The following is a 144,179-nucleotide window of genomic DNA, read 5'->3' as shown; positions in this document are numbered from 1 at the left end:
GGGGGAATCGGAGGAATCACCATCTATGAAATCCACCTGATGTAATCGTCAAGGTGAACTTAGGAGGAATCACCCTCGAGGTTCACACTTGAGGTGTTGCACGACAAAGTCGTATCGGGTGGTGAAGGAGGAATCACCCTCGATGACCACGACCAAATAGCCACACTACAGAGTAATCATTAGGAGTGCATTACGAGGTATCACCCTCGGCACTTGATAGTATCTCTCCAGAGTCGTACATCTAGCGGTTTGATGTGAAGTATCGGGCTCTGGTCGTCGATCATGTTGATCGAGTCATGATGATGAAGCAGAGGCAACAGGGACAAGGTGGGGTTCACTGATGGATCACTATCCAACCTATACTAAGTAGTTGAGGATAAGCAGGTAAGGTACAACAACAGGTTACAAAAGTAGGCTATGCATCAGAATAGGAGCAATCAAGTATAGTAGCAAAATCTAATGCAAGCATGAGAGAGAATAGAATGGATGATATTGGAATGACCTAGGAGGGTTTGCTTGCGTGGAAGCTCTGCTGAAAAGGAAGAAGGGTTGTCCGTGACGTAGTCAATCACACTGGCATCAGCAGCGGTCTCGGGATCTACCAGAGAGAAGAGGGGGAAGAAATAGTAAATACAAGCAAACAGATGCATGACATGACTACATGCAGATCTAGGGGTGTTCTAACGCAGTGCTACACGATACGGTGAAGGGGGGAAACATCCGAGAATATTTTCCCGAAGTTTGCATTTTTCGGACGGATGAAATGGAGGGGGACAATTACATGTTCGTTATGCTAGGGGCACATGACGGATGAACAGAGAGCGTATTCGAATTCATCACGTTTTTCTGAGCAACTTTCGTATATAAATTATTTTCATCTAACTTATGAATATTTTTTTATGATTTTTCAAAGTTTAAAACAATTTCTGAAATTATTATTAATTCTAAATACAAGGCTAAAAGCTAGGCACATCCAAAAGTAGACCTAGATAGTGGGTCAGCGGGGCTCGCAATGGGGCCACCCAGCTGAGTCAGTAGCCTAGTCAGTAGTCAACAGTTTGACTGTTGACTGGTCAAACCTAACCAGTGGACCTCACTGGTGAGTGAGACATTTTAATATCAGGTTTTATTTTAATCTAATTATCCTATTTAGCAGGTGGGACCGGGCTGTCAGTGAGACACTAAGTTAACTAGGTTAATTTAATTATTGCTAAAACTAACGCTATAGTAGACGGGCCCACCCATCAGTGGGCCATTACCTAATCTAATCTAATGCACACACACAGCAACACACACACGCGGCATAGAGGCGGGCCGGCGGCCATGACCAGCAGCAGCGGGTGCGGGCAGGCACGACAGCGGCCGCGGGCGATGGCGGCAAAGCAAAGCGCAGCAGCAGGTGGAAGCAGCGCAACAGGGGTCGTGCACGGGAGAGGGGTAAGGGTAGGGGGTTGTTGGGAAGAGCGACGGGCGCGGGAACGAGCGGCGAGCGGGGGACAAAAGGAGCTGCAGGTAGCAGCGGCAGCAGCACGGGCGCACGACACGCGCACGGGGTGTGGCCAAGGAATGGCTAGAGCACGCGGGGGTGGCCAGGGAGCGCGCCGAGCGCGTAGGCGGCGGCCATGGCGGGCGATGGAGTTCAGATTCGCGAGGACAGTGATGGGGCATGCTAGAGCGCGGAAGAGACAGAAGGGAGCATCACGGTGGCTCACCGAGCGGCACAAGAAGGCCGATGACCGTTTAGGAGCTGCGAGGGAGGCTGGGAACACCGGCGGCCGCCGGTGACCGAGGCAAAGTGGGACGCTCGATCCAGTACCTACAGGGCTCTCCAGCTCCAAGCACTCGGCGTAGGATACGTGGTCAAGCTCGGCAAAGCAGCCGGACACAGTCGCGCAAAGTAGGGAGGACGATAGCTATGAGAATGGTGGACGGCGGTGATGAGCTCGTTTGGCCGAGGTGGAGAAGGGAGAGAGAGCAAGATCTAGGGGGAGCGGCCAGAGGGGCGAGTGGGAGTGGGTGAGCACAGGGGAGAGGACCGATGCGACGGAGGGGAGGCCTTATCCCCACGACGCCGGTGGCGAGCCGGCTCAGTGGCGACTGGGCATGCCCTAGCGCGCAGTCGGAGGAACAAGGAGGAGGGGGGCATCCAGTGTGGGGAAGCTGGGCCGACCTAGGTGGGCTTGGCCTGGGGGGTGGCAGAGGCTTCTTCCATGTATTTTAATTTTCTTCTTTTCTCATTGTCTTTTTATTTATTTTCTTTTGCATTTAGTTTCAACTATTTTTAGTTTCGTAAAATATAAACCTAGCCCCAAAATTATTATTAGTAATTAAGCCAGTGCCATAATTAGTTTGTCTCCAAAATAAATAGTTTATTATTTTTAGAATTTTAAAAGGCATTTAAATATATTTTTTTAGTCACTGTTTCAATTGTTTTAGGACCTTAAAACACATTATAAAAATGTTGGCTCACCACCATATTTAGTTATGGAATATTTTTCCACATCATGAACATTTTAGTTTTCATGTTTGACAAATTTGAATTTTGGACTTTAAATTTGAATTTGAACTAGAATTATGCCTTGGATAAAATGATGATTAGCAACAGTAATGTGATGAGATGGCATCATTAACTTGGGATTATTGTAGCTTAATTATCCGGGCATTACACTATATCAAGCACGATAAAATCTACGTGCACATAATTCCTATTTGCAACAATAAGAGCATCATTAATTTTCACATAGGTTTTTAATAGTAGAATCCGCTAAATGCAAATTTAAGGAACAATCATCAAGTTTATGGAAACCTAGCACATCACATAAAGTTTGTGTAATAGTTGAAACGCTAGCACCCAAATGATATAAAGCATAACACTTAAAATATTTGATTTTAATCTTAATAGTAGGTTCCCATTCATCACAAAGCTTTCTAGGGATTGAAACTTCCAACTCAAGTTTTTCTTCAAAAGATTTCATCATAGCATCAACGATATGTTTAGTAAAAGCCTTATTTTGATTATAAGCATGAGGTGAATTAAGCATGGATTGCAACAAGGAAATACAATCTATCAAAGAACAATTATCATAATTAAAGTCCTTGAAATCTAAAAGACTGGGCTCATCACTACTTAAAGTTTTGACCTCGCCAGTCCCACCTTTATCAAATTTTTCATTAAGATCGTCACCCTCCAAATTATAAGGACGCCTTCTACCTAAAGTCGACTCTTCTACAGTCCCTTCTTCATCAATTTTTATATTAGTAAACAAAGATTCAATAGAATTCACACCAATAACTTTAATATCTTCATCATGATTATCACGAAAACTAGAAGAAGATGCTTTTTCTAACCAACTTCTCTTAGCTCGCATTCTAGTGATTCTCTCCTTACTTTCATTAATAGAAATTTGAATAGATTTTAGAGACTAATTAATATCAAGATTGGGTGGCATAGATCTAATCTTAAAGGAATCAATCTCATGAGAAATTCTATCAATGTTATTAGCCAAATCATCAATCTTAAGCATTTTTTCTTCAACCATGGCATTGCAAATCTTTTGAGAATTAATGAAATATTTAATATTATTCTGAAGATCAGAAGGTATCTTATTATAATTTCCATAATAATTGTTGTAGGAATTACCATAATTATTATAGGAATTACTAGGAAACAACCTAGGATTAAAATTGCCTCTATGCGCGTTATTACCAAAATCGTTCCTACCAACAAAATTTACATCCATAGATTCATTATTATTCTAAATCAAGGTGGAAAAAGGAATATCATTAGGATCAATAGGAGCACTCTTACTAGCAATCAATTTCATAAGTTCATCCATCTTCCCACTCAAGGTACTAATCTCTTCAATCGCATGCACCTTTTTACTAGTAGAAGATCTTTTGGTATGCCATTGAGAGTAATTTGCCATAATATTATCTAGGAGTTTAGTAGCTTCTCCTAATGTGATTTCCATAAAAGTACCACCCACGGTGGGATCTAAAATATTTCTAGATGCAAAATTCAATCCAGCGTAATTTTTTTATGATCATCCATAAACTAACCATGAGTAGGGCAATTTATTATCATTAAATTCACCCTGTCCCAAGATTGTGCAACATGTTCATGATCAAGTTTCTTAAAATTAATTATATTGTTCCTAAGAGAGATTATCTTAGTGGGAGGAAAATACTTGGAGATAAAAGCATCCATAAATTTATTCCATGAATCAATATTATTTTTAGGCAAGGATGAAACCAAGTTTTAGCATGATCTCGTAGTGAGAACGGAAACAACTTCAATTTAACAATATCATTATCCACATCTTTGTTCTTTTTCATATCACCCAATTCAACGAAAGTATTAAGATGGGATGCAACAACTTCATTAGGACTACCAGAAAATTGTTCTTTCATAACAAGATTCAACAAAGCGGCATTAATTTCATAAGATTCCGCACTAGTGGCGGGAGCAATCGGAGTACTAATAAAATCATTATTATTAGTGTAGGGAAAATCACACAACTTGGTGTTTTCTTGAGAGACATCATGACAAAGCAAGCAATCTAGCACACAAGCAAAAAAAGCAAATGGAAAGACGAACGGAAAGAAGGCAAATAAAAGGGCAAATATATTTGTGTTTTTTGAAAATGTTTAACAAGTGTGGGAGAGGAAAATGATAGGCAAATGGCGAATAATGTAAGTGCAAGAGATGAGAGTGTATGATTGGTACTTGGTAGGCTTGATGTAGATCCTCCCCGACAACGGTGCCGGAAATTCTTCCTGCCACTTCTTGAGCTTGCGTTGGCTTTTCCCTTGAAGAGGAAAGGGTGATGCAGCAAAGTAGAGATAAGTATTTCCCGCGGTTGAGAACTAAGGTATCAATCTAGTAGGAGGAACACACAAGTCCCCAATGATTGCACCTACACAAACAAACAAATACTTGCACCCAACGCGAAAAAGGGGTTGTCAATCCCTTCACGGTTACTTGCAAGGATGAGATATGATAGAGACAGGTATAAAAGATAAGTAAAAGTGCAAAATAAAGTAAAGATAAGTAAATTATAGCAAGGTATTTTTGTGTTTTTTATTTTATAGATCTGAAAATAATATGATAAAAATAGACCCGGGGGCCATAGTTTTCACTTGAGGCTTCTCTCTTGAAAGAAATCATACGGTGGGTAAACAAATTACTGTCGAGCAATTGGTAGAAAAGTGCATATTTATGACGATATCCAAGGCAATAATCTTGAATTTAGGCATCACGTCCAAGACAAGTAGACGGACTCATGCCTGCATCTGCTATTACTCCACACATCGACCTCTATCCAGCGTGCATGTAGTGTATTAAGTTAACAAGAATGGAGTAATGCCTTAAGCAAGATGACATGATGTAGAGGGATAGATCCAATCAATATGAACAAACCCCATCTTTTTATCCTTAATGGAAACAACACAAATACGTGTCATGTCCCTTGCTGTCGCTGGGATTGAGCACCGCAAGATTGAACCCATTTCACCTCTCCCATTGCAAGAAAAATCAATCTAGTTGGCAAAATCAAATCAGTAGATCAGAGAGAAATACAAAGCTATAATAATCATGTATAAAAGTGTTCAGAGAAGACTCAAATAATATTCATAGATAATCTGATCATAAATCCACAATTCGTCGGATCTCAACAAACACACCACAAAAGAATATTACATCGAATAGATATCCAAGAACATCGAGGAGAACATTGTATTGAAGATCAAAGAGAGAGAAGAAGCCATCTAGCTACTAGCTATGGACCCGTAGGTCTGTTGTAAACTACTCACACATCATCGGAGGGGCAGCAAGGTTGATGTAGAAGCCCTCCATGATCGAATCCTCCTTCACGAGAACAGAAGCTTGCATCGGTGGAAAAGTATTTTTAGTGTGTCCTCTAGTATACGGGGAATATTTGGGCATTTATAGAGCAAAGAATAGGGTTAGAGGAGCATCAAGGGCCCACAAGACTAGCGGGCGTGCCCCTGGGGCACACCTCTCGAGCTTGTCGCCAACTAGTGGCCCCTCTGAACCCCTCTCAAAGGTTCCTAGGTGTCTTCTGTTCCACGAAAAATCCTCAAAAAGTTTCGTTCTATATGGACTCCATTTGATATTGATTTTCTATAAAGACAAAAACAAGGAAAATACAACAACTGGCAGTTGGCACTAGGTTAATAGTTTAGTGCCAAAAAAATGATATAAAATAGCATAATAATGCATATAAAACTTCGAAGATGGATAATATAATAGCACGGAAACATCAAAAATTATAGATACGTTGGAGACGTATCAGTAGTTCTGCTGAAAACAACGCCATTCCTGGTTAATTTCATTCAAATCATATAAAAGTGCTCCCAAAACCATATAATTGTTTTTAAACATTGCATGAATACTTCATAAATTAAAGATGCATTGGAGACGTATCAGTATCCCCAAGCTTAATTCGTGCTCATCCTCATGTCGGTGCACAAAAGTACGGGCTCTTTTGTACCCCTTGTGAGCGGGTAGTTCGAGCCACGCCTATGGCCGGGCCCGGCAGGACAGCAGAAGACACAACATAAAGAATACTAGGGCAGATACTTGAAGAACAAGGAGAAGAAGGCGAGCTAGACCTCCCCCGACAACACCCTTGCCGGGGCAACCTGCGCAGCACCAGCAAGCCCATCACCCTTTGGGTTGAGAGTTCTAACACGATCGACAACCTTAAGACTAAGATTTCGGAGTGCATGCGTGGTAGCATGCAGATCTTCATGGAGATTGATAACATGTGGGTCCACGTGGGACCAGAAGATGAAGACCCCTGGCAAGATCCTTGCCGGGGATGATTGTGAAGAACCCTGGCAAGACCCTTGTCGGGGACAACTCCAAGGCCCCCGGCAAGCCTTGCTAGGGACGATCGCTGGGCCGCAGCCAGACCCGCGCCCAGCAAGGGTTCGCCACCTCACCACCACTCCAACGCGACGACCGGCGTGCCAACTAAGCATATGCCTGTGTGGCGGCATGCAGATCTTCGTGGATGCTCTACCATCGTGCCAACACAACAACTAGTTAGCCAGCATGGCACTGCATGCCTCGTCAGCCTGGACACGTGTCAAAGCAAGGAGGAGCGGCGACGGATGAGATAGCATCTGTTGTCGTCCCTAATAAAGCAAGGAGGCACGTTGGCAACGCATTAAATGTGTTTTTCCTACAGCACCGAGCGATAATCTCGTACACTATAGCTTGCCACCTCCTGTGTGCCATTGTGGCAACCCCTTTGCATATAAAAGGAGGCCCAAGGTGTATAGAGAGAGGATTCAAACTTTTGGACCGTGCTCACATCGTAGCTAGTTCAAAAGCTCAAGAACACATATATCCAGAAAAGCAGGACTAGGGTATTACGCATCTTTGGGGCCCGATCCTGGGTAAAACCCCTATGTGCTAGCTACTAGACCTGCTCTTCGTGCAGCTAATCCCCCGCCAAACATAGAAGGGATCCTTGTGACCCCATAGGTGTTCGTTTGCCCCAACATCTTTGGCACGCCAGGTAGGGGGAATTAGTTGTGAGAATCTGGTATGTTAGCTAGCGCAGGAGTTTCTTCACCACGATGGCACCGAAGAAGAAGGGATCGCAGCAATTGGCCCGTCCGAAGCCGCCCCACCCGGTCTTGGTGAAATAATGTCAGGTGAATTAGTCAAATTTGCATAAGGTACTAGGGGTGTTGCTCTGAATTTGGAATCCAAAAATGCTGGGATTGTATTAATGGGCGATGGAAAGTGAATTAGCGCCAGCAGATTTAGAAATGTGCCAGGAAAAATTGGTACAAGAAGCCGTGGATACACTTCTTGATAGTGGGTCCCGCAGGCAACCGACAAGAGATGGTCACAATAAAGTATACAAATCACTTTTAGATGTAATTGAAGGTAAAGAGGGAAGGTTTCGTGAGACTCTGCTTGGGAAACGGCTCGATTACTCGGGGCGTTCTGTCATTGTTGTGGGTCCTTCGTTTTCATTACATCAATGTGGATTACCTCTAGAGATAGCAATGGCTTGTTTTTGGTAATCGGCTAAGATTACCATATTGATATTCGGGCGCATGGTAAACATCAGTACTCCAATGCATTTCACTGTCTGATTCAGAATAAATATGCTTTTGTACCCTTTCTTTAAAATGTAAAGTGGACGTTCCGGCACGAATCTCCACAATTACTTGTTCGGATTTTACATATTGGTCATTTTGCACTAGAATCAAGCTTTTTGAGGGGGGATATCAAAAGGAAAGGGATGGAGTTTTTCTCGCTTTTGGCGTAGCAGGCCTCCCTTTGGGAGGCCCGCGCGATGGGCTATTAGCTCAATGGCAGAGAGCGCCCCTAATAATTGCGTCGTTGTGCCTGGGCTGTGAGGGCTCACAGCCACATGGATAGTTCAATGTGCTCATTAGCACCTGACCCGAAGATGTAGATCATCCAAGGCACATTAGCATGGCGTTTCCGTATGATTCGTGCTAATATTGGAATTCTCGGGTCCCTCTTCTTTGAGACCAGGATTCCTTGTGTAATTTCATCCATCTGTTAGTTTTTTTGTTAATCATTGAGTTCATCACTCAACTAGTCTAGCAGTTCAGTTCGACTCTATTTGAGAGACCTCGCTTGCTTATTGCAATTCAGAATTGAATTGGTTCTATCCCTGGATTCTGGCAATGCAACAGAGTTGGGTCCTCATATTGATATGAATGAATCAGTCTTTCTATAGAGGTCAATCTTTGCTTATTAGGCAAGAGGATAGCAAGTTCTTGCCCACGCGGACGGCAAAGTGGCAGATGCCAGTGGTGGAGGAGATCAAGATCATCCATGCCACCCAGACACAAGAAGCCAGGCGAGCGGCGTCGTCCGCGGTGGCGACAACTGTCCGCACGCCGCTGCGCCCAAGGATGGAGCTGCAATGCCTATGGGTGGCGCGGGGACCTCCAAAGGCAGAAGGACACCCCCGCTGTCGGTGTCAAAACCGGCGGATCTCGGGTAGCGGTTCCCGAACTGTGCGTCTAGGCGGATGGTAACAGGAGACGAGGGACACGATGTTTTTACCCAGGTTCGAGCCCTCTTGATGGAGGTAAAACCCTACGTCCTGCTTGATTAATATTGATGATGTGGATTACAAGAGTAGATCTACCACGAGATCAAGGAGGCTAAACCCTAGAAGCTAGCCTATGGTATGATTGTTGTTCGTCCTATGGACTAAAGCCATCCGGTTTATATAGACACCGGAGAGGGCTAGGGTTACATAGAGTCGGTTACAATGGTAGGAGATCTACATATCCGTATCGCCAAGCTTGCCTTCCACGCCAAGGAAAGTCCCATCCGGACACGGGACGAAGTCTTCAATCTTGTATCTTCATAGTCTTGGAGTCCGGCTGATGATGATAGTTCGGCTATCCGGACACCCCCTAGTCCGGAACTCCCTCAGTAGCCCCTGAACCAGGCTTCAATGACGACGAGTCCGGCGCGCATATTGTCTTCGGCATTGCAAGGCGGGTTCCTCCTCCGAATAATTTATAGAATATTGTGAACACCAGGATAGTGTCCGGCTCTGCAAAATAAATTCCACATACAACCGTAGAGAGAATAATATTACACATGTTCAATCTGCTGACGTATTTTGTGGCGTAACGTCACACCACCACCAAGCCTTCAAATTGTTTTTATTGTTCCATCTCAGAGCGTTTAGCGAGGCAGTTTCCTTGGCACGTCTTGTCGAAGCAGAGATCGTGTTCCCCTTATTCCGGGATTCCCATCAATACGGACGTGCGTAACCCAACCGCGCCATTGATTGCAGCGCTTGGGAGATAAGCGAGTTTTATCAGGCCGGTGGGGACGCATGTTTCCGTCCGCCCATATAAGGGGATAAAGATCCAATCCTTTTACCTGCGCCTTCTTCCTCCTTGGCTTATCCATATCCGCGAACTCGAGCTCCAGCGCCCAAGCCCGCACATCCCACCTCAACCTTCTCCGATCATGTCCGGAGCGGGAGGAAAGTGGATGGCCTCCTCCGTCACGGAGGGGCATATCCAGAAGCTGCGCAGCGCCGGATACTTGTTCAGCGACATCGCGCATCGGCTCCCCGGCGAGGGAGAGCTCATCCCCACCCCTAGGCCCCATGAGAGGGTAGTATTCCTTCCCCATTTCCTCCGCGGACTGGGCTTCCCACTTCATCCCTGTTCGGGGGCTCATGTTCTACTACGGCCTGGATTTCCATGATCTGGCCCCGAATTTTATCCTCAACATCTCGGCGTTTATCATCGTGTGCGAGGCCTTCCTCTGCATCCAGCCCCACTTCGGCCTGTGGCTCAAGACCTTCAGTTTCAAGCCGAAGGTTGTGAAGGGCAGCCAAGCGGAGTGCGGAGGCGCCATGGTGGGCAGGATGTCCCACGTTACGTGGCTGGAGGGTACTTTCGTGGAAACCATTAAGGGGTGGCAATCGGGGTGGTTCTATAGCACCGAGCCGCATGATACCGAATGGGCAGCGGCCCCCGAATTTAGATCTGGCATCCCTACACGGCTCACCTCCTGGAAAGAGAGCGGTCGGATTTGGGGCGATTCGGAGGAGCTGACCCGACTCCAAGCCTGCGTCCAAAAGCTGGTGGACAAGAAGCTCAAGCTTGTCAACATGGTCCAGGTCATGCTCATCTGCCAGATTCTCCCGTGCCAACGACGGGGCTTCAACATGTGGGAGTTCGATCCGGCACAACACCAAACTTTGAGTGGGCTCTTCGACACTACGTATGAAGATGTCTGGAAGGTGTTGTTCAAGGGTGCCGAGGCTCCCGCATCCGCTACCGAAGATCGTGGATTCAGCTCGCAGTGTCCAGCTGATGAGGTAAGTGATATTGTCCTTTACGGGACGCTTGTTATTCATAGTTTGACTCCATGCGGGATCTAAACTCCCTTTCCTTTGACAGGACTGGCTGAAGAAGGCCGCACAGGCTATCTGTCCGGCCCCATTGCCAGAGGACCCAGCTGACGCCCGCCTAACGGGGTTGCTGGCTCCGGCACCCCACGTGGTGCCGGAGAAGAAGGCCAAGAAGAAGGCCACGGGGACTCGAAAGAGTTCTCGTCTTCAGGTGCTATCGGACGATGAATCTGAGGCCGACTCCTCCCACCAAGGCGAGGAGGAGAAGAAGAAAGCCTCTCCCCCAGCGGGGGGAGGGAAGAAAAGGAAGGCCTCCCCAACAAGGGAGGCCGAAGGGTCCAAGAGGGGAAAAACTCTTCCCCCGGACTGTTCCGCCAACGCCAGTGACGACGACGAGGACTAGCCTCCAAGGGCTAAGCCACATAATGTCTTTCTAATGCCTCATTCAACCCTGCAGTCCGCCTAAGGATGATCTCCCCACTTCGTCGAGCGGGTCCTTAGGGGCGTCGGATATGGATTCTCTTCCGACTACCTACACCCCCCATGATGCGGGCGATGCCGAGGTGGGATCCCAGGAAGGGACCCACCAGGAGGAGAGGGCCCCGGAGGTGTCGCAGGACAACCTCCCGGACTTTGCACCGGACTCAGCCCCGGAACCCATAGTGGCTCCGGAGTCCGGCGGGCGACCCCTTCATAAGAAGGGCAAGACCGCGACGCCGGCTGCCTCCGTCCAACCGGAGGTGCCGGATAATTTGCTGGAGGCGCTCAATGGCGCCTCCATCGAAGAGGAACACCGCACTGTTATGAGTGCAGTGATTCAGAAGGTTCAGCTCGCCAAGAGCGGGCTGACCGAAGCCTGCAGCAGCCTTCTAACAGGCTTTGAGGTAAGAATTTCAATATGTAAAAAATGGTACCACATAGATAGTAGCCCCTGATGCTCGGTTCGGTGTTCGGAAAGAAAAGTCGGACTGAGGATCTTTAGAAAGATAAACGCAAGAGTCATGAAAATATGTTAATATGGGATTGCAGGCTGTGCTGCTGACCTCTGCCACACTAACTGCGGAGGTCAATACTTTGAAGGAAAACCTCGAGCGGTCCAAGGACGAGCTCGGCCTTGCCAAGAAGCAGCTCGAGGAAAAAGAAGGTGAGTAATACCTTATGAAAATTGTACCTTACAGAAAAGGATTTGGTTGCAAAAAATGACAAGGATAACTGGGGTATTGCAGGGGCTACTAACGAGGTGGCGACCCTGAAGGAGGCGGTGGCCGCGGCCGAACGCAATGCGGCTGCGGAGCGCACCGAGCGAGAGAAATAGGAGGCGCGGGTGGCGGAGGTACAGCAAGAGCTCCAGGATCTCGTGGAGAAACATGAGAGCCTGGAGCGTGACTCGAAGACTCGAGAGTCTGAGCTTGCAGCGGCTCTTGAGAGTGCCAAATCCGCTAAGGCCGAAGCCTACAAGGCCCTCCAGGAGATCGAGGCGGTAAAGAAAATAGCAGCGGGTAAGGCATTTTTCATGCAAAGTAAGCATGTGAGTGTTAATTACCTGTCGCTTACCCGAATTCGGAGCTCTCCAGGAGCGTTCGCAGATCTTGCTCGCAGCGTGTCCGATGCTGCCGCATTCTACCGGGCCGAGGAGGGGAGCTCAACGGAGAAGGTCTTCTGGTCTCAGTATGCTGAGGCCGAACATCCGGTGCCCCTTAGCGACCAGCTGAAGCAGCTGGTCGAGCTCCACAAGGCGGCCGAACAGGCCATGAAGGGCCTCATAGTTCGGCTGTGGCCTAAGGAGGCCATGCCTGGGAGCTACTTCGGCCTGGTGCGGCGGCTGGTGGACGCGTGCCCGTGGGTTGAAGTTATCAAGCACTCCGCCTGTATCGAGGGTGCGCGTCGGGCCCTTGCCCACGCAAAGGTGCATTGGGGCAAGATGGATGCCCAGAAGCTTGTGACGGACCCCCCACCAAAGGGCAAGGAGTATCGTACGCCCGAGATGTATTGTAAGAGTGTGCTGAAGGGCACCCGCACTATTGCGGGTGAGTGTTCCAAAGATGTAATATTTGAGTAGACTTGCATTTTGTTATCCTGTGCGCTGAAAACTTGGTTCATATGCGCTAAGCAACGCTTGTTAATTTAAAATATTACCTTCTGTGCGGCTGTTTTTCAAATCTGAGAGATGGCAAGTCCTCGGCTTCAGCCCCCATACCACGAGTGTTGGGGTGTTCGGGATAAACTCGAGCGCTCTTGTTCCCATTTTTGGGTCCATCTAGGGAGGCGCTCAACACAACGAACAAGGCAACCGGACTTATAATGCTTGAAGACTCTCACTTAGCCATAGAATTCTATAATTTTAAATTTCGGCAAAGCCCCTAGTTTTCGGAAGGCCGAATTTGGGGCGCTATCCACGCCTTGGCCGGACAGAATCCGGCTCCTCGCTCGAAGCGGCATAAGTCTTTAGGGACTCGCAAAGAACCTCTCGAACAGCGACCAGCTCTCGCCTCATCATGACGGTCAGTTTTAGCTTTCTCCACTGAGGCGTTAACCCATCTCAACTAGGGCGCAATCGCAGTGGTTCTCCCAGTGCTACCTTAGCCGATAAAACGGAACGTAAGGTACCAAAACATGGGAGCCGGGCAAACCCAACTATTGACCCAAGAACATGATTCGGAGCCGATGCATATAATGCTATAAGTTCGGGGTGCCGCACTTGTGAAAGTGTTCGGACTTATCACACCATAACGCGGGAAACATAAGCCCCTGGTGTATTTAGCCGTACCAAAATGTATGGATGCAACATGTCATAGATGAACATATGTGTAAGAAAGAAATGCAATTAGAAGCAAAAATGTGCTGCATTGCTTTATTCAATAAAAACTGATGTAAGTGCAGGACGATACAAGTGGTGCGGTAAGCAAGGGATGGGACTGTTTAACATGTCCCCCTCCAGGGGTAGGCTACAGAATAATGCATAAAATAGATTTAATGCTCATGATGGAGACCACCTGGATTTTCATTGTAGCCTTTCTCCTTCCCTGGCTGTTGCATCGTGGGTTCGGCATGTCTGCTGCCAGACAGGGCCTCTGACGAACGGAGTCCTGTAGGTAAAAATTAAAAGGAAAAGAAAAAGAAACGACACATTAAGAGCCCCTGGTGCAGTTGAGCCGCAGTCTTGGCTTATCGTGGTCGAGCCCCTTGCCCCATGCCCATGGTATCTGCGGAGCGTAATGTAGTATGCGAAGGGTCTGTCTTAATGTTTGACAAGGGCTGGGGTTGGGGCCGCACTGCTACGCGTGCTCGGAACGTGCCAGGTGGTCGTGTTGTAGGTTACTCCGAGCACGCTTAGCTGTGTCCGGCCGCTTGGCAGCCGGACTCAAGAATTGCCTTAAAAGGCTGCTTTGTACTTCTGCCGTGAGAGCCGCTATATGTTCCTCCGTTCGGAGGGAGCGTTCAGTGTTTCCATTGACCGTGATGACTCCTCTAGGGCCTGGCATCTTGAGCTTGAGGTATGCGTAGTGCGGCACCGCATTGAACTTTGCGAATGCGGTACGTCCGAGCAAGGCATGATAGCCGCTGCGGAACGGGACTATGTCGAAGATTAACTCCTCGCTTCGGAAGTTATCCGGGGATCCCAAGACCACTTCCAGCGTAACTGATCCTGTACAATTGGCTTCTACACCTGGTATGACGCCTTTAAAGGTCGTCTTGGTAGGTTTAATCCTTGAGGGGTCTATGCCCATTTTGCGCACCGTGTCCTGGTAAAGCAGGTTTAGGCTGCTGCCGCCGTCCATCAGGACTCTGGTGAGATGAAATCCATCGACGATTGGGTCTAGAACTATTGCGGCGAACCCACCATGGAGAATGCTGGTGGGGTGGTCCCTTCGGTCAAAGGTGATCGGGCAAGAGGACCATGGATTGAACTTTGGGGCAACTGGCTCCATCGCGTATACATCCCTGAGTGCACGCTTCCGCTTCCTTTTGGGTATGTGCGTGGCATATATCATGTTCACCGTCCGCACCTGTGGGGGGAAACCCTTCTGTCCTCTATTGTTCGGCGGTCGGGTCTCTTCCTCGTCGTCGCTATGTAGCCCCTTGTCGCTGTTTTCGGCAATTAACTTGCCTGCCTGCTTGAACACCCAACAGTCCCTATTGGTGTGGTTAGCTGGCTTTTCAGGGGTGCCATGTATCTGGCACAAGCAATCGAGAATTCGGTCCAAATTGGACGGACCCTGAGTTGTTCTTTTGAATGGCTTTTTCCGTTGACCGGGTTTAGAGCCTCTGAATCCGGCATTGACTGTCGTATCCTCACTGATATCGCCGTTAATGCGGCGTTTGTTTTTGGTGCGACGCGACCTGCCACTACAGTCCTTGATATCCGGACTACCAGAATTTTTGTTGAGGTTGTTGATGCGTGCTAGCCAGCTATCTTCACCCGCACAGAAGCGGGTCGTGAGTGATGTAAGGGATGCCATGGATTTCGGCTTTTCCTGTCCCAGGTGCCGGGCAAGCCACTCGTCGTGGATGTTGTGCTTGAAGGCCGCGAGGGCCTCGGCATCCGGACAGTCGACGATTTGGTTTTTCTTGGTTAAGAACCGTGTCCAGAATTGTCTGGCCGATTCGTCTGGCTGCTGAATTATGTGGCTTAGGTCATCAGCGTCTGGTGGTCGCACATAAGTGCCCTGGAAGTTATCGAGGAATGCGGCTTCCAGGTCCTCCCAACTCCCAATTGACTCTGCTGGCAAGCTGTTGAGCCAATGCCGGGCTGGTCCTTTAAGCTTGAGGGGGAGGTATTTGATGGCGTGAAGATCGTCGCCACGGGCCATGTGGATGTGAAGGAGATAGTCTTCAATCCAAACCGTGGGGTCTGTTGTGCCATCGTAGGATTCAATATTGACGGGTTTAAACCCTTCTGGGATTTGATGATCCATTACCTCATCTGTGAAGCACAGTGGGTGTGCGGCGCCTCTGTACTGGGCGATATCGCGACGGAGCTCAAAAGAGCTTTGTCTGTTGTGTTCGGCCCGGCCGGACTTACTGTGTCCGGGGTGACGGTGATCGTCACGTGTCGTGGGGCGCCCACGTGATCCATAGATCGATCTTGATTGTCTTTCCTTATCCTCCAATATGTCTCGCAGGTCCGGAGTGTTCCCCTGTGGCCTTGTGCTTTTCGAGCGATGCCGGGGTACGGGTCTAGTGAAGGGCCTTGAGGTCTCTCTGTCGCGACCACGGGGTGGTCGATCAGCCGTATTGTCTCCCGGTGAAGCGGGATCATATGCCTCCACCTCTAATCGGGGGATCAGCTTACGTTTGGGGTAGCTTTTGGAGGGGCGTTCGAGTTCATGCTCTTCGGCCGTGAGGACTTCGGTCCATCTGTCGGCTAGTAGATCTTGATCAGCTCTAAGCTGCTGCTGCTTTTTCTTGAGGCTGTTTGCCGTGGCCATAAGCCTGCGTTTGAAACGCTCCTGTTCGACGGGATCCTCAGGTACGACGAATTCGTCGTCGTCGAGGCTGGCCTCGTCTCCGGAGGGAGGCATATAGTCCTCTACCTCTTCTTCGGCCGCTCTCACATGAGGGCTGGCGTCCCCCTCCTCCTGTGCTGGATCTTGCTGGAGTGGGTTGTCTTCGGCGCTATCCGGTGTATTATTGTCTCCGGTGCCAGAATCCTCGTTGTTGCTATGGCGGGATTTAGAGCGGCACCGCTGACGCCGGCGCTTGGGCTGTTTCTTGGAGGGGTCATCCTCCGTTATTCCTTCGCCCTTCCCATCCTTTGGGATATCCACCATGTATATGTCGTATGAAGAGGTGGCTTTCCAGTGCCTGGTGGGCGCTGGTTCTTGGTCATCTCCGGCATCGTCGTCCATACCGTCGATGTCCTCAGAGTCATAATTTAGCATGTCGGTTAGATCATCGACAGTGGCTATCAAGTGGGTGGTGGGTGGGCTCTGAATTTCTTCGTCGTCCGCATCCCAACCGTCCTGGCCCGCAGTCTGGCCAGGCCTCTCCTGATAACGAGAGGTACTTTAGCGAACTCAAGATGTCGCCAAAAGGTGAGTGTTGAAAGATGTCCGCCGCGGTGAACTCCATGATCGGCGCCCAATCGGATTCGACTGGAGGGGGCGCGGGAGGTCCGGAGTCCAGCAAGGAGTCCGGCACCTCGGAGTCACGAGCTTCATGGGGGACAAGATCGGTGTTCGGCTCTATCGCCGTAGAGGTTGCAGCCCCCGAGGCGGTGTCTAGCCATCCATCCTTGGTCTGTGCGGCCGGCTCCGAGTCGAAGATCGGAGCGGGTTCGAGTGCGGCCTCTAGGGTACTGTCCGGCTGCAGAGCTAAATCATGCCCATCGTGACAGTACGGCACGCTCGGCTATGGCTCGAATCCGTCAAGGATCAAGTCCCCGCGGATGTCAGCCGTGAAGTTCAAACTTCCAAATCTGACCTGACGGCCAGGGGCATAGCCTTCGATCTGCTCCAGCTGGCCAAGCGAATTGGCCCGCAGTGCGAAGCCGCCGAATATGAAGATTTGTCCGGGTAGGAAGGTCTCACCCTGGACTGCATCGTTCTTGATGATCGAAGAAGCCATCGAGCCTATCGGTGACGACACAGAGGAACTCTCAATGAAAGCACCAATGTCGGTGTCAAAACCGGCGGATCTCGGGTAGGGGGTCCCGAACTGTGCGTCTAGGTGGATGGTAACAGGAGACGAGGGACACGATGTTTTTACCCAGGTTCGGGCCCTCTTGATGGAGGTAAAATCCTACGTCCTGCTTGATTAATATTGATGATGTGGATTACAAGAGTAGATCTACCACGAGATCAAGGAGGCTAAACCCTAGAGCTAGCCTATGGTATGATTGTTGTTCGTCCTATGGACTAAAGCCATCCGGTTTATATAGACACCGGAGAGGGCTAGGGTTACACAGAGTCGGTTACAATGGTAGGAGATCTACATATCCGTATCGCCAAGCTTGCCTTCCACGCCAAGGAAAGTCCCATCCGGACACGGGACGAAGTCTTCAATCTTGTATCTTCATAGTCTTGGAGTCCGGCCGATGATGATAGTTCGGCTATCCGGACAACCCCTAGTCCGGAACTGCCTCACCCGCCAACGCACGCGCCGCAGCCTTCCTAGCTCGCGCGTGATGAACAGCGCGGTGATGGTGAGGACCCCGGGTGTCGCCGTGGCAGGAGCCCTCAGCGTCACTCTCACGATGTGTAGGGCCGACATGCATGCCATGATTACTACAAAATAAGACACATCCGTGCCATTTTGGGCCGAACAAAAAAAATCCTGTCATACTTATGACACTTCTATGATGATAATTGTGACAAAACCCGGCATCATCATAGATGTGGTGGGCTCCTACTTCTATGACAAAAAATCATGACAGAAAATGGGCTTTTCATCCTGGGCAGGCCGGAGACGCAACCGCATGACATTCTTTGGGCCGTCCATGACGGAAAAAATCGTGGTAGAAGCGATGGCGAGGAAAATATCGGGGAATTCCCAGTTACGGTGGGTGGTCGGGGCCGAGCAATGCGTGTTTCTCTCGTACCGTATGTGTGTGGGTGCGAGGCGTTGGGCTCTAACTGAATCCAAGCGAGGCATCGCCTAACTGAACCCGAGAGATTGCACTTCAGGCTACGCGTTACTGAACCCGAGCGATCGAGGGATTCCTTCGCTACTGCTGCTAACTGAAGCCGATTGATGCTGTCTCTGGATGAACAGTGAGCGTTGCTTGGGGGGAGTTGGATGAACAGTGAGCGTTGTTGGGGAGTTTGGATGAACAGTTCTCCGTGGTGTTTCCATTGGATGAATAGGACCCCGATCGATCGAGCCGGTTGGGGCTGGATGAACAGGACCCCATGGAGGGCTGGATGAACAGGACGACCCCATGGAGGGCTGGTTGAACAATAGTCGGTTGAGGGCTGGATGAATAGTAGCCCGTGGAGGGGTGGTTGAACAGGACCCCGTGGAGAGGGCTGGTTGAACAATAGCCGGTGGAGTAGCACGTAGTGGAGGCTGGATGAACAGGAGCCTGTGGATGAACAATCGCAGGTGGAGGCTGGAGGAGGTGGACACTGGATGAACAGTAGCCCGTGGAGGCTGGAGGAGGTCGACGGTGGAGATGAAAAGTATCCCATGGAGTCCCATTTTGCGGTATGCCACACCCCTCCCGATGAACATGACCTTCCTCCGTTTTGCGGTACGCCACACCCCTCCTGATCAACAGGACCTCGCTTCGACCATAGGAGGTCCAACAGAAGTCCGTTTCCTCCGTTTTGCGGTACGCCAGACCCCTCCCGATGAACATGATCCCGTTTCAAACGTGTCCGGTCGAACACAAGGTCGTTACCTCTGTTTTGCGATACGCATCGGCTGTTCTGTCCGAGCCCTCCTGATGAACACGACGACGCATTCCCTTCTGAACCAGCTGGTTGCGTCCCCATGAACACGATGAGGGCGCAGTTTCTCCATTCCGATACAGCCATGTACACAAGCCCTGGCCGTACGTATGCGTGAGTAGGCTTTTGGGACCCTGCCCGTATGTACGTACGAGGTCGTATTTACTTTCTAGCACCCTGGCCGCTGTACGTACGTGTACATTCTACGTTTGCACCTCTACTACAACACGTGCGCATCTACATCGACCAGTATGTACGTACACGTTCGCGACCAGAATGACAACGCTACGTACGCTTCGACCAGGTGGGTCCCGACTGTCAGGCACTTCCTTGCGTGTGAGGATGTAGCTGGTGGGTCCCAGCAGTCAGGGGGGCGAATCATTTTTCTTCCTGTAATATGGACGCACTTCTTTGTGTGCGAAGATGTAGCTGGTGGGTCCCAGAAGTCAGGGGAAACATTTTTTCACAAAATAAAGTGGACCATCCGGTGGGTCCCTGCTGTCAGGTGGAGTAATAATTATTCTGCGCGTAATAAGGAGCCAATTCCTTGCAGCTACCATGGACCCAGCTGTCAGCCTATCAACGTACAGTACTCTTCCGATGGAAGTCGATCCTTGACCATGTTGAGCACGCCGCACCGAGGGCACCAAGGCGGTGGACAACAGCGAGGCCTAGGAAGGGGACAACGCGGAGCCGGGGAAGACACGACAGTGGATGCCCACGCATTGAGGAGTATGAGGGTTCACTGGTTCGGCTGCGGTGTGAGGCTGCCATCGCCGTAGAATAACAGGGGGTGTGAGTGAGTAGAGGGATGGCCTGGCCAGCGGTGGGAGTAGTAGGGGGTGGTGAGGCCTCCGCGGCATCACAACCGGCCATGGGAGGCAGGAGCATGCGGCACGACCGGCGCTGGTTTGGGCGGCTGGAGCAAGAAGACCAGAGGTTGAAGAAGCACTATGGTCGTTGGATGGACATCATACAGTCACTAGAGCTAGAATTGTTCATATTGACTAAGCTGACAAAGCCCTCTGTCCCCATCAACTTAGTTGGCCCACCAGTCAGCCTCCCACTATGGTGGGTCCCAGCTAGCAGGGGGTATTCATTTTTTTGTGCGTAATAAGGAGGCACTTCCTTGCGTGCGAAGATATAGTTGGTGGGTCTGACCTGTCAGTGGGGGGAATGTTTTTTTCTTGAAATACAGTGGCCCTTCCGGTGGGTCCCAGCTGTCAGGTGGAGGAATCATTATTTTGCACGTGATAAGGAGGCATTTCCTTGCGGGCGGCCGTGGACCCAGCTGTCAGCCTCTCCATGCACAGTCTACTTCCGATGGTGTCGTTCATTGACCGAGTTGACCACTCTGCGCCGAGCACATCCAAGGTGGTGGACGACGGCGAGGCCCCGGACAGCAACGAGACGGAGATGGGAAGATGCGGGAGTAGAGTCGCAGACGGAGAGGTGTACGAGGGTTAACTGGTTCTGGTGCGGTGTGGTTTGGCAGTCGATGGAGAAGAACCGGAGGTGTGGAGGTGTGGAGGGGTGGAGGGATGGCCTGGCCAACGATGGAGTAGCGCTTCACAGCGAAGCGTGCTAAGTATAGCTGCTAGCAGCAGGAGGCGGGAGCAGGTGGTCCCGACGGCGCTGGAGGAAGAAGACGAGAGATTGAAGATGGATGCCGGTCGTTGGATGTAAATCCAACGGCTAATGACGTCAGTATCATTTGTTGACTAAGTTGACAACGACCTGCGTTGGCTTCGACCTATTGGCCCACATTTCAGCCTCCAAAAATGTGGCACGTATTCGACCCATTTTTTCAGAATTTACAGTCTTTTTTTGCGGGGTAGAATTTACAGTAAATTTGATCTTTTTTTGAATTATAGTCCATTAGCTGGGCTGGGTTAAAAAATAATGTAGCGTCCATGCGGCCCAATTATTTTTTCGTAAAAAATTACAGGCCATTTGCACTTTCTCGAAATACATGATTTTGCTGGGCGAAGTCTAATTATAATGTTGGGTTGGACCAGCAATGTTATCAAAAAATAAACAGGGGCTGAGCATTTTTTTATAAATATATTTAAATAATAAGTGATTTATTATTACATTGGTCCTTAAGTCTTACCAAGCTTTTTTACATAATCACTAGGATCTTCGTTTCCAAAAAAATCCAGGATTTTATTGTTAAGAAATTATTTTTATAAGTTAATAAGATGTGGGATATTGTTTTCTTACATATGTAAGTATCTGTTAAATATATGATGACAATAACAATAATATATAATAACATATAAAATAATTTAAATATATATAATATAGTTAGAAGGGAAACATAAGTTCGACCAGGCGTTCCTATTTTTATATAGAAAAATAGAACAGACCTCTGCGTTTTCTTCAAAAAAATACATAAATTCGGTCGTCGATGTTTCAGGAAAAATAAAACCTCGGATGGGAGGTCCATAGTCCGGTCGATACATGACGGCCCTGAAGAAAATACAAACAGACATGTCGTGGGCTGCACATGTTAAAAAAGAAAGCCTAGATGGGGCAGCCCAAAACCCAGCTGATACTTGCTGCCCCAGTGATAATAAATGATACCTGCCAGCTCCCCGCCTTCATTGTGAATTTATCTCCTAGGGTAACTACGTTGAAGCACCTAAAAAAATGTAACTATGTTGACAAACCCATGGGGCCCAATGTCAGCATAGCATTAGGAGGAAGTACTTTTTCGATGAGGCACTTGCTTGCGTACGGCCATAGTCCTGGTGGGTCCCGACTGTCCGCCTCTCCACGTATAGTCCTCTCCAGACTCCTCTCGTTTGTTCAGCATGTTTACAACGGCAGACAGCGGCGTCGCGGCGAGCGCACAAAGGCGCAGGAGGGGATCTAACCACCTGAGGAAGTGCCTTATTAGTAATGAAACTACTGAACTAGACTAGTGGCCAAGTGACACTACCCGACAGCTGTTCCGCCTGGGTTCGATTCCACCTGTGCAGGGAAAATATCTCCAATTTTTTTTCCTCTGCCTTTATTGACATGTGGGTCCCCATTGTCATCTACGCACACCATGTCCAACACTTGCCAAAACTTCGTCCCTCGTTTTCTCTATTTTTCGCACACTTGACATTGTGTGGGCATTTTGAAAATAGCATAGCTTTTTGAATGTGCATCATATGAAGATGTGCTATGCACGAATGTTGATCAGCATGATGTTAACTGGCTGGTAGTTCCATTTTCGACCATGAATAAAACTTCCAACATGGTGTTAACCCTGTTTGAAAAGGCCATGTTAATATAAATGCTCTGCCTCTGAAAGTTGTAGTTTCTTATCTGAAACTGAACTTGTAGTTTCTTATCTGAAACTGAAACTTGCAGTTTCTTCTTGTCTGCACTTTATTACTCCTATGAAACTACATTTTTTAAGTGCTAAAAATAGATCTCTAGAATTCATAAAATACTTCAGATGCTCAATACTGCAAATATGAAATTCAAAAGACATTCATATTTGAAAGAACTCTCAAAATACACAACACAAAACACAATTCACAACCTGCAAATACTGACAACCCTAAGCTCCTCCTGACAATTCACAACCTGCCCGACTATTGGGCTGGGGGGGCAGTCCCCTCCTTTTCCTTGGCGGCAGATAGCCGCCCCGTGAGATGATGTGAACGGCGAGGGAGACGATGGCGGGGAAGCGTCGCCGGGCCACCTGCTTTTTCTCCTCTTGTGGTTGGGTTCGGTCAACGAAGACTCCACCGGCTCGCTCTGGCACGAAAACATCACAAACGGCACCATGTAGATGCTCGATCCTTCAATCTCTGGTGAATGCTCCATTTGGGATCGATACTCCCACCACCGCTCCCTCACGATCGGATTCGGTGAATATGTTTGCTCCATTGCCCAGAGGAGGAGCTCTATGTACTCCCGCATGACTCCCTCCAGGAGTATCGCTGCCTTTTCGCTCTGTTGTAGATATTTTGCCATGGATGTCGCCGTCGCCGCTAGATGGTCCTTGTTGTCAAACCAAGACTGTATCTCCAAAATCCTAGCTAGCTTCACAGGGTCGTTGTCTGCGATCCTCACGTATCAGTTGTACTCCTCCTTCGATGTACTTCTCCACAGCACCTTCACTCACCAGCAGTAGTTTTTGAATGGAAGAGGAGAGGAGCAGTGCTGGTTTTGGATTAGAATGGGAGAGGAGCGACACTGGTCTTGGATTGGAACATGAGAGGAGGGGAGGTGGTTTTGAAATGGAAGAGGAGAGGAGCGGCGCTGGATTTAGATTGGAACAGGAGAGGAGTGGGGGTGGTTTAAGAGGAGAAGAGCGGAAGAGCAGCGCTGGTCTTGGAAGTATTTTTTGTTTTGCGTATTTTGGGTCAAAGTTTGACCACGTACTGTATTTGACAAGCAAAATGTGAATGCATGTCACCAAAAATTGTATTGTTTTGTTCGTATCTGAATGTACTTTCAAATTATATTATTTTTGCAACGTATAACATATATTTTATTTGCAAAAATCATGGTCAATTATGACCCAGAATAAAAGGGAGACTAGTTAATGTAGGGTCACTTTCTTAATTGAAGGGTAAATTGATTTTTATTTTGATCCAGTCACAGCGCGCCAGCCCTTTCGTCCAATCCTAAATCGCTGCCGCACGCTCCTCTCCCTTCTCTCCATTGCAAAACCACCTCCTCTCCTCTCCATCATCTCCATTCCACAACCACCGTCTCGCCTCTCCCTCTTCTCCATTGCAAAACCACCTCCTCTCCTCTCCGCACGCTACAATAAAAAAACACATCCGTGACATTTTGGGCCGAACAAATTTTTTTCCTGTCATACTTATGACACTTCTATGACAATAATTATGACAAAACCCGGTATCATCATAGATGTGATGGGCTCCTACTTCTATGAAAAAAAATCATGACAGAAAATGGGCTTTTCGTCCTGGGCGAGCCGGAGACGCAGCTGCATGACATTCTTTGTGCCCTCCATGACGAAAAAAACCGTGGGAGAAGCGAGGGCGAGGAAAAATTTGGGGAGTTCCCGGTTACGGTGGGTGGTCCGGGGCCGAGCGATGCGTGTTTCTCTCATACACGTACGCGTGTGTGTGTAAGGCGTCGGGCTCTAACTGAACCTGAGAAAGGCGTCGCCTAACTGAACCCAAGAGATTGCACTGCAGGCTATGCGTTACTGAACCCGAGCGATCGAGCGATTCCTTCGCTACTGCTGCTAACTGAAGCCGATCGATGCTGCCTCTGAAATGAACAGTGAGCATTGCAGGGGTTGTTTGGATGAACAGTGAGCGTTGCAGGGGGGGTTGGACGAACAGTGAGCGGTGGGGGTGGATGAACAGGAACCCGTGGCGTTGCCTCTGGATGAACAGGACCCCGATCGATCGAGCCGGTTGGGGCTGGATGAACAGGACCCCGTGGAGGGCTAGATGAACAGGACGACCCCGTGGAGGGCTGGATGAACAGTAGACGGTGGAGGGTTGGATGAACAGTAGCCCGTGGAGGGGTGGTTGAACAGGAACCCGTGGAGAGGGCTGGTTGAACAGTAGCCGGTGGAGTAGCGCGCGGTGCAGGCTGGATGAACATGAGCCCGTGGATTAACAGTCGCAGGTGGAGGCTGGAGGAGGTCGATGGTGGATGAACAGTAGCCCGTGGAGGCCGGAGGAGGTCGACGGTGGAGATGAACAGTATCCCGTGGAGTCCCGTATTGCGGTACGCCACACCCCTCCCGATGAACAGGACCCCCGTTTCGACCGTAGCGTTCCAACACAAGTCCGTTTCCTCCATTTTGTGGTACACCACACCCCTCCCGATCAACCGGACCTCGTTTCGACCGTAGGAGGTCCAACACAAGTCCGTTTCCTCCGTTTTGCGGTACGCCAGACCCCTCCAGATGAACAGGATCCCGTTTTGAACGTGGCCGGTCGAACACAAGGCCATTTCCTCCATTCTGCGGAACGCCAGGCCTCGTTTCCATCGTCTGTTCCATCCAAGCTGGTTGGCTCCCACGTGTTCCGTTGCCTCCCGATGAACACGACGCATTCCGTTGCCTCCCCATGAACACGGCGCATTCCATTGCCTCCCCATGAACATGACAATGATGCAGTTTCTCCGTTTCGACCTAGCCATGTACACGAGCCCTGGCCGTACGTATGTGTGAGTAGGCGTTCGAGACCCCACCCGTATGTACGTATGTGGCTGTATTTTCTTTCTTGCACCCTGGCCGTTGTACGTACGTGTACATGCTACGTGCGCCCTTCTACTACGACACGTGCGCGCCTCTGCTATGACACGTGCGCGCCTCTACATCGACCAGTATATATGTACGTACACGTTCGCGACCAGAATGACAATGTTACATACGCTTTGACCAGGTGGGTCCTGACTGTTAGGCACTTCCTTGCGTGCGAAGATGTAGCTGGTGGGTCCCAGCAGTCAGGTGGGCGAATCATTTTTTTTCCCGGACACACTTCCTTGTGTGCAAAGATGTAGCTGGTGGATCCCAGCAGTCAGGGGGGAAACATTTTTTTCGTGAAATACGGTGGCCCGTCCGGTGGGTCCCCGCTGTCAGGTGGAGGAATAATTATTTTGCGCGTAATAAGGAGGCACTTCCTTGCGGCTGCCGTGGACCCAGCTGTCAGCCTCTCCACGTACAGTACTCTTCCGATGGAAGTCGGTCGTTGACCACATTGACCACACCGCACCGAGAGCACCACGGCGGTGGACGACAGTGAGGCCTAGGAAGGAGACGATGTGGAGCCGAGGAAGACGCGGCAGTGGATGCCCACGCGGAGAGGAGTACGCGGTGTTGGGGAACGTAGTAATTTGGAAACGGTGCATACTCAGGGAGAACACTTTTATCTTGAAATTTAGTGAGAGATCATCTTATAATGCTACCGTCAATCAAAGCAAGATAAGATGCATAAAAGATAGACATCACATGCAATCAATATAAGTGATATGATATGGCCATCATTATCTTGTGCTTGTGATCTGCATCTCCGAAGCACCTCCATGATCACCATCGCCACCGACGCGACACCTTGATCTCCATCGTAGCATCGTTGTCGTCTCGCCAATCTTATGCTTCTACAACTATCGCTGCTACTTAGTGATAAAGGAAAGCATTACAGGACGATTGCATTGCATACAATAAAGCGACAACCATATGGCTCCTGCCAGTTGCCGATAACTCGGTTAAAAAACATGATAATCTCATACAATAAAATTTAGCATCATGTCTTGACCATATCACATCACAGCTTGCCCTGCAAAAACAAGTTAGACGTCCTCTACTTTGTTGTTGCAAATTTTACGTGGCTGCTATGGGCTGAGCAAGAACCGTTCTTACCTACGCATCAAAAACCACAACGATAGTTTGTCAAGTTGGTGATGTTTTAACCTTCGCAAGGACCAGGCGTAGCCACACTCGGTTCAACTAAAGTGAGAGAGACAGACACCCGCCGGTCACCTTTAAGCAACTAGTGCTCGTGGTTGTGAAACCAGTCTCGCGTTAGCGTACGCGTAATGTCGGTCCGGGCCGCTTCATCTCACAATACCGCTGAACCAAAGTATGACATGCCTGTAAGCAGTATGACTTATATCGCCCACAACTCACTTGTGTTCTACTCGTGCATATGACATCTACGCATAAAACCTGGCTCTGATACCACTGTTGGGGAACGTAGAGTGTTGTCTATGTACACGCAAGATCCTACGCACACGCAAGATCATGGTAATGCATAGCAACGAGAGGGGAGAGTGTTGTCTATGTACCCTCGTAGACCGTAAGCGGAAGCGTTAGCACAATGCGGTTGATGTAGTCGTATGTCTTCACGATCCGACCGATCATGTACCGAACATACGGCACCTCCGAGTTCAGCACACGTTCAGCCCGATGACGTCCCTCGAACTCCGATCCAGCCGAGTGTTGAGGGAGAGTTTCGTCAGCACGACGGCGTGGCGACGATGTTGATGTTCTACCGACGCAGGGCTTCGCCTAAGCACCGCTACAATATTATCGAGGTGGACTATGGTGGAGGGGGCACCGCACACGGCTAAGAGATCAATGATCAATTGTTGTGTCTAGGGTGCCCCCTGCCCCCGTATATAAAGGAGCAAGGGGGGTGCGGCCGGCCAAGGGGAGAGGCGCGCCGGGAGGAGTCCTACTCCCGACCCCCCCCCCCCTTTCCTAGTTGGATTAGGACTTGGGAGGGGGAAAGGGGAGGGAGAGAGGAAGGAAGGGGGGCGCCGCCCCCTCTCCTTGTCCTATTCGGACTAGGGGGGGGGGCCAGCCCCTGGTCGCCTCTCCTCTTCTTCGTAAAGGCCCATTAAGGCCCACTAACCTCCCGGGGGGTTCCGGTAACCTCCCAGTACTCCGGTAAAATCCCGATTTCACCTGGAACACTTCCCATATCCAAACATAGGCTTCCAATATATCAATCTTCATGTCTCGGCCATTTCGAGACTCCTCGTCATGTCCATGATCACATCCGGGACTCGGAACATCCTTCGGTACATCAAAACATATAAACTCATAATATAACTGTCATCGTAACGTTAAGCGTGCGGACCCTACGGGTTCGAGAACTATGTAGACATGACCGAGACACATCTCCGGTCAATAACCAATAGCGGAACCTGGATGCTCATATTGGCTCCCACATATTCTACGAAGATCTTTATCGGCCAGACCGCATAACAACATACGTTGTTCCCTTTGTCATTGGTATGTTACTTGCCCGAGATTCGATCGTCGGTATCTCAATACCTAGTTCAATCTCGTTACCGGCAAGTCTCTTTACTTGTTTCGTAATACATCATCCGGCAACTATCTCATTAGTTGCAATGCTTGCAAGGCTTAAGTGATGTGTATTACCGAGAGAGCCCAGATATACCTCTCCGACAATCGGAGTGACAAATCCTAACCTCGAAATACGCAAACCCAACATGTACCTTCGGAGACACCTTTAGAGCACCTTTATAATCACCCAGTTACGTTGTGACGTTTGGTAGCACAAAAAGTGTTCCTCCGGTAAACGGGAGTTGCATAATCTCATAGTCATAGGAACATGTATAAGTCATGAAGAAAGCAACAGCAACATACTAAACGATCAAGTGCTAAGCTAACGGAATGGGTCAAGTCAATCACATCATTCTCCTAATGATGTGATCCCATTAATCAAATGACAACTCTTTGTCCATGGCTAGGAAACATAACCATCTTTGATTAATGAGCTAGTCAAGTAGAGGCATACTAGTGACACTCTGTTTGTCTATGTATTCACACATGTATTATGTTTCCGGTTAATACAATTCTAGCATGAACAATAAACATTTATCATGATATAAGGAAATAAATAATAACTTTATTATTGCCTCTAGGGCATATTTCCTTCAGTCTCCCACTTGCACTAGAGTCAATAATCTAGATTACACAGTAATGATTCTAACACCCATGGAGCCTTGGTGCTGATCATGTTTTGCTCGTGGAAGAGGCTTAGTCAACGGGTCTGCAACATTCAGATCCGTATGTATCTTGCAAATTTCTATGTCTCCCACCTGGACTAGATCCCAGATCGAATTGAAGAGTTTCTTGATGTGCTTGGTTCTCTTGTGAAATCTGGATTCCTTCGCCAAGGCAATTGCACCAGTATTGTCACAAAATATTTTCATTGGACCCGATGCACTAGGTATGACACCTAGATCGGATATGAACTCCTTCATCCAGACTCCTTCATTTGCTGCTTCCGAAGCAGCTATGTACTCCGCTTCACATGTAGATCCCGCCACGGCACTTTGTGTAGAACTGCACCAACTGACAGCTCCACCGTTCAATGTAAACATGTATCCGGTTTGTGATTTACAATCGTCCAGATCAGTGTCAAAGCTTGCATCAATGTAACCATTTATGATGAGCTCTTTGTCACCTCCATAAATGAGAAACATATCCTTAGTCCTTTCCAGGTATTTCAGGATGTTCTTGACCGCTATCCAGTGATCCACTCCTGGATTACTTTGGTACCTCCCTGCTAGACTTATAGCAAGGCACACATCAGGTCTAGTACACAGCATTGCATAAATGATAGAGCCTATGGCTGAAGCATAGGGAACATCTTTCATTTTCTCTCTATCTTCTGTAGTGGTCGGGCTTGGAGTCTTACTCAACTTCACACCTTGTAACACAGTCAAGAACCCTTTCTTTTCTTGATCCATTTTGAACTTCTTCAAAACTTTGTCAAGGTATGTCCTTTGTGAAAGTCCAATTAAGCGTCTTGATCGATCTCTATAGATCTTAATGCCCAATATGTAAGCAGCTTCACCGAGGTCTTTCATTGAAAAACTCTTATTCAAGTATCCTTTTATGCTATCCAGAAATTCTATGTCATTTCCAATCAGCAATATGTCATCCACATATAATATCAGAAATGCTACAGAGCTCCCACTCACTTTCTTGTAAATACAGGCTTCTCCAAAAGTCTGTACAAAACCAAATGCTTTGATCACAGTATCAAAGTGTGTATTCGAACTCCAAGAGGCTTGCACCAGTCCATAAATGGATCGCTGGAGCTTGCACACTTTGTTAGCTCCCATTGGATCGACAAAACCTTCTGGCTGCATCATATACAACTCTTCTTCCAGAAACCCGTTCAGAAATGTAGTTTTGACATCCATCTGCCATATTTCATAATCATAAAATGCGGCAATCGCTAACATGATTCGGACAGACTTAAGCATCGCTACGGGTGAGAAGGTCTCATCGTAGTCAATGCCTTGAACTTGTCGAAAACCTTTTGTGACAAGTCGAGCTTTGTAGACAGTAACATTACTGTCAGCATCAGTCTTCTTCTTGAAGATCCATTTACTTTCAATTGCTTGCCGATCATCGGGCAAGTCAACCAAAGTCCACACTTTGTTCTCACACATGCATCCCATCTCAGATTTCACGGCCTTAGGCCATTTTGCGGAATCTGGGCTCACCATCACTTCTTCATTGTTCGTAGGTTCATCATGGTCTAGTAACATGACTTCCAGAACAAGATTACCGAACCACTCTGTTGCGGATCTTACTCTGCTTGATCTACGAGGTTCAGTAAGAACTTGATCTGAAGTTCCATGATCATCATCATTAACTTCCTCACTAATTGGTGTAGGTGTCACAGGAATAGATTTCTATGATGAGCTACTTTCCAATAAGGGAGCAGGTACAGTTACCTCATCAAGTTCTACTTTCCTCCCACTCACTTCTTTCGAGAGAAACGCCTTCTCTAGAAAGGATCCATTCTTAGCAATGAATGTCTTGCCTTCGGATCTGTGATAGAAGGTGTATCCAACAGTCTCCTTTGGGTATCCTATGAAGACACATTTCTCCGATTTGGGTTTGAGCTTATCAGGTTGAAGCTTTTTCACATAACCATCGCAGCCCCAAACTTTAAGAAATGACAACTTTGGTTTCTTGCCAAACCATAGTTCATAAGGCGTCATCTCAACGGATTTCGATGGTACCATATTTAACGTGAATGCGGCCGTCTCTAAAGCATAACCCCAAAAGAATAGCGGTAAATCAGTAAGAGACATCATAGATCGCACCATATCTAGTAAAGTACGATTACGACGTTCGGACACACCATTATGCTGTGGTGTTCCGGGTGGCGTGAGTTGCGAAACTATTCCGCATTGTTTCAAATGTAGACCAAACTCGTAACTCAAATATTCTCCTCCACGATCAAATCGCAGAAACTTTATTTTCTTGTTACGATGAGTTTCAACTTCACTCTGAAATTCTTTGAACTTTCCAAATGTTTCAGACTTATATTTCATTAAGTAGATATACCCATATCTGCTCAAATCATCTGTGAAGGTGAGAAAATAACGATATCCGCCACGAGCCTCAACATTCATTGGACCACATACATCTGTATGTATGATTTCCAATAAATCTGTTGCTCTCTCCATTGTACCGGAGAACGGCGTTTTAGTCATATTGCCCAAAAGGCACGGTTCGCAAGTACCAAGTGATTCATAATCAAGTGGTTCCAAAAGTCCATCAGTATGGAGCTTCTTCATGCGCTTTACACCGATATGACCCAAACGGCAGTGCCACAAGTAAGTTACACTATCATTATCAACTCTGCATCTTTTGGCTTCAACATTATGAATATGTGTATCACTACTATCGAGATTCATCAAAAGTAGACCACTCTTCAAGGGTGCATGACCATAAAAGATATTACTCATATAAATAGAACAACCATTATTCTCTGATTTAAATGAATAACCGTCTCGCATCAAACAAGATCTAGATATAATGTTCATGCTCAACGCTGGCACCAAATAATAATTATTTAGGTCTAATACTAATCCCGGTGGTAGATGTAGAGGTAGCGTGCCAACCGCGATCACATCGACTTTGTAACCATTTCCCACGCGCATCGTCACCTCGTCCTTTGCCAGTGTTCGCTTAATCCATAGTCCCTGTTCTGAGTTGCAAATATTAGCAACAGAACCAGTATCAAATACCCAGGTGCTACTGCGAGCTCTAGTAAAGTACACATCAATAACATGTATATCACATATACCTTTGTTCACCTTGCCATCCTTCTTATCTGCCAAATACTTGGGGCAGTTCCGCTTCCAGTGACCAGTCTGCTTGCAGTAGAAGCACTCAGCTTCAGGCTTAGGTCCAGACTTGGGTTTCTTCTCCTGAGCAGCAACTTGCTTGTTGTTCTTTTTGAAGTTCCCCTTTTTCTTTCCTTTGCCCTTTTTCTTGAAACTAGTGGTCTTGTTGACCATCAACACTTGATGCTCCTTCTTGATTTCTACCTCCACAGCTTTTAGCATTGCGAAGAGCTCGGGAATCGTCTTATCCATCCCTTGCATGTTATAGTTCATCACGAAGCTCTTGTAGCTTGGTGGCAGTGATTGAAGAATTCTGTCAATGACGCTATCATCCGGAAGATTAACTCCCAGTTGAATCAAGTGATTATTATACCCAGACATTTTGAGTATATGCTCACTGACAGAACTATTCTCCTCCATCTTGCAGCTATAGAACTTATTGGAGACTTCATATCTCTCAATCCGGGCATTTGCTTGAAATATTAACTTCAACTCCTAGAACATCTCATATGCTCCATGACGTTCAAAACGTCGTTTAAGTCCTAGTTCTAAGCTGTAAAGCATGGCACACTGAACTATCGAGTAGTCATCAGCTTTGCTCTGCCAGACATTCACAACATCTGGTGTTGCTCCTGTAGCAGGCCTGGCACCCAACGGTGCTTCTAGGACGTAATTCTTCTGTGCAGCAATGAGGATAATCCTCAAGTTACGGACCCAGTCCTGGTAATTGCTACCATCATCTTTCAACTTTGCTTTCTCAAGGAACGCATTAAAATTCAACGGAACAATAGCACGAGCCATCTATCTACAATCAACATAGACAAGCAAGATACTATCAGGTACTAAGTTCATGATAAATTTAACTTCAATTAATCATATTACTTAAGAACTCCCACTTAGAAAGACATCTCTCTAATCCTCTAAGTGATCACGTGATCCAAATCAACTAAACCATAACCGATCATCACGTGAAATGGAGTAGTTTTCAATGGTGAACATCACTAGGTTGATCATATCTACTATATGATTCATGCTCGACCTTTCGGTCTCAGTGTTCCCAGGCCATATCTGCATATGCTAGGCTCGTCAAGTTTAACCTGAGTATTCTGCGTGTGCAAAACTGGCTTGCACCCATTGTAGATGGACGTATTGTTTATCACACCCGATCATCACGTGGTGTCTAGGCACGATGAACTTTGGCAATGGTGCATACTCAGGGAGAACACTTTTATCTTGAAATTTAGTGAGAGATCATCTTATAATGCTACCGTCAATCAAAGCAAGATAAGATGCATAAAAGATAAACATCACATGCAATCAATATAAGTGATATGATATGGCCATCATTATCTTGTGCTTGTGATCTCCATCTCCGAAGCACCTCCATGATCACCATCGTCACTGGCACGACACCTTGATCTCCATCGTAGCATCGTTGTCGTCTCGCCAATCTTATGCTTCTACGACTATTGCTACTGCTTAGTGATAAAGTAAAGCATTACAGGGCGATTGCATTGCATACAATAAAGCGACAACCATATGGCTCCTGCCAGTTGCCGATAACTCGGTTACAAAACATGATCATCTCATTCAATAAATTTTAGCATCATGTCTTGACCATATCACATCACAGCATGCCCTGCAAAAACAAGTTAGACGTCCTCTACTTTGTTGTTGCAAATTTTATGTGGCTGCTACGGGCTGAGCAAGAACCATTCTTACCTACGCATCAAAAACCACAACGATAGTTTGTCAAGTTGGTGATGTTTTAACCTTCGCAAGGACCGGGCGTACCCACACTCGGTTCAACTAAAGTGAGAGAGACAGACACCCGCCGGTCACGTTTAAGCAACTAGTGCTCGTGGCGGTGAAACCAGTCTCGCATAAGCGTACGCATAATGTCGGTCCGGGCCGCTTCATCTCACAATACCGCTGAACCAAAGTATGACATGCTGGTAAGCAATATGACTTATATCGCCCACAACTCACTTGTGTTCTACTCGTGCATATGGCATCTACGCATAAAACCTGGCTCTGATACCACTGTTAGGGAACGTAGTAATTTCAAAAAAAATCCTACGCACACGCAACATCATGGTGATGCATAGCAACGAGAGGGGAGAGTGTTGTCGATGTACCCTCATAGACCGTAAGCGGAAGCGTTAGCACAACGCGGTTGATGTAGTCGTAATTCTTCACGATCCGACCGATCAAGTACCGAACGTACGACACCTCCGAGTTCAACACACTTTCAGCCCGATGACGTCCCTCAAACTCCGATCCAGCCGAGTGTTGAGGGAGAGTTTCGTCAGCACGACGGCGTGGTGACAATGTTGATGTTCTACCGACGCAGGGCTTCGCCTAAGCACCGCTACAGTATTATCGAGGTGGACTATGGCGGAGGGGGCACAGCACACGGCTAAGAGATCAATGATCAATTGTTGTGTCTAGGGTGCCCCCTGCCCCCGTATATAAAGGAGCAAGGGGGGTGCGGCTGGCCAAGGGGAGAGGCGCGCCGGGAGGAGTCCTACTCCCACGGGAGTAGGACTCCCCCCCTTTCCTAGTTGGATTAGGACTTGGGAGGGGGAAAGAGGAGAGAGAGAGGAAGGAAGGGGGGCGCCGCCCCCTCTCCTTGTCCTATTTGGACTAGGAAGGAGGGTCGCGCGGCCTAGCCCTGGCCGCCTCTCCTCTTCTCCGTAAAGGCCCACTAAGGCCCATTAACCTCCCGGGGGTTCCCGTAACCTCCCGGTACTCTGGTAAAATCCCGATTTCACCCGGAACACTTCTGATATCCAAACATAGGCTTCAAATATATCAATCTTCGTGTCTCGACCATGTTGAGACTCCTCGTCATGTCCGTGATCACATCCAGGACTCCGAACAACCTTCGGTACATCAAAACATATAAACTCATAGTATAACTGTCATCATAACGTTAAGCGTGCGGACCCTACGGGTTCGAGAACTATGTAGACATGACCGAGACACGTCTCCGGTCAATAACCAATAGCGGAACCTGGATGCTCATATTGGCTCCCACATATTCTACGAAGATCTTTATCCGTCAGACCGCATAACAACATACGTTGTTCCCTTTGTCATCGGTATGTTACTTGCCCGAGATTCGATCGCCGGTATCTCAATACCTAGTTCAATCTCGTTACCGGCAAGTCTGTTTCCTCGTTTCATAATACATCATCCCACAACTAACTCATTAGTTGCAATGCTTGCAAGGCTTAAGTGATGTGTATTACCGAGAGGGCCCAGAGATACCTCTCCGACAATCGGAGTGACAAATCCTAATCTCGAAATACGCCAACCCAACATGTACCTTCGGAGACACCTGTAGAGCACCTTTATAATAACCCAGTTATATTGTGAAGTTTGGTAGCACACAAAGTGTTCCTCCGGTAAACGGGAGTTGCATAATCTCATAGTCATAGGAACATGTATAAGTCATGAAGAAAGCAACAACAGCATACTAAACGATCAAGTGCTAAGCTAACGAAATGGGTCAAGTCAATCACATCATTCTCCTAATGATGTGATCCCGTTAATCAAATGACAACTCTTTGTCCATGGCTAGGAAACATAACCATCTTTGATTAATGAGCTAGTCAAGTAGAGGCATACTAGTGACACTCTGTTTTTCTATGTATTCACACATTTATTATGTTTCCGGTTAATACAATTCTAGCATGAATAATAAACATTTATCATGATATAAGGGAATAAATAATAACTTTATTATTGCCTCTAGGGCATATTTCCTTCACGAGGGTTCACTAGTTCGGCTGCGGTGTGAGGCTATCATCGCCCCAGAATAACAGGGGGTGTGGGTAGTAGAGGGATGGCCTGGCCAGCGGTGGGAGTAGTAGGAGGCGGTGAGGTCTCTGCGGCATCACAGCCGGCCACGGGAGGCTGGAGCATGCGTCACGACCGGCGCTGCTTTGGGCAGCTGGAGCAAGAAGACCAGAGGTTGAAGACGCACTTCGGCCGTTGGATGGACATCGTATAGTCACTTGATCTAGAATCGTTCATGTTGACCAAAGTTGACAAAGGCCTCCGTCCCAGTCAACTTAGTAGGCCCACAAGTTAGCCTCCCACCAAGGTGGGTCCCAGCTAGCAGGGGGAGTATTCATTTTTTGTGCGTAATAAGGAGGCACTTCCTGTGGGTCCGAGCTGACAGCGGGGGGAACATTTTTTCACAAAATACGGTGGCTTGTCTGGTGGGTCCCAGCAGTCAGGGGGAATGTTTTTTTCACGAAATACAGTGGCCCGTCAGGTGGGTTCCAACAGTCAGGGGGGAAACGTTTTTTCACGACATACTGGTGGCCCGTCTGGTGGGTCCCTACTGTCAGGTGGATGAATAATTATTTTCCACATAATAAGGAGGCACTTCCTTGCGGCTATCGTGGACCCAGCTGTCAGCGTCTCCACGTATAGTACTCTTCAGATGGAAGTCGGTCGTTGACCACATTGACCATGCCGTGTCGAGAGCACCACGGCGGTAGACGACAGTGAGGCCTAGGAAGGGGACGACGCGGAGCCGGGGAAGACGCGACAGTGGATGCCCATGTAGAGAGGAGTATGAGGGTTCATTGGTTTGGTTGTGCTGTCGTCGTCGCAGAATAACAGGGGGTGTGGGTGAGTGGAGTGGAGGGATGGCCTGGCCAGCGGTGGCAGTAGTATGGGGGCGGTGAGGCCTCCGCGGTAGCACAGCCGGCCACGGGAGGCAGGAGCAGGCGGCATGACCGGCGCTGCTTTGGGCAGCTGGAGCAAGAAGACCAGAGGTTGAAGAAGCACTACGGCCGTTGGATGGACATCATACGGTCACTCGAGCTAGAATCGTGCATATTGACTAAGTTGACAAAGCCCTCCGTCCCCTTCAACTTAGTAGGCCCACTATACTGGGTCCCAGCTAGCAGGGGAAGTATTCATTTTTTTGTGCGTAATAAGGATGCACTTCCTTGCGTGCGAAGATATAGCTGGTGGGTCCAAGCTGTCAGCGGCGGTAACGTTTTTTCGCGAAATACAGAGGCCCTTTCGGTGGGTCCTAGATGTCAGGTGGATGAATCATTATTTTGCACATAATAAGGAGGCATTTCCTTGTGTGCGGCTGTGGACCCAACTGTCAGCCTCTCCACGTATAGTCCACTTCAGATGCATGTCGGTTGTTGACCACGTTGACCACGCCACGCTGAGAGCACCAGGGCGGTGGACAAAGGCAAGGCCTAGGAAGGAAGCGACACGGAGCCAGGGAAGACTCGGCAGTTGTTTCCCACGTGGAGGGGAGTTCGATTGTACGAGGGTTTACTGGTTCGTCTGCCGTCGCCGAAGAATAACAGCATGTGTGGGTGAGTAGAGGGATGGCTAGGCCAGAGATGGGAGTACGGTGGGGCGATGAGGCATGCGCGACAGCACAGCCGGCCGCGGGGAGGAGAGAGCAGGCAGTCCCGCCGGCGCTTGTTTGAGCGGCTGGAGAAGGAAGAGCAGAGATTGAAGAAGCATGACGGCCATTGGATGGACATCCAACAGTCACTGCTTGTGCATCAACCTTTTTTTTGGAAAGCCTCAAATCTGTCGAAAACAGCATACAGGCCATCTGCCATTATTTCTAATAATTTACAGCCCATTTGCTAATTCTTACAGGTCTTTTTGTCAGCATTATAGCCCATATTGTGGCCACGGTTAAAAAATTATACGAAATTTTGCATATCTTGGTGCGGTCTGAACTGTTTTTAATCCCGAAATTTTGAGTCACATTCAGACTGATTTAAAAAATAAATTTATATCAATATAAAATCCCATAAATTGTCCACGCATAAAAATCAATGCAATTTAAAATCTTGAAATGAAAAAAATATACTTTAAACTAATTGTCGGGTTGATGTGTTTTAAAAATGTACAACCCATTTCTCATTACTGATAGGCCATTTTCTCGGCCAGCCGAATGAAGCCCTCCTCGTCTTGAAAGATTTGCAGCCCAACAGGCCTGACAAAGCGACTTACTTGACAAATCACAAAAAAATTGGGCTAGCCATTTTCAGAAGGAAAAAAAACTACTAGGCTGGTCTGTGGTAAACATAAAAGAAAAGGTTGTCTAGACAGGCCAGAGTGTCCCGCACAGCCCAGTTGACACCCTGCTTCCGTCTCAAAAACATATTAGATAAATGCCACTCCAGTTATGGTGATTCATAAAAATGCCACTGTAATTTCCAAACTTTGAAAAATGCCACTGCAATTTTTGTAAACTTTGAAAAACGCCACTGTAGTTTGCAAACTTTGAAAAACGCCACTCCAGACTTCGAAAAATGCCACTAGAAATGGCATGAAATGGCATTTTTCAAAGTTTGGAAATTGTAGTGGCATTTCTCGGAAACACTAGATTTGGAGTGGCATTTATCAAATTAACCCAAAACAAAAATAACTAGGCGAGCTGCTGGGTCCCTGGTGTCAGCCGCTCGTTGTGCAATTCTCTCGTTTATTGACTACGTTGACAATGGCATGGGACCCAGATGTCAGAAATCCATTAGGAGGAGCCATTTTTTATTGGCTTGAAATAAGGAGGCACTTGCTTGCGTACTGTCATGACCTTGGCGGGTCCCTGCTGTCATCCTCTCCACGTACAATCATCTTCTGATTGTGTACGCGTCAACTTGGTAGGACCACAAGTCAGCCTCTAAACCCGTGGAGGACAAATACAACCCATTTAAAAAAATAATAGACCATTCCATACGTTCAAACAGAAAGTTCAACATTCAGAGCAAAGTAACAGGTCTGATCCACATATAGAGTACTGAACTTCCACGTTGACAACCATCATAGCCAAGTTAACTATCTACTCCCACTAATACTCTAGTAGCGTACAAGTACTAACTTACTCTTAGCTAACTAGACCATGTCGGCCGCCATCTGCGGTACACGCTAAACGCTGGCACCGGCATCCTGCGCCTCGCCTCGGACTTGCTAGAGGTGCGATAGGGCGCGTTGCTCGCGCGCGTTGGCCCTTTCCATGTCGGCGTGGTCCATCGAAGCTTCGGCTTCCAAGCGGGAAACCCACTTGACGAGCTGGTAGTAAAAATCGGCGTCGCGAACCGTGCGTGCCCGATAGCCTCCAGGGCTATTTGCCGGGCACCGGCCTCCACGTAGTCGGCCCAGTTGCGGGCGCTCTGCTCACAACTCAGAGCGTCGGTGCGCTGCTGCTCCATGTCCCGCTGGCGGCGCAAATCGGCGATACACTGCTCCTCCGCCAGGTGGTCGCACTACAACAACTCCTGCTCCTCCGCCAGGCAGTCACGCTCCAACAAGTCCTCGATATCCGCATTGCCATCTAAAGACAAATAGAATGCCTCCTCCCTCCGTCTGCCTTCTGGTGAAAAACCGAACACTAGTTCCGGCGGTGACCGCCTCCGGCCTCGCCTACCACGGACGGGTGGGGGCTTGCCAGACGTGGCGAGCGATGTCGGGCCGGTGGGGGCTTATGAGGATATGGCGAGTTGGGTCATGCTGCCACCGTAGAAGGTCGGGAGATAGTACTTATAGGCGGAAGGTAGCGCGACGGTCATGAGAATTCAATGCATAAGCAGGCATGGCTTAGCCAGCATGCCATGGAAAACTAGAGAAACTGAAATTATGATTGTGTCATCCCATCCCGTCTGGGTCGCACGCCGGCATGACGGTCAAACGAGTGCACTCGAATCATCTCCCTCCTTGTGCAACAATTAAAGCTCATCTTTTCCGCATCAGTTAGCTGCCTTAATTACGGCCGACTGCATGCAGGCACTCAGAATCGCTCACAGCCAGTACGCGGAGCAGCATGCAACGAGTTGTAGCTGAGGGCACGCATGCAGCCACTTAAATCGCTGGAATTAATTAGGCTTAAACATCTGCATGCCGTTAATTATTGCCATGCCTTGGTCTTGCTACTTTGCTCACGGGACTAATAAACCCGGACGGAGGGAGTACCTTGGTTGGTGAGAGGTTTGAATTAAGCCCTGCAAACCGGAAAGGAGGTACTAGTACGTGCGTGATCCGCTATTTATTCGTGTAGGATCGAGTAGGTCATTTCTTGAATTGAGCCCTGCAAACCGGAAAGGAGGTAGTACGTGCGTGATCCTCTATTTATCAGTGTAGGATCGAGTAGGTAGGATAGTGTAGCTTGTCAGTTTCTTCAGAGGTAGGCATTTTTATTCAAAAAACTGCCACTTCGGATCTTGTGTTGCAAATAAAACTGCCAGGAGTGCATTAGCAGGCTAGCTAGTTATTGATCAGTAACTTGTAAACACTGAGCGAACAGAAATAAGTAACTGTTAATGCATCTCAATGATTCACAGATCATATACAAATATGTAGCTCCAAAATCATCAGCCACTTCGGATCTTGCGTCGCAAGAAAAACCAACTAGTACGATTCCCATACATAAGATCAACATGTTAATGCATCTCAATGATTCACAGATCATATACAAATATGTAGATCCAAAAGCAAAGATCTGGAAAAAACATTTGTTCTTCCTACTAACACATGGATGCTTCTATTGGACAAAATTCAGTACATACTGAAAGACAAATTTGTTTGTGAAGTCTACAATTCCTCTTGCAAACATAAGTGGTTTCACCAATAGCTGGAACCATGAGAATGAACCACACATGATGGAGGAACATCCACTGCAATATGATTTGGTCTTCTCTCGATCACACCGCGAGACTATTTTCGGAATACAAACTTTAGCTTAGGCAAAATGATGCCCATTGTATAATCAGACCAAAGCAATGAAGCACCTAGTGTTGGCCAATAAATAGTACAGTACTACTTTTTTGCAGTCCATGAAGTGACTATCCAATCTTTCTATGTGACTATACTATTCTCTTATGCAGTACAACCAAAATTACGGTCACTTCGTTTTTTGCCAAATAGCAACGGGCAGACATCTCTGTCTGGACAAATATCAAGCCACTAGTAAATATATACCACACCTTGCATTTTCGGTTTAAACATGTCTCTTCCACTTAGCATTTGTCATGTTCTGTGCTGGATAATTTGATACAGTTATATTTTGCCATGGATAATTTCATACTGAATTGATTTGCTAGTTCAGAGCAGAAATATAGCGCCTATTCTTCATCAGACCAAGGATATCCATGTTCGTAGTGATGGAAGAGGTGAAATTGATACAACCGAAATTGAGCGTCCAATCATTGAATCATGTCCTGCACCTCCAATGTAGGTCCACCCTGCCAATAAATTCACATGGAAACCACTAGTATTACTATCTAATGATAGTACAAAAAGAGTAGCAAGATAGTAGCAAACCATGTACCTTTGTAATGAACAGCTCATAGTGCCACCAATTGGATATAATGGTTTGGAAGAAAACATGCTCCTAATGTTGAACCAGTTGGACTTTTTGTGCAGTTCCACTAAAATCGAGCATCCCTGTTTGCATAGATATTGAAAGTGTGATTACTGTAAAATCGACACTAGTTGAAGCATAGACTCACAAATATAAGCATTCCAATTTCTTAATGGAAAAGGTAGCAAGACTGTTTCTAACCACCTGTTTGAAGGAATAAATAAGGCAACAACGACTGATGTCAGAAAGGCATATATAGTTCTTTTTGAAAGAATGATCGACTACTGACCTTTCCTTTTCTTTTAAGCATATTTTGTGCAGTTCAACTAAAATAAAATGCCATCGCCGCCTTGACAATTCAGTGACACTATACAAAAGGAAATGACTTAACATTACATCATGATGTCAGGAATGTAGTCGACATGCATTAGAGACAAACATATAGACCTCCTCCGATAACATAATGAACATTAATTTTAACAAAGGTGAGACTAGCTTTACCTGGATAATTTGAGTGAACTCTACACCCTCTGTTCCTTAATATAAGACATTTTCGCGGTTCAATTTCATGTACCCAAACGTCTAGTATTTAGAAAAATAGGTAGTAGTTTTCTTGAGCACATATCTGGAAAAGCTTGCCACACTTTATTTATGTCCATACGCTAATGCAACACCATTCGAATACTACAAATATACACTAATTCAATGAACTCTACCACTGGAAGATTTCTATAAGAATTAACAATACAAAATGTAAAGGTAACAAGTTTCAGCATTGGTATACTAGCTCTACATGAGCATTAAACAAAATACAAAAGTGTGAAGGTAACTAGCATTATTAACTAATGACAGTATAAAAAAGTTGCAAATCATGTACCTTCAAGGTAAATATCATTTCGAACTTGTGGGGACCTCAAAAATTGCTATCCCAATCTTGATAATCGATCAAACATGAAAACTTGATCGAACGAATCAAGAGAACAGCCGGAGGAGGGGGTGCCCACTCTTGACCTTTCCTCTTGTCTTCATATTTTTTTGTGCAATTTAACCAAAATAAAATGACATCAGCCCTTGGCATTTTGGTGACACTGTACAAAAAAATTAACTTATCTCATGAAAGTGAGGTATGTAATCTATAAGCATTAACAGTGCAAAAATCTGAAGGTAGTAACAAGTTTCATCGTTGGTATACTAGCTGTGCAACAGCATTAGAATGCCTTAGCTAAAAAATCTTTAATACATCCACAATCAGCAGCTAACCTTGAAATAATCCAGTGACATTAAATGGCATTGCTTAAATTTATCGGTGACATTAGACCGAGTGTGGCATTAGTTAAATGTGGCATCACTTTAGCAGTAGCATTGCTTGACTCAACTGCTGGCGTTATACTAACAGCAAAAAAGTGGCAATAAGAGCATGGGAGGCCCATTCGGACAGTGGGCGCACCAGTACGATGTACCTCCACGGACGCAGAGTGGTGAGGGAGGTATGGTTGCCTAGAGCAACAAATATCCAGGCAGCATATGTGGATTACGTCCCATTTTTGTTCTCTTTAGCCACCTTTTTCCTATGTGAGGACAACAAAGCGATCGACCTGGTCATTCTCTATTGCGTTTTCATGCCTTTATAGTTTCTACCCTTCTTCAACCAAGAGACACGAGACTCGTTCCTTAGCTACTGATTTCCCCTTTTCAACCTAGATGTGGATTCGATGCCTACTCTCTTGGACAGTATAGTCTCCCTTCCTTTCCTTATTCAACCCAGAGATGGATTAGTCTGCATGAAGTAGGGTTTCCTTTAATAGTGCAAATTAAGGTTTTCGTCTGCGTGGCCAGCAGAGCAGAGGATAGCAAATTGGGAAGATGGTGGAGTGGAAAAAGATCCACATGCAACGACGTGGCAGATGGGGCAATAGAACAAGGGTATGGTTCGAAAAGAGGTAGCATACCTGAGGGTCGGTGGGTGGCTTCGCTTGTGGTCGTCGTCCTCCGCACACACTACGGCAGCGAGCTTGGGGACGGAGGCCATCCTGCACGGGCGCTAGGTCTGAGAAGACGTCCTTGTCATCAGTGCGTGACCTTGCTCACCTACAACGAGTGCGGCAACGTTGCACGTCCTTTTATTCCTCGACGGATCTGTGACCACCGGTGAGGAGGGAGAGAGATGCCGTCTTTTTTAGATCTAGAGAGAGGGTGATAGTGTGAGAAGCAAGTGGGCTGCCCTTAGCAAAAAAGCGTTGAAGCTCTAGCCTATATATCATTTTTATACTACTAGTACTGGAGGTGGAGTAGTGATAGAGTAGTTTATACTTTCTCTATGTACAGTACCAGTTAGTCATGCTTGAAAACTGAACGGCAGGCCATTAAAAAAAATAAGGTCGATAACTAATGCGGCACCTCGGGCCAACATGATCAGATCGCATTTTGCACGAGAAATTACACACCATGTTTCGTTGACATGTGGTCCCGTTCCAACATATCAGTGAGACAACGGTAAGTCCTTTTCTACTAGTATTTCCGAACAGACGTGTAGGTCGGGGTGCCTCTTCGTGTACCGTGGCAAACTGGCAACCATCCACCAACTCTTCGGCTTTTCCTCTCGATTTGGAATTGATGTCGCACACTCTTCCTCTCCCTCCTCCATTTGCCTTCACCCTTCCTTCTGCCATTGTTCGATTGTCTTCTCCATGGAGGGAACAGGCCGGAAACGACCCCGTTATTCTTGCCCCGATCTGAAAGATGACATGGTGGAGGAACTCATTGATTGGTGCAATGTCATCACCTCGGCTAGCATGGCAGGTTCGTTCAAGACCATTCTTGACTCAACTAATAACATCATTACAAGGAACCTAAGGGTCAAGGAGCGGTTTGATCTCCCCTATCTTCTTTGCCGTGACCCTGATGACTGGCGCGGGGATGATGGAGGCCTCGCCTTGTGCAAATTGATGTCGCTTGATAATGATATGTATGATGTTAAGATGCCATCGCTTGAGGGTAAGGCTTGGGCAGGCGCAAATGGAGATTGGGTTGTTTATATTGGGTCCAACTGCGAGTGGGAACTTGTGAATGTGTACACTCGTCACCGGGTTGCACTTCCAAAAATCTCAGCAGACTGCCCAGAGGTTGAGCACACCGGTATTCTACGCACGTTCAAATACGATCATGGTGACTGTATTCTATGGAAGATAGCAATTTGTCGAGTTCCCAACCGCTCTTGGAATTACAAGAACTATGTAGTTGTTGCTATCTTCACCAAGCTTGTTGCCGTCCTTCGTGGTTCGACTGGATGGATATTGCTCAAAAATCAGTTTCTGTACACCGATGAGTACTGTGATGCAATTCAATACGAGGGTCTTGTGTTTGCTTCCACCACTCATGGCATTGTTTTTGCATGGGATCCTCGTAGTTTCGGTACGTTTGTATTCCACCGTAATTATAATTGTTTCATCCACATGCATGCGGATTAGCAAGTTTCCCTTTACTAATTAACTTTCTTCTTGTGTTTCCAAGGTCCTGTGAACATTCCACCACCTATACTTGAAAAAAATTATAACCAAGGGGGAGATGACAATGGTGATGATCACGAGCATGAGGACGAGCAGAGCCCATATACTCAGTGGCGCATGGCAACTAATTCCGATGGATCACCTCTTCTTGTGTGTATACAGCCCACTACTGATGTTACTACTAAGGAAGCAGGTGTAGTCTCCCATGGTCGCACTTTCCGACCTATTCCAACACCCGTTGTATGGTATTCAGGATGGATACTAGTGTGCTAGCGCCAATACCTTCTCCCTGGTACAAAATTGATAGTCTTGGAGAAAACTCACTCTTCCTTGGACAAAACTATCCAATGATGGTGAAAGGCGATCCAACTATTGTTGACACAATGTTACTAGTACCATTTATGAGAAGCAACTGTTCGATACCTCGGACATTTGGGTGGTTCCCTACCCTGTACTGATATAGTAGGCCGCTTCAGCCTGGATGATCAGTCTTGCGTCGGTCTCGAGATCGACAATGGATGGCCCTTCCCAGATAATCACTTGTGGTTCAAAGCAAGTGTTTCCAACGCCGAGGATTTGTTGATTTGAAGTTCATTTCATTGCTTGTTATTTGTTGTGTGATGAAAACTTTAGTATTTATATTGTATCCTCGTTGTCGATGTTGGTTGATGAACTGTTGTATTTAATAAAATGATATGCCTGTGATAAAATTACTAAATTTTTGAATGGCTTTCGAGTCGCTTCTCTGAGTGAGTGGTGCGACGAGGCAAAAAATATTATCCGAATACATAATTGTACATGCATTGCAACAGGTTATCGGATGAGGCTAATCAACAATAGTAGTGCACTATTTGTACTAGCTTCACATGCTTCGCGTGTCGGGCGGGTGTTTTTACTGTGTCCATATGTTAATGTGTTCGCTGTACGTAACCAGCACCTTGGATCCTCGATACTACTAGTAGGAGTACTATATAAGTAGTAGGAGTAGTGGGGTGGCATGGGCCAGAACAAGCATTCACGTCCAGGAGTACGGCACACACCACCAGCACGACATCCATCTGACACCATATTTCTTGGAGTCCGTGCTAGAGCAATCTCTTCAACCTCGTCATTTCTCTAACTTCAACCATCGCGCGGCGGGCGAGGTGGGGGTTTGCCGATAGTCGGTTTCCTCAACTGCGGTACCACTTGTAAGGCCAACTCCAACGCATGCCCCGAACGGACCTCCATTTTGCACGAACTCCAATGATAATTTTGACTAGAAAAGCAAGACCAAAGAAAAAAAGAACCACAAGAATACATTTTAGAAAATATCCAACTTCCATAACTGCTCCTGTAAGTTGGATTAGTGCCTTCTCCATGCATTCATTGTTGATCTGCGGAGGCTCGATCTTGCGTGCTTCTTTCTTCTTTGAGTGTAAAGAAGTAGACGTTGCTTCCTCACATCTAGTCTCATGTCTAGCCTCTATTCTATTAGTATCAACAAGTGCACTTGTCTCATCTCTAGCCTCTATGCTAGCTAAAAGTGCTAGAACATCTACTAAATTGCACTGTATCAATATATCGATGTACTCTTCTTCCCAATACCAAAACTTGCATCCATTCTACAAAAAAGAATTAAGTTAGCACAACTAGTCTAATCCGAGAGCACAACCGAAGATTTGGTTGAGTTCTTCCTCCTTTTGCCGACACATGGGACATCCAACATCCAGGTCGTGTCATGCAAGAAAATAGAGTGGTAGTTGAAGCCACGTGACGTGCATCTTGGGTTAAACTGTAAATAGAATCTTACTACTCTTGAGTAACTCCAAAAGTGGCCACCGAAGATCTTTATTGGATTTTTTTTCATCACCAGCACATCGAGGTGAAAGATGTGCAGGTTTAGTGGGTCCTCTTGCATTTTCACTGACATGTGGGACCGCATATGAGCAAACAGACAATGGGCTCCGTGCATCTGCTAGCTGGCTGAGAAGAGAGATAGAGGAGGGCTGAGCACGGACTCCAGGAAATTTGTTCTATGTAACCAGCACCTCGATAATCGCATGTGGTTGTTTCTAGAATAAAAAAAGGAGGTACCCCTACTTATGTTACTCCCACTACGCCTAGCCTAAGGTTAGTAGGTGACCTTGCACTTCGCTCTTCGCTTCTTCCGGAAGTCTATGGTTCTACTGTAGTGCTTCTGGCAATCTGACACCAAATGAACTGCTGCACGTCCACTGCTTGAAGCAAAAGTTTCTCTTCGTGCTGCGAGCCACCGCGCATGTGTTGCCGAGGGAGAAGGCGTAATCAAGCTTCTCGTCATTCTGTGAGTTGACGGGACACATTAAAGTTATTTAGTACACACTCTCTCCAAGAAAAGGGTGACCATGTCATGGCTACCATCCCGTGCTCCATCATTTAGTACGTGCACTATTCACGTGCCATCGAGGAGAAAAAATATTGCGTAGTACGTGCCATCGAAGTGCACGACTCACTTACGCACTGCTTATCTGATTATCTCCATTTTCTTGCATGACACATGCACCTTGATGCTGGATGTCTCGCGTGTTGGCAAAAGGATGAACAAAGCTCACGTAAAAGAAAAGAGTTGAAGAACATAGATTCCCGACGACCGAGAAGGAGCAACGAACCTCGCGGTGGAGCGTCTGCAAGGAACCTTGCGTGTTTTCCCCTGTTTTTTTGCCGCCTGCCCACTTATAAACAAATAAAAGAACATGAACTCTTCGCTAACCACTAGAAACGATACATCAGGATGCTAAGTTGAAGATGTTTTATAGTTTATATTGATAACCACACAACAAGCCACACATGTACAGGACGCATGCAGCCACGCATGTACACACGCCAACGCACTAACTCCATCTGATCCAACTCATGCACATACGCGCACATCATGGAGCACACAACGCACGTAGGAGTACACAACACGTGCATGCACACACACTCGGCCGCAGAATGCACGTGAATAACACCTGCATGCGCACACACTCGGCTGCATGGAGGCGTGCGCCATCTGCGGCAACGTCCGGTTTGTCCTGCTACGACGAAGCTCACACACAACAGCGCCTACGCATCTCTTGCAGCACCTCTTTGTCGTTGTTGCTCAATGACTAGTCAGAGATGAAGACGACAGTAGCCTCGGCCTTAGAGCTAGCACCGATGGAAAAACACACACGTTGCACGCACACGAGCACTTATGGAGTGCCCACGATGTGGTGCATCCCCAGTCGCCTCTACTCCTTCTGCGCACGTTGTCTATCAAGGCGGCTACATGCCTAATGATGATGTGGGTGAGATCTTCTAGGACTCAGATGATGACGAGGAAAATTATGAGACACAAGGTGACGTACACCGTCAAGGTCCATGGTCAAGGGGGTGCTAAGTGCTAAGTGCTTAGATGTTCTTAGATGAGGTTCTAAGTGCATTAAATGGCTTAGTAACTCAAGTCTTCAATGCATAGGTGCTTAGTTTATTGTTGCTAAGCTTGCTTCATTTAATTAGCTATAGACTCAAAACTGTCTTTCCACCATTTCTTCCCGCGGTCGCCAAACTAGTCTCTCTCTTCTTAATTAACTTGCCACATCATATTTTATGCCTACGTGGCATGCTTAGCAGCTATACATGGTGGAGCACTGGTAGAGGCCAAGGCTGGTCATAGTGGGGAATAACTTATATTGTAACATATTACTATGTTACTCTAAACATCTCTATAAACCGGAAAGGAGGGAGTAGTAACATAGACTAGTGTCACATGCAGAGTATGGGAGCACATGGCATTTCCCCGTCCGAACCGATCCCAAGTTGGCTTCTCACCTTCTTGGCCCAACAAAAACCCCTCCCCCCTCCGCCGCGCACTTCCCGCCCGGCGCCAGCTGAGCCCGCCGCTCCACATTGATGGCAAGTCAGGGTTAAACTGTAAATAGAATCTTACTACTCTTGAGTAAGTCCAAATGCGGCCACCGAAGATCTTTATTGGATTTGTTTTTCATCACCAGCACATCGAGGTGAAAGATGTGCAGGTTCAGTGGGTCCTCTTGAATTTTCACTGACATGTGGGACCGCATATGAGCAAACAGACGATGGTCTCCGCACGTCCGCTGGCTGGGTGGGAAGAGAGATAGAGGAGGGCTGAGCACAGACTCCAAGAAATTTGTTCTACATAACCAGCACCTTGATATAGGCTCGATATAGTGGGGTGGCATGGGCCATAACTAGCATTCATGTCTAGCAGTACGGCACACGCCACCCACACGAGTCCCATCCGACACCAATTTTCTTGGAGTCCGTGCTACAGCCATCTCTTCTCCCTCTTGTTTTCTCAGCCATCGCATGGTGGGCGGGGTGGGGGTTTGCCGATAGTCGGTTTGCTCAACTGCGGTCCCACTTGTAAGTGAAAATGTAACACCGCACGCATTCCCCCTTGAGCGGTGTGCCAGACCAGCCGTGTGGGGGTGCGACGCGAACACGGCAGGCTTTTCCTTTTGAACTCGTAACTTGTAAAATTTGGTTCTGCTCCATGGCATGACCGATAGATAACAAATAACGATTTTGCCTAGAGTAATGAGAAGTTTGGTTCTGGCACTATTCATGCATGGAGTACGTATGAAAATTACGAAGTTGATGCGAAAGGTAAGATAATTACTAGTAGTACCATATACTACTACATGGATTTGATGGAAAGATAAAAATACATACGGATCCATCAATGACATCCTCACGCCCTAGTGTGTCGGGTCACCAACCGACGTGTGAGGAGCAGCGGCGTTGGCGGCGAGCTCAACGTGCTTCTGAACAATGCCTCCCAAGGTTGCCCTGCGGTCCAAGAAGGCCAGCTTCCTATCATCCTCCTCTTGCATGTAGTAGTCCTTGTGGACGATTTGCGCGTAGACGTGGGTGATTATGTCGATGGTGTCTTGCTGCGCCAGGCGCTGCGTGGAGAGCGCGACCTCGAGGCGGACATTCGACGTCGCGATGACAGGCAGTCGCAGGGCCACTAGTGCGTCAAAGAGGTTGTCACCATAGTGGCCGTTGAGGGTGGCGGGCATCATAGAGCCTGGGCACGTCGGCTGGAGGCATACGTCAAAGTTGTCCGTGAGTTTCTTGACGACGATGAACTTGTTGAGGAAACCGAGGAGGACCTCGTCGAACAAGGAGACAAAGCTGTCATCCAAGCGGCCCCTCGCCCTGGTGGCCTCAAGTAATACCTGGAGACGTTCCTCGGTGCCGGGCCGCAGGCCGGCATCGTGGACCATCTGGCACAGCCGGCTGATGCTCGCGCTCATCGCCTCCATGGGTCTAGCTTAGCTTCTAGTCAACTGATCTTGCGATTTGAGTGATCACTTTTGCCCTTGGTTAGCGTGCGTAGGTGCATAGGATTTCATACTACTCCTCGGCCCTCTACTGCACCTGCCTTTGGCTGTATGATAGGTGGGCCAGCCACCCGTTGGGCCCACGTGTCATTCACCAAAAGGCAGTTGCAGTAAGTCAATGAAGTTGCGTCCCCCTCAGTGCCGGTGCAGTATAGTCATCTCACCGGACCTCTAGTTGGGGCCAAACGAGAGAACTTTGATGTTTACTGGTTTATTGGTCCCCTTTGCATTTTGCGCCAAGTTTTGACCTTTGATTTAACTAATAAAATGTTAATGCATGTAAACAAAAATGTTGTGTAAGTCACCTTACGAAAACCAAATGAGAGATGACTATATTTCACCGGAGATGACAAGACCCTGCGCCGGAGATGACACCTGAGTATAGGTGCCGTGTTTGGCATACCATAGTCAGCCTCACCGTTTGCAGTCACTGCCATCATGGCTGTAGAGCTAGCCTGGTTACAACTAGCCCTATTCAACATAATTTCCCGTGTGTAGATGCCCATGCATTGCACGGAACACCAAAATTGAGGGTGGACGGCGCCGGCAGCGGCCATCGCGCCAGATTTTTTCCACGGTCTTATAGATGTGGCGAGGAGGATATAAGGCTGATTGTGAGAGACATGGAGCTGTTTGTAAATAGGGAACAAGTGCGGGCATCTTTTTCCAAAAAATGGAGAAGTTTGGTTTGTATGCGTTAGATCTAGATCCAACGGCTATTGGTGAAAGATGGGAGGCACAACATCATCACCAACTCAGGACCTGTTTGATTCGCAGGATTTTGAAAATGCAGGAATATGACATGGCAATATTACAAGTTTCAAACTGATATTACAAATGTTAGGAGTAATGCTGCACCTACGAAGAGGGAATTACTAGGAAGTTTACGTAAGAACTTTCGTTAGTTTAGGTGGATGCATCTTAATCGTACAAACTAAAATCCACCGCCCTGACAAGTCACTAATGGGAAAATAAGTTTTAGAGTCTCTGGCCACTTGATGTTTCAAAACAAATTGAGCTTCTGCGGAGACTTTGTAATTTAGGCTTAGACGCTTGCGGTGATCAGCACGCCATTCATTGTCGTCACAGAGAATGCCAAACCTCATTACCTTGAGCATACTTGCCTCCAGAACAAAGAACCTGGCCGATTTAATCTCACATGTGCTGCCTCGATAGTCGATCAAATCATTTTTTGTAAGATGGAGATCAAGCATTCCATGAGATTGTTATAATGCAACACATTTTTCACTTTCGGGTCTTTTTTTATCTGCAAAAGAAGAGAACATATTAGAGCAGCTGGCACATTCTTGTCACTAAAAATTACACCATTTGAAATTATGTTCAAATACGAATCCGACGATATAGTTCTTAGTGACATGCATTAACATTTTGTCAGTTAAATCTATGGTCAAATTTTGATACTACAAAATTGGAAGAGTAAACCAGGACGGAGGTAGTACTTGCTCTTAGGGTAACCATAGAGTTACTGGAGTAGTCTAAGTTACTTTCCACTATGACTTGCCTAGGCTACTATAGTAGTACAGCATAAAAACGATGCAGGTGATCACGTGAGAAAAAAATACTAAAAACATTTCTTTCGGTGCAGTGCGTAGATGCAGTTTTGAACACCACACATGTCATCGTAATTTGGGAAAATTACGAAAATATTGAGCTACATTGTGATTACCGTTTACTAATAGGAAAGTAGTTTCACCTCGATGAGTAGCTTCTCCGTGCATGGAAAGCATGTAAGGAATCCAACAACTTGATCCAGATTGGGGTCGATAGATTTTAGTGCCAAGATCTTCACTCTGCCCATGGACTGGGTCCAGCTTGTGGGAATCATTTTCTGGAAGACGGACATAAATACATCAAGAAGAAATTTAAAAATGTGAATTTCAAGAATACGGAGAAGAAGATGAGTGTTGTACCTGAACGATTACGGATCTAATAAAGAGTTCAGAGAATTTGGCAGACAAGTACACCAACACTGTCAATTTCGGCGCGTCAATGACCCTGATTTTTGTTGGACCTTCTAGATCCGATACAAGCAATCTCTCAAGGAAAGGCGCATTCTCAATGACCATAACGTGGAACAGCTGGAGTGACCTCTTCCCAATTGATGTCTTGTTGCGGGGCCAGCAAGACACATAAATCCATCGGAGATTCGTCGAGGCGATGTGGAGGCTAATGAACCCGTGGATCTGCTCAAGACGAAGGTACTCGAGCGCAGTACAGCTGCAGAGCAGGTACTCCATAGCCTTCTTCGAGATGACAATGTCGAAGAGGTCGAGCTGCTTGAGTTGAGGGAGAAGAAGGGCGGGCGCGACATTAATCTGGGGAAGATAGCAGGAGCTGAAGCTAGCGCGGTGCAGCGTTGGCGTGAGGCGGAGCATGGATGGCGGCAGAGAGCGACATCGTCCAGCTTCAAAGCTGAGCTCCTCGAGCTGATGTTGGGCGGGGGATAAGAACCACTCGTCGAACTTGGGTTGGACCTTGTAGTTGGTACTGAACATGCAGATGTCAAGGCATCTGGCTGGCCCAGGGTGCGATGAAAGGATCTTGGATACTGCAGCCATGCGTTTGCAATCCCCGTCACACAGGCAGCTGTCGATGGTGAGGTTGAGGGGGACGCAGCACCAGAGGGGGCGCCACTGTCGAGAGAGCAGGGCGGTCCGCATGGCAGATTTGGTGGGGGAGGCCGATGATGACGAGTAGCATGTCGTTGGGGAGGCTGCTGATGAAGTCCAGGCTCGCCGGATGTGGTTTTGGCTCGAGCCGCCTCTGCTTGTTGGCTGCCTCGCCGTCCATCTCAACCGGCGGCGACACCGGTGTACATGTGTGCTGGTGTGTTGTGTGTTGGGTGTGCGCAAGTGCGTCCTTCTGTGCATGCCGCCGCGCAGTGGTGTATTGTGTGCGAGTGTGTCCTTCACGCGCAAGAAGTGTGTCCTCAATGCGCCCTCAATTTACTAGCATGCGGGGTGCTACCCTGAGTGGTTTCAACTTTGTTTACTTCACCGCGTGTCAGATGGGCCTCTAGTTTACTTATTTTCACCCACTGCCACATGGGCCAGCACACGAAGATACAGAACACGAGCTAACAAGGCCGCATGTGGACTGGTTGACCGGTCAACTAAACAATATATGGAGCTATACGCTGACACAGTGAGCGTATAATCCGTCAGTATAGAGAGTTCGAGTGAGAGGGGAGGCCCATGAGAGATAGCAGAGAGAGAAAGAGCTACTCCGTCCGTTCGATAATGTAGTTCCAACATTTTTTAAGTCAAATTTTTGAAACTTTGACCAAGTTTATAAAGAAATTACTTATATCTACAATGCCAAAGATAAATGATAGTATGAAGTAAGTACATGTTGTGATGAATCTAATGATCGTTCCAGATGTGAATGTTTTTCACCACATACACCTGGCCAAACTTTTCTGAGGTTTGACTTTTCGAAACATCCATATGCTTATGGACGTGACAGAGTCCCTAACTAGAGAGAGAGAGAGAGAGAAATAGAAAGAGTGAGTGAAAAAAGTGTGTGTGCATGTGTGAAAGAGACATGGATAACACACGATAAAAGTAGAGAAAAAGCGTGTGTTTCTTATGCAAACATATCACACATGCATCTTCGACAACGTAGCCAAGGTGAGGAAATAGTGTGTGGTTGTTTGGAACTGAGAGAGCAAGATCCCTAGCACGTGGCCAAGAGGGGTCTGACAAACAAGGGAGAGAGGTCGAGAGAGACGTACGGAGAAAATGCAGACATGGGGAGGAGAGAGTGTATGTTTGTCATAGAGAGATCCCCTGGAGATCGTGATGGGACTACATGGGTGGGAGATTGAGTGACAAGGTGTGTGCGCGATAGAAGATGCCCCAAGAATTATCAGATGGACGTATGGATGGAAGGAGACAATACGTGTGTTCCTGATGGCTAGTAAGAGATAATCATACTTAGGAGGGGGGAGTGCTTGCGCCTATGATGGAGTGAGGGATTATGGTACTTAGGGGGGTGCGTGTCACATGGAGAGAGAACAAGGGCGGAGAGTGTTGGATGGGTCTATATGTATAGCGCGAGCGAGACATGTGCATGTGTGAACCAGGGAGATATAAGGTCAGTTTGGCTTGCGTCCTGAGCATCTTTTGCCTGGCCTAGGGTTGTGGCTGGATTTCATGCACGCTCGTTTGGTTGCTACCTTGTGAAAAAAGAAAGCCCACCTGGCGTGGATTCCCTTGCACTTTAATTAGCCTGGCTGGACTCCAGACACTGCAAGTAGCCTGGCCCAGGCGACCGATTTCAAACGCCTGGTCGTTCCTGGTCGTGCGGCCACAAGGCTAACAGCAACCTGGATGGATATTAGCATTAAATAATTGCTGCATGGATTGATTGATGGGACGTTGATGCTTTGTCTGGCCCAGGCATGAACCAAACACTTTAGCACCACACAAGCCTGGCCAGGCAGAAATATTTTACATTTGACGTCCACACCAGGCAGTACTGGCCATCAAGGCATGAGGGTCAGGTCACGAACCAAACTGAACAATAAAGTTTGAGAGAGATTGAGGAGCCCCGATAAGGCTGAGTGGTGAGTCAGATAGCTGAGAGGGGGGAAAGAGATATTCCATCCGCTCGATAATGCAGTGCATGTAAATTTTTTAGAAGTCAAACTTTGGAAACTTTGATCAAGTTTACGCAAATGTTATTTATATCTACAATACCAAAGATACATCATACAAAACTACATCTCATGGTGAATCTAATGGTATATGTTTGTCGTTCTAGATGTAATTGTTTTTCTCCACGTACATGGTCAAACTTTGTGATGTTTGACTTTTAAATAAATCTATATGCTATGGACCGAGGAGAGTATCTAAGTCGAGACAGATCAAGTGCGTGTGAAGGAGAATAAGTAAGTCTGCAAAAAGAGTATGTGTGTGAAAGAGAAAATGACAACAAACGCTAAATTAGAGACACAGTGTGTTTTTTCGTTTCTTATGCAAACATATCACGCATGCATCTCCGAGATAGAAAAGCAAGGCGAGGAGATACACGAAGATAGCTAGTGTTTGATTGTTTGCAATGGAGAGAGACACCCCTGTAGCACATGTCCAATAGAGGTCTGGCCAACAAGGAAGAAAGGTCGAGAGGGACACATGGAGGACATGGACGCATGGGGAGGGAGAGAGGGTGTGTTTGTGATAGAGAGATCCTCTCGAGATCGTGAGGGGACTATATGGGTGGGAGATCAAGGGAAGTGCGTGCGTGATAGAAAGATGCCCCGAGAGAAATCGAGATAGACCATGCACATGTTTGTGATGGAGACTAAGATTAGCTAGTCATATACATATGGGGGGACTGCGTGTGCCTATAATTGAGTGAGTGACCATCATACTAGGCTAGCTAAGCATGAGATTGTGTGTGTGCGTGTGAGATGGAGAGAGAACGAGGAAGAGAGATCGAGTTTTAGATGGGCCTATCAAGTGCGAGTGAGATATGCATGTGTATGTGTGACCCAGGTAGATGGAGAGCTTGAGAGAGAGAGGGGGGGAAGAGCTCCGAGACGACAGAGTGGTGCGTGAGAGAATTACGGGCAACGAGCCAAGGAATTTGTCTACGTACGATGAGTGCACCCAATATATCTAGCTTGGACTAGCTAGAGTATCATACATAGTGTGCGAGAGAGACCTATAGATGGAGTATATATGCATGTGAACTAGAAAGACCCCCCCCCCCACACACACACACAAAAGAGAGAGAGAGATGGAGAGAAATGGAGAGGGACCAACAAGATATTTGTGTCGGATCCGTGCGACAGAATTGAAGATTGTCGGTGGGAGAGAGAGAGAGAGAGAGAGAGAGAGAGTGAGAGAGAGAGAGAGAACAGGAGTCCGGGAGAGGGGGAGGTCGTGTTTTATGCATCAAAGACTGATATAAACCATGTTTCGATATAAACTTGCATTCAAATATTTAAATTGGAGAACATGTTGTCTGCAATCCACACATGAACGGATATATGCGTATATCAAACAAGTTCATTAATTTGACTTTCAACATGTTCATGGAGTACTATAATATTGTATAACATGCTACTCGATTGAGGTGTTCAATTTTGGATTTAGTTCACTATTTTGACCTATTGAATGAGCTATTTCATTGAATCGAGATATTTCATTTTGGGTTTGATTCACGTTTTTGAGTGGGTCAACTATTTGTCATATAGTATATCGCTAGCAATGAGCATGTCAAAACACATTACTCCCGAGCATCATCTCTCCATCTAAAAAAGAAGTGGCAAGCTAATATTTCAAAATTTGATTCGAATTGACTTGGTAAGGTAGATGTGGATGCTTGTTCTCTCAAAATTTGAATGAACTGTTAAACATCCTCTGCTCGGTGTAATTCACCCAGCAAATAAATGGGAGACGCAAAATTACCGTCCTATGTGGGACACGCATCAATTGGCCCATTGTACATCGAGGGTAGGTTCGTAACTTCATCCAAGCATGCCTTCTCCTCGGCCGAAATGACATGTTCCGAATAATTTATAAACCATGGTCAGCAAAACACGCTCTCCTCACCTGAAATAGCTTGCGCCCACTATTTCAAAACACGCTCTGCTCACCCGAAATCGCTCGCGCCCACTATATTTGAACACACGCCCTCCTTGCCTGAAATCGCTCCCGCCCACTATTCGGGGACAAGCAAAGTTACTCTACTATCCCCGACCCTCAGTACACAGACCCAAGCCGAGAAGCCTAAAGGCAGGGGTTGAACTGTAACCCCCCCTCACATTTCAGACAAATGCGTCTGTAAGACATGGTTCCACTCCCCTCCCAATCCCCCCCTCCCCCCCCCCCCCGCATTCATACCTCGTGGGCGTCAAATCACCTTCTCCCCGAGAAGCTCCCTTCTCCCAAGCCGTGAAACCTCAGCCCCTCCTCCATGGCACCCCCCAATGCACCAATTTCATAGCCGCCCTCCTCCCTAATGCCGGAGATGATGTCCATTTGCCATCGTGCATTGGGCTGTGTGCCTCTTACTCCGTGCTGCTGGAGCTGCCTCAACGATGGCCGCGTGAACCGTACCGAAGCCGATTCACCCCTGCCGTTGTTCATGGCGCCGAAGCGGCTCCAACTTCGGATCCGTCCAGTGTCCCGGCGCTGCTTCCCCGTAGCCGTCGACCATCGCAACATCGTTGTTTCCCTGCTGCTGATCGCCACCGCAACCGCGTCGGCCTCACCGACTCAGCAGTTGGACCTGCCTACTTCACCATGCCGCGAGACAGGTCGCACCCTCATCTCAAATCACTTTATTTAGGCATCAGTTGTCTGAATGTTTATTCTGGGCCAATCGATTCCCAATGGGAAGCAGCACCCCTCGAGGCGGCGGAGCTCCTAGGCTGCCAGTTGGCTGGCGTCTAACGTAAGGGTCTAGGGCCGCAAGTCCGCCGCGGAAGCAGCGCTTAGATGTCTAGCTTAGAGTTGCGTGGGTTGAAGGTACTGCCACAGCCGGATCTGGATGACAGGGAGTCTTTGTGGATTGGCCCGGGGGCGGCGCAACCATGGCAGTGCAGTGGGGCAGGGAGCGGGGTTTTGGCCGGGGCCACGGACGGAGGAGGCAGGCTGCTCTGCCGTTGGTCGCTGGCTCTTCGGGGAAGATTCCGAACAGTGTCAGCCGGGAGGCACAAGACGGCCATCAAGCCATCCGGCGTAGATCATACAGTACCAAAATAAAATAAAATCGTGTGACCGCAATTTAATCTTCAGTCAACAAACGTGTGACCACTCTCATACCTTGTTGTTGATCTCTTAGTGTATTTCTTCAGATCAAAGAGATATGTCGTTCTTAATATTATGTGTTATCTGCATCCTTAGACACACCGTCTTCCGACTCACCGCAGCTACTCCAACAAGGGAAGCATACACCAGAAGGGATCTATAGTCCCCACTCAACAGTTCCCTGCATCGAATGCGCGTGCCCGACATGGACAACCACAACAACTGCAGGGCCATTGACAAGTCAGCACATGATGCTCACTCCTATCGATGGTGGCTAGATAGGTTGTACCCTCATCTTACTTATGTGCAACATGTATGACTTTGTTATTCATCTAAGCATGGAAAATACATTATCACATTTCACTGTATATTCATGTTGATCTCTTATAGGTCTTGTTCAGGAGTTAACGTTGTTCCATAGTTCAGCTAAGATACTTGCTCTGTAGGTAACAATGTTCCATAGTTATCATCCATCAGCCAATGCTATCCCATAGGCTGGTGATTATAGTATTATACCATTTTTAGTATTACCTATGTTGTTCTTTAATACTTTTGTGTGCCATCTAGTTAATCTCGAGTACAAACGATACATATTATGTAGCTTTCATTTGTGTGCTCCCTTTAGTTTATGAGACCTGTTGCTGCTAGTTAACCCCAGTCCTACTATTTATGTCGTCTCCTACATGCACTCATTACATAAATCTAACAACTAGTTATCTTCCATGCATGTCACATATAATTGCACACACCGATATATCCACAAGAACCTCATGGAGCAATGTAAAGGCCAATAAACTTGATGTCAATGATACCCAATATGATGGAACATGTAAAGGCAGTTCTTCAGAAGACTTGCAGAAAGATGATGAATCTTCTTCACCCCACAAGGTCCTTGCTCTAACTTGCCTGTGATATGGGTACAACATGCATATAAAGTCCTGGAGTGTATCTACTCTGTTGCAATGCCATGTGCTTAGCATGCTGATCATGCATGTAAATATGTCATGCCTTCCTGTTTTTCAGTACCTATTCCATTCATGATAACATATTTTCAAATTCAAGTATTGTCATTCTACTCTATCGCAATGCCATCTGCTTAATTTGGACATCATGCTTCTGAATATCTTATGCATTGTTATTCATCAGTATGTACTTCATCTGTCTACCATACCATGTTTTTTTACATTGGAGTGTTGTTCTAGTGCTCTGTTGCAATGCCATCTTAGTTTCCCAATCATACACGTGTATGTTGCCTTGGATTTTTCTGTATGTATTCCGCTAGCATACAGTTTTACATTCAACTAGTGTTTTTTTTGATGTGTTGTCCTGTCGTGTCCCTAGCTCTTACACCATACTCCCTCCGTCCGGATTACATGTTGCCGAAATGGATAAAAAAGGATGTATCTAGAACTGGAATATGCCTAGACCCATCCATTTTTTTCCGAATGGAGGGAATACATGTCAATATGTCATGCCTTTCTATTCTTCGGTACCTATTCCATCTCTCTGTTGTAGCATGTTTTCTAATTAAAGCACCATTCTTCTATACAAGGCATGTAAAGGGAAGCCGACTATGTTAGAATCTGAAGGGTTACAAACAAGGCCTTTGCAAAAGATCCAAACGCCAGGAGATAATAAACCAACTCCAATTTTTATAGATACTGCTCCAGCACAGAGAAACCCAACTCCTACTGATAATAAGCAGATTCCAGTGGCCAAAGAACTAGTCCGCTCCAGTCCAGCAAAAATATGTCAACTCCATTCTAAGAAGCGTGTGCCTATCCTTGCATCATGAAATTTTATAGCATGCTAATCATATTTTCTATATGTTTCTTACCCATCTCTCTTTTAGAAAATAAGCTTAACAAATAGAAGAATTTCTGCACTGGTATCATATGCGAGGAAAGATTCTTGCAGGAATTCTCTGTGCTCCAATGCAGATGTAAGTACCTGTTGTATATCACTATATTTTTACATTAGCATGTATTTTGTTAATCGGCATGAATCCAATCTTTATCTGATCTAAATTTAGTTGTAGCAAAATGTATGATTAAAGGCCACAATGTTGATTTTTGTAAGGAAAATTGTCTGGTAGTTTTGCATCCTGAGTTGTATGAGTGTACTATCTCATATCAGTGGGTTTGAATACTTTGGTTCTGCAGTGGGTTTTTAGTGTTTTTTTACTATGTTGTCCTGTCGTATCCCTAGCTCTTACATCATACTCCCTCCGTCCGGATTACATGTCACAAAAATGGATAAAACTGGATGTATCTAGAACTGAAATATGCCTAGACCCATCCATTTATTTCCGGATGGAGGGAATACATGTCAACATGTCATGCCTTTCTATTCTTCAGTACCTATTCCATCTCTGCTGTAGCATGTTTTATAACTGAAGCACCATTCTTCTATATAAGGCATGCAACGGGAAGACGACTATGTTAGAATCTGAAGGGTTACAAACCAGGTCTTTGCGAAAGATCCAAACGCCAGGAGATAATAAACCAACTCCATTTTTCATAGGTACTACTACAGCACAGAGAAACCCAACTCCCACTGATAATAAGCAGATTCCAGTGGCCAAAGAACTAGTCCGCTCCAATCCAGCAAAAGAATGTCAACTCCATTCTAAGAAGCGTGTGCGTATCCTCGCATCATGAATTTTATAGCATTCTGATCATATTTTCTACATGTTTCTTACCCATCTCTCTTTTAGAAAATAAGGTTAAATGATAGAAGACTTCCTCCATTGGGATCGTATTTGAGGAAAATATCTTGCGGGAATTCTCTGTGCTCCAATGCTGATGTAAGTACTTGTTGAATATCACTATATTTTTACATTAGCATGTATTTTGTTAATCGCGTGAATCTAACCTTTATCTAATCTAAAATTAGTTGTAGCAAAATGTTAAAGGCGCCAATGTTGATTTTTGTAAGGAAAACTGCCTGGTAGTTTTGCATAATGAGCTACATGAGTGTACTATCTCATATCACGCACATTACTGAATTGTAGTGCTTCTCTGGTTGCCCATTCATTCATTGTGTCAATGTTGCTTTCGTATTACCTTACCTGGCTGATGATAGCTGTGCCATATTGTGTTAATTTGGTGTAGGATAGTTGCCCAAACGTTCGTTGTGTCAATGTTGCTTTCCTATTATCTGACTTGGCCAATGATAGCAATCCTGGTGTGTTAATTTGGTGCAGGCCGCTGAAGATAAGAAGACAAACTCTGAAAATAGCAAGGCAACCCCATCTTTTCTTTCCAATAAATCTAGGCCAGGTAATATGGCAATAACTCATGATTAATCTGTTTGGTTCCCCTCCTAATTTATGTTATGATGCAGTGGTCAAGACACTCCACTATCAATAATACAAGCCTGCCAAAATCACCATCCGAATCTGTTCAGTATCCTCTGTCTCGAATGCAACAGAATAAATGTATTTTGTGAACCAATTAATGGCTGAAGCAATGATGGAAATGGTGGATGAATCAGAGGTGCAGAGTCGTGCGACACAACAATTGATCAATGTTTTCAGAGACAGTGTAGCAAAGCGCAAGAACTTGCCCACATGCTTATGTGCGTCATTTGTGCCGAGGTTGCAGATTGTGACGTAGTAGATGGTTAGGTTCTGCTCATTTATTTGCACTGGCATCAATCTTTGATTGCCCAGTGGATGTAATTTCCTGTAATATATGCTGGATGTGCAACGTTATTCCCTGTATGTCATACCTTTGCTTGATCGGTTTTGGTCATGTGCATGATTGCTCATCGTAATGAGCTCAAATTATCTAATTTGGCCTAAAGACATGTACGAACTTTAGTGGGCCCATTAAGTTAATCGGCCATTACTAGGACGAAAGTTAATGGTCGGCCCTCTTACCTCCCAGGTCGTTAACAGGCCGATATTGAAGCGGGCAACAGGTGGGCCCAATTGATTTCAGGGGCCGTTAACAGGCCGTTACTAAGTTTGGGCTACATATGGCCCAACTATACTGTAGGCCTTTAGCGGGCCGAAAGAGATAGCGGGCTTGTACTGGACCATGAAGAGCATGGGCCGCTAAGAGGCCGAAAGTCAGGTCATATTGTAAATGGCCAAACTATGTTGTGGGCCTTTAGCAGGCCGAAAGAGAAACTGGGCTGGTATTGGACCATGAAGGGCATGGGTCGTTGAGGGAGTCCTTAGGGGGTATCCAGACAGCCGGACTATATACATCGTCCGGACTATTGAAGCGTGAAGATACAAGACTCAAGACTCCGTCCCATGTCTGGATGGGACTCTCCTTTGCGTGGAAGACAAGCTTGGCAATCCGGATATTATATTTCCTTCCTTGTAACCGACTCCATGTAAACCCTAGCCCTCTCCAGTGCCTATATAAACCGGAGAGGTTGGTCCTTACAAGGCCGATCAAAATTACAATCATACCATCATAGGCTAGCTTATAGGGTTTAGCCTCTACGATCTCGTGGTAGATCTACTCTTGTACTACTCATATCTTCAATATTAATCATGCAAGAAGTAGGGTTTTACCTCCATCGAGAGGGCCCGAACCTGGGTAAACATTGCGTCCCTTGCTTCCTGTTACCATCAGCCTAAGACACACAGATCGGGACCCCCTACCCGAGATCCGTTGGTTTTGACACCGACATTGGTGCTTTCATTGAGAGTTCCTCTGTGTCGTTGCTTCGAGGCTTGATTGCGCCTTCAATCATCAACAACATGGTCCAGGGCGAGACTTTTCTCCCCGGACAGGTCTTTGTGTTCGGCGGCTTCGCATTGCGGGACAATTCGCTTGGCCATCTGGAGCAGATTGATAGCTACGCCCGCGGCCACCAGGTCAGGTTCGGAAACCTGAACTACACGGCCGATATCCGCTGAGACATGATCTTCGACGGAATCTGGCCTGTGCCAGGAGCGCCGGACAGTCATGACGAGCACAGCCTAGACCAGCTGTCGGACAATGCTCGGGATATCACCCCTGCAATAGCCCCGGACCTAAATCCGGAGCTGGCTGCGTCGTCTAAGGACAGAGGGATGGGCCCCGCCCCGCGGGCTGCATACTCATCGGCGTTAGAGCCGAACACCTGCTTCACTTCTGAGGAAGCTTGTAACTCCGGACCCCCGGACTCGTATCCGGTTGTTGGTTCTGGTCCGCACACCCTCGAGCCAGTCGAGCCAGGTTGGGCTCCGGTAATGGAGTTTACCGCTGCAGATATCTTCTGGCACTCGCCCTTTGCCGACATGCTTAACTCATTAAAGTCTCTCTCGTTGTCAGGAGACTCTGGGCCAAACTATGTCCGGCTTGAGTGGGAAGCAGGCGATGAAGGAATTTGCTGCCCACCCACCACCCACTTCATTGCCATGGTCGACGATTTAACCGACATGCTTGACTTCGACTCCGAAGACATCGACGGTATGGACGACGATGCAGGAGAAGCACAGGAGCCACCGCCTCATGCGATATATACATAGTGGACACTCCAAAGGAAACCAATGGCAACGAGGCAACGGAGGATAACCCCTCAGGGAGAAAAGCAAAGCACGGGCGTCGTCGGCGCCGCTCCAAGCCCCGCCATAGCAATACCGGCCCTGGAGATGAAAGCAATCTGGATGGTGCCGAAGAGGAATACAACCCTGACCAGCCCGCCTTCGAGCATGCCGAACAGGAAGATGAGCAGGTCAGCCCAGATGAACAGGCGACTGACGGATATCCGGAGGAGGACAACTATATGCCCCCCTCCAAAGACGAGATTAGCCTCGGCGACGACGAGTTCGGCATGCCTGAGGACCCCGTGGAGCAGGAGCGCTTCAAGCGCCGGCTTATTGCCACTGCGAGGAGCCTGAAGAAGAAGTAGCAGCAGCTTCAAGCTGATCAAGACCTGCTCACAGACAGATGGATAGAAGTCCTGGCAGACGAGGAATATGGACTTGAGCGCCACACGGCTGATCGGCCGCCTCGAGGTTGGGATAAAACGGCATATCAGCCTGAATACCAGCCCGCACCCCCGCGCCAGTTTACCACGGCCAGGGGCAATACTCATGACATGCGCGAAAGATTGGATAACACCGCAGGACAACCAAGACCGATCTATGGATCATGGGGGCGTGCTGCAGCACATGACAATGACCGTCATACCGGATACACTAACAGTAAATCCGGCCGAGCCGAACACAACCAGCCAGACTTAGTCGGACTGCGTCGCGACATAGCACGGCACAGAGGCGCCGCACCCCCCTCTACTTCACCAATGAAGTGATGGATCATGAATTCCTAGAAGGGTTCAAACACGTAAACATCGAATCATACGATGGCACAACAGATCCCGCGGTATGGATTGAAGATTTCCTTCTCCACATCCACATGGCCCGCCGAGACGATCTACACGCCATCAAGTATCTTCCCTTTAAGCTCAAAGGACTAGCCCGGCACTGGCTAAACAGCCTGCCAGCAAATTCCATTGGCAGCTAGGAAAACCTGGAAGACGCATTCCTCGACAACTTCCAGGGCACATATGTGCGACCACCGGACGCCGACAACTTGAGCCACATTACTCAACAGCCCGGAGAGTCAGCCAGGAAATTCTGGACCCGGTTCCTAACTAAAAAGAACCAAATAGTCAACTGTCCAGACGCCGAAGCCCTGGCGGCTTTTAAGCATAATATCCGTGACGAGTGGCTCGCTCGACACCTCGGCCAGGAAAAACCCAAGTCCATGGCAGCTCTCACAACATTAATGACCCTCTTTTGCAGGGGCGAGGACAACTGGTTGGCTCGCAGCGGCACTACGCCACATTCTGGCACTTCGGATATCCGCGACAGTAACGGCAAGCCATGACGCAACAGACATAAGCAACCGAACAACGGCAACAACACTGAAGACACGGTAGTAAACGCCGGATTCAGCGGATCAAAGTCTGGTCAGCGGAAGAAGCCGTTCAAAAGAAACAATTAGGGACCGTCCAGTCTAGACCGTATACTGGAGCGCTCATGCCAAATTCATGGCACCCCGGACAAGCCAGCTAACCACACCAACAGAGACTACTAGGTATTCAAATAGGCCAGCAAAATAAATGCCGAAAACAAGGACAAGGGGCTGCACAACGACGATGACGAGGAGCCCCAGCGTCCGAACACGGGGGGACAGAAGAAATCCCCCCCCCCCCAAGTGAAAACGGTCAACATGACCTACGCCACTCACATCCCCAAGCGGGAACGGAAGTGAGCACTATGGGACGTCTACGCGATGGAGCCAGTCGCCCCCAAGTTGAACCCATGGTCAGCTTGTCCGATCACCTTTGATCGTAGGGATCATCCTACTACCATCCGTCACGGCGGCTTAGCTGCATTGGTCTTAGACCCAATCATCGATGGATTCCACCTCACGCGAGTCCTTATGGACGGCGGCAGCAGCCTGAACCTACTTTATCAGGACACAGTGTGCAAAATGGGCATCGACCCCTCAAGGATCAACCCCACCAAAACCACCTTTAAAGGTGTAATTCCTGGAGTAGAGGCCCGCTGTACGGGCTCTATAACATTGGAAGTGGTCTTTGGATCTCCGGACAACTTCCGAAGCGAAGAGTTAATCTTCAATATCATCCCTTTTCGTAGTGGTTACCACGCACTGCTCGGACGAACCGCATTCGCTAGATTCAATGCGGTACCACACTATGCATACCTCAAGCTCAAGATGCCAGGCCCACGCGGGGTCATAACAGTCAACGGAAACATGGACCGCTCTCTCCGTACGGAAGAGCATAATGCAGCCCTAGCGGCAGAGGTACAATGTGGCCTCCTCCGACAAACCACCAATCTGGTGATGATAACCTCAAGCACCGTCAAGCGAGTCCGGAGCACCCCGCAACAGGATCATAAGGCACGCCAAGAGCGCGACTAGCAGTCCGGCCTCCGCTCAAATCCCATCAAAGCAGCATTCACGCCACGCGTACATAATTACGCACTCAAAATACCATGGGCACAGGCGGAGGCGCAGAAATGGCTCAGTCAATAGTGAGGTATCACCGCAACATACCTTCATAACCTTTCCTTTTACCTTTCAGGACATTGCTTCAGTGCAGCCTCTTCAGAAGAGCCAGATCGTCGGACTTACACAGGAGAGAAAGCCAAGGAGGTAACAGGCTTTGCGCATCAAAGGAAATACCCAGGTGGAATCTGTTCATGATCGTTATACCTGTTTTATATACCTACATGCAGCCTGTCCTTGGATAGACATGTTAAATAGTCCTATTTCCTTCTGCTTAAATGCACCCATTGTAAACATACGCTTAAACGTATTATTCATCAATGGGAAATCATATATAGCGTCAGCTTATTATTCCTATCTGCAGATTTTTTTCTACAAATGTTTATTTACTATTGCATCCGTACACTTTGGTACGTTTATTTTGCCAGGGGCTTCTTATGGCACCACGCAATGCGGCAAGCAAAGTCCGAACACTTTCAACAGTGCGACACCCTGAACTTATAGCATTATATGCATCAGCTCTGAATCATGTCTTGGGTCTACAGTTGGGTTAGCCCGGCTCCCTTGTTTTGGTACCTTACGTTCCGTTATATCGGCTAAAGTAGCGCAGGGAGGACTACTACAATTGTGTCCTGGTTCTTCCGGACGAGCACCTCAGTAGAGAAAGCCGAAAACTGACTGGCATGATGTGGCGAGAGCTGGTCGCTGTTCGAGATGTCTTAAAATCCTTAAAGATTTTTCCGCTTTAGGAGATAAATCGGCTTCGTCTGATCTAGGCGTATATAGCGCGCCAATTCGGCCTTCCGGATTCTAGGGGCTTCGCCGAAATTTAAAATTGTAGACTTCTATGGCTAAGTGAAAGTTATAAAGCCGCATAGTTCGATTGCCTTGTTCGTTGTGCTGGACACCTCCTTAAGGGACCAAACGTTTGGATAAAGAGTGTCTGGGTTTTCCACGAACACCCCAATACTAGTTGCATGGGGGCGGAAGCCAACGACTGGCCTACTTTCAGAATTTTATAAACAGCCGCACAGAAGGTAATATTTTAAATCAAAAAGCGCTACATAGCGCAAGTAACTTCGTCCTTATATTACAAACATGACAGAAGTGAACTCATTCTAAAATTGTGTCCACGAGACGAGCGCCCTTCATAACGCCTTCATAATATTTCTCGGGATAGCGATGTGCCTTGCCCTTCGGCGGCCCGTCCTTCACCAGCTTCTCCGCATCCAGCTTGCCCCAATGCACCTTCGCACGGGCAAAGGCCCGGCGGGCACCCTCAATGCAAACAGATCGTTTGATCACTTCAAGCCGTGGACAGGCATTCACCATCTGCCTGATCAGACCGAAGTAGCTGGCGGGCAGGGGTCACCAGGCCACATCCGGACTATGAAATCCTTCATAGCTGCTTCGGCCGCCCTGTGGAGTTCAACCAACTGCTTCAGTTGGTCACTCAGAGGCATTGGATGTTCGGCCCCAGCATACTGGGACTAGAACAGCTTCTCCGTTGAGCTCCCCTCCTGGGCACGGTAGAACTCCGCAGCATCTGATACGATGTGTGGCAGATCTGCGAATGCCCCTGGAGAGCTCCGAACTCAGGTAAGTAAAAGAAACACCTCCTCCACATGTTTGCTTTGCATAAAGAATTTCTTACCCGCTGCTATCTTTTTGGCCTCCTGGATTTCCTGTTGTGCCCTCTCGGCTTCGGCCTTGGCGTCTTTTATACTTGCAAGGGCCTTCGCAAGCTCGGCCTCTTTTGCCTTAAGCTCATGCTCCACGGACTCGAACTTTTTGCCGAGCTCCTAGAGCTCTTGCTGTACCTCGCCCACTCTAGCATCTTGCTTCTCGCGCTCCTTGCGTTCCAAGGCCGCCTTGTGTTCGGCCTCGGATAGCGCTTTCTTCAAAGACGCCACTTTGATGGTGGCCCCTGTTACAAAATCACGACGCTTCGTCGTTAGAATAACCAATTTTATCTATCCTTCATTATATGAGAGCGGGGAATCATTCACCTTTGTTCTCTTCGAGCTGCCTCCTTGTGAGGTCGAGCTCTCCTTGCGCCTGCTCCAGGTCCTGTTTTAGTCCGGCGATCTTGGCCGTGCGGACCACAGCGGCAAGTAGCATAGCCTGCTTATTCACATTCAAACTTATTGTTAGACTCCTGCGGATTATAATTGACCCTCCATTTGGTTTTTCCTTCCGAACACCAAACAGAGTATCAGGGGCTACTACCTATCGGGTGGTAATTTCACACATTTTTATTACTTACCTCAAAGCCTGTTAGGAGGCTGGTGCAAGCTTCGGTTAGTCTGCTCTTGGCGGATGAAACCTTCTGAACCACCACACTCATAAGAGTACGGTGCTCTTCATCCATGGAAGCGTCGCGAAGTGCTTCCAGCAGACAATCCGGCACCTCGGGCGCAATGGAAGTCCTTGACACAGAAGGCTCTCCCTCCTTAACGAGGGGCTGCCCGCCTGAGTCCGGAACCATTAAAGGCTTCGGAACAGTGTTCGGTTGAGAGCCCGGCCTACTGTGGCTCTCACCGACACGATCCGCGGGGATCTTGAACCCCGCGTGTTCGACGTCCGGAATGCCGCCTTGGGGCGCCTCCAGAGCCACCTCCCCCCGCTCTGGGAGCCTTTGGGACAACACCTCCGTGTCATCTGCAGGCTGAGGAGTAGTGGCCGTCGGGAGCGAGTTCATCGCCGAATCGCTCGAGGACCCATCCAAAGACGACACCTTGGGATGGACCCTGGCCGGACTACATACAAGTTCGGCGTTATAACAAAACTATGAAGCAAAATGACAATAGAGTGCGGATACTTACGATCGCACTAGGGGCTTCTTCCTGGGCAGCCACCCCTCCTCGCTATCGGCGGTGGTGGCGGAGTAGTCCGGAAGGGATGCCTTTCCCTTCTTGGACGTCCCAGCCTCCCCCTCCGGGGCGACCTTCCTCTTTTTCTCCCCCCCCCCCAATACGGGGAGGTGGAGTTTCTTCTTGTTTTCCCCCGCCTCCGCGGGAGGAATCTGCCTCGTCGTCATCGGACGACGAGGGTATGACGGCCTTGCGATGGGAGCCTCTCCTGGCCCCCTGGTCCGCCCTCTCAGGCCCCCAGTCCTCTCCGGATGGGGCGGCCTCCTCTTCTTCTTCTTCTTCCCCTTCGGAGGAGGAGTGTGCCTCGTCGTCTTCGGATGAGGCTTCCGGTGAAACCTTACGCCGGAGACCCTTTCGGATCCCCGGGGCCTTCTTTTCGGCCTTCTTCTCCGGCACCTTGTAGGGCGCTGGGACCAGCATCTCCGTCAGGAGAGCATCAGCCGGGTCTTCCGGAAGTGGAGCCGGACAGTCAATCTGCTCCGCTGTCTCCACATAATCCTGAACAAATATGCACAATTACTTAAGGCTCGCCCATGAATATATTGGGAAGAACCGAATCCCGTGGTAGCCTGAGAACTCACCTGACTAGGAGGCCGCGCGGCGTGCAGCCCACGATCCTCGGATGTGGGAGGAGGTACTTCGGAGGCCTTGAACAACGCCTTCCACGCATTTTTGTGCTTCATGCCGTAGAGCCTCTGAAGCGTTTGGTGTTCGGCCGGGATGAACTCCCACAGATTGAATGCCCACCTTTGGCATGGCAGAATCCGGCAAACGAGCATGACCTGGATCACATTGACAAACTTGATGTTCTTATCCTTCATGCTCTTGATGCAGTTTTGGAGTCTGGTCAGCTCTGTAGATTCGCCTCGGGACAGGCCCTTCTCACCCCAGGAGGTGAGCCGCATGGGGGTTCCGGATCGGAACTCGGGGGCCGCCGCCCAGTTGGCGTCGCGCGGCTCGGTGATGTAGAACCACCCCGACGGCCACCCCTTCACGATTTCCGCAAAGGAGCCGTCAAGCTAGGTGATGTTAGGCATCTTGCCCACCATGGCTCCTCTGCACTCCGCTTGCTGGCCGCTCACAATCTTTGGCTTCACGCAGAAGATTTGCAGCCACAAGCCGAAATGAGGCTTGATGCGGAGGAAGGCTTCGCATACGACGATGAACGCCGAGATGTTGAGGACAAAGTTCGGGGCTAGATCATGGAAATCTAGCCCGTAGTAGAACATGAGCCCGCGGACGAAGGGGTGAAGTGGAAACCCCAGTCCACGGACGAAGTGGGCGAGAAACACGACCCTCTTGTGGGGTCTCGGAGTTGGAGTGACCTGCCCGTCGTCTGGTAGCCGGTGCGCTATGTCTGTGGCTAAGTATCCGGCCGCCCGAAGATTCGCGATATCCTTCTCCTTCACGGTGGAAGCCACCCACTTGCCTCCTGCTCCGGACATGTTTAGCTGTGCGGAGAAGACTTGGACTAGGGTGCTGGAGCTTGAGGGGGCAAGAGTGGGCAAAGGAGGAAGAAGGCATGGGTAAAAATGGGGAACTCTAATCCCCTTATAGAGGCGACGGAAGCGGTGCGCCTCCCCACTTGCCCATTGGGAATCACTCACCTCCCAAGTACCACGATTAATGGCGTGGTGGGATTACCCATACCCGTATTGATGAGAACCCTGTGATAAGGGGACACGATCTCTGCTTTGACAAGACATGTCAAGGAAACCGCCTTGCAATATGCGATGTGGCTGGTTGTAGGAAAACGGTTCGAATAATGACCCGATCTTAATGACATGTTACGTCTAAAAAGTTGTCAGCAGAGTACATTTGTGAAATATTGTTCTCTACAGTGATATATGAAGATCATTTTGCAGATCCGGACACGGTCTACGTGTTCGATAATTACCTTGGTGTATTCAGAGAAGGAACCCGCCTTGCAATGCCGAAGACAAGACTGTGCGCCGGACTCATCGTATTGAAGCCTGGTTTAGGGGCTACTGAGGGAGTCCTGGATTAGGGGGTTTCCGGATAGCCGGACTGTATACATCGTTCGGACTATTGAAGCGTGAAGATACAAGACTCAAGACTCCGTCCCATCTCCGGATGGGACTCTCCTTTGCGTGGAAGACAAGCTTGGCGATCCAGATATTATATTTCCTTCCTTGTAACCGACTCAATGTAAACCTTAGCCCTCTCCGGTGTCTATATAACCGGAGAGGTTGGTCCTTAGAAGGCCGATCACAATTACAATCATACCATCATAGGATAGCTTCTAGGGTTTAGCCTCTATGATCTCGTGGTGGATCTACTCTTGTACTACTCATATCTTCAATATTAATCAAGCAGGAAGTAGAGTTTTACCTCCATCGAGAGGGCCCGAACCTGGGTAAACATTGTGTCCCTTGCTTCCTGTTACCATCAGCCTAAGACACACAGATCGTGACCCCCTACCCGAGATCCGCCGGTTCGGACACCGACAACCGTTAAAAGGCCAAAACTAAGCTCCGACTACAAATGGCCCAACTCATTTATGGTCCGTTAACAGGCCGAAAGGCACACAGGGCCGGGAATTGGCCCAACACTTAAATGGGTCGCTAAAAGGCCAAAACTCAGGCCCAACTACAAATGTCCCAACTGATTTATGGGTCGTCAATAGGATGAAAGAGACACCGGGCCGGAAATTGGCCCAACAATTAAATGGGCCGCTAAAAGGCCGAAACTCAGGTCCGACTACAAATGGCCGATCTGATTTATGGGCCGTCAACAGACTGAAAGACACACCGGGCCGGAAATTAGCCCAACATTTAAATGGGTCGCTAAAAGGCCGAAAGATGTACATCCTGAAAATTGGCCCATCCATTGAATGGGCCGTTAACAGGCCGAAATCTCATCGGGCCGATATTGAGCCCAAATATATAGCGGGTTGTTAACGGGCTCGAACTGATGACGGGCTGCAATGGTGTAAAATCTTTAACGGGCCGTTGACGGGCCGAATTGGCACATCTCGTATGGGCCGTGGGCTTAAATGGACCTCACACAAGTAGGCCTTATATGGGCCGGCCTGCTAAGTTTTTACTGGGCCGGCCTTTTTCACCGGAATGAGCCACTATTGGGCCGTGCCACGTGTCGACTATCATAGGCGCCTCCTATCCAATGAGTGGATGACATCTGTCCCAACGGTGAGGCAACACGTGTTTCATGCGGCCAATGATGATTTTACATGTGGAAAATCCCCATTGGTCTGGGCTGTTAATGGGTTATCGGATCCAAAGCCGGACCCGATAGCTTAACGGTGTTTCGTTACGGTGGATGCCACATGTCAGTCACCCTTCACGAAAGCACTTCTGTGACGGGCGATTTATCGTCATGGAAGTGGACACTTCTGTGATGATAATTTTGGTAATGTCATGGAACACTTCTACTACAGCACAGGTATGACTATATTGATTCTGTCATAAAATCAACATGGATGTACATGCATGACAAAAAACGCGACCTACTGTGACAAACACGTATCATCACGGAAGTGTATTTTTTTGTAGTGTCATCTCCATTCCAGAACCACCGTCTTGCCTCTCCCTCTTCTCTATTGCAAGACCATCGTCTCTCCTCCCATCTTCCAAAGCTAGCACCGGACCACTCAGAAGGACATCTATGGAGAGGATGCAGCAGCGAATCAAGAAGATCGCCGGCAGCGACCAGGCAAAGTTAGCCAGGTTGAAGGAGATCCTTACTTGGTTTGACAACGAGTGGGAGATTTCAAGGACGGTGAGGGCCATGTGGCAATGTATGCGAAAGAGTGAGACGGCGGTGATGAGGGCGGCGATGTACATGTACTCCTCAGCGGCAGTCATGTCGCAGTCCTCCGAGCTCATCGAGTATCTCCTCTAGGAGATGGAGCAGACAGATTCACCCGAGGCGATAGTCAGGCAGAGGTGGTGGGCGTACAGGTCGAAGGTCGAGCACGTAGAGAACAACAAATTGATTGAGTACGGTGTGTCGTTCGTGAGGGTGCAGAGCCAGTCGGAGCCATAGGAGTATTTGTTCTCCCACCGCAAGAGGAGGACGGATGGCGCGACGTTGCTTCCCCGCCGTCCTCCACTGTTCCGTCGACGCTCGCCTTGTTTCAACGGTGGCGGTAGGGTTTAAGGTAAGCTTCGCACTAACCTAATCTTCCACCTACTCATGCTTACAATCAGTGTGACAGCTAATGAAAATCATGCTTACAATCAGTCTCCGAGTACTACGCCAATCACCCTAAAATAGCTCTGGACCTTTGGGTCAAAGTTTTGACACTGTGTACAAATAAAGAAAAATAGATTTGTGCTTCTTTCAGAAAAGAGTACTCCCTAGAAAGCTGCCAATATAAGCTACTAGTATTTGGTTAGAGGATTTGCTGCCGAGAAAGATCCGTCCATAGAGAGCGCCACACATCCCACTGGTGGTGGTGGATGCCAATGCGTGCATGCAGCATGGTTGGTGTCGGTAATTTTTACTTGGCACACCTCGCACTCTGCATATATGCCAGTTCCATACGTACATTTGTGCAGTTCCAACCAAATGCAGCTGAATAACCCTGTTTGCACAAATAATGAAAAAGCGTGATTACATTATAGTGGCACTAGTTGATGAAATACACAAAATAAATAGAAGAAAATATTGCAATAGTATCATAGTATGCCATGCTCCAAGGGCGAGATGGGCCCTGCAACACCTCAAACGGTACGCCTCATACTGGAAATCGTCCCAAGTCTCCCAGATACACCTTCTGCCAGTGATGAACATCAGTGTACAACGGTAGTACAAGGAGGGGCCTTGATACATTCAAATCTCTATTTTTGTGCAGATCAACTAAAATTAAGCACCCTGGTTTGCAGAAACGCTTAAACATTAACAATGGGACTAGTTGATGAAACATACATTAACAAAGAGAAGCACTTTGTTTATCTACATTGGAAATGAAATGATAGAGAGGACACTCTCTCTATTTTAACTGCATTATTACTTCATTTTATCAGTGACACTAGGGTCGAGCAGGTGGCAAACAAGGTGTTCCATGCGTCGCAAGGACGAAGGTCGGGGGTGCTTAGACTCGGATGTTGAAGCTGGCTTTTTCGGTCCCTATCTTCCCCCTGATGTTTCTGTGGTAGCATTTGGGTTGTGATCCAAACTTGGTTGAGCTAGTGTTGCATCCCCCTACCTGCCTAGCTTATGTGGCAAACTTGTCTCCTGCTAGTACTCAGTCCGTTCTCGTAGTAGTTGCATAACTGCCCGTTTACACTGAGATGTTGTCGGATAATGGTTCTCTATGGTTGGATTTCTTTAATGAAATCGGAGGGAACCCCCTCTTTCAATATAGAGGCACTAGCGGTGCCAAAACATTGCCTCAAATTAATAGTGCCACTAGATTAAGGTGCAAAATAATAACATTACAGCTTTATCATGGCAGTGCCAGAAGAGTAGCACAAGAGCAGGATTAACATGCAGGATCTTTGGCAAATGGTTAGACCAAAAAGGAACATACCTCGTGATGGGAACCATATCTGCAGTCAATGCCATCGTAGAAGAGATGACACCGGTCAACAACATGGATGATTCAATTCATGGGACCTTTTGGTGCAGTTCACCTAAAATGAAGCAATGTCCCATGAGCTAGCAGCTTCTTCTTCTTCTTTTTTTAAGAAAAGGGCTCTAGCCCCGGTTCCATTTTCATCAGAAAACGAAACCCACAAAGCTTCTTCTTCATTAGTTGCAATAAAATTGAACAACATCAAGGTTGGTTGTGAAGCTCCTAGAATGTTTAACCATAATTTGGATATCATTTGTGCAGTTCAACTAAGATCGAGCATGAAATGTATATCTCTGTTTGCACAAAAAAGGTGGAAAGGATGGTGACTAACAAGTGATGAAACATGCATCAAATGAAAAGAAGAATGTTCCTTATCTAAATGGCAATCCTACAAGGACAGTAGCAATTTCTAAAGCAGCAGCATTGCTAGATATTGGTGTGGGCATTAGGATTAACTATGACAACCGTTAAATACGACATTACTTTAATGGTGCCATTGCTTCATTTTACTAGCAACATTACATTAACAGTTGCTACAGAGTCGGTATTTGGGCACGAGAGAGTAGGCGGACCAGGACAGTTGCATTTCTAACGAAAAGAAGCAACTTATCTCAATGCAAAATTTAGCAGGACATGAAAAAAGTGCCATTGATTCATATTACTAGAGGCATTACATTGAAAACAACATTGGTTTAACGTGTCCTTACTTTTAATAGAGCGACTGCTACATTTTACTAGTGGCATTACATAAGAGTGGCTCAAGGCAACAAACATCAGAACAGGATATCTGGGTTGGTCCCATTTTTGTTCGGTATAGCCACCTTGTACTGTGTGAGGCTAGCAAATCTAGTGTTGGACTTACTCTGTTGACTTGTCCCCCAGTCCCCACTTTCTTTCCTTTTTCAACCAATAGATCGGGTTTATATTGAGTTTGTACTGCATTTCCCTTTATTTCCCTATTAGACCTAGAGACCAGCTAGACAGCCAGTCTCTGCTACTTTTTGCCCCCATTATTTCCTCATTCGACCAAGTCCTAGATTCAGGTAACAAATCTTCCCCCACCCCCACCCCCTTTCTTCCTTGTTTGAACCAAGTAGTACTAGATTCGAGGGCATGAACTGGTTTTACCTCTTAACCATAAAAATTTAGGTGGGTTTCGAACAACTGATCGATCCTATCTACAAGGGGGCCTAAGAAATAGTAAAAGATACAAATGCAGCGACTTTAGGAGCTCGGGAAGTAGAGAAAGGCCGATTTCGAAGGAAATTATACCTGAGGGTCACCAGGATGTCGCTAGGTGGGCGGCGGGAGGCTGGATCTGCCCACACTACGGCAGCGAGGAAGAAGGGGTCGGAGGCCCTCCCTCGCCAGTGGTGCTTGGGAGAGAAAGGCAAGGCACGCTGGTCGAAACATGCTGGCAGTAGGTAAGAGCCATCGCCGAGGACGACCGCGTGAACATTGCACCTTCTCACCTTCCCCGACGGAGAGGATCCGGCTGGATCTGTGACCAGCGGTGAGCAGAGAGAGAGTGTGGCCACCGCTGTCGTGTTTAGTTCTGGAGAGGATGAGATAGTGCGAAGAGAGCAACACTAGCAAGCAAGCACGAAGGCTCCTGCCTATATAGTGGAGTCCTAGTTTTCTTTTGTCTACCGGAGCTGGCTTGACCTCATCAATGACTGTCGAGAAGTCTTCATGAACGTGCCCCGGAGGTGCAGTTGTCTTCATTTTGATCTGAAGCGCCGGATTATAACATATAACACAAAAAATGCCACGTGACAAGAAATCATAACCTCACTGCCCAAAGGACACAACATGAATCCCGATAGACAAACTAGACGAGGATCAAAGCTCAAATTAAAGATAAACTCATAGAAAAGGGGTCTGTCAATAGATTTCCTAATTAACATAGCTGGCTTGACCTAGATGGCAACCGAATAGTCTTCGTGCATGTGCCCCCAATGACTAGCCCAACTCAGTTGTCGTTGTTTAACCCTCGCAGTGATTCGAAGCACATGACACCTAATTTTGTGAGATGACAAGAAACCTTTTTTAGATTTCTCACCAGAACTATAGCCCTATACAACACAGCCTGCATGATATGTAGACGATAGCCAACCTAGGCGTGTCTGCTGGAGTTTGGTCACATGCATGGACGAACTGATCTTCCGTGTCTTGCAGGGATCGTCCAGGCACCAACGTATGTACAACACTTCTCTAGTACTATCGCTCATCTCTCTCTTCCATTAACTCACCCGACTTGTGGGGCCGGGGAGTGTGCCTATGGTCGGTTCTCAATTGCGGTCCCACATGTGTGTGCAAACGCAATATGATGCGCGTTCCATTCGGAGAGCAGCGTGCCAGACCGACCGACCGTCTGGGGTGCAACACGAATGCGACGGGCATGCTGTATACTCTGTACATGTGTATCGTCGTTTTCTTGAGGCTTTGCTCCATGGCGCAATCCATTGATACAAAATTAGTATACTATACTATTTAAAAGTTGAGGGCGGGGCTTTTCCTCCGTGGTAGGCGAGGTAGTTCCGCCTAGTCGGTTCGACAGAGACGCGAGAAGATAAGGGAGTAGGCTGCTGCTAATGTAGGGCTGTGTGATTTGATAGCGAGTTACTATTGGACAGGTGGGGCCCCATGATTTGACTTGCCATTATCATTTTAACTGCGGCGCTATGACCGGTGTGAGTCTCCCGATTCCTGATAACCTCCATACAGGTGCCTCTCCCAATGCTCCACCATGTAGAGGCTGGCTCTTGCATGAGAGACCACTCCTCCACTTTTTCCTTGCCTCTTTCCTCCACATATGCAAAAATGACATCTAAAGAGGGCTTATAGCCCACTATTGTACTTACTTGCTCCTATAGGTGCTAAGCTTGCCACATAAGCATAAAGTTTGATGTGGCAAGTTAATTAAGAAGAGAGAGACTATTTTGGTGACCCAAGGAAGAAATGGTGCTCAGCGCGTGTACCTAAGTGAAAAGACAATTTTGAGTCTATAGCTAATTAAATGAAGCAAACTTAGCAACAAAAAACTAAGCACCTATGCATTGGGGACTTGATTGCTAAGCCATTTAATGCCCTTAGCACCTCATCTAAGCACCATTTCATTGGAAGAGGTCACTCCTTGGCAAATGCAATAAATACTACAAAGAAAGAGATAGAGAGAAGTAAAAAAATAGTCTTATAGCCTACCTTATAGCTAACCTTGTTGTAGTATGAGTGACTAAGTGATGACTATGTATGACATGCCAACATCAGATAGACAATGCACCATGTTAAATCTCCAAGGGCACGAGCGAGGCAACGGTCGTGGTAGCCATGACCATGATACGGGCTGCTGGCAGCCCTTGGATCTAAGATTGAACAGTCGCATGCTAAGTTGCTGAAAATTTGCAGAATAACCCTCCAGGATAGGATATTCACCCATAGGTCTAGAATCACGCCATGCAACCGTTCGATCTCAGATCCAAGGGCTCTCGGAAGCCCGTATCATGGGAGAATGGAAAGCTTCGTATCACATGTAATTTTCCCAACGCTTGACATGACATCGAAAGACATTTAATTGGGCGTCGAGTAGACATGACATCTAATTGGGCCCCCATAGTGTGCGGTTCAAGCAAACAAGTATCGGCCAAGAGGAAGAGGGACAAGGACGAAGTCGAGGACATGGACGAGGACTCCGAGTAAGGTGGCAGTGTCGTTGCTCATGGTGGTTCTAATGCAGTGTCTACCGGATTAGTTGCATAGTTTAATTTCAGGTGTGCTTAGTTTAATTTGAGGGGTGTGTTGTGCTGAGCCCCCAGCAGAACTATGTTATGTTTCTTCTCGTTACTTTAACTCTTCAGTTCGTACATACTAGTATTTCTTACATTTCATCTCTTAATTGGTATAGTACTACCACTCGTTTCTTCACATTATATACGTACAATATATATGGCCAACATCATATAGCCAGCAGTTTAGTTGTCAAAGAATTTTAGGGTGCTTAGTTTTGTCAAAGAATTCCAGGGGGCTTAGTTTTATTTGAGGGGTGTGTTGTGCTGGAAACCATTATTGTGACTCAAATCTGTTTTGCCATGTTATAATGACACAAATACCGATGGACCAACATGCCAGCTCTCCCTCTATCTCACTACAGTAAAATAAAGTGTGGGGCCTACTTGATCCCAACAGCGTTCTTATTTTCCTGTAAAATTATTTTCTTGGTTACTCCTGACAAGCGGGGCCACACTTATCATTTTGAGAATCGGCTTATTTTTGTCATGTAACATGGTCAACGGGTTTGACGTGAAAACAACAATGTCTAATGTCATTTTTGAGCAAACATCTAACTTAACGATGGCATTTTATAGATATCTAATTGCATTTTGAGCAGCCATCTCACGGATCGATGGCATTTTTGAGTAGTTGTAACTTCTAATGGCAAAACTGAGTAGTGATACACAACTAGTGGCATAAATAATAAGAACCCAAGAATTAAATAGGTATGCTAATTTCTTTATTTCTTTAATAGTACTATATGCATAATTTGGCGACGAGCGCTCTCTATATGTACCACTTTTTTTCTTTAATTTCATCTTGTTAGTTTTACTCCATGGCGCAATACGTTGATACTACTACTGTACAAAAGTATACATTTTTTAAAAGGCTAGAGGGCGGGGCAGTCTAGCTTGGTCGTTTTCACGAGAGACGGGGGCCTTTGTGATTTGATGGCTCATTACTACTAGAAGGCGGGGGCTTGTGATTTGACTGCTCGCGTAAATGTGCCGATGACCTGAGGAGGAGCAAAGAACCGTGTGGTATACTCAAGTTTTCCACTGGAGTAGTACTATGACGGAGGAGCACGAAACACGGCAGCCCAGTGCCATATGGCGATAAAAATGATCTAATTTGCTAGTCATCTCATTCTTAGCATTGTTGTATTCATGCCTCGCAGAGAATGTGACACGTGCGGCGAAACACCCGAAGTAAAAGAAGAAACACAGGAGCAAAAGAAGAAGGAAGATTATCACCCCAAATGATCTAATTCGCCGAGGAGTCATAACTGCTTCTTCATCGCCTCAACGACCTCCATCTCCTTGCGTGTCTCATCCACCATCTTCTTCATTCTGTCCATGACGCGGGATTTCTCGACGCGAGCCTTCATCATCTGTTCCATGGCCGCATTACATACCTTGACAGCAGTCAGGTGCACGATGTGGAGCTTCGCCAACTCCTCCTTTTGTTCCATGACGAGGGCATGCAACATCTTCATCGAGGAACTACTATTCTCATGCAGCTTCTTCCAGCCGGCGTTCTTCTCCTTCAGCAGGTCGAGCTCGTGGCAGAGCTTCGCCTTGTCGTCCTGAAGTTGCAGGATTTTGCCGGTCGCCTTCTTCTCCGAGGCAATGCTCTTCTTCAGCAGCATCACCAAGCGGGCGGTCAACTCCCCCTGCTTATTGAGCTCAGCGGGCATGTCGTCGAGGCTCTCCGTCAGTAGATCCACCAAGCCGTGGATGAACTACTTCTGCTTATTGAGTTGATCGGGCATGCCGTCGAGGGATAACAACTCCAGCGCCACTAGCTCAGCATGTTCGCCTCCGCGGCTAGGGCGCTCTAGGGAGCCATCGCTTGCCCGTGAGAGATCTTTCGAGGTCTCTACGTGGCGGCGAGCCCTCTTTTTTTCCGCAGCCTTGGTTGCTGCTCCCTTCTTACGATTAGTTCTCGACCTAGAGCTCTGCTCACCGGCCATGGCAAGGACGGACGAAGAAGAAGCACTTATGAGGAGGAAAGTGAAGGAAATATGCCCTAGAGGCAATAATAAAGTTATTATGTATTTCCTTATATCATGATAAATGTTTATTATTCATGTTAGAATTGTATTAACCAGAAACATGATACATGTGTGAATACATAGACAAACATAGTGTCACTAGTATGCCTCTACTTGACTAGCTCGTTGATCAAAGATGGTTGTGTTTCCTAACCATAGACATGAGTTGTCATTTGATTAACGGGATCACATCATTAGGAGAATGATGTGATTGACTTGACCCATTCCCGTTAGCCTAGCACTTGATCGTTTAATATGTTGCTATTGCTTTCTTCATGACTTATACATGTTCCTATGACTACGAGATTATGCAACTCCCGTTTATTGAAGGAACACTTTGTGTGCTACCAAACATCACAACGTAACTGGGTGATTATAAAGGAGCTCTATAGGTGTCTCCGAAGGTACATGTTGAGTTGGCGTATTTCGAGATTAGGATTTGTCACTCCGATTGTCGGAGAGGTATCTTTGGGCCCTCTCGGTAATGCACGTCACTATAAGCCTTGCAAGCAATGTAGCTAAAGAGTTAGTTACGAGATGATGCATTATGTAACGAGTAAAGAGACTTGCCGGTAACGACATTGAACTAGGTATTAAGATACCGATGATCGAATCTCGGGCAAGTAACATACCGGTGACAAAGGGAACAACGTATGTTGTATGCGGGTTGACCGATAAAGATCTTCGTAGAATATGTAGGAGCCAATATGAGCATCCAGGTTCCGCTATTGGTTATTGACCGAAGACATGTCTTGGTCATGTCTACATAGTTCTCGAACCCGTAGGGTCCGCACGCTTAAAGTTCGATGACGGTTATATTATGAGTTTATGTGTTTTGATGTACCGAAGATAGTTCAGAGTCCTGGATGTGATCACGGACATGACGAGGAGTCTCGAAATGGTCGATACATGATGATTGATATATTGGACGACTATATTCGGACACCGGAATGGTACCAGGGGTTATCGGCTATATACCGGAGTACCGGGGGGTTACCGGAACCCCCCCCCCCCCGGAGGTTATTGGGCCTCATGGGCCCAAGTGGTGGAAGAGGAGAGGCCTCCAAGGGGCAGCCGTGCGCCCCTCCCCCCTCCCAAGTCCGAATTGGACAAGGATGGGGGCGGCGCCCCCCTTTCCTTTCCCCCTCTCTCTCCTTCCCTCTCCTCTCCTACTCAAACATGGAAGGGGGGAGTCCTACTCCCGGTGGGAGTAGGACTCCTCATGGGGCGCGCCTAGGGTGGCCGGCCCCCTCTGAAGGTGTCCTAGACGGGGGGGTACTCACCACGTCGTCTCCCGATCAGTTAGATTGGGCCGAGGATCCCCATGGTCGCATACTCATGGGCCAGTTCGGACAACCCCTATCGCATACAAGGAAGACTCCACAAGACTTGGCGCCCAAGACAAGGACTCTCCTAAACCCTAGGCCTCTGGTGTCTTATATAAACCGAGGCCAGGCTAGTCAATAGACAATCTCATATTCATTACTACAATCTCGTGGTAGATACGTGTACTCTGTACTACACCCATATGAATATAATCAAAAGCAGCATGTAGGGTATTATCTCATCAAGAGAGCCCGAAGCTGGGTAAAACCCCGTGTCCATGTTACCATCGCTTCAAGACGCCTAGCTTAGGATCCCTACTACAAGATCTGCCAGTTTTGACACCGACATTGGTGCTTTCATTGAGAGCCTTCTAGGTGTCGTCACGGAGATTAGTTTTACAATTTCAATTCAATCTATTTATTCTATATCAAATTTCCTTTGCAATTATTGCCTGTAGTCTTGCGCTATTTTTGTTTGCAGATTAGTTTTAATCTGCAGCGATGGCATGCGATCCGAATATAGCAGGCGAGCCGAGGCATTCGTCAGATGCCTTCATAGAGATACCGGCGGCCGGCCTTGCGTGACGTACACTGTGCTAGATCCCAAGGAGTACAGGTCAAGATCGAGCAAACACATGCAGCGCCGAGGACAATCCCGCATAGGAAACGGCCATCAAGGGATTTCTTTCATTTTCTTTATCCTCTTTCTTTTTAATTCAGCACATAGATGTCACTTTCATGCACTAGTACTATGAGGAGGCGGTATTTCCCTTTGTCGCATGACCGACTTAATCAAGTGCTAGTTTTTGCAGCATGATTTATTAAATCTAATTGATGAATAGGGCTAGCTAGCTTTGCATCAAGGGGGGTTTCGTCAGTGCACCTTTATCCTCTGTCGGACGGACATTACATCTGCAAACAGATAGCGGCTGTTAGGGACGGTCCATCTACAGATTATATACTAATCTGTCCAGATTACGAATTAAGCATTTCCTTTTCTTGATCATTGTTGTGATCACATGGTGGCCTAGCTAGCTTTCACTTGATTAAATTCTCATGGAACCGTTCACGGTGGCCGGAGAGACATGTCGTCAAAGGGATTAGACGGACATACGAACAGGTTTTATCTTTCCCTAACTATTCGGTTAGCTCCTAAAATTATTGCACACAGAATATCTTATGTTGTTTTACACTGCATTATTTTTGCAGAGATAGTTTTCCGACACATGTGCACGGTGATGGTCTGGCCAGCCTCTCGCCGTCACCTAGGCCAGCCGACCTATGTCGACATCGCCGTGCCACAACGTCGTCATACCATCGAGCCGACCTCGACGATCAGCCGGACTATTCGCTTCGCATATATTAATTATGCACCTTTTTCACTATTATTATTTCTTGGTTGCACTATTTTATGTGCGCAGGCAATCACCCTTGACTATGTCACGCGGTCAACTCTATGGGGCCAACAATGTCGTCCTGCCTACGTTGATCAAGTTGGGGAGTCGCCTCGACGCACATCCCTTTGACAGCATTACCACGTGACCGCTTCACCGGGCCGACCTCGACGCTCAGGCCATCTCTCTTTCATTATTTACTTCACTTATATTAATTAAGTAGAAGAATTTTTTTTAAATATACATTATTATCTATAATTACTTTTGGCTTGCACTATTTTATCTGTGCAGCCAATCGACTTAGACTGAGCCGCGCTGTCGCCTCCATCGACCAAATTGTGTTGTGGCCTTGGCGCGCTGCCCTATGTTGGCAGCCCCGCGTTGTCGCTTCGTCAACCTACTCAAGCGGAGACTTCGGTGTCACCCGCCGACCTGCTCCATCACCTCGGCTAGACTAAGGGTTTCACCTCTTCGGAGTGCTGAGCTCTTCACTCGGCCACATCGGGCTTGGGGACTGAGATCTCCTCCCGCACCAAGCTCGGACCGCATCATCAATGCCGAACACATTAACCAACTAAGTTGCCTTCATGCTCATAGTTTTAAAAAAAATTAACTTCTGTTCGGTTCGAGCAAGCATTATACTTTTTTGGCAAAAAGTTGTTTGTGAAAAACTTCCTTGTCCAAACTTTGTTTGTGACACACAAATTCCAATACCCCGTTTACTTGGGGGCTTCCTTTGTGAAGCATTTCCTCTTGCAAATGATTATACTTGTACGGCTTCGTTCCTTGTTCGTGTATTACGCCACAATATGCACCATGTTGACTTAAGTGATTTGCAAGCTTGGTTGCCTTGCTCCTGTGTTTACCCCTATGTTCCCGATTGTTCGGCTAGGGAGTAAAGGGAGCACCTCTGTTATTGTCACGATCGGGTCACCCGACCCGGACCTCGGACTGGGTGAAGCCAAAAGCTAGCGCTCTTATTGTTTTCAATTATGGTCGGCACACAACGGAACTCATGAGTACAAAAAATCTATTGCACAAATCTCATAGCAGCAATGAGCAGCCGAAGAAAGGTATGGGTGGGGGTACTATTTTCTTCGAAGATGCTTCTTACACTTCGTTGGTAATATAGCATAAGTTCCTTGAGCACGCTTTGTCTGTTACAGCCTTATGGCCTGATTGCCTGGTTATCGGAAACACCGCCGATATTCTCGACAGGTGGAGTACATAACACTTTTCGGCCCTTGGCCGAAGAGGGAGAAGCCGATGGTTGGTTAAGACGCGTTTAAAGTTCGGGTGAACATAGATATGATATAAGTACTTCGGTACATACAATCATTATACATAATATTCTTTTACCCAAGTCACTCGGGGGCTCTTAAATTTATGTGAGCTGTTTTATAATAAGTGCTCTTCTTCCTAGTCGTTGCAAAGTCTTTTTTCTATCACTCCTTTTCTCGACGTGAGTGTGTGGTCAATAGCTGGGGTCCTAATTTCCCTCTCAAAGCCACTAAACTTTGCTAAACTGGCCTAACGAGAAGTACTCTGCCTTCGGGATAGGAGGTTGAAGCCGTAGGCTGACCCGCTTGAAATCTTGAGATAGGATGTGTCATGTTAAAGCACGACAGAAGCACAATTTTTTTCTTTTTCTAAGACCAATTTTCTGATTGGCACCGAACAATTGATCTAGTTCAGACGTCGAGTTTTTCCTGACGTTTTTTGGTTTTCCAATCCTGCGACACTTTTCAACTATTTGTGTGTCTTCCGCATACGTTTCGCAGTGCAATGCCGGACACCTTTAGAGATCCGGCAAAAACTCTCGGATATTGTTATATATGCATCAGTTTCGAATTGTGTCTTCGATCAATAGTTTGGTTGCCCAACTCCTATGCCTGCCTCCTATGTTCCGCTTTGTTCGGCTAGGTGTGCAAAGGGAGAACCACTGCGATTGTGCTTCCGGCTCGCATGGTTAAGCACCGTAGTGGAGAAAGCCGAAAACTGACTGTCACAATAAGCGTAAACTGGTCAGTGGTCCGATGATTGTATTAAATGACGGGCCGTTCATAACATTGGCTGAAGTGTTTACGGCTTGACCTTAGCTGTCGCCGAACACTAACCGGGGGCTACTTCCTGGCCTCCCAACTTTAAGCTCCTATGACTAAGTGAAAGTTATAAAGCCCACATATTTGATTGCCTCATTTCCGCCAACACAACCACCTTCGGGCACCGAGACGTCGGCTAAGGGTTGTTTTGTTATTTCGGAAACACCCTGCGTAGCATCTACAAGGGGGTAAAAGCCGATGATGGGCCACTTTCAGATTATAAACGGTCGCAACAGAAGTGAAATTTGGGTTCATTTAGACCACAGAGTTTGGAAGCTTTCCACGAACTAAATCCTCAGTATTTTCCTCCGACGTTGATCGGAGCTGAGGTTTCATGATCATGCTTAGCATGACAACCCAAAGAAAGGAACCGATAACGGGACTATTTTCTTTGGACGATGTTTCTTATGTTAAACAATAATATAACATGTCTCTCCGCGTACCTTTGTTTATAAAACTGTATGGCCGAATTGCCTTGTTTGCCGTAAATCTTTGCCCTCATAAAGGCTTTATAAAGTAGGACAAACACCCCTTGGCTGCTGGCCGAGGAGGTTGAAGCCGATGGTCGGTCAACAAAGTTTTGTACAATGCGGATCCGAGCATTAATGACGTAAAGTACTTGGATACATATAGTCATTACACATAATTTGTGATTTACTATGGATATCGATCCTTAATTCGGCCTCTCGTGCCCGCATTAAGGCTCAGGGGCTACTAGGCTTCGGGCTTATTATTTATAAATATTAAAAGGGCACATCGATCCCCTGATATGGTATTGCCACCCGACCAGTGTCTCGGGGGCTACTACATTGACAATCCAATGCAGAAAATTTAAAATGCAATATAGTTATCGAGGAGATTATTATCCTCAGGTTGGTCGGCCGCACCCAACCTGAGTCTCGAGGACTTTGCACACCGCATTTCTATTCCTAAGTATGCTGCCGAGGTGGGAATTGATCCTCAGGCTGATTTTATGAATCGACCTGAGTCTCAGGGGCTACTAGGGTCAGCGGTTTGATTTTTTCCTTCAGGTGCATCCCGGATATTATGCCAACACGCACCTTGAGGGCTATTGGCTATACATCTCGGCAGAGATTACATTGCATAATTCGGAATTAAATTCATAAAAATCAGCCCATGGCCGAGGTGGTGCACCACCTCGGATGCAGTCCGGAGTTGGTGCTCGACTACAATGGACACCCCGGAAGCAGTCCGGCATAAAGCTCGGACGCCAGTGGCTGGCTCCGTAGAGGGCATTTCCGGCATTAAGCTCGGCTAAATTCCTTCAACTTTTTTGAAACAAGGTGATCCATGACACCTCGAATATAGTCCGGCGTTGGAGCTTGGACATAGTCCGACGTTGGAGCTTGGACATAGTCCAGTGTTGGAGCTTGGACATAGTCTGGCGTTGGAGCTTAGACATAGTCCGGCGTTGGAGATCGGATACATTCCGGTGTTGGAGCTCGGAAGCGGTCTGGCATTGGTGCTCGGCTGCTAAAGATACCTCGAATGTAGTCCGGCATTGGAGCTCGGACGCAAGAGGACGCTGCCGCCCGGGAACAACTTCAAACCCGAGGTGTGGCATAAAAATAACAAGGAATTGATAAAGGACGGAAACTTAAAGGGGCTCCTCGGATACCCGACGTGTAAACTCTTTGGATTTACTTTGGCGATCCTCAAGATCGAAGATGGGAAGATTTGTTGAACCAGTTTTCAAGACCGACGACCGAAGATGAAGAACAGTTCGGAAGAATCGAGGAGCTTCCCAAACTTGAAGACTGGTTCAGGGGGCTACTGACGGTGTCCTAGGCAGGGGAGTACTCACCACGTCGTCTCCCGATCAGTTAGATTGGGCCGAGGACCCCCATGGCCGCATACTCATGGGCCAGTTCGAACAACCCCTGCCGCATACAAGGAAGACTCCACAAGACTTGGCGCCCAAGACAAGGACTCTCCTAAACACTAGGCCTCTGGTATCTTATATAAACCGAGGCCAGGCTAGTCAATAGACAATCTCATATTCATTACTACAATCTCGTGGTAGATACGTGTACTCTGTACTACACCCATATGAATACAATCAAAAGCAGCATGTAGGGTATTATCTCATCAAGAGAGCCCGAAGCTGGGTAAAACCCCGTGTCCATGTTACCATCGCTCCAAGACGCCTAGCTTAGGACCCCTACTACGGGATCCGCTGGTTTTGACACCGACACCATCCCCCTCCTCCACTCCTTTATATACGGGGAGGGAGGCACCCCTTTGAGATACAACAATTGATCCCTTGGATCTCTTAGCCGTGTGCGGTGCCCCCCTCCACCATAATCCACCTCGATAATATCGTAGCGGTGCTTAGGTGAAGCCCTGTGTCGGTAGAACATCATCATCTTCACCACGCCGTCGTGCTGACGGAACTCCCCCTCAAAGCTCGGCTGGATCGGAGTTCGAGGGACGACATCGAGCTGAACATGTGCTGAACTCAGAGGTGTCGTACGTTTGGTACTTGGATCGGTCGGATCATGAAGACGTATGACTACATCAACCGCGTTGTGCTAACGCTTCCGCTTTCGGTCTACGAGGGTACATGGACAACACTCTCCCCTCTTGTTGCTATGCATCACCATGATCTTGCGTGTGCGTAGGAAATTTTTGAAATTACTACGTTCCCTAACAGTGGCATCTGAGCCTGGTTTTATGCGTAGATGTTATATGCACGAGTGGAACACAAGTGAGTTGTGGGCAATACAAGTCATACTGCTTACCAGCATGTCATACTTTGGTTCGGCGGTATTGTTGGATGAAGCGGCCTGGACCGACATTACGCGTGCGCTTATGCGAGACTGGTTCTACCGACGTGCTTTGCACATAGGTGGCTAGCGGGTGTCAGTTTCTCCAACTTTAGTTGAACCGAGTGTGGCTACGCCCGATCCTTGAGAAGGTTAAAATAGCACTAACTTGACAAACTATCATTGTGGTTTTGATGCTTAGGTAAGAACGGTTCTTGCTCAGCCGGTAGCAGTCACGTAAAACTTGCAACAACAAAGTAGAGGACGTCTAACTAGTTTTTGCAGGGCATGTTGTGATGTGATATGGTCAAGACCTGATGCTATATTTTATTGTACGAGATGATCATGTTTCATAATCGAGTTATCGGCAACTGGCAGGAGCCATATGGTTGTCGCTTTATTGTATGCAATGCAATCGCCCTGTAATTGCTTTACTTTATCACTAAGCGGTAGCGACAGTCGTAGAAGCAATAGGTGGTGAAAAGACAACGATGCTACGATGGAGATCAAGGTGTCGCGCCGGTGACGATGGTGATCATGACGGTGCTTCGAAGATGAAGATCACAAGCACAAGATGATGATGGCCATATCATATCACTTATATTGATTGCATGTGATGTTTATCCTTTATGCATCTTATTTTGCTTTGTTTGACGGTAGCATTATAAGATGATCTCTCACTAAATTTCAAGGTATAAGTGTTCTCCCTGCGTATGCACCATTGCGAAAGTTCTTTGTGCTGAGACACCACGTGATGATCAGGTGTGATAGCCTCTATGTTCAAATACAACGGGTGCAAAACAGTTGCACACGCGGAATACTCAGGTTAAACTTGACGAGCCAAGCATATACAGATATGGCCTCGGAACACTGAGACCGAAAGGTCGAGCGTGAATCATATAGTAGATATGATCAACATAGTGATGTTCACCATTGAAAACTACTCCATCTCACATGACGATCGGACATGGTTTAGTTAATTTGGATCACATGATCACTTAGATGATTAGAGGGATGTCTATCTAAGTGGGAGTTCTTAAGTAATATGATTAATTGAACTTAAATTTATCATGAACTTAGTAGTTGATAGTATTTTGCTTGTCTATGTTTGTTTTAGATAGATGGCTCGTGTTGTTGTTCCGTTGAATTTTAATGTGTTCCTTGAGAAAGCTAAGTTGAAACATGATGGTAGCAATTACACGGACTGGGTCCGTAACTTGAGGATTATCCTCATTGCTGCACAGAAGAATTATGTCCTGGAAGCACCGCTAGGTGCCAGGCCTGTTGCAGATGCAACTGACGATGTTAAGAACGTCTGGCAGAGCAAGGCTGATGACTACTCGATAGTTCAATGTGCCATGCTTTACGGCTTAGAACCAGGACTTCAACGATGTTTTGAACGTCGTGGAGCATATGAGATGTTCCAGGAGTTGAAGTTAATATTTCAAGCAAATGCCCGGATTGAGAGATATGAAGTCTCCAATAAGTTCTATAGCTGCAAGATGGAAGAGAATAGTTCTGTCAGTGAACATATACTCAAACTGTCTGGGTTATAATAATCACTTGATTCAACTGGGAGTTAATCTTCCTGATGACAGTGTCATTGACAGAATTCTTCAATCACTGCCACCAAGCTACAAGAGCTTTGTGATCAACTATAATATTCAAGGGATGAACAAGAATATTCCCGAGCTCTTCGCAATGCTAAAAGCTACAAAGGTAGAAATCAAAAAGGAGCATCAAGTGTTGATGGTCAACAAGACCACCAGTTTCAAGAAAAAAGGTAAAGGGAAGAAGAAGGGGAACTTCAAGAAGAACGGCAAACAAGTTGTTGCTCAAGAGAAGAAACCCAAGTCTGGACCTAAGCATGAGACTAAGTGCTTCTACTGCAAGTAGACTGGTCATTGGAAGCGGAACTGCCCCAAGTATTTGGCGGATAAGAAGGATGGCAAGGTGAACAAAGGTATATGCGATATACATGTTATTGATGTGTACCTTACTAATGCTCGCAGTAGCACCTAGGTATTTGATACTGGTTCTATTCTAATATTTGTAACTCGAAACAGGGACTATGGATTAAGCGAAGATTGGCTAAGGACGAGGTGACGATGCATGTGGGAAATGGTTCCAAAGTCGATGTGATTGCGGTCGGCACGCTACCTCTACATCTACCTTCGGGATTAGTTTTAGACCTGAATAATTGTTATTTGGTGCTAGTGTTAAGCATGAACATTATATCTGGATCTTGTTTGATGCGAGACGGTTATTCATTTAAATCAGAGAATAATGGTTGTTCTATTTATATGAGTAATATCTTTTATGGTCATGCACCCTTGAAGAGTGGTCTATTTTTATTGAATCTCGATAGTAGTGATACACATATTCATAATGTTGAAGCCAAAAGATGCAGAGTTGATAATGATAGTGCTACTTATTTGTGGCACTGCCGTTTGGGTCATATTGGTGTAAAGCGCATGAAGAAACTCCATACTGATGGACTTCTGGAATCACTTGATTATGAATCACTTGGTACTTGTGAACCATGCCTCATGGGCAAGATGACTAAAACGCCGTTCTCCGAAACTATGGAGCGAGCAACAGATTTGTTGGAAATCATACATACTGATGTATGTGGTCCAATGAACATTGAGGCTTGCGGCGGGTATCGTTATTTTATCACCTTCACAGATGATTTGAGCAGATATGGGTATATCTACTTAATGAAACATAAGTCTGAAACATTTGAAAAGTTCAAAGAATTTCAGAGTGAAGTGGAAAATCATCGTAACAAGAAAATAAAGTTTCTACGATCTGATCGTGGAGGAGAATATTTGAGTTACGAGTTTGGTTTACATTTGAAACAATGCGGAATAGTTTCACAACTCACGCCACCCAGAACACCACAACGTAATGGTGTGTCCGAGCGTCGTAATCGTACTTTACTAGATATGGTGCGATCTATGATGTCTCTTTTTGATTTACCGCTATCGTTTGGGGTTTATGCTTTAGAGACGGACGCATTCACGTTAAATAGGGAACCATCAAAATCCGTTGAAACGACGCCTTATGAACTGTGGTTTGGCAAGAAACCAAAGTTGTTGTTTCTTAAAGTTTGGGGCTGCGATGCTTATGTGAAAAAACTTCAACTTGATAAGCTCGAACCCAAATCGGAGAAATGTGTCTTAATAGGATACCCAAAGGAGACTATTGGGTACACCTTCTATCACAGATCTGAAGGCAAGACTTTTGTTGCTAAATTTGGATCCTTTCTAGAGAAGGAGTTTCTCTCGAAAGAAGTGAGTGGGAGGAAAGTAGAACTTGATGAGGTAACTGTACCTGCTCCCTTATTGGAAAATATTTCATCACAGAAACCGGTTCATGGGACAACTACACCAATTAGTGAGGAAGCTAATGATATTGATCATGAAACTTCACATCAAGTTACTACCGAACCTCATAGGTCAACTAGAGTAAGATCCGCGCCAGAGTGGTATGGTAATCTTATTCTGGAAGTCATGTTACTTGACCGTGGCAAACCTACGAACTATGAGGAAGTGATGATGAGCCCAGATTCCGCAAAATGGCTTGAGGCCATGAAATGTGAGATAGGATCCATGTATGAGAATAAAGTATGGACTTTGGTTGACTTGCCCATGATCGGCAAGCCATCGAGAATAAATGGATCTTCAAGAAGAAGATTGACACTGATGGTAATGTTACTGTCTACAAAGCTCGACTTGTTACAAAAGGTTTTCGACAAGTTCAATGGGTTGACTACGATTTGACTTTCTCACCCGTAGCGATGCTTAAGTCTGTCCGAATCATGTTAGCAATTGCCGTGTTTTATAATTATGAAATATGGCAAATGGATATCAAAACTACATTCCTGAATGGATTTCTAGAAGAAGAGTTGTATATGATGCAACCAAAAGGTTTTTTCGATCCAAAAGGTGCTAACAAAGTGTGCAAGCTCCAGCGATCTATTGATGGACTGGTGCAAGCCTCTCGGAGTTGGAATAAACACTTTGATAGTGTGATCAAAGCATATGGTTTTATACAGACTTTTGGAGAAGCCTGTATTTACAAGAAAGTGAGTGGGAGTTCTGTAGCATTTCTGGTATTATATGTAGACGACATATTGTTGATTGGAAATGATATAGAATTTCTGGACAGCATAAAAGGATACTTGAATAAAAAAATTCAATGAAAGACCTCGGTGAAGCTGCTTATATATTAGGCGTCAAGATCTATAGAGATATATCAAGACGCTTAATTGGACTTTCACAAAGCACATACCTTGATAAAGTTTTTGAAAATGTTCAAAATGAATCAAGCAAAGAAAGGGTTCTTGCCTGTATTACAAGGTGTGAAGTTAAGTCAGACTCAATGCCCGACCACAGCAGAAGATAGAGAGAAAATGAAAGATGTTCCCTATGCTTCAGCAATGTTGTGTACCAGACCTGATGTATGCTTAGCAATAAGTTTAGCAGGAAGGTACCAAAGTAATCCAGGAGTGGATCACTGGACAGCGGTCAAGAACATCCTGAAATACCTGAAAAGGACTAAGGGTATGTTTCTCGTTTATGGAGGTGACAAAAAGCTAGTCGTAAATGGTTACGTCGATGCAAGCTTCGACACTGATCCAGACGATTCTAAGTCGCAAACCAGATATGTGTTTATTGAACGGTGGAGCTGTTAGTTGGTGCCGTTCTAAACAAAGCGTCGTGGCAGGATCTACATGTGAAGCGGAGTACATAGCTTCTTCGGAAGAAGCAAATGAAGGAGTCTGGATGAAGGAGTTCATATCTGATCTAGCTGTCATACCTAGTGCATCGGGTCCAATGAAAATATTTTGTGACAATACTGGTGCAATTGCCTTGGCAAAGGAATCCAGATTTCACAAGAGAACCAAGCACATTAGGAGATGCTTCAATTCCATACGGGACCAAGTCCAGGTGGGAGACATAGAGATTTGCAAGATACACACGGATCTGAATGTTGCAGACCCGTTGACTAAGCCTCTTCCACGAGCAAAACATGATCAGCACCAAGACTCCAAGGGTGTTAGAATCATTACTGTGTAATCCAGATTATTGACTCTAGTGCAAGTGGGAGATTGAAGGAAATATGCCCTAGAGGCAATAATAAAGTTATTATTTATTTCCTTATATCATGGTAAATGTTTATTATTCTGCTAGAATTGTATTAACCGGAAACATGATACATGTGTGAATACATAGACAAACATAGTGTCACTAGTATGCCTCTACTTGACTAGCTCGTTGATCAAAGATGGTTGTGTTTCCTAACCATATACATGAGTTGTCATTTGATTAACGAGATCACATCATTAGGAGAATGATGTGATTGACTTGACCCATTCCGTTAGCTTAGCACTTGATCGTTTAGTATGTTGCTATTGCTTTCTTCATGACTTATACATGTTCCTATGACTATGAGATTATGCAACTCCCATTTACCAGAGAAACACTTTTTGTGCTACCAAACATCACAGCGTAACTGGGTGATTATAAAGGAGCTCTACATGTGTCTCCGAAGGTACATGTTGAGTTGGTGTATTTCGAGATTAGGATTTGTCACTCCGATTGTCGGAGAGGTATCTCTGGGCCCTCTCGGTAATGCACGTCACTATAAGCCTTGCAAGCAATGTAGCTAATGAGTTAGTTACGAGATGATGCATTATGTAACGAGTAAAGAGACTTGCCGGTAACGAGATTGAACTAGGTATTAAGATACCGATGATCGAATCACGGGCAAGTAACATACCAATGACAAAGGGAACAACGTATGTTGTTATGCGTTTTGACCGATAAAGATCTTCGTAGAATATGTAGGAGCCAATATAAGCATCCAGGTTCCGCTATTGGTTATTGACCGAAGACGTGTCTCGGCCATGTCTACATAGTTCTTGAACCCGTAGGGTCCGCACGCTTAAAGTTCGATGATGGTTATATTATGAGTTTATGTGTTTTGATGTACCGAAGATAGTTCGGAGTCCCGGATGTGATCACGGACATGATGAGGAGTCTCAAAATGGTCGAGACATGAAGATTGATATATTATTGGATGACTATATTCGGACACCGGAATGGTACCGGGGGTTATCGGATATATACCTGGGTACCGGGGGGTTACCGGAACCCTCCCCGGAGGTTATTGGGCCTCATGGGCCCAAGTGGTGGAAGAGGAGAGGCGGCCAAGGGGCACCCGCACGCCCTCCCCCCTAAGTCCGAATTGGACAAGGAGGGGGGGCGCCCCCCTTTCCTTTCCCCCTCTCTCTCCTTCCCTCTCCTCTCCTACTCCAACATGGAAGGGGGGTCCTACTCCCGGTGGGAGTAGGACTCCTCATGGGGCGCGCCTAGGGTGGCCGGCCCCCTCCCCCTCCTCCACTCCTTTATATACGGGGAGGGAGGCATCCCTTTGAGATACAACAATTGATCCCTTGGATCTCTTAGCCGTGTGCGGTGCCCCCCCCCCCCTCCACCATAATCCACCTCGATAATATCATAGTGGTGCTTAGGCCAAGCCCTGCGTCGGTAGAACATCATCATCGTCACCACGCCGTCGTGCTGACGGAACTCTCCCTCAAATCTCGGCTGGATTGAAGTTTGAGGGACGACATCGAGCTGAACGTGTGCTGAACTAGGAGGTGCCGTACGTTTGGTACATGGATCGGTCGGATCGTGAAGACATACGACTACATCAACCGCGTTGTGCTAATACTTCCGCTTTCGGTCTACGAGGGTATGTCGACAACACTCTCCCCTCTCAGTGCTATGCATCACCATGATCTTGCGTGTGTGTAGGAAATTTTTGAAATTACTACGTTCCCCAATAGAAAGGTAGAGTAATCTTCGGTTAGGTAGTTCCCCTTTTTATAACCTAAGTACTAACACTAGTACTAATACCTGCATAGTGGGAACACGTTCAGGTTTGGTACATACTAGTAGGTGTGAGCAGGCTTGCACTTAATTGTAGCTCTAGTACTTTCGAATGTGATGGGAACAAGGTAAAGATTAATTGATGGTTTTGGTTTCGAGGCCCGAAACGGCTCCCGATGAGTTTAGTGGAACATAAATTTCAAGTAGACTACACTGCTCAAATGCATAAATATTATGTTACTGTCAAAAATTGGCACAAAATACGAAGGAGACCAATGGAAGTACTACTAGCAACCCATGATTTAACTACTCGCATGCGCGCAGTGGAGTAGTAATGTCTTTCTTCCGCCCTCACGTCCACTCAATTTGCATGCATTGTATTAATTGACCATCAACGAAGTGAAGGACTTTACACGCGTCAAATTATCACATGGGGTGGATCTTGGTACAAAATTGCGTCCGCCCGTGTACCCACGTGTGCATGCGAGGGAATGAGTGCGTGTGTGGCGTGCGTGCACATCTTTGCTTCGTGCATGTACCACCAGTGTGACTCAGGGAGGACGAGTACATTCTTCTAGAACCAACAACACGTCACTGTGATCAATCCACACAAGGAGGTCATGACAACGCCTCCACATGTGCCATGTGGCTTCATGAACTGTAAGAGAGACACTATATAGCGTGCCATTGGAATTCTAATTTATGTGTCTTGCACATACTCGAAGTACTAGTAAGGTACACGTGCATTGCACGCATCAGATTTTGCAACCAAATTATGAATATATACCACACTATATCATGTAAGATCTGAGTCATATATGCCTGATGTAGACCTTCATTTAATTCTTATAGTTCATCTCATTCAAAATCAATTAGTTTTTATGAAAAAAGCTAGGGCCTCTTGGATTCGTAGGATTTCCAAAACGCGGGAATAGGAAAAACATGGGATTAGAGTGGAATGTCGTCTTGATTCCTACAGGATTGTACGAGTGTTTGATTGTGCATAGAAAAAACGCAGAATTCTTTCAAAGAGGTTTGAGTGGATGGGATGTTTCCTATGAAATCTAGTGCAAATGAATCATATGGAAAAAATCCTATGGTTTACAATCCTACGAATCAAACAACCAAGATAGGAAAAATTCCTAAGGATTAGAATCCTCCAAAATTCCTTTGAGAATCCTTTGAATCAAAGAAGCCCTTAATCTATTTTATGATTCATGGAATTGTGCGTTGTAAAGCATAAAGTAAAAACAAATAATGGCAATTCAACTAGAAAAAAAGTTTGGGCAATTATGATACGGAAGATTCTAGAACAAAGGAGAACCACTGTTGTTTTGAGGTTTGTGCATTATGCTTAAGTTCAACCATGGAGTTTGCTAGATTGCACATGTGGGAAAATCCTGTGGGGGGCTAGAATATGGTGCGAGGAGCCGACTGGAGGGAGACTATGAAGGAGTGCACAAGTGCGAGATCGATATTTAGAGAGAGGGGGCGAGAACGTGCGCTGTTGCGCGCAGTGGCGGAGCCATGAAAAATAAATGAGCTAGGGGGCCAAGCATTGCTAATCCTTTATGAGGAGGGCCAATTCATGAACTTAAACCATTTTTACCAGCAATTGTCTACTGAACATTCATATTAGCCTCGATATATAGTGATGTTAGGGGGCAGGGCCCTTGCTGCCCCCTGTCTTCGCCATTGTGCGTGCGTCTGAGAGATGAAGTGGAAGGCATGGATGATGAGAGGGGGACATTGGATATATAATTAATGTGGGTGTATTAGCTATATATGTAATCCTATATAGAGAGGTATAGATCGATCGATGTGGACATGGGAAAGGGGGTGAGACCTCACTAGATATATAGATTGATCGGTTTGTTTGGAAAACTATGAAAGACCTAGCTATACACACACACACACACACACATAGAGGAACATCGATCGTTGTGCATGCACGTGAGAGATAAATAATGCCCGATATGATGGAGAGGGGGATGTGTGTGTGTCTGCCTTCATGGGAGACCGACCTGAAGAAAAAGATTGCATGTGTGCGATGGATAATGCCGACTGGTAGTGTGTGTGCATGCATGCACAAGAGAAAGTTAGTGGTACAATTATAAAGAGAAGACGGTTGTGTGGGTGTAAAAGACTAGGTGAGGTCATAATCAATGTAAAGTTGAATTAAAATATTTGAATAAGAGATCATGATGTTTGAAACCCATGCATGCATGAATATAATGAAGATCTGCGCGGTGCGGTTTGGCAAGGTGCATCTTGTAATGTATACACATTGAACAAGGTCAGACTGATTTGAATTTGAGATACCGATGGCAGACATCCTTTGGCCAAATTGCATCCGTGCATGGACACACTATTTTAATTGGAGACGGTGGGTGGCTTTCGCATCACATATCTATATCTATACCCCTATATATATTACTTATTTTTTTATATAGTGTGTGGGTAACTTTAACTTTGAAAGATGGTCGTTGGATGAGGCCAATCCGATGGTGCAGAGATGGCAAATTTGAGCACTACTGGTCGTTGGATATCATCTAGATTCCACCAGATTTTGCCACATGTACAATCTAGAAGACTCCATGGTTGAACTTAAGCATAATGCACAAGCCTCAAAACACAAGCACTTCTTCTTTGTTCTAGAATCTTCCATATCAGAATTGCCCAAATGTTTTTCTACATGATTTGCCATTACTTGTTTTTACTTTATGCCTTACAACGCACAATTCCATGAATCTTAAAATAGATTAGCTTTCTTATAAAAACTAGATGATTTTGAATGAAATGAACTATAAGAATGAAACGAACAACTACATCATGCATATATGACTCAAAGCTTACATGCTATAATGTAGTATTTATTCATAATTTGGTTGCCAAATCTCATGCGTGCAATGCACGTGTACCTTACTAGTATAAATGGTGTTTGTGTGTGTGTTGTGCGTGTTAAACACATTGTACGTAGTATATCATACATGGTTTAGATTCTGAACATCTAGCTAGAGCATACATGTACTATGATTTGAATTCAACACAAAATGGATACATATATGTGAATTTGAGATTGTATGTACATGTAGTTCGTATTTATATAGGAATTTACTTCTCCTATATTCATGTCATGTGTTGTGAAGATAATATTTAGATGGTTGTATAACTAACCCGAGTACAATCCCATTCAAACAGGGAAAATGTACTCAAATTTAGTCCATCTGCTAGACAACACACATTGTTTTTTATTGTTGAGGGAAATGCAAATTGTTTTGGTATTGTACACGTTATGTTTGTTGTCCCGATTTTTTTACTTTTTTTGTTGTATTTGAATGCATTTCTAGTAATATAGTAAAATGGGAAATGGCTCTCTCTAGTGATGAGGTGCGAATTGTCTTTTTTTTGGGTACACGTTAAGCTTGTTCTCCCAAAATTTCAAGCCGCGCCTTGTTATGCCGAAATTTCAAGCTAGCATCTCTGTCTATCGTGATGTGAAACTCCCGCCTCTTCAATGCACGCCTTGTTACCCCGAAATATTTAAGATATATCTTTGTCTCGTGCTCCGACAACTCCCTCCATCTCAACCCGCACCTTTCTATTCCAAAATTACAACGCGTGCGAAAACTCCCACCTCCTGTGAAATCCCGACACGCGAAATGCCCGTGGTACCCCTGAACCGAAAGAACTGCCTCAAATCGGTGGGGTGCTTTTGTAACTTACCCCACATTTCAGACAAGCGCGTCTGAGGGAGTCCTGGATTAGGGGGTGTCCGGATAGCCGAACTATCATCATCGGCCGGACTCCAAGACTATGAAGATACAAGATTGAAGACTTCGTCTTGTGTCCGGATGGGACTTTCCTTGGCGTGGAAGGCAATCTTGACAATACGGATATGTAGATCTCCTACCATTGTAACCGACTCTGTGTAACCCTAGCCCTCTCCGATGTCTATATAAACCGGATGTCTTTAGTCCATAGGACGAACAACAATCATACCATAGGCTAGCTTCTAGGGTTTAGCCTCCTTGATCTCGTGGTAGATCTACTCTTGTAATACCCACATCATCAATATCAATCAAGCAGGACGTAGGGTTTTACCTCCATCAAGAGAGCCCGAACCTGGGTAAAACATCGTGTCCCTCGTCTCCTGTTACCATCCGCCTAGACGCACAGTTCGGGACCCCCTACCCGAGATCCGCCGGTTTTGACACCGACAGCGTCCTTAAGCCATGGTTCCCCACTCCCATCCCATCCGCCCACCCATTCATACATCGAGGCCGCGAAAACCCGCGAAGCCCCACACCCTCCTCCGTCCGCCACCCAGCCGGAGCCTCTTCCCCGACAAGGTCGTCCACAGCAACACCTCGACGTCCCTCATCCACCGTACCGGATGAGGATCCGTCATCGATCTCGTCGTCCCGCCGGTTCAACCACCACGTCATCCACCTCCAAGGAGCTGCCCCGATGTTCCCCTCGTCTTTCGCACCACCTCCATTCCCACACCACCGACTTCACCTGCACCACCGGAAGAGCAGCATCATCACCGTTTCCTCAGATGAAGCTGCGACCTAATTGGCGCCACCAAAGAGGTTGTACACTAATCGCCGCATTTTCTTCTTCATTCGATCTCATGGTGCTGCCGGCGCTCGGTCCTGAGACGACACAGCGCGGCTCCATCCCCAGTGGCGTCGCCAACCAATTCCTCCACGACGTCGCTCCCTCGGCGGCGACGTCCACATCAGTAGGAGCTGCTGCTGCTTTAGCTCTCGCTCGCGCTGCTGCTCTGCTCTTGCTCTCGGTCCCCTGCCTGGTCTGCTCTTGCTATTGCTCTTGCTCGCGCTGCTGCTCTCGCTCTTGCTCTTTCTTGTGATGCTGCTCTGATTTAGCTACACTTCAGTTGACTGAATCGACTTTTGGGTCAGTCGATTTTCACGGGGTGGGGGGGATCGCCGGAGTTAAGGAAGAACCAGCCACAGCGGGGAGGGGGCTTGCCGGAGAGGTACCCCACTATCTATCTTAGGGTTTATGGTGGGGGCAGTGGTCGCCGGCGGTGGTGGGGCGATGGCGTGGGGATCGCTAGAGAAAAAGCTCGGCACGGGGGGGGGGGGCTAGAGGGATGGTCGCGGCGGCGGCGGACGGGCGATGGGGAGTGTTTTCGGGGCGGGCGGGGTGGAGCACCGCCGGCCGCGGGCGGCGACGGACGGCTGTTTGGCCGGTGGTGGCTGGCGGCTCAGGGGGGTCGAGGTTGAAGATGAACTGCATGCCCATGATTTCGTATCCAACGGCTGCAAAATCGACTGACCAGAGATGAAAAAGTCAATCGACTGACGTGTAGCCTCACCTCTCGTGCGTTCAGTCTCAACAGTAAAGTCTAGTTTCGACAGCAAAATTCAGTTTCAATAGTTAAGTTCAGTTTTGACAGTTAAATTCAGTTTCGACAGTTGAGTTCAGAGATGAGCGGCTGATGTATTTTACATCTAGAACTTTGTGGTTATGTATTTTACGTCATCTATTGTAGATGCTATTAGAATTCCACTCAGGTTAACATTGTCTCTCTTGTCCTGCTTCAGCCTTGGCGTCATACAACTCACCGGAGCTGCACCAACAACAAAACCCTCCATCACAGCGGAGCAGTACCTCGGGCTCCATCTCCAGACGCCTAAGATCTTCTTCCCCTCCTCCAACAACCAAGTCAGCCGGAGCATCCTCACCGGCCAACCCAATCACGCTGAGATCGACATGGCTTCGCCAAAGAGGTTGTACACTTGTTGCATCTATTTTTTACTTTACATGTTATATATATTGTCCACTGAGCACACGTAGTAACGTGAAATACGATTATTTTATCCTACTATATGACAATAAGTGAGGTATTGGGCAACTTAGCTATCCGTGATGGACTCTCTTGAACGCCATCATTATTTATCTCTACGCGTTTGAGCTGTGCATTTGTCGATGGGCCTGGGAGTTGAGGTAGTAGGGCAGTGGCCTGGGTCCAAAGTAATAGAAGTAGCACAAAAACATTTTTTTAGTGTAGGCTTTTCCTTGCTCAAGCCTGCCTACTAGAATCACCAGTGCTTGAAAGGAATAGTGAATGAAAAACATAGGAATTGGAAAGTTTCCTATGGAATTACTTTTCATGAATTTGGTGCAAAGGAATGGAGCAAGGAAAACTGTAGGATTTGTTCCTTTAGTGTCTCCTTGAAAGAAAAACCGTAGGAATTCTAATTTCCACTTGTCTTCCTTTTCAAATTCCTATTCATGAAGCACAAGACTAAGAGATAGTAGCATAATAGCATTATAATCGTACATTTTCTGGTGGTTTGACTTAATCTCACCATGCTTCTTTGCATCTTGTGATCTTCCAATTCTTATGAATAAAACATCCAGATTGGCAGAAATCCTGTGTTTTTAAATTCTCTGTTTTGCATGTGCATTTCTATCCTATTCCTGTCTATTTCCTATCCCTGCATTGTTAGAATCCTCAAATTCAAACAAGCCCTTACACAATTACTTCTGTTACAGATATGTGTCAAAGAAAACCTTGTGTGGTTTGTCCTGCTCCTGCGGCATTGTGTTCCACCCCAGCTCAGCTGCTCCAACGACGAAAGGGTTCACCACAGCAGGGATCCGCTCTCCAGACTATCTTTCACTGCCTCAGATCTTCTTCCCCGCCGCCGGCAGCCATGACAACTGCATTACCATCATCTACTAACCATATGACCTTGAGGACTACACGGGTCCGCAAGAGAGGTCGCACTCTTCCGTGTCTGCTTACATTATGCATCACTTAATATGATGACATGCTACATTATCGTCGTGTTCACCCATTAGACTCCGAGACAGGTCCAAACTAATGCTGAAACTTGAGTTTTTAAATGGTTGTGGGGTACATATTGCGGCAGCAATCAGTACTATCTGGTTAATCTCAGGTGTCTACTATGAGTTTCGTGTTGGGTGCAAACAAACATTAAAGGAGACATTATCTATATTTTTTAACTAAAGCTATTATCTGCCATCTATCATTGGTTTTGGGTCTATCCACAGTTTTCTACCATCACTCTGGATTTGTGCATGCACTCCTTATATAATCTCACGATGTTTTATTCCTATGCATGTCAGTTATTGTACACAATGGAACTGATCATGTAGAGCAAAAGAGACGAGCCCTGCGTGGCAATAAAATTTCATGCAGACGTCGCTCCATGGTGGGCACAAAGGCAGCCCCCCCCCCCCTCCACCCATTTTGGATCGTAATCAAGAGTAAGATAACTATTCTGAGGGGGATTCAGAAGGAGAAGACCACTCCTATTTACCCCATGAGGTCTTCGCTCTAACTTGTCATGCTGATGTTGGTAATATCATGCATATGGTGCCTTGCATTGCTTACTGTATACATCAAAGATGTCATCTTCTTAGTTTAGACATGCTTTGTGTCAATGCCATCTATTTAGTTTCTTTATCGTATATGTGAATCATGCAATGCCATCTTGTTTAGCCAGGCATCATATATGTGAATTTTGCAATGCCACCCTGGTTAGCCAGTCATCTTATATGTGAATTATACCATGCCATCATTTTTTTATTATGTGTTAAATTTGTCAACAATTTTAGTACATTCAATCACTCTTCCTGTGCATTAGCCATTCGGCACGGTCATGGAAAAATCTAGAGTGGAAACAAGGTCTTCAGAGCAAACAATGCTATCTGACGAAGCGCATGTCTTGCTAGTTACAGATAGCTCCTCAGAGGAGGATTCAAAGACAGATGACCAGTCCTATCCCCCCCCCCCCAAGGTGCATGCTCTAACTTGGCAGGGTTATGTTGCTCATATTGTACGTATGGTATCTTGCATTGCTATGTCATTTTCTTAGTTTAGACATGCTCTGTGTGAATGCCACCTGTTTAGTGTCTAATTACCATATATGTGAATTATGCAATGCCATCTTGTTGCAAGACATTATATATGTGAATTATGCAATGTTATCCTGTTGCAAGGCATTATATATGTGAATTATGCAATTCCATGTTGTTTAGCCAAGCGTCATATATGTGAATTATATCATGCCGTCCGTTTTTTGTATTTCTCATTGCTTTTGTCGAAAATGTTTGTATATTCAACTGCTCTTCCTGCGTGTCAGCCATTTGAATTGGCGATGGAGAAATCTGGAGTGAAAACAAGGTCTTCAGAGCAGACCATGCTACCTGCTGAAGCAGATATCTTGCTGGTTACAGATAGCTCTTCAGGGGAGGATTCAGAGGCAGATGACCAGTCCTATTATCCCCCTGAGGTGTATGCTCAAACTTGGGAGCATTATATTACTCATATCATGCATATGTTGTATTGCAATGCTTAGTTTTTACATCATATACACAATATTGAATGCCATCTCCTTAGTTGACACATCATATATGTGATTGCCCTCTGCTCACTTCCTTAGTATATAAATCATATATTTGAATTATATCATGCCATGATGTTTACAAAGACAACATGTATCTGAATTATGGCATGCCAACCAATTTTCTAAAGACATAATATAGTTATATCATCTCATCCTGTTTACATAATCATCATATTTTAAATTATGTCATTCCATCCGTGAATTATGTCATGCCATCATGTTTCCATCGATGACGTGTTTGTGATTTATGGCATGCCAACCACTTTAATAGACACATCGTATAGTTATATCATGTCATCCTGTTTACATAGTCATCATATTTTGAAGTATGTCATTCTATCATGTTTAGTTAGCCATCATACATGTGAAATTGTTCATGCTATCCTGTTTAATTAGCCATCATATATGTGAAATTATGTCCTGCTATTCTGTTTGGTTAGACAACATAAATGTGAATTATTTCATGCCCTGTTTTCTTCCCTACTATCCATTGCACCTGTCTTCTTACAATATCTATACATTCAATTACTTTTCTTGTTTATCAGCCATTTCAATTGGAGGGGGTGATGGCAGTATATGTGGGAGTAAAAACACGGTCTTCAGAAAAGATCGTGCTACCTGTCGATGCAGATAGAACCATGGTTGTACTTGCCCAAGAACTAGCACACCACACATAACCCAGACTCACGCAGATTGTACCCCTACCCAGTTGGACAGAGAACTAGCTACACCCCTTCTAACACCAACCCCAGCAGATAGTAACCCAGTTCCCGTTGACACAACACCATCTCCACCATAGAGCACCCAAACACGAGCAGTTAGTAAGGCAACTGCAGTGCCCAAAGCACGAGGACCACCACTCCGAACCCCAAGGCAACGCTTAAAGCAAAAGAAGAATTATTCTCAGGTCAGGTTCCGTAGCTACAGTTCATACTACTTTGCTCTTGCATCACTGTATTTACTCATACCAACTAATTTCAAATTTCAAGGATGCAATTGAAACTCCAGTGGAGCAATAGGTATGTTTTAAACTTGTTTCTTTAACATGTTTGCTGTTGTAACTTGCTCTATATTGATTTCAGTTTCAATTGAATAAACAGTTATGTTCTCATGCCATGCAAATTACAAGTGTTGTTATTGTTGTGTAGTTTCCCACACTTATATCCTGTCTATGCTGCTTTATCTTAAATAGATATGATTCGAACTGTATCTATCTTGATTTGGAAACATAAACTAGAATGATATAGACCATACAGTGACCATACTACATAGATATATGTTTGTTTCATGATGTTATCCTATCCACCTTACTACTGAACTGTGATGACCCACAAGTGTAGGGGATCTATCGTAGTCCTTTCGATAAGTAAGAGTGTCGAACCCAACGAGGAGCAGAAGGAAATGATAATCGGTTCTCAGTAAGGTTTTCTCTGCAAGCACTGAAATAGTAGGTGATAGATAGTTTTGTGATAAGATAACTAGTAACGAGCAAAAGTAAATAAAGTAAATAAAGTGCACCAAGGTGGCCCAATCCTTTATGTAGCAAAGGATAAGCCTGGACAAATTCTAATAATGAGGAAGGAGCTCCCGAGGACACATTGGGAATTATCATCAAGCTAGTTTCATCACGTTCATAAGATTCGCGTTCGGTACTTTGATAATTGGAACAATTATATTGGTGCCCCTAGTTGGGTCATGCTCGACTTATTTGCCCCTAGTTTTTCAACAATTACGGTTTTGCCCAACTCACTTCACTCGCCTTGTGTTTTTGCCCTTCCGGGGCGGTTCTGACCAATGAGCAGTCGCCACGTGGTGAACCGTGATTGGTCGGAACCGCCTCGGAAGGGCAAAAACACAAGGCGAGTGAAGTGAGCTGGGCAAAACCGCAATTGTTGGAAAACTAGGGGAAAATCAGTCGAGCGTGATGCAACTAGGGGCACGAATGCAAAAATCCCTTGATAATTTGATATGTGGGTGGACCGGAACTTGGGTACTGCCCTAACATGGACAAGCATCCCACCTATGATTAACCCCTATTGCAAGCATCCGCAACTACAATAAGGAGTATTAAGGTAAACCTAACCAAAACATTAAACATATGGGTCCATATCAACCCCTAACGAAGCAACGCATAAACTAGGGTTTAAGCTTCTATCACTCTAGCAACCCATCATCTACTTATTACTTCCCTATGCCTTCCTCTAGGCCCAAATAATGGTGAAGTGTCATGTAGTCGACGTTCACATAACACCACTAGAGGAGAGACAACATACATCTCATCAAAATATCGAATGAATACCAAATTCACATGACTACTAATAGCAAGACTTCACCCATGTCCTCAGGAACAAACGTAACTACTCACGAAGCATATTCATGTTCATAATCAGAGGTGTAATAATATGCATGAAGGATCTGAACATATGATCTTCCACCAAGTAAACCAATTAGTATCAACTACAAGGAGTAATCAACACTACTAGCAACCCATAGGTACCAATTTGTGGTTTTGATACAAGATTGGATACAAGAGATGAACTAGGGTTTTGAGATGAGATGTTGCTGGTGAAGATTTTGATGTATATTGATCCCCTCCCGATGAGAGGATCATTGGTGATGACATTGGTGATGATTTCCCCCTCCCGGAGGGAAGTGTCCCCGGCAAAACAGCTCCGCCAGAGCCCTAGATTGATTCCGCCAAGGTTCCGCCTCGTGGCGGCGGAGTTTCGTCTCGTAAGCTTGCCCACGAATTTTTCCAGGACAAAACCCTTCATATAGCAGAAGATGGACACCGGAGGCCCACCAGGGGGCCCAGGAGATAGGGGGCGCGCCCTAGGGGGGGCGCCCCCTGTCTCCTGGACAGGGTGTGGGCCCATTGGCCTATTTCTTTTGCTCATAATTACTTAATAAATCCAAAAAGTTGTTTCGTGGAGTCTCAGGTCTTTTGGAGTTGTGCAGAATAGGTTTCCAACGTTTGCTCCTTTTCCAGCCAGAATTCCAGCTGTCGGCATTCCCCCTCTCATGGTAAACCTGGTAAAATAAGAGAGAATAGCCATAAGTATTGAGATATAATGTGTAATAACAACCCATAATGCAATAAATATTGATATAAAAGCATGATGCAAAATGGACGTATCAACTCCCCCAAGCTTAGACCTCGCTTGTCCTCAAGCGGAAACCGAAATCGAAAAATATGTCCACATGTTTAGAGATAGAGGTGTCGATAAAAATAAAATACGGACATGAGGGCATCATGATCATTCTAATGACAGCAACATATATGGATTTTGTCATATGATTTCCTATGTTCAAGTAATAAGCAATTCACAATGTCAAGTATGATCCAGAAACTTCATTGGGAACTAACAAACTATAATCTCAATCATTGAAGCAATCGCAATTTATTGTAACATCAGAAAGAGTCACTAATAGAGCTTCTCAGCAAGCTCACATACTCAACTATCTCGTAGTCTCCCATAATTGTTAACACTCACGCAATACTTGTGGTTATAGAGTTTCAGCTGGACACTGAGAAAGATAGGGGCTTATTGTGTTGCCTCCCAACGTATTCACCTTTAGGTGATGTCAACAATAATAGCCTATGCCAACTTACATCCAATCGGATATATATATATATATATATCATGATCTTTCAAACATGAAGAGCTTTCCAAAGGATAAAATGAAAAAGGGAAAGGTGAGGATTACCTTGACTCAAGTATTAAAGTAAAACATAAAGTAAAAGATAGGCCCTTCACAGAGGGAAGCAGAGGTTGTCATGCGCTTTTAGGGTTGGATACACAAAATCTTAATGCAAAAGAACGTCACTTTATATTACCCCTTGTATGTGGACCTTTATTATGCAATCCGTCGCTTTTATTACTTCCACAACAAGTTCGTACAAAGCTTATTTTCTCTACACTAATAAGTCATGCATATTTAGAGAGCAATTTTTATTGCTTGCACCGATGACAACTTACTTGACGGATCTTACTCAATCCATAGGTAGGTATGGTGGACTCTCATGGCAAAACTGGGTTTAAGGAAATTTGGAAGCACAAGTAGTATCTCTACTTGGTGCAAGGAGTTTTGGCTAGCATGAGGGGGAAAGGCAAGCTCAACATGTTTAGAAGGTCACTAACAATATACTTTAACTGAGATGTCGGAAAACATAAACCATTATGTTGTCTTCGTTGTCCAACGTCAACTCTTTTAGCATGTCATACTTAATGAGTGCTTCATAATCATAAAAGATGTCCAAGATAATATATTTATATGTGAACCCCTCTTTCCTTATCACTTCCTATTAATTGCAACGATGATCAAGGCTACGTTCATCAACTCTCAACAATTTTTACGCCTCATACTTTCTATGTGTGAAGTGATCACTATCCATAAGATCAATATGAACTCTTTTGTTCTTTCTACTTTCTCAAGATCATAGCAACATAGCAAATCCCTTGACTCAACACTACTCTTTATTATAGAAAGCACACGGACTCGATTACATAAAGATACCACAAAACAAAACTCAAAACTACTTGGAATCAAAACTTCGAACTAATAAATCGAGATACTACTAAAAGGATCGAACTAAATAAAGCGGTAAAGATAGGAGTGTGATGGTGATACGATACCGGGGCACCTCCCCCAAGCTTGGCAGTTGCCAAGGGGAGTGCCCATAGCCATGTAATTATTTCTTTGGAGGTGATGGAGGTGGTGATAATGACGGTGGATAATCGCACATTGAGCATAAAAGCTCCTCCAACTTGCGGATAATGCCCTTGAGCCCAGCAATATGATCCTTCAACAAAATATTCTCCTGTGTGAGATACTTGTTCTGTATGCGGGCTAACTCAATCATCTTGAAAGCTTCAATCTCTGTTGGAGTGAAAAGGTTAGGTAAAGGATGAGGGATGTCTTCTTCTTTCACCACCGGAGCTTGAACCTCCATGGCTTTCTTGATCCCTTCACCCTTGGTTCCTCTCTTTTCAACTCTATCTTCAATAGCCAGGCATCCTTGTCTTCGTTGTTGTAGGAGAGCGAAGTCATGGTGCTCTAAATCTGCAACAGGAACAGCTCGAAACGAAAACAGAGGATAATTGCGTGATATGGTGGTCAAAACCTTCGAGAGTATATATAATGAATTTTTACCGACCAAAATACGTAACATACAAGAAAACAGAGTCCGAGAGGCACACGAGGTGCCCATGAGAGAGGGGGGCGCGCCCTCCTCTCTCGTGGGAGCCTCGTGTCCCTTTCGGACTACTTCTTTCTTCCTAAAATCCTTAAATAATCCAAAACTGATGAAAATGGCCATTAGAGTTGTTTTGGAGTCGGTTTACTTACCGTACCACGTACCTATGCCTTTTCGGAGTCTGGGACATTCTGGAAAGTGCCTCTTATGTATTCTACAGGGGTTATGGTTTCAATAATATTAGTTTCAACATTGATAGGATTACCTGAAATATAATGTTTAATTCTTTTACCGTTTACCACCCTCGGATTTGTGCCTTCAAAGTTGTTGATTTTTATAGCACCAGAACGATAGACCTCCTCGATAACGTAGGAACCTTCCCATTTTGAGAGAAGTTTTCCTGCAAAAAATCTTAAACGAGAGTTGAACAATAACACATAATCTCCTACGTTAAACTCACGCTTTTGTATCCTTTTATCATGCTAGTGTTTGACTTTTTCTTTGAAAAGCTTAGCATTCTCATATGCTTGGGTTCTCCATTCATCAAGTGAGCTAATATCAAATAACCTTTTCTCACCGACAAGTTTGAAGTCATAATTAAGCTCTTTAATAGCCCAATATGCTTTATGTTAAAGTTCAAGAGGTAACTGACATGCTTTTCCATAAACCATCTTATATGGAGACATACCCTTAGGATTTTTGTATGCAGTTCTATAGGCCCATAATGCATCATCAAGTTTTTTGGACCAATTCTTTCTAGATCTATTCACAGTCTTTTGCAAAATTAATTTGAGCTCTCTATTGCTCAACTCTACTTGACCACTAGACTGCGGGTGATAAGGAGATGCAATTCTATGATTGACATCATACTTAGCAAGCATCTTACGGAAAGCACCATGAATAAAGTGTGAACCACCATCAGTCATAAGATATCTAGGGACTCCAAACCTCGGAAAAATAACTTCTTTAAGCATTTTAATAGAAGTGTTATGATCAGCACTACTAGTTGGAATAGCTTCTACCCACTTAGTAACGTAATCAATAGCAACTAAAATATGTGTATAACCATTGGAGGCAGGAAAAGGTCCCATATAATCAAAGCCCCAAACATCAAATGGTTCAATAGCAAGAGAATAATTCATAGGCATTTCTTGACGTCTACTGATGTTACCTATTCTTTGACATTCATCACAAGATACGACAACCTTACGAGAATCTTTGAAAAGAGTAGGCCAATAAAAACCAGATTGTAGTACCTTGTGTGCAGTTCTATCTCCAGCGTGGTGTCCTCCATAGGATTCAGAGTGACACTTGCGTAGGATTTGCTCCTGTTCATGCTCAGGCACACAACGTCTAATAATAGCATCTACTCCTTCTTTATAAAGGTGTGGATCATCCCAGAAGTAATGTCTTAAATCATAAAAGAACTTTTTCTTTTGCTGGTATGTGAAACTAGGCGGTATATATTTAGCAACAATGTAATTAGCATAGTCAGCATACCAAGGAGCAGTACGAGAAGCATTGACAACCGCTAATTGTTCATGAGGAAAACTATCATTAATAGGCAGTGGGTCATCAAGAACATTCTCTAGCCTAGACAAGTTGTCTGCAACGGGGTTCTCAACTCCCTTTCTATCAATAATATGCAAGTCAAATTCTTGGAGCAAGAGAACCCATCTAATGAGTCTAGGCTTAGCATCTTTCTTTTCCATAAGATATTTAATAGCAGCATGATCAGTGTGAATAGTAACTTTGGAATCAACAATATAAGGTCTAAACTTATCACATGCAAACACAACTGGTAAGAATTCTTTTTTAGTGGTAGCATAATTTCTCTAGGCACTATCAAGAGTCTTACTAGCATAATGGATAGCATTCAATTTCTTATCGACTCTTTGCCCTAAAACAGCACCTACAGCATAATCACTAGCATCACACATAATTTCAAAAGGTAAATTCCAATCAGGTGGCTGAACAATAGGTGCTGTGATCAAAGCTTTCTTAAGTGTTTCAAATGCTTCTACACAATCATCATCAAAGACAAAAGGAATATCTTTTTGCAATAAGTTAGTCAGAGGCCTAGAGATTTTAGAGAAGTCCTTAATGAACCTCCTATAAAAACCGACATGACCAAGGAAACTTCTTATACCTTTTATGTCCTTGGGACATGGCATCTTTTCAATATCATCGACTTTGGCTTTATCAACTTCAATACCTCACTCGGAGATCTTGTGCCCCAAGACAATGCCTTCATTAACCATAAAGTGACACTTTTCCCAATTCAGGACGAGACTAGTGTCTTCGCATCTCTGCAAAACTCGATCAAGGTTGCTCAAACAATCATCAAAAGAGGATCCATAGACGGAGAAGTCATCCATGAATACCTCACAAATCTTTTCACAAAAATCAAAAAATATAGCCATCATGCATCTTTGAAAGGTAGCAGGTGCATTACATAAACCAAAAGGCATACGTCTATAAGCAAAAGTACCAAAAGGGTAAGTAAAAGTAGTTTTACATTGATCCCCCGCTGATACAGGTATCCGAGAGAAGCCAGAATAACCATCTAGAAAGCAAAAATGTGTGTGTTTGGATAGCCTTTCTAGAATTTGATCAATAAAAGGTAAAGGGTAATGATCTTTCTTAGTAGCTTTATTTAACTTGCGGAAATCAATTACCATCCTATAGCCTGTAATAATTCTTTGCGGGATCAATTCATCTTTATCATTAGGGACAACGGTAATACCTCCCTTTTTAGGGACACAATGGACAGGGCTTACCCATTCACTATCAGCAACGGGATAAATAATACCTGCCTCAAGGAGTTTTAGTATCTCCTTTCTCACCACTTCCTTCATTTTGGGATTTAATCGTCTTTGTGAGTCTCTAACAGGTTTGGCATATTTCTCCACTGAAATTTTGTGTTGACATAATGTGGGACTAATGCCCTTGAGATCATCCAGGGTATATCCAATAGCAGCTCGGTGCTTCTTCAGAGTTTTCAGCAATCTTTCTTCTTCTTTCTCTGAAAGGTTAGCACTAGTAATAACAGGATATATTTCTTTTTCATCAATATAAGCATACTTAAGATTATCAGGTAATGGTTTGAGTTCAAACACGGGATCACCCTTGGGTGGAGGGGGCTCCCCAAGAATTTCAACGGGAAGATTATGTTTTAGCATAGGTTCTTGTTTAAGGAACACTACATCTATTTCTTCCCTTTCCTTCATAAACATATCGTTTTCATGGTCTAGCAAATATTGTTCTAACGGATCAGTTGGAGGAACAACAATGGAAGCAAGACCAATAATCTCATCCTTACTAGATGGTTCCTTTTCACGATGTTGTCTACTAAACTTAGCGAAATTAAACTCATGAGACATACCATCTAAGCCAATAGTGACAATATTCTTTTCACAATCAATCTTAGCACTAGCAGTGTTCAAGAAGGGTCTACCAAAAATAATGGGACAAAAATCATCTTGTGGGGAACTGAGAACAAGAAAATCAGCAGGGTATTTAATCTTCCCACAGAAGACTTCAACATCTCTAACAATCCCAATAGGTTTAATGGTGTCCCTATTGGCAAGCTTAATAGTAACATCAATATCTTCTAATTCAACAGGTGCAATATCGTGCATAATTTCTTTATAAAGATCATAAGGTATCGCATTAGCACTAGCACCCATATCACATAAGCCATGGTAACAATGATCTCCTATTTTAAGAGAAATAACAGGAGTGCCTACAACAGGTCTACAGGTCTTAATATCGGGTCTAGCAATATTAGCAGTTTCACCCACGAAAGAGATAACATGCCCATCTAAGTCTTCATCCAAGAGATCTTTAATCATAGCAATACCAGGTTCAACATTAATTTGCTCAGGATGTGTATAAGTCCTAGTATTACTCTTACGAACAACAATCGAAGCTTTAACATGATCTTTTATCCTAACAGGAAAAGGGGTTTTTTCAACATAAGCAATAGGAATAATAGGATCACTATATGTAATAGTCTTCTCTTCGACTGTAATAGGTGCAACTACTTTCACTTCAATAGGAGGATTATATTTAAACCACTTCTCTTTAGGTAGATCAACATGAGCAGCAGAAGTTTCACAAAAAGTAGCTACTATCTTAGAGTCAAGTCCATACTTAGAGCTAAATCCACGGAAAGCATCGGTATCCATAAAATATTTAACACAATCAAACTTAGGTGTCATACCTGACTCCTTACCATCGTCGGAACCCCAATCTTCAGAGTTGCGTTTAATTCTTTCCAATAAGTCCCATTTGAAATCAATAGTCTTCAGCATATAGGAACAAGCACAGGAAGTATCGAGCAAGTTGTGATTATCAAGAGAAAGCCGAGCATAAAAATTCTAAATAATCATTTCCCGAGAGAGCTCATGATTGGGGCATGAATATAACATTGACTTAAGCCTCCCCCAAGCTTGAGCGATGCTTTCTCCTTCGCGAGGCCAGAAATTATATATGTAATTACGATCATGATGAACAAGATGCATAGGATAGAACTTCTGGTGAAATTCCAACTTCAATCGCTTATAATTCCAAGATCTCGTATCATCACATAGCCTATACCATGTCATTGCATCTCCCTTCAAAGATAAAGGGAAGACCTTCCTTTTGACGACATCATCGGGAATACCTACAAGCTTAAATAATCCACAAACTTCATCCACAAAGATAAGGTGTAAGTCGGGATGCAATATTCCGTCTCCTGCAAAAGGATTAGCTAGCAGTTTTTCTATCATACCCGAAGGAATCTCAAAGTGAACATTTTCATAAGGTTCAGTAGGTTGAGGAGCATCTCTTTGCTCTTCTGGTTGGGGTGAAGATACCCCAAACAAGCCACTCAAAGGATTAGTTTCCATAGTGACAAGTAACAGAAAATTTCAGCACACAATATAAAGGTTTCCTTACCAAGTTCCACTCACCAAGAGCGTTACGGTCCCCGGCAACGGCGCCAGAAAAGAGTCTTGATGACCCACAAGTGTAGGGGATCTATCGTAGTCCTTTCAATAAGTAAGAGTGCCGAACCCAACAAGGAGAAGAAGGAAATGATAAGCGCTTTTCAGTAAGGTTTTCTCTGCAAGCACTGAAATAGTAGGTGATAGATAGATTTGTGATAAGATAAATAGTAACGAGCAAAAGTAAATAAAGTAAATAAAGTGCAGCAAGGTGGCCCAATCCTTTATGTAGCAAAGGATAAGCCTGGACAAATTCTAATAATGAGGAAGGAGCTCCCGAGTACACATTGGGAATTATCGTCAAGCTAGTTTCATCACGTTCAAAAGATTCGGGTTCGGTACTTTGATAATTTGATATGTGGGTGGACCGGAACTTGGGTACTGCCCTAGCATGGAAAAGCATCCCACTTATGATTAACCCCTATTGCAAGCATCCGCAACTACAAAAAGGAGTATTAAGGTAAACCTAACCACAGCATTAAACATATGGGTCCATATCAACCCCTAACAAAGCAACGCATAAACTAGGGTTTAAGCTTCTGTCACTCTAGCAACCCATCATCTACTTATTACTTCCCTATGCCTTCCTCTTGGCCCAAATAATGGTGAAGTGTCATGTAGTCGACATTCACATAACACCACTAGAGGAGAGACAACATACAACTCATCAAAATATCGAACGAATACCAAATTCACATGACTACTAATAGCAGGACTTCACCCATGACCTCAAGAACAAACGTAACTACTCACAAAGCATATTCATGTTCATAATCAGAGGTGTAATAATATGCATGAAGGATCTGAACATATGATCTTCCACCAAGTAAACCAATTAGTATCAACTACAAGGAGTAATCAACACTACTAGCAACCCACATGTACCAATTTGTGGTTTTGATACAAGATTGGATACAAGAGGTGAACTAGGGTTTTGAGATGAGATGGTGTTGGTGAAGATGTTGATGGAGATTGATCCCCTCCCGGTGAGAGGATCATTGGTGATGATTTCCCCCTCCCAGAGGGAAGTGTCCCCGGCAGAACAGCTTCGCCAGAGCCCTAGATTGATTCCGCCAAGGTTCCGCCTCGTGGCGGCGGAGTTTCGTCTCGTAAGCTTGCCCACGAATTTTTCCAGGACAAAACCCTTCATATAGCAGAAGATGGACGCCGGAGGCCCACCAAGGGGCCCAGGAGATAGGGGGCACGCCCTAGGGGGGGAGTGCGCCCCCTGTCTCCTGGACAGGGTGTGGGCCCCCTGGCCTATTTCTTTTGCTCATAATTCCTTAATAAATCCAAAAAGTTGTTTCGTGGAGTCTCGGGTCTTTTGGAGTTGTGCAGAATAGGTTTCCAACGTTTGCTCCTTTTCCAGCCAGAATTCCAGCTGTCGGCATTCCCCCTCTTCATGGTAAACCTTGTAAAATAAGAGAGAATAGCCATAAGTATTGAGATATAATGTCTAATAACAGCCCATAATGCAATAAATATTGTTATAAAAGCATGATGCAAAATGGACTTATCAAACTGGTTTACCAAATGAGTTTCATATACTACATTGTAAACATGTGATGTGTTTGTTTGTTTCTCTTTTAGAACGCAGATAAAATATTGGAGAAGAGTACCCCATTATGCAATGGTAAAGGAAGTAATGCAAATAAGGTACAAGCTAGTGAGACATCCCTGTTGGTCTCCAAGAAAGTTGATAAAAACTATATTGAAGACAGTGAGACAACCCCAAAGTCCTGTCTTGATGTAGTGTTCGAGTTACTGGCTACTACTGCTGGCACCAGCTCTTCGAACTCATTGCCTGAATCAGTTCGGCTTCTTGAGTCTCAACTTCAAGTTTAAAGACATCAATCAGATGTTATGCAACAGGAAGCCGAAGGACTGAGGAAGTCCCTACAGAATTCACATGCATACTGTCGTGTGCAACAGAAAGTGCTGGAGGATTTAAGCGCCAAACAAGAGAAAGTTAATAAGCTTGCTAAGCATCTTTCCAGCATTATGGGTACCCAGGATATTGTTTCTTAAGCTCTTTTGAAGTGGTTTCAGTTCTAGACTTATTTTGCTGCGACATTTATATGCTTCTTTGTTCCCTATATTTGCAATGGTGGCGAACTTTGATGCCGAGTGGATGTAATATGTGGAATAGCCGTGATAGCCTAGCGTAAGTTGCTTCCTTATTGTCTTGTTTATTTTTTTGCTTATAGTCAGTGCAGTTCTTTTTCCGCGGTTTGCTAGTGGCCGCAATAACCTATTTTTTAAAACTAGGCCACAATAACCATGGGCTACATATTTACTATAGTTACCATGGCCCTCCTACGGGCCGTAGAAACAATGGGCCTTACAAGGGCCGTAGAAACAATGGGCCTTCTACGGGGCATAGAAACAATGGGCCTTATATGGGTCGTAGACACAATGGGCCTTCTACGGGCTATATCATTAATGGGCCATCTATGGGCCGCATGATCGGTTCGACAAACATGGGCCAATAACAGACCGCATTATGGCCGTAAACGGGCTAGAGTTGGAATCATCCGTTCATGGGCCGACCATAACGGGCCATCGCTAATCGGCCGTATTTGATGACGAGATGAAAACGGCCCAACATATTAACGGGCCACAAACGGGCCGATTGTAACCACGGGCTGAATTTGGCCCACAAGCAGAAAATGACAGTAACGGGCCGTAAGTAAACGAATGCTGGAAATGATCCCAAGAATAAATGGGCCCTGAGAAGGCCGAAAGATAACATGGGCTGGAAACGGTCCAACGGAATAACAGGTTGTTAATGGGTATAAAGTGATACATTGTTCATGATGGGCCAGTTTCACCACGGGCCGTAAATGGGTATAAAGTGATACACTGTTCATTACGGGCAGTTTCACCACGGGCCGTTAATGGGCCAAGAGTTATAAAGGGCCTCATATGGGCCAAAAGACGTCATGGGCCATACATGGGCCGAAAGTTAAAACCGGCTGGAATTATATTGGACGGCCCAGATGACGCTACTGGGCCTAATTTGGATAGGTCGTAACGGGCCCTAGGTTAGCGGGCTGTAAATGGGCTATATGCAAACATGCCGTTAACAGGCTTTCCGTGGGCCGGCCCGCCACCTTTTGACCAAGTCAAACGAGCCGGACTTTTCACAGGAATGGGCCTCTGTTGGGTCGTGCCATGTGTCGACCTATCATAGGCGCCTTCGGTCCAATGAGTGGATGACATCTGTCCCAACAGTGAGCCGACACGTGTTTCCTCCAGCCAATGATGATTTTACACATGGAAAATCCCCATTGGTCGGGGCTGTTAACGGGTTATCGGATCCAAAACCGGACCCGATAGCTTAACGGTGTTCCGTTACGGTGGATGCCACGTGTCGGTCACCCTTGACGAAAGCACTTCTGTGATGCGTGATTTATCGTCATGGAAGTGGACACTTCCGTGATGATAATTTTGGTAATGTCATGGAACACTTCTACGACAGCACATGTATGACTATCTTGATTCTGTCATAAAATCGTCATGGATGTACATGCATGACAGAAAACGTGACCTACTATGACAAACATGTATCATCAAGGAAGTGTATTTTTTTTTGTAGTGGATGCTGGCAAAAAAGGCACGCGGTCGCGGAATCGTGATGGGACTCCTTCTAACGTAGTTAGAAGTCCGCTTTCCTCCCATTCCTCGCGCCTATCGCTACCACCCTGATGAGCAGAAGCATTGGTGCGAGCGCAGCTTCTCCTCGACTTTCCTCCTGCTCTGGAGAAGCAAGAAGAGTGGAGGGCTGCCATCCAAAGCCTTATCAGTCACGCCAACAGGGATGACCACCGGGAAGCAAGCCCCTCGCGACGTCGGGCCACCGAGGTGGCACGCATTGACAGTGGAAGGGTCGGAGGCACCGCGACCACGGTGCACTCCTCTCCACCACGGCTGGTCCGTCGGGTTGACGCCCGTGATAACGTGTCCACGACATCGTCGGATCCACAGATGCCTCATTACCAACGTCAGGTTCTCCGAGAGCGGCTCAAGGAAGACGCCCGGACCACTATCGAGCGGCGATAGGATGCAGGTCATCAATCTGATAGGCGTGTTGGGCCAACTGCGTACAAGTCTGTGCCAGGGGACACTGGCGACTTTCCTTATGCGATAACTTGTCCAACCTTCACCCATGAGTTGCGGCAGTTCCAGTGGCCCAACACCCATGTGTTCAAACCGGAGGTCTTGGAGAAGTTCCTGAGTGTTTACACCATTGTGATGCAAGCTGCCGGAGCACGAGACGATAAGGTACTCGCCAACTATTTCCCGTTGGCGCTCAAGCCCAACATCAGGTCATGGTTGATGCATTTGCCGATAGACTCCATCTCCTCTTGGTCCGATCTGTGCCATGAGTTTGTTGGCGCCTTCACATGCGGTCACATAGCTCCTGGCCAGGCAAGCGATTTGCACATGATCCCTCAGAGGGATGGCAAATGCTTGCACAAATACATACAGAGATTCAGCCGTGTGCGGTACAACATCCCCGATGTTCATCCCGCCGCTGTCATCTGCGTGTTCCATCAAAACATGCGCAATAGTAAGATGCATGAAGAGTTGGCGATGAACAAGGTTGCAGATGTTGCCAAACTGTATGTTCTGGTCGACAGATGTGCCCGAGCTGAGGAAGGGAGAAAGTACCCCGGCGAAGATGCCGACATCGGAAGTGACTCAGAAGACGAAGACGCTGCCGCCCCAACGAAGAAGGGCCGACAACGTAACAGGAAGCACAAGGGCAAGACCGTGCTTGCCATCGAAGAATCCAGCGACCCCGGCACCGCCAAGAAGGCCAAGGTTGATGACCCCGGCAAGGAGATTGCCGGGTGCAACGCCTGCCGGGCCTTGGTGACTGCCGGCAAGTCATAGGGCTCCGACAAGCAGTACTGCAAAATCCATCGTACCAAGGGCCACGATCTCCAGAATTGCCGCCAAGTGGAGCTGCTAATGGAGAAGCAAAGGGCTGAGTACGAGAGACGAGACAAGGAGAAGGTCCAAGGTGGCGCTGAAGGATCCGGCAAGAAGCGCGGCGGTGAGGGGGTCGCAGCGACAAGGAGAAGCAACAAGAGAGGCCCGCCCAAGGCCACGACAAGAAAGAGGCGGATGACGATCATGATGATGATGACGAGTCCATCGAGCATGTGTTTCAGAAGGCAATAGAGGTCATGTGTGTTGACAGAGATGCCTCGTTGCATTCCTCCCACCGCCAACTAAAACAGTGGGTGTGTGAGATTAATGCAACGGAACTGATGGTCAACGCCCAGAAGCCATTGAGGTGGTCCCACACGCCTATCATTTTCGACGCCGAGGAGCACCCCGATCGCATAACTGCGGTCGGGTGTTTGCCGTTGTTGGTATCACCAACAATATGCAACCTCAAGGGTGACGAAGATGTTAGTTGACGGTGGGGCTAGCCTGAACTTGATCTCGTCCAATGTGATCAAGAGGCTGCAGATTCCTGATGAAGATCTTGAGGAAACGGGTACGTTCCAAGGGACCAATCCGGGAAGGAGCCAGCCCAAGGGTAAGGACACGCTACCAGTCGTGTTTGGTGGTGACCTAAACTATAGGAAGAGAGTCGTTTTCGATGTTGCCGAGATCCCGTTTCCATATAACGGGATCCTTGGCCACCCGGTGTTGGCCAAGTTCATGGCAGCATCGCACTACGCATATAACAAGCTGAAGATGCCCGGCCCGATGAGCATCATCACCGTCAGCTGCAACAAGAAGGATGTGCTCATCTACTCCGATCAGCTCTATCGAGAGGCGGTTGCAGCGTCTTCCGCCAAGGCACCTGCTCCCATCGTCGAGAAGAAGACCAACAAGGCCTCGACCGCCGGCAAGACTCCTGGCGCCGGCAAGGGCTCCTGCACTCACGCCGGCAAATGCGCCTCTTCGAAGCGTTGTGTTCCCGTCAAGGAAGTGCCAGAGAGCTCTACCAGCAAGAGCAAGAAGTCTAGGGCGGCCCACCAGAAACCAAGAGGGTGCCCGTCAAGGAGGATGGCACAGGCGGAGCTTTTACCATAAGTTCCACCCTCGACAGCAAATAGGAAAGGGTGCTCGTCGCCTTCCTGCGGGAGAATGTCGACGTGTTTGCAAGGCAAGCATCCGACATCCCCGGCGTTCCCAGGGAGGTGATTGAGCACCATCTTGCTGTCTGCCCTCATGCATGACCCGTCAATCAGAAGGTTAGAAAGCAAGCTTTGGAACGACAATAATTTATCATCGAGGAGATCAGGAAGTTGGAGGCGGCAGGCTTGGTCAAGGGAGTACTCCACCTGACGTGGTTGGCCAATCGAGTGGTAGTACGTAAGGCGAATGGGAAGTGGAGGCTATGTATCGACTGTACTAATATCAATAAAGCCTATCCAAAGGATCCTTTCCCATTGCCATGTATCGACCAGATAGTTGACTCCACTGCTGTGTGCGACCTGCTGTCGTTCCTTGATGCTTACTCAGGATATCATCAGATCTTCATGACGAAGGAAGATGAGGAAAAGACCGCGTTCATCACCCATGTGGTACGTACTGTTTTGTACGGATGCCTTTCGTGTTGAAGAGCGCTGGTTCGACGTTCTCCTGAGCAGTCCAGATTGGTTTTGAGCCCCAGCTCCATAGGAATATGGAGGCCTACATGGATGATATAGTGGTCAAAACCAAAGACAAGGCCATGCTCGTGCAGGACCTGGAAGAAACCTTTGCAAATTTGTGCAAGATCAACCTCCAGCTCAATTCAGAGAAGTGTGTGTTTGGCGTCCCATCCGGCAAACTTCTTGGGTTCTTTGTGTCTCAATGCAGAATTGAAGCGAATCCCGACAAGATCAAAGCCATTGAGCAGATTAAGGCGCCCAGACGAGTCAAGGATGTCCGTAGGCTTGCCGGCTGCTTTGCCGCCCTGAGTAGGTTTATCTCTAAGTCTGCTGAGCACGCCCTCCCCTTTTTCAGGATTTTGAAAAAGGTGGGTCCAATGAAGTGGACTCTGGAGGTAGAGGCAGCGCTGCAAGATTTAAAGACGTGCCTCTCCTCTATGCTGATACTAGTTGCGCCCAAACCACAGGAACCGTTGCTACTATATTTGGCAGCAATGAATCAAGTGGTCAGTGCTGGACTGGTGGCGGAGAGAGAAGTTGAGGAAGAGGCAACGGGTGGCAGTAAGGCCATCGGATGAGGAACCAGGGCCGGCAGAGCCTGATGCCAGCAAGGCAGAACCCCCCTGTAGAGCCTGGTTCCGACAAGACAGAGTCTGCGCAAGTAAGCGAAGCGAGACAGAAGAACAAGGTGGTGCAGCACCCAGTCTATTTTGTCAGCTCCCTGTTGCGGGGAGCTAGGTCAAGGTATTTTGGCATGCATAAGTTGCTTTTCGGCCTTCTTATGGCCTCAAGAAAGTTGCGCCACTATTTTCAAGCGCACATGATCACCGTCGTCACTTGCCTCCCTTTGCAACGGATCTTGCACAACCCAGATGCAATTGGGAGGATTGTGGAGTGGGCGTTGGAGCTGTCGAGCTTTGGGCTCAGATTTGAAAGTACTTCGACGATCAAGAGCAGAGCCTTGGCAGAGTTCATAGCAGAATGGACATCCATGCCCGATGAAGAAGTTCAAGAACCCACCCTTCCCGGCAAAGAGGCAAGTAGTCATTGGATTATGTACTTTGATGGGGATTTCTCGTTACAAGGTGTTGGTGCCGGCGTGCTGCTCGTCGCACCCACTAGAGAACGCCTCAAGTACGTAGTCCAGATGCATTTTCCCCGGGAGAGGTTAACAAACAACACCGCATAGTGCGAGGGGCTGCTTGCCGGTCTGAGGATCGCGGCGGACCTTGGAATTAGGAAGCTTATTGTCAGAGGAGATTCACAACTTGTTGTCAAGCTAGTCAATAAGGATTATCAAAGCCCATTAATGGAGGCTTACATGGATGAAGTGAGGAAGTTGGAAGAGCGCTTTGACGGTCTACAAGCAAAGCATGTTCCTCGAGCAGAGAACAACATTGCTAATGACTTTTCAAAGCACGCTGTCGTCAAGCTACATGTGGAACCTGGTACCTTTGTGCTTCAATTAACTCAGCCATCCTTCGAACCATCAGTAGGGCAGAAGAAGTGAAGGAAGGCGGGCCTCTGCACATGCTTTCATGCAGAGCTCCCAGGAGCCGCCGACAAGGAAGTTGCCGGGTACCGCAAGCTTGTCGAGGAGCAGTGGCCTTCGGCAGAGTCCCAAGCTCTTGCCGTAGAGACAGCTGCCCCCACGGCAGAAGACATGCCTTTAGTCCTTGCCATCGAGCCTCAGGCTCCAGCATGGGCGCAACATACAGTCCATTTCCTCCAGACAAGGGAGCCCCCTGAGGAGCAGGAAGAAGCAAAAAAGTAGCCTGTCGGTCTAGCATGTACCTGTTTGTGGATGATGTCCTATACAGAAGGAGACTGTGCAGCGTGAAATTGAAGTGTATTCCTCGGGAGGACAGACTGGAGCTGTTGGTAGAGATACACAGAGGCATATGTGGCTCCCACATAGGGTCAAGAGCCCTTGCCAGCAAAGCATTTCGGCAAGGTTTCTTCTAGCCCACTGCCCTCCGGGATGCAACGGCACTAGTAACCAAGTGTGAAGCGTGCCAGTTTCATTCAAAGAAGCTTCATCAACCAGCCCAGGCCCTTCAAACAATCCCTCTTTCCTGGCCATTTTCGGTCTGGGGGCTCGACATACTAGGCCCCTTCCCCCGTGTTGTTGGGGGCTTTGAGTACTTCTACGTTGCGAATGATAAGTTCACAAAGTGGCTGGAAGTGGAGCCAGCGAGAAAGGTGACAGCGCAGTCAGCCGTCAAGTTCTTCAAGGGACTCGTTTTCCGTTTTGGTGTGCCAAAGAGAGTCATAACCAACAACGGCACACAGTTCATGAGCCGCACCTTCATGCAGTATATCCAAAACCTTAGCAGCAAAGTTTGCTTTGCTTCTGTTGCTCATCCACGAAGCAATGGCCAGGCGGAAAGGGCAAATGCTGAAGTGTTGCGAGGCCTCAAAACGAGAACTTTCGACAGGCTGCGCCAGTGTGGAAGGCGCTAGATTGATGAATTGTCAACAGTTTTTTGGTCAATCAGAACGACACCAAATCGAGCCACTGGCCAGACACCCTTGGCCCTAGTATACGATGCAGAAGTAGTTCTCCCCACAGAACTCATATACGGGTCACTTCGAGTGCTCGCTTATGATGAGCTTGAGCAAGAGCAGTTGCACCAAGATGATGCAACGCTCCTTGAGGAAGATTGTCTTCGAGCTGCTATGTGAGCCGCTCGCTGCCAGCAGGCCTTGCGCTGCTATCATAGCCGCAAGGTTCACGCCCAAAGCCTTGAGTAAGGCGACCTTGTTCTTCGGTGTTCTCAGTCCGCCAATAATTCAAACAAGTTGACGCCAAAGTGGGAAGGCCCCTATCACGTAATACGAGTCACCAGGCTTGACGCGGTCCGCCTAGAGACCGAAGATGGCATTCCGGTGAGCAACTCCTAGAATATTGAATATCTTTGCAAGTTTTACCCATAGGGCGCAGTTGCTGGGAGCTCCAGAAACCCCCCTTCTGTACTAGCCTTGCCGACGAGGCATGTAACCCTATGTACAGAGCCAGGCGCAGACCCTGTGTGCAGCCAAATAGTTTTTATCATGTACAGTTTCCTGCTAGTTTCCATGTTTATGTATATATATGTATGCATGCATGCTTGCCCAGAATATTGTGCTACCTTTGATCCTAGCATGTACTGGGGAACCGCCAAGGCTCTGTTCCCCTATCCTATCCTCCTTTCGGCCACAGTGATGACGTTTCGGCAAGAAATTAAGAAGATAGCTCGGCACGACATCCCCGACAACCCAATCAGATAAAGTTGATCTCCTGCCCATTCGTGTTCGTAACTTGTGACTTGTGCATTAGAAAACCTCGCCATTCTGTTTAAACTTAGGTGCTCCCATCCCCGACTCGAATGTTGCTTCGGTCGGGATGGTTGCAGTACCTTTGGTAAAAGGAGATTGGCAGGGGGCTGGACCCTGCGTCTGTAACCTGGCAGATGTGACTCTCTGGCAGGCACAGAGACGCCGGCAAGGTAGCTTGCCGGGGAAACTCATTTATTTTTATTAAAGGGGCGTTTTGCCTCTGCACGAATGTGAACGTGCATGAGTTCCCAGCAAAAGCTCATCTTTTTCATTGATATGCTGATATAAGTACAGATGTTATAGAACATAAGCATGGGCTCGGGAGATTACATTTTCTAGAAAGTTAAGATTTGGTAAGTGCCTACAAATTGGAAAAAAATATAAGTGCCCCGTAATCCCCGTTCTTGCACTTTTCCTCCCCAGGCAAAACAGGCAAAGAAAGGTGATGGGCTTGGGGAGTAGGGTGATGGAGATCTTGACGAGGAAGCCCGTCCACCACCAACGCCAGAGCCAGCAAGGCGCAACCCCTGGCAAGGCGCGTTGCAGGGGGGAGGAGGCAGAGCAGATGATGGTGCTGCCACTGATGGTCAGCTGGAGTCAGAGTCGTTGTCCTCCCGCCCATTGTCGTCGTCGCTGGCATTGTCCTCCTCGCTGCTGTCGTTCAAGGAGGAGCTTTCATCATCATTGGAACTCTCCATGCAGCACCCTAAGCGGATTCCTCAGCTCCCGAAGACCTTGACGGAGAGCAGGCCGTTCTCCATTAACTTAAAATGGAGAACGTGCCCCTCCGACAAGCTGTGGGCACTGTCGGTGTCAAAACCGACGGATCTCGGGTAGGGGGTCCCGATCTATGCGTCTTAGGCTGATGGTAACAGGAAGCAAGGGACACAATGTTTACCCAGGTTCGGGCCCTCTCGATGGAGGTAAAACCCTACTTCCTTCTTGATTAATATTGAAGATATGAGTAGTACAAGAGTAGATCTACCACGAGATCGTAGAGGCTAAACCCTAGGAGCTAGCCTATGATGGTATGATTGTAATTGTGATCGGCCTTCTAAGGACCAACCTCTCTGGTTTATATAGACACCGGAGAGGGCTAGGGTTTACATGAAGTCGGTTACAAGGAAGCAAACATAATATCCGGATCGCCAAGCTTGTCTTCCACACAAAGGAGAGTCCCATCCGGACACGGGCCAAAGTCTTGAGTCTTGTATCTTCATGCTTCAATAGTCTGGATGATGTATACAGTCCGACTGTCCGGATACCCCCTAATCCAGGACTCCCTCAGTAGCCCCTGAACCAGGCTTCAACAACGATGAGTCCGGCGCGCAGTCTTGTCTTCGGCATTGCAAGGCGGGTTCCTCCTTCCGAATACTCCAAGGTTATTATCGAACACGTAGACCGTGTCCGGATCTGCAAGATGATCTTCACACACCATAGTAGGGAACATAGCATAAATCCGTTCTGCTGGCAATTTTTATACATCATGCCCTTGCATTGTGGCCTGGTCCAACATGGACCGGCGTCTCCTGCTCCACCTCGACTCGCGTTGCGAGGCAGTTTTATTGACACGTCCTGCCAAGGCAGAGATCGTGTTCCTCTTAATACGGGATCTTCATCAATGTGGGCATATGTGACCCCACGGCGACCGTTGGTATGATTCCGTGTATTTTAGATAAGTCTCAAGCGGTCACGCTGAGGACTCTTGGTATTCATCCCTTTTATAAAGGGGTCAAGGCCTACGCCTCTTCTCCACCTCTCCTGCCCCTTCTCGCACCCCGAGCTCCAACACTCAAAACCTAAGCTCCAACATCCCAGATCCCCCAGTATGTCTGGATCCGACGCAACAGGCCGGTGGGTGGCCTCCTCGATTCAAGAGGAGGACATTGTGAAGCTTAGGGAGGTCGGATACCTGACCGCCGATATCCAGCACAGGCTTCCTGCTCCAGGGCAAGTTATCCCCACGCCGGAGCCCAACGAGAGCGTCATGTTTGTCCCTCACTTCCTCCAAGTCCTAGGCCTCACCCTCGACCCCTTTGTGAGGGGGATCATGTTCTTCTACTATGGCTTGGATTTCCACGATCTGGCTCTAGATGCCGTCCTCCATATCTCATCGTTCATTATCATGTGCGAGGCTTTTCTACACGTCAACCCACACTTCGGCTATGGCTTAAGACCTTCAATGTGAAGCCGAAGATGATCGAGGGGCGACACGCGGAGTGCGGAGGTGCCATAATAAGCAAGAACGCTGATGCCCCATGGCCAGAGGGTTCTTTTCCGGAGGTATCTGATGTGTGGAAACGGAGGTGGTTTTATGTCACAGCTCCCAGAGGCACAAAGTGGGTAGCTGCCCCCGAGTTCCGCTCAGGCCCTCTGTCACAGTTAGCGTCTTGGACCGACGTAGGACGGAATTATGGGCCTGATGGCAATGTACCAGAACTGCAGAATCGTATCTAGGAGCTTATTGAGAGGGACATAAATCTTGTCAACATAATGCAAGTGATGCTAATCCGGCGGATGTTGCCGTGCAAACGTCGGCCTCTCCGGATGTGGGAGTTTAATCCGGAGGGTCCGCAGACTATTAAGCACTTCTTCGGCCTGAAGCTCGAAGGAATGTGTAAATTATTCTTCGGACCTCAAGTAAAGTGTCCGGACACCATCGAGGATGCGGGCCTAAGCTACAATCCCCTAGGTGCCCAAGTAAGTAACCTTAAAGCCGGACACTTCATTTATATTTATCATAACCATTATTCTGAAAATCCTTCCGTGGCCAGGAATGGCTCAACAAGGCGGAGAGAATTAGGTGTCCGGCGCCACTTCCTGAAGGCTCCCCTGGTCCAACCATTGCAAAGATGCTGGGTCGGGCGCTCAGCAAAATCCCTTCAGGGAAAGGCGAAGGAAAGGGCAATGAAGCCGAACTTCACACACTACGCATCCAGACCGGGGAAATCGCTACCCATCCTATGGAGGATAGCCGGGAAGGGGAGGTCAAGACCTCCTCCCTACGCGGGAAGAAGAGGGTCGCCTCCGAAGATTTGGAGGCGGAGACGCCCAAGCAAGGGAAGAAAGCATCACCAGGGGGCTCTGCCGCGACGGGCACCCTCACCGCATCATGCCCACCAACGGGCCAGCCCTCCACCGAGCCGTAAGTTATTCATTAATTCGAAGTGTGATGTTACTTCGAGATCCATTACCAGGACTTCGTCTTTTGTAATCCGGCGAGCAGCTCTTCTCAATAGAGTTCGTCTTCGGGGGACCTTCGTCCGGAGATGATGGAGAGTGAGACTCCACCCACCTCTCCGCCTCATGAAGCGGGCGACACGGAGGTGTCTTCACGGAGGAGTCTGGATCTGCTGAAGCCGGCAACGAACACGTCAGTCACCCTGAGCCCGGAGCGTTTGGCTCCCACGGGGGGCGATGAGAAGGGTACGGCACAGTTCAGTGCCCGGCCGGACGTACTGACGGGCCTTCTGGAGCGAGACGCGCTCTCGGAGGAGCACCGCTCTGTAATAAGCAGGGTGCTCACGAAGATTTCATCCGCCACCAGCGGTTTGAATGAGGCATTTACAAGCCTACTCAAAGGCTTTGAGGTATGTAGTGAAAAATGCACAATTTTTTGGTTATGAAGCGTGCGCTAGGTGTGCTCCCTATAGATAGTAGCCCCTGAGACTCTGGTTGCCCGCCATAGGCGGCAAATGGGGGATCATATACTAATGGTTGCACCGTACATGTGTGCAGGTATACAAGGATATGGCAGCCGACCAGTCTGTTGAAGTTGCCGAACTAAGGAGGCAGATCAGATCCATCGATGCTGATATAACGCTGGTGAATAAACGGCTGGAGGAGTCACATGGTATGTGCTCGGATTCCCTTATTATGATGTATAGGAAAATGCAATATGGGCATAATATTAATGCAATGTGTATGCATTGCAGATGGTGCTGCTGCCGTGGAGGCCCTGAGGGAGGAACTTGCTCAAGCCAAGGAACAAGCTCGGGCTAGCAATGCGACTGCCCTAAAGGCGGGCGAAGAATTGAGAGCCAAACAAGTTGCTCATCACCGAACCGAGGGAAAGATAGCCGAAATGGCTGGGGAGTTAAAAAATACCGCCGACCGGTACGCACTCCTCGAAAAGGAGAATAAGGCTAGTTCGGCCGAGCTGGACAAGGCACTTAATGCCGCCAAGGAGATGCAGACCAAGATCCGCAGTATGCGGGAGGAGCTCCAATAGGCCGGCAAAATCGTGGCTGGGGGCTCATACTTACTGCGGACGAAGTTCTTGGATCCGAAGTATGCTCCCCTGGCTGGGCGCTTGAGTCCTGCAGATGCATATGCAGAATTGGCGAATAGTACAGCTGACGTTGTCAAGTTCTTCGAGGGTCAAGGCGATGAAGAAGTGGAGAACCTTTTCTGGTCGTAGTTCAATGGTCACACTCGCCCGCTGCCGCTGAATGAGAAGGTGGCTGCTATGTTGGAGCTCCACAGGCTGTCCGGGCTTGCAATGCGGTCTGTAATAGACCATCTTTGGCCGAAGGGGCCTAAGCCGGACAGCTATTTTGGTTTGGTGCAGCAATTCCTTGGAGCCGTGTCTCGGATTGACGCCATGAGGAGGTCGGCATGCATAGAGGGTGCGCGGATGGCTCTAGCCCATGTTAAAGCCTATTGGATGGATATGGAGGCCACTGTAATAGCGACACAGGATCCGGCGGGAGGCCAATATCCGGCCGAGCACTACTTGGCGCAAGTCACAGAAGGTGCTCGCCTAATAGAGGCGTAGTGCTCGAAGAATGTCTTGTTCGAGTGATAAGTCGAATCATAGTAAAAAACAATGTTTATTTTGAATACAAGGCTATATTTATACTTTTTGCCTGAAAATATGATTGTCCCCTATAGGGCCGTTTTTATATGTATAGGTAGTCCGAAAGATAGCAGTCGTTGGCTTCAGCCCCCACGCATACAATGCGGGGGTGTTCGCGAAAAATATGCATAATCACACTTGATCCAACGTCTTGGTCCGTTAAGGAGGCGATCGCACGCCGAACTAGGCAACCGGACTATATAGCTGTAACACTTTCGCTTAGCCATGGGAGTCTAATGGTGGGGCTACTATGTAGCCCCTGGTACATGCGCATGCATCCGGATACAGACGCGTATGTACTTGGCCGGGAAACGACCCTTTATTAATGCGGAGGAATCCTTAGGGATTCCGATGAGTCTTCGAGTGGTTGAACAGTCTCTCGTTGTATCATGACAGTTAGTTTTCGGCTTTCTCTACTGAGGCGCTCATCCGGAATAACCAGGGCACAATCGCAGTAGTTCTCCTTTGGCCTGCCTTAGCCGATAATAGTGGAACATAAGGCGGCAAACCCAGGAGCCGGGCAAACCCAACATTTGACCAAAGACATGATTCAGAGCTGATGCATATAAGGCCAAACTCGTGACGCCGAACACTCCCGAAGGTGTTCGGGATTTATAATAGAAGATGGGCTCAAGAATGCCCATTCATTATGAACCCTGTATTTCCAGGTACATGCGGTACTCTATCGTGGCGAAATGCTAACAATGACAGTATCCTATGTGGGTATGAAACCCAGGGGATGGTTGAAACAACAAGAGGCAATAGAAAAGGTTTACACATGGGCTTAATCTAAAAATAAACCAGTTGAACGGGGCCCTGCTGCACGTCTGCGCCTTTGACTCCGTTGTGCCGTATCCTGGAAGGGTATCGTGCGAACGTTGTCTGTGGAAAAAAGGAAAACTCATAGGAGAATGCAACGTAAGTATGCGATGGTTAATAAAGGTGTACGATGTTGCTCTGCCCAATAAGGTTGAGCCAAATGTGGGGCTGTATTAAATACTTATAGCCCCTGGTTCCCTCTATGGAGGTACATATACGGTGCCCCGATTGAATTGTATCTGGGCTACCGGACTCGTCTAACCGTGTCTGTGGTCTTAATGACCAGCCATGTATATGATATTTGGAGGCCGCTTACAGTCCGGCAGCCAGGGCCGTCGCGTGTTCCTCTGCGCGTGAAAAGCGCTCTGTGATTCCGCTAACGGTGATGACGCCACATGGACCGGGCATCTTGAGTGTAAGGTAGCCATAGTGCGGCAATGCATTGAAGCGGGTGAAGGCCGTTCTTCCTAGCAATGCATGATAGCTTCTTTGGAAGGGTGCGATGGTGAAGAGCAATTCTTCGATTCTAGAGTTGCCTGGGGAGCCGAATGTTACTTCCAGCACGACGGAGCCCCTGCCGTAGGCTTCAACGCCTAGTATCACCCCTTCAAAGGCGGTGTTGCTTTGGCTAATTCTGGATGGGTTTATCCCTATTCTGCGAACAGTGTCCTCGTATATTAAATTGAGACTACTGCCGCCGTCCATGAGGACACGGGTGAGGCGGTATCCGTTGATTATTGGGTCAAGCACCAAGGCATATGATCTTCCGCGTCGAATACTAGTTCGGTCGTCCATATGATCAAAAGTGATCGGACGAGACATCCAGTAGTCAGATATCGGTACGGTGGGCTTTTCATCATGCGCGTCTCTAAGCGCACGTTCTTGCCTTCTTGTGAATGTGTGAGTCGCGTGGATCATGTTTACTGTCTTAACCTTTGGCAGGAATTTTTTCTGTCCCCCAGTGTTCGGCTGGCAAGGTTCGTCCTCGTCTTCACTTGATGTTTCTCTCCCTTTGTGTTCGGCATTTAATTTTTTGGCCAGCTTGAAGACCCAGCACTCTCTATGGGTGTGGTTCGCAGGTTTCTCCGGGGTGCCGTGGATTTGGCATAGTCTGTCCAGAACTCTGTTCAGACCGGACGGTCCCTCTTTACTGTCTTTAAATGGCTTCTTTTTCTGATCAGGTCGAGAGCCCCTGAATCCGGCGTTGACCATCGTGTTATCCGGGCTCTCTTCCTTGTTTTGGCGTTTGTTTTTATTATGCCGTGGCTTCCCATTGCCATCCCTTATTTCGGATGTGCTGGGGTCACTAGTACCTTTACGGGCCAGCCAGCTATCTTCACCCGTGCAAAAGCGGGTCATAAGGCTTGTTAAGGCTTCCATTGTCCTTGGCTTTTCTTGGCCGAGGTGTCGGGCGATCCATTCGTCACGGATGCTGTGTTTGAATGCCGCTAAGGCTTCGGCGTCCGGACAATCGACAATTTGATTCTTCTTAGTGAGGAATCTGTTCCAAAGCTTGCGGGCGGACTCTCCGGGCTGTTGGATTATGTGACTTAGGTCGTCTGCATCCGGAGGCCGGACATAAGTCCCTTGAAAATTGGCCCTGAAAGCATCTTCGAGTTCCTCCCAACTCCCAATTGAGTTTTCGGGGAGGCTTTTCAACCAGTGTGTAGCTGGTCCCTTCAATTTTAAGGGCAGGTATTTGATGGCGTGGAGGTCATCTCCATGAGCCATGTGAATATGTAGGATAAAATCCTCAGTCCAGACCCCTGGGTCTGTCGTGCTGTCGTATGCTTCTATGTTCACGGGTTTGAAGCCTTGTGGGAATCCATGGTCCAGTACTTCTTCAGTGAAGCACAGGGGGTGAGCAGCCCCTTTGTATCTGGACGTGCTGTGGCATGCAGTCGGCTGTTGCTGTGTCCAGAGTTTATTCCGAACTGGTATTTGGCTTGTATGAGCGTTTGGGTGACCATGGTCCCTCGCTAGGGTGTGTCTTTTAGATCCATAGATGGACCTGGCTGCACCGGCTTTCTTATCACGATGCTCACGTAGATCGTGCGCGGCGTCTGTGGCCGTTCTGTTATGGTTGTGGAGCGGTACGTCTGGTGTCCCGGTCATATTATTCTTTTGTGGAACGGCCTCGTTGTCGAATTCTGGCAGTAGCTTGCGCTTCGGATAGCTTTTCGTATGGCGATCGTCACCATATCTTTCTTCAGTGTCTAGCACTTTATTCCATCTGCGACTGAGCTTTTCCTGTGCGGCCTTGAGCCGTTGCTTCTGCTTGTTTAGACTTCTTGCGGTGGCCATAAGCTTTCTGTGGAGGTTTTCTCGTTCCACTTGTTCGTCCGGGATGATGAATGCATCATCGTCCGGACTCTCTTCCTGTTCTGGGGCGGTTTCATGAGCTCGTCCCTCCGGATCATTGTGATTGGATATTTGCTCTGAACTTGGTTTGGCGTGACCTGGCTCATCCTACTCCATTGGTGGGTCCATGTGGTCGTGGTTGCTTTCGGAGTTTACGGGTATATCGACCCTTCTTGTGCTCTTGTCGCTATTTTTGCAATTGCTGGACTTTGAGCGGCGTCTGCGCCGCCTTTTTGGCTTTTGCCCGGGTGTTTTATCTTCCGGATTATCTCTCTCGTCCTTATTGGGCGTATCTACCATGTATATATCGTGTGACAAGGTAGTAGTCCCGAGCCCCAGGGATTCTAGAGCTTCTCCTGCATCGTCGTCCATACCATCGATGTCTTCGGAGTCGAAGTCAAGCACGTCAGTTAAATCTTCGATCGTGGCGATGAAGTGGGTGGTGGGTGGGCAACGAATTCCTTCGTCGCCTTCTTCCCACTCGGGCCGGACATAGTTCGGCCAAGAGCCTCCTGACAAAGAAAGAGACTTTAATGAGTTCAGCGTGTCGCCAAATGGCGAGTGCTGAAAGATGTCTGCAGCGGTAAACTCCATTACCGGAGCCCAACCTGGCTTGGCTGGCTCAAGAGTGAGCGGACCGGGACCAACGACCGGATACGATCCGGGGGCCCGGGGTTACAGGCCTCCATAGAGATAAGACCTGTGTTTGGCTCCACCACCGATGTGTATGCAGCCTGCGGGGCGGGGTCTACCCCTCCATCCTTGGGCAACGCAACCTGTTCCGGATTTAGATCCAGGGTTATTGCAGGGATGATGTTCCGAGCATTGTCCGACAGCAGATCTAGGCCGTACTCGTCGTGACTGTCCGGTGCTCCTGGCATAGGGCCGAATCCGTCGGAGATCAAGTCTCCGCGAATATCTGTCATGTAGTTCAAGTTTCTGAACCTGATCTAGTGGCCAGGGGCGTAGCTGTCGATCTACTCCATATGGCCAAGTGAATTGGCCCACAGTGCGAAGCCGCCGAACACAAAGATCTGTCTGGGGAGAAAGATCTCACCCTGGACCATGTTATTGACGATTGAAGACGCCATCAAGCCTCGAAGCGACGACACAGAGGAACTCTCAATGAAAGCACCAATGTCGGGGTCAAAACCGGCAGATCTCGGGTAGGGGGTCCCGATCTATGCGTCTTAGGCTGATGGTAACAGGAAGCAAGGGACACAATGTTTACCCAGGTTCGGGCCCTCTCGATGCAGGTAAAACCCTACTTCCTGCTTGATTAATATTGAAGATATGAGTAGTACAAGAGTAGATCTACCACAAGATCGTAGAGGCTAAACCATAGAAGCTAGCCTATGATGGTATGATTGTAATTGTGATCGGCCTTCTAAGGACCATCCTCTCCGATTTATATAGACACCGGAGAGGGCTAGGGTTTACATGGAGTCAGTTAGAAGGAAGGAAACATAATATCCAGATCGCCAAGCTTGTCTTCCACGCAAAGGAGAGTCCCATCCAGACACGGGCCAAAGTCTTGAGTCTTGTATCTTCGCGCTTAAATAGTCCGGACGATGTATACAGTCTAGCTGTCCGGATACCCTCTAATCCAGGACTCCCTGAGGCGCGTGCAAAATTTATCCACCCGCGGCGGAGGTACATGATGTGAGGGCGCGGGAAGCCAACATTGACCCACGTGCTACCGTTCTTGCAACCCCTCATGTGTAGCCTGAAAGCCTGTGGCGGATCCTGCTCCATCACCCGAGCAAACGCGCTTGTACAGCCGAATGAAGTACTCGAGGGGTTGATCTCCGACGTGGCCATCCATTGGAGGAGGGGCCGCCAGCGGAAGTACAGCCGACGCACCGCCCCGTCCTCCTCTTCCCCACGTGTCCTCTTGAAGTACAGGGAATCGGAACCGGTCCGCTGCCCCAATCAGCGACGCCTGGTTTCCCGCATTGGTGTTAATGCCCATGTTCGCCGTATCCACCGCCTGCCCTTCCCAAGGCATGGGGGACACGTGGGGAATGAGTCAGAGGCATGGGGACAGGTGGGGCGACCATTTTTCACCCCGTGATCATGGGGTACGGCACCATGTAGGCTGCGACCCGAGTCCACTTAGTAAATGAGTAGCGCCCCTGCGAATCCCTCTCTTTTAATAAGGGAAGCACGGGCTGCCTCTTTTCTATTGACTGCGAGGTGATGCAAGCGTGCTGAGGCCATCCCATGCATGACCCCCACGTCACGCGCTCAACGCAGATGGTGGGGAAGCACAACTGATAAGGAGCAAATATTAGGGTTAAAGGAGCATCAGGGGCCCACAAGACTAGGGGGCGCCCCTGGGGCATGCCTCCCGAGGTTGTCGCCAACTAGTGGCCCCTCTGACCCCCTCCCGAAGGTTCCTGTGTGTCTTCTGGTCCAAGAAAAATCCTCAAAAAAATTCGTTCTATTTGGACTCCATTTGATATTGATTTTCTGTGAAGACAGAAACAAGGAAAATACAACAACTGGCACTTGGCACTAGGTTAATAGGTTAGTCCCCAAAAAATGATATAAAACAGCATAATAATGCATATAAAACTTCGAAGATGGATAATATAATAGCATGGAAATATCAAAAATTATAGATACGTTGGAGACGTATCAGTAGTTCTGCTGAAAACAACGCCAGTCCGGGTTAATTTCATTCAAATCATATAAAAGTGCTCCTAAAACCATATAAATTTTTTGTAAACATTGCATGAATACTTCATAAATTATAGATATGTTGGAGACATATCAGCATCCCCAAGCTTAATTCGTGCTCGTCCTCATGTCGGTGCACAAAAGTATGGGCTCTTTTGTACCCCTTACTTGTGCGCAGGCAGTTGTAGCCATGCCTGTGGCCGGGCCCGACAGGGCAGTAGAAGACATAACACAAAGAATACTAGGACAGATACTCGAAGAACAAGGAGAAGAAGGCGAGCTGGACCTCCCCCGGCAACACCCTTGTCGGGGCAACCTGCGCAGCACCAGCAAGCCCATCACCCTTGGGGTTGAGAGTTCTAACACCATCGACAACGTTAAGACCAAGATTTGGGAGTGCATGCGTGGTAGCATGCAAATCTTCATGGAGATTGATAACCTGCAGGTCCACGTGGGACCAGAAGATGAAGACCCATGGCAAGATCCTTGTCGGGGACGATTGCGAAGACCCCCGGCAAGACCCTTGCCGGGGACGACTCCAAGGCCCCCGGCAAGCCTTGCCGGGGACGCTGGGCCGCAGCTAGACCCACGCCCAACAACGGTTCACCACCTCACCACCACTCCAACGCGACGACCGGCGTGCCAACTAAGCAGACGCCTGCGTGGCGTCATGCAGATCTTCATGGAGGCTCTACCATCATGCCAACACAACAGCTAGTTAGCTAGCGTGGCACTGCATGCCTCGTCGGCTTGGACACGTGTCAAAGCAAGGAGGAGCGGCGATGGACGAGATAGCTTTTGTTGTCGTCCCCAATAAAGCAAGAGGGAACGTTGGCAACACATTAAATGTGTTTATCCTACAGCACCGAGCGATAATCTCGTATACTGTAGCTTACCACCTCCTGTGTGCCACTGTGGCAACCCCTTTGTGTATAAAAGGAGGCCCAAGGCATACAGAGAGAGGATTCGGACTTTTGGACCGTGCTCGCATCATAGCTAGTTCAAAAGCTCAAGAACACATATATCCAGACAATAAGGACTAGGGCATTACGCATCTTTGCGGCCCAAACCTGGGTAAAACCCCTGTGTGCTAGCTACTAGACCTGCTCTTCGTGCAGCTAATCCCCCGCGAACGTAGAAGGGATCCTTGTGACCCCATAGGTGTTCGTTTTCCCGACACCTCAAGTAGGTAAATGATAAAAGAAATAATTTATGAAGTGTGAATGCTAGCATAGTGCATAAGTTTGACCAATGATAATTTCAATAACTTTTCTTAACATCATAACAACTCTTTCTCATAAAACTCATCATCATAAAGTAGCAATCAATTCACATGTTATGGTTTAAACAATATATTCTCTTGATACTTAACAAGCTATGTTCTTAGTCACCAAACAATTTCAATGCATCTTATTTTTAACAAAGTCTAAGTAAGAGCTCCACATATACTCAATTATCATATAGTCTTCTATGATTGCTAATAATCAAAGCATATTTTTAGAACAAATAGCATCCATCGAACATAGAGAAAGATAGGGGCTTGATGTTTCACCTCCCAGCTTATTTATCATAGAGATAATTGTCAATAATAACAATTCATGATCAAATATATTTGACTTGATATATGTTTTTGGATCTTTCCCCACCATAAGATGCTTGCCAACTAGATAATAGGTTGAATGAGAAGTTGGCTCAACAAAAATAAAATTGATAATTTGATATAAAAGTAAAATATAAGCCCTTCGCAGAGGGAAGCCTGGATTTGTAGAGGTGCCAGAGCTCACTGCTTCAAACAGAGATGAATACATTTTGAGTGGTGTGCCTTTCCCATCAACATCACGACAAAAGGATTTTAATATGTTCCATGCTAAACACATTATTGGTGGTTCCCATGGAGAAATGAAAATTTTAACTCCCCCTCAACCATTCAAACACAAGCCATGGCTAGCCAAATTCATGGGTGCCCTCCAAACTTTCAACTTTCCAAGGGGAGCCTTTTTTATATTTTCCTTTTCTTTTTGTTTAAGGGACTGGGCATCCCAATTACCAACCTCTCTCATGCAAGGACAAGTGAACAAACACCCATTATGAGAATAATGCACTTAACATGGAAGATACTGACCACCCCATCGCTCGTACGGGCACACAAAACATATGATTATTTGAAGGTTTTAGAGATGGCACATGCAAAATTACTTGAACCGTCAGGGCAATACCTTATAGGTAGGTATGGTGGACACTCATGGAATAAATCTGGCTCAAGGAATTTGGATGCAAAAGCAGTTTCCCACTGAGTACAGAAAATTTTGGCTAGCAAAAGATTCTAAACAAGCACCACATGGTGGAGGATCCATAACAATATAACTTCTATGCAAATATACCCAAACATAACTCATACATTGTCTTCCTTGTCCAACTTCAACTAATTTGACCAAGGATGAAAATAATTAATAAGGTATTCACAATCATAAAAGGTGTCCAAGATAATATATTTGTATGTGAAAGGTCTCTTCCATATATTTTATCTTTCATGAATTGCTTGTATGACTAATATTGTGATTGTCAAACTTCAATAGATTTTACTTTCTACACCAAATGTGAAATATTATTAAGCATATGGAACGATATAATTTGATATTTGTGCTATTAAACTCATTCAAACATTTTCCCTTAGGATATAAGTGAGGAACAAGAGTAAATGACAAACTACTCCAAAAGATATAAGTGAGGATCAATGAGTAGTTAAACAATTAAGTAGCTATGTTGTTAAAAAAACAATTAAGTAGCTATGTGAGGACACTCTCTCATTTAAAAATTTCAGATCTAAGTGTTGGAAATATGCCCTAGAGGCAATAATAAAATGATTATTATTATATTTCCTTGTTCATGATAATTGTCTGTTATTCATGCTATAATTGTGTTATCCGGAAATCATAATACATGTGTGAATACATAGACCACAACATGTCCCTAGTGAGCCTCTAGTTGACTAGCTCGTTGATCAACAGATAGTCATGGTTTCCTGACTATGGACATTGGATGTCATTGATAACGAGATCACATCATTAGGAGAATGATGTGATGGACAAGACCCAATCCTAAGCATAGCACAAGATCGTGTAGTTCGTTTGCGAGAGATTTTCCAATGTCAAGTATCATTTCCTTAGACCATGAGATCGTGTAACTCCCGGATACCTAAGGAATGCTTTGGGTGTACCAAACGTCACAACGTAACTGGGTGACTACAAAGGTGTACTACAGGTATCCCCGAAAGTGTTTGTTGGGTTGACACGGATCGAGACTGGGATTTGTCACTCCATATGACGGAGAGGTATCTCTGGGCCCACTCGGTAATGCATCATCATAATGAGCTCAATGTGACCAAGTGGTTGGTCACGGGATCATGCATTATAGTACGAGTAAAGTGACTTGCCGGTAACGAGATTGAAAGAGGTATTGGGATACCGACGATCGAATCTCGGGCAAGTAACATACGGATTGACAAAGGGAATTGTATACGGGATTACCTGAATCCTCGACATCGTGGTTCATTCGATGAGATCATCGTGGAACATGTGGGAGCCAACATGGGTATCCAGATCCCGCTGTTGGTTATTGGCCGGAGAGCTGTCTCGGTCATGTCTACGTGATTCCCGAACCCGTAGGGTCTACACACTTAAGTTTCGATGATGCTAGGGTTGTAGAGATATTAGTATGCGGTAACCCGAAAGTTGTTCGGAGTCCTGAATGAGATCCCGGACGTCACGAGGAGTTCCGGAATGGTCCGGAGGTGAAGAATTGTATATAGGAAGTCTAGTTTTGGCCACCAGGAAAGTTTCGGGGGTCACCGGTATTGTACCGGGACCACTGGAAGGGTCCCGGGGGTCCACCGGGTGGGGCCACCTATCCCGGAGGGCCCCGTGGGCTGAAGAGGGAAGGGAACTAGCCCCTGGTGGGCTCGTGCGCCCCCCTTGGGCCTCCCTTGCGCCTAGGGTTGGAAACCCTAGGGGTGGGGGGCGCCCCACTTGACTTGGGGGGAAAGTCCCCCCCCCCTAGCCCCCCCCCCTTGAGATTAGATCTCTAGGGGGGCGGCGCCCTCTAGGGCCCCTATATAAAGAGGGGAGGAGGGAGGGCAGCCGCACCCTAGTCCCTGGCGCCTCCCTCTCCTCCCGTACCACCTCTCCCTCTCGCTGAGCTTGGCGAAGCCCTGCCGAGATCGCCGCTACTTCCACCACCACGCCGTTGTGCTGCTGGATCTCCATCAACCTATCCTTCCCCCTTGCTGGATCAAGAAGGAGGAGACGTCTTCCCCAACCGTACGTGTGTTGAACGCGGAGGTGCTGTCCGTTCAGCACTAGGATCTTTGGTGATTTGGATCACGACGAGTACGACTCCCTCAACCCCGTTCTCTTGAACGCTTCCGCTCGCGATCTCCAAGGGTATGTAGATGAACTCCTCTCTCTCGTTGCTAGATGACTCCATAGATTGATCTTGGTGAAGCGTAGAAATTTTTTATTTTCTGCAACGTTCCCCAACAGTGGCATCATGAGCTAGGTCTACGCGTAGTTTCTATGCACAAGTAGAACACAATCTTGTTGTGGGCATAGATGTTGTCAATTTTTTTTGCCACTACTAGTCTTATCTTGTGTCGACGGCATCGTGGGATAAAGCGGCCCGGACCGACCTTACACGTACGCTTACGTGAGATAGGTTCCACCGACTGACATGCACTAGTTGCATAAGGTGGCTAGCGGGTGTCTGTCTCTCCCACTTTAGTCGGATCGAATTTGATGAAAAGGGTCCTTATGAAGGGTAAATATAAATTGGCATATCACATTGTGGTTTTACATAGGTAAGAAATGTTCTTGCTAGAACCCTATTGCAGCCACGTAAAAAACATGCAACAACAATTAGAGGACGTCTAACTTGTTTTTGCAGCATATGCCTTGTGATGTGATATGGCCAAAAGGTTGTGATGAATGATATATATGTGATGTATGAGATTGATCATGTTCTTGTAATAGGAATCACGACTTGCATGTCGATGAGTATGACAACCGGCAGGAGCCATAGGAGTTTTCTTAATTATTGTATGACCTGCGTGTCAATGAATAAACGCCATGTAATTACTTTACTTTATTGCTAAACCGTTAGCCATAGTAGTAGAAGTAATAGTTGGCGAACAACTTCATGGAGACACGATGATGGAGATCATGGTGTCATGCCGGTGACGAAGATGATCATGGCGCCCCGAAGATGGAGATTAAAGGAGCAATATGATATTGGACATGTCATGTCACTATTTGATTGCATGTGATGTTTATCATGTTTTTGCATCTTATTTGCTTAGAACGACGGTAGTAAATAAGATGATCCCTCATAATAATTTCAAGAAATTGTTCCCCCTAACTGTGCGCCGTTGCAAAAGTTCGTTGTTTCGAAGCACCACGTGATGATCGGGTGTGATAGGTTCCAACGTCCGCATACAACGGGTGTAAGACAGATTTACACATGCAAAACACTTAGGTTAACTTGACGAGCCTAGCATGTACAGACATGGCCTCGGAACACAAGAGACCGAAAGGTCGAACATGAGTCGTATGGAAGATACGATCAACATGGAGATGTTCACCGATGATGACTAGTCCGTCTCATGTGATGATCGGACACGGTCTAGTTGAGTCGGATCATGTATCACTTAGATGACTAGAGGGATATCTAATCTGAGTGGGAGTTCATTAAATAATTTGATTAGATGAACTTAATTATCATGAACTTAGTCTAAAAACCTTTGCAAAATGTCTTGTAGATCAAATGGCCCACGCTCATGTCAACCTCAACTTCAACGCGTTCCTAGAGAAAACCAAGCTGAAAGATGATGGCAGCAACTATATGGACTTGGTCCGGAACCTGATGATCATCCTCATAGCTTCCAAGAAAGCATATGTCCTAGAAGCACCGCTAGGTGAAGCACCCATCCCAGAGAACCAAGACATTATGAACGCTTGGCAGTCCCGTGCTAATGATTACTCCCTCGTTCAGTGCGGCATGCTTTACAGCTTAGAACTGGGGCTCCAAAAGCGTTTTGAGCAACACGGAGCATATGAGATGTTCGAAGAGCTGAAAATGGTTTTCCAAGCTCATGCCGGTTGAGAGATATGAAGTCTCCGATAAGTTCTACAGTTGTAAAATGGAGGAAGATAGTTCTGTCAGTGAGCACATACTCAAAATGTCTGGGTTGCACAACCACTTGTCCCAACTGGACATTAACCTCCCGGACGAGGCGGTCATTGACAGAATCCTTCAGTAGCTCCCGCCTAGCTACAAGAGCTTTGTGATGAACTACAATATGCAAGGGATGGTGAAAACTATTCCTGAAGTATTTTCAATGTTGAAATCAGCGGAGGTGGAAATCAAAAAGGAACATCAAGTGTTGATGGTCAATAAAACCACTAGTTTCAAGAAAGGCAAGGGTAAAAAGAACTTCAAGAAGGACGGCAAGGGAGTTGATGCGCCTGGTAAGCCAGTTGCCGGGAAGAAGCCAAAGAATGGACCCAAGCCTGAGACTGAGTGCTTTTATTGCAAAGGGAAGGGTCACTGGAAGCGGAACTGCCCCAAGTACTTAGGGGACAAGAAGGCCGGCAACACCAAAGGTATATGTGATATACATGTTATTGATGTGTACCTTACCAGTACTCGTAGTAGCTCCTGGGTATTCGATACCGGTGGTTGCTCATATTTGTAACTCAAAACAGGAGCTGCGGAATCAGCGGAGACTGGCGAAGGACGAGGTGACGATGCGCGTCGGGAATGGTTCCAAGGTCGATGTGATCGCCGTCGGCACGCTACCTCTACATTTACCTACGGGATTAGTTTTAAACCTCAATAATTGTTATTTAGTGCCAGCTTTGAGCATGAACATTGTATCTGGATCTCGTTTAATACGAGATGGCTACTCATTTAAATCCGAGAATAATGGTTGTTCTATTTATATGAGAGATATGTTTTATGGTCATGCCCCGCTGGTCAATGGTTTATTCTTAATGAATCTCGAACGTGATGTTACACATATTCATAGTGTGAATACCAAAAGATGTAAGATTGATAATGATAGTCCCACATATCTGTGGCACTGCCGCCTTGGTCACATTGGTGTCAAACGCATGAAGAAGCTCCATACAGATGGACTTTTGGAGTCTCTTGATTTCGAATCATTTGACACGTGCAAACCGTGCCTCATGGGCAAAATGACCAAGACTCCGTTCTCTGGAACAATGGAGCGAGCAACCAACTTATTGGAAATTATACATACTAATGTGTGCGGTCCAATGAGCGTTAAGGCTCGAGGTGACTATCGTTATGTTCTCACTCTCACTGATGACTTAAGTAGATATGGGTATGTCTACTTGATGAAACACAAGTCTGAGACCTTTGAAAAGTTCAAGGAATTTTAGAACAAGGTAGAGAATCAACGTGACCGGAAAATAAAGTTCTTACGATCAGATCATGGAGGGGAATATTTAAGTCATGAATTTGGTACGCACTTAAGGAAATGTGGAATTGTTTCACAACTCACGCCACCTGGAACACCTCGGCGTAACGGTGTGTCCGAACGTCGTAATCGCACTTTATTGGATATGGTGCAGTCTATGATGTCTCTTACCGATTTACCGCTATCATTTTGGGGATACGCTTTAGAGACAGCTACATTCACTTTAAATAGGGCACCGTCTAAATCCGTTGAGACGACACCGTATGAATTATGGTTTGGGAAGAAACCTAAGTTGTCGTTTCTAAAAGTTTGGGGATGCGATGCTTATGTCAAGAAACTTCAACCTGAAAAGCTCGAACCCAAGTCGGAAAAATGCGTCTTCATAGGATACCCTAAGGAAACCATTGGGTATACCTTCTACCTTAGATCCGAAGGCAAGATCTTTGTTGCCAAGAACGGGTCCTTCCTGGAGAAAGAGTTTCTCTCGAAAGAAGTAAGTGGGAGGAAAGTAGAACTCGATGAAGTACTACCTCTTGAACCGGAAAGTAGTGCAGCTCAGGAAGATGTTCCTGTGGTGCCTACACTAACTGGAGAGGAAATTAATGATGATGATCAAGGTACTTCGGATCAAGTTGCTACTGAACTTCGTAGGTCCACAAGGACACGTTCCACACCAAAGTGGTATGGCAACCATGTCCTGGAAATCATGTTGTTAGACAACGGTGAACCTTCGAACTATGAAGAAGGGCGGGCCCAGATTCCAACAAATGGCTTGAAGCCATGCAATCCGAGATAGGATCCATGTATGAAAACAAAGTGTGGACTTTGACAGACTTGCCCGATGATCGGCGAGCGACAGAAAATAAATGGATCTTTAAGAAGAAGACGGACGAGGATGGTAATGTTACCATCTATAAAGCTCGACTTGTCGCTAAGGGTTATCGGCAAGTTCAAGGGGTTGACTACGATGAGACTTTCTCTCCCGTAGCGAAGCCGAAGTCCGTCCGAATCATGTTAGCAATTGCCGCATACTATGATTATGAGATATGGCAAATGGACGTCAAAACGGCATTCCTTAACGGCTATCTTAAGGAAGAACTGTATATGATGCAGCCGGAAGGTTTTGTTGATCCTAAGAATGCTAACAAGGTATGCAAGCTCCATCGATCCATTTATGGGCTGGTGTAAGCATCTCGAAGTTGGAACATTCGATTTGATGAGATGATCAAAGCGTTTGGGTTTATGCAGACTTATGGAAAAGCCTGTGTTTACAAGAAAGTGAGTGGGAGCTCTGTAGCATTTCTCATATTATATGTAGATGACATACTTTTGATGGGAAATGATATAGAACTTTTGGACAACATTAAGGCCTACTTGAATAAGTGTTTTTCAATGAAGAACCTTGGAGAAGCTGCTTACATATTAGGCATCAAGATCTATAGGGATAGATCGAGACGCCTCATAGGTCTTTCACAAAGCACATACCTTGATAAGATATTGAAGAAGTTCAATTTGGATCAGTCCAAGAAGGGGTTCTTGCCTGTGTTGCAAGGTGTGAAATTGAGCTCAGCTCAATGCCCGACCACAGCAGAAGATAGAGAAAAGATGAGTGTCATCCCCTATGCTTCGGCTATAGGGTCTATTATGTATGCCATGCTGTGTACCAGACCTGATGTAAACCTTGCCGTAAGTTTGGTAGGAAGGTACCAAAGTAATCCCGGCATGGAACACTGGACAGCGGTCAAGAATATCCTGAAGTACCTAAAAAGGACTAAGGACATGTTTCTTGTCTATGGAGGTGACGAAGAGCTCGTCGTAAAGGGTTACGTCGATACTAGCTTCGACACAGATCTGGATGACTCTAAGTCACAAACCGGATACGTGTATATTTTGAATGGTGGGACAGTAAGCTGGTGCAGTTGCAAGCAAAGTGTCGCGGCGGGATCTACATGTGAAGCGGAGTACATGGCAGTCTTGGAGGCAGCGCATGAAGCAATATGGATGAAGGAGTTCATCACCGACCTAGGAGTCATACCCAATGCATCGGGGCCGATCACTCTCTTCTGTGACAACACTGGAGCTATTGCCCTTGTCAAGGAGCCCAGGTTTCACAAGAAGACTAGGCACATCAAGCGTCACTTCAACTCCATTCGTGAAAATGTTCAAGATGGAGACATAGATATTTGCAAAGTGCATACGGATCTGAATGTCGCAGATCCATTGACTAAACCTCTTCCGCGAGCAAAACATGATCAACAGCAGAACTCTATGGGTGTTCGATTCATCACAATGTAACTAGATTATTGACTCTAGTGCAAGTGGGAGACTGTTGGAAATATGCCCTAGAGGCAATAATAAAATGATTATTATTATATTTCCTTGTTCATGATAATTGTCTGTTATTCATGCTATAATTGTGTTATCCGGAAATCATAATACATGTGTGAATACATAGACCACAATATGTCCCTAGTGAGCCTCTAGTTGACTAGCTCGTTGATCAATAGATAGTCATGGTTTCCTGACTATGGACATTGGATGTCATTGATAACGAGATCACATCATTAGGAGAATGATGTGATGGACAATACCCAATCCTAAGCATAGCAAAAGATCATGTAGTTCATTTGCTAGAGCTTTTACAATGTCAAGTATCATTTCCTTAGACCATGAGATCGTGTAACTCCCGGATACCGTAGGAATGCTTTGGGTGTACCAAACTTCACAACGTAACTGGGTGACTATAA

This window comes from Triticum aestivum, chromosome 2B, assembly GCF_018294505.1.
Source record: "Triticum aestivum cultivar Chinese Spring chromosome 2B, IWGSC CS RefSeq v2.1, whole genome shotgun sequence".
Lineage (NCBI taxonomy): Eukaryota > Viridiplantae > Streptophyta > Magnoliopsida > Poales > Poaceae > Triticum > Triticum aestivum.
This window is presented reverse-complemented; position numbering follows the sequence as displayed.